We start from the raw sequence: 144,179 nt of genomic DNA, 5'->3' as shown, positions 1-144,179 counted from the left end.
ATCTCCCGCCCTACCTTGCTGATTCGACACACCCGTTTGCCCTGAGATAAACAATTTTTTTTGTCCCGAGTGAAACAGAAGGAGCACCGACACAGTAATCGTTTTCGTTGTAGATACAAAATGCTTCAAATATTTCCCGGTGTTTCTGATTGCTATATTTGCGCAACACGCGTGTTCGTTCGAAAAACGCCTTGCATGCTGGCTTGTGCGAGCAACGGCGAATGTGGTCGGCTAAATGACCAGCGCAACCAACTAGCCCAGCTGTCCATACTTAGTTGTTGGAGAAGTATGGGAGAGGCCTTTGCCCTGCAGTGGGCGTAACCAGGCTGATGATGATGATGATGAACATGACTGAGAAAGTACATCAGTCTAACATGACTGCTTGAGAGAGAGTGTACTGGACAGCCGCACAACAGCGGTTTTTAAACACTCGGTCATCTCCCGATACCCAGGTGACGGAAACGGCCGTCCAAGCACCGTAGACGAGTTGACCAGGCACCGAAGGGCAGACGAAGCACCGTAGGGGAGACGACCCGGCACCGTAGGGGCATTTATTCCCCGAACTGCAGCGCGCCCGCCAGCCGCCCATTGTCTGGCGTCTTGGTCGGCGCGTGGGAAGGGGTGTCAGTAGACGTTCCCGCGGCTCAGTAACAATAGTTGCACCGCCGAGCCCGTTTAGTTAGACACAATTAGACACTTCAGACGTAATAACCTTTTCATCCGGGTATGCCACTAGACAAAGACACCAATTAACAATTGCTCCATTTCGCACACGTAACAACTCCTTTAAATACTCTTTCTTTCCGCGGACAATAACTGAATGGAACCAGCTTACTAACACCCAAGTTCAACAGCCTTCACTTACCTTGTTTACATCGCGTCTAACTTAGTAGTTACCGTATGCCTTCTATTTCAGTTTATATTAGTTTATTTACTCTTATGTATCTATGTATTTGTCGGTTGCCTTTTTTTGTGATCTTTTCAACATTTGTACCCTCCTGCCAAAATCCCCAAAGTGGGATTGCAGTATCAATAAATAAAATAAAATAAAAATAATGGCGACTTCGTCAAACTCTGCTCCAGCGACGGAGAGTCGAGGACGCACGTATTGTTGTTCACACACAGTCGACTTAGTCACGCCGTGGCTACAGGTGTGCGGCGACGCTCCCGGAATGTTGCTTCCACAGTCGCAACTGGTTGGCAAAACTTGCACTGCTGCTGGCCGTTCTTAACAGTATGCAGGAGCAGGACTTCCTGGAGTGCCTGGAGTGCCGTAAGACGCCCTACCATATAGCCGATTGGTTGTGGAACACCGTTCGGCCTACCATTCCAAAAACACAATAGACGAAGATGCCTGAAGCAACAGTATTGGTTCTCGGCGAGAAGACTCTACCACAGGAGCATAGAAGAAACCTTCGGTTGCGCCCAAGACTTGCTCACTAGCGAAGCGTCACCGCGCCGGAGAAGGTGACTATGGCTAGGTCTGTCACCCACCGGGGGACCGAAGGAGAAAGACTGCGCCACTTCGTAGCTTTGTGTGCATATATGTGCTGGGACGATCAGAAAAGATGCGCTTGAAGACGAACTGTAAACGAATATGTAAAGTATGCTGCAAGTATATAGGGGCATTCATTTTTTAAAATTATGGGGTTTAACGTGCCAAAACCACTTCCTGATTATGAGGCACGCCGTAGTGGAGGACTCCGGAAATTTCGACCACCTGGGGTTCTTTAACGTGCGCCTAAATCTAAGTACACAGGTGTTTTCGCATTTCGCCCCCATCGAAATGCGGCCGCCGCGGCCGGGGTTCGATCCCGCGACCTCGTGCTCAGCAGCCCAACACCATAGCCACTGAGCAACCACGGCGGGTATAGGGGCATTCATGTTTTGACATCCGATAAAGAGCGTTTCTTTATAGCGGTGCCAGAGAAAATCTGCTACAAAAACTGCTAGCTGCCATAGAAAAGAATTTACGATTAGATCTGAAGCCCGCTAAAGCTAAGGAGCGCGCGCTGTCGCTGGTTAACAGCCACTACATTCAGCAGCTAACGTCACCAGTAAAAAAGGGAAAGGAGTAAATTCGGATATTTTCTTCGCTGCAACAACTCACAATCTCGACATTTTGTCTCGAGCAATAGTCACGAAACGGGATACGTGAAAGCGGTTTGTGTTGCCTATCTACAAAGGGATGTTTAATTAGCGATCAGAGATCCTTTTATGGTGAACAAGTCGGATGATCTCGCCAACTTCTTCGTTCAATCTAATCCTGGCAATGTTAATGTTTTAGCATCGATGTTCAAGACCGATACTATAACATACAACATGATGACTTAATGGAAAGTGTTAAGCTGTGTATCCCAGAGGGCAACAATAAGCTCAAGTTTTCTAGCATCAGTGGTGTATGTGTTAGTAGTTTTCTCGAAATGCTCTTTTTATTTAGCTTCAACTTTTTGTTTTAATTGAAAGGAAATTTCTACCGACAAAAATATGGCATTTGCATTGGTTCTAAAGTTGCTCCGGTACTAAGTAACGTTTTCCTAGGCAGGGTTGATAGAAGTATAGGAAATAACCTACAAACAATCAAAGTGCTAAGGTATGTACGCTCTTTTAATCTTTGTGATGAATTCTAATTTCCAACAGACGGTTGCTAACGTAGCTCAAGAGCTCCACAAACGTGGCTCTGTTAGAATTTACACATGAAGTGCCACCTAAGAATGAACGCAATCCGTTTTACTCTGTGAAGTTATAACAGCACTATAGTCTAAAAACAGTTTACACCCTTTGGGGTGTATATTTCCCACACAACAATAATCGTCATCTGCCTTGCTTGCGTTTCCTTTCTCGAAAACGCCGCGCCCGCTACTTTCCTGTCGGGAATGCTATGCCATGCTGATAATGCGCATGCCGTTCGTTACTGGGAAGTACCGGGCTCGCCGCGTTAAAGAAAGGAAATGCGGACCAGACAGATGACGATTATCGTTATGTGGCAATAGGGTGTAATTTTGCTTAAGAGTGTACACGCATAACCGCCATGAAATCAAGTTCGAATTTACCTTCTCTCCCATCACGTCGCAAACAACTTCACCGCTGTCTTTGTGATGATGTCTTTGTGAATTACAAAAGGAACTGCTTCAGTGACCGCGATAAATGTCCCTAAGATTACATCATGCTAACAAAGTCGACACTCCTTTCAAAATTAATTCCCTTTCAGCTTCATTTCTCTTACGTATATCTGACCATCACCTTCCCGAAATTGTTGCTGCAATCCTGAACCTGACCTCTTTAAGAACGCCTTAGCTAACAGGTATAAATAAAACCCATTTGGTACCTGCTTCTTTTATGTTAACAATATTATTCTTGCTTTATTTCGTTATGTTTTATTCTTTATTTTGTTATAGGTAGTTTGTATGATAGCGCCCATTTTTGTACCTGATACTTTTATGATCTTGCGTAAGCATGCTTGATTTGTTGTTTCACAGGCTGCATTGATATATATCTTTTGTGTTGCTTCCCGCTACCCTGTGTAATGCTTCGGCCCCGAATGTACATCAAATAAAGTTAGATATGGTTTTTCATAGGCGTCGCCCGAAGCATGAGCTTCCACTTGGGGAAAGCGGAAAAAAAATGATGCTGTTCATGGTACAAAGCAGAAACCGAGCTCAGTCCTCCCGCAGTTGTATTCGCCGGTGCCGCATAAAGAGTACGGCACTCGAGTAGAATGCGCCCTCGCAACGTCGCGTTCAAGTCCTCTTCAGCGGTCCACACAGCCCGAATCTGACAATCGCTTCTGTGTTTGCTGTCCACTGCGTGCTAGCATAACATACAGCAAGGAACACGAAAACCACACTTTCATAGTAGTTGGATGCTTTATCTTTTTTTTTTTTTTTTTTTGCCAAACCGAACTACACGTTTCGCAGCGAGCTTATTCTTGGTGGAGAAAAACAAGGAACGCGTAAAATAGCACGGTCACGATGGTAGTGGCAGAAATGACACAAAACAAAAATAAGAGAACAATAAAGCTTGAACAGACGTTGCGAGAAGCCGCAGACGCAAAAACGCATGGAAATGAAGCGCTTGAGAAAACCTCACTAGCGTTACGAAGGAGTGGTGGTGAATTGCGCTTGATGTGGAGATGGAAAAAAAAATGTATGTGGAATGTTGACGGACCAGGACAATGAGCGATGGTAGCGAGAAAAGTGCGCTGGCGTTGTAGCTCAGTGCCAAATATGCAAGTGCATCGACACTTTCGCAGCAATGACATCCCGACAATGGACATAGTAAAAAATCAAGCTCGAGGCGAACAGCTGGATATATGCTGCACGAGGTAATCACTTGCGTGGCTGAAAAAATTTTCGCCCTCGCACTTTTTTTTTCATCGGTGGCCGAATGAAAATGGAGAACAAAATGTCATTTCCTACAGAAGACCTTGACACCAGACATTTTCGCGACATATCGCACACGGAGCAAATGTACTGCGATCTTTCGGCTCAAGAAGTCCTCATTCTTTCTTTATTTATTTATTTACTTCTTTATTTATTTATTTATTTATTTATTTATTTATTTATTTATTTATTCATTCAAAATATCTTACAGGCCCCTTGACGCGGCATTGAGTAAGGGGGGTAATAAAAGTGCAAAGTAACTCGACAATGTACAAACATACGGCTCAAGTTTGCAATTTAACACAAAGAAATGGAAAGGAATCGATGATAATGTGGTATGACAGCAAATATAAGGTTGGGCCGGAAAGAGGATAACACCAAAAAAAAATATTGGCTGGAATTATACATATGGCAAAACTGCACACAAGAACTATAAAGTTAAAATTAAAATTAAATTATGGGGTTTTAAGTGCCAAAACCACTTTCTGATTATGAGGCACGCCGTAGTGGAGGACTCCGGAAATTTCCACCACCTTGGGTTCATTAACGTGCACCTAAATCTAAGTACACGGGTGTTTTCGCATTTCGCCCCCATCGAAATGCGGCCGCCGTGGCCGGGATTTGATCCCGCGACCTCGTGCTCAGCAGCCCAACACCATAGCCACTGAGCAACCACGGCGGGTAAGAACTATAAAGTATACCAATCGCAATGACGACAGTAAAAAGAAAAGAAACTACAACCAAAAATAGACAGCCAAATATGCGGATTCTAGGCGCAGGAACAGTTGGCAGTGTTTCAAAGACGCATAACGGTAGGGCATGATAAAAACGCAGTAACTAATCACGCGCACAGTAAAAACATTTATCAATATAAAAGATGCAGTCAGTCACAAAGTGGAATACGGAAACAAAAGAAAACAGAAAAACACGTGCAGTGGTACAAAAAATGACGGATGTCTTTGGTCTTAAAGCTGTAAAAATAACAACTAAATAAATACATGGTTGGGATACAGGAAGTAAAACAAAATTAGGAAAACTAGTGGTAAGTTTTTATTGCGAAAAGAAACAGTGCAGAAGTTGACGGGAACTGTCGTGGTCTGGTTCGGAAGCGATGTTGTCTGGAAGACCATTCCACAATCGCATGGCGCGAGGAAGAGCAGATGAGTTGAAGGCTTGAGTTGACCCATATAATCGCGTGAAACTGAAGTGATTATGCAACCGACGTGATGTAATGGAAGGAGCATCAAGGTGAAGTGGGAATGGTCTGTTGCTGTATGCGTATTTGTGAAAAAGGCACAAAAGGGCAATGTCGCGACGAGCACTAAGGGATTGAAGTGAAAGATTGAGCTTAATTTGCGTTATGCTGTTATGGTTGTCATAATTGCGTCAAATGAAACGGGTGGCCCTATTCTGAACCACTTCAGGCATGTTAATTAAATAATTGTGGTAGGGGGACCAGACAGATGCGGGGAATTCAAGCTGTGGGCGAACGAAGGTCTGGTAAGCTAGTTGACGCACATGAGTCGGATAGTTACGCAAATTTCGACGGAAGTATCCTAAAGATTTTGAAGCTTTCGCGCATATGGTCGTAATATCGTGAGACCAGGAGAGGCTGGGTGCGAAATGAATACCAAGGTACTTATAAGATGATGCCTGCGACAGTTGGTAATTGTTAATGGTGTAGCAGTAGTTGGAAATGTTCCGCTTGCGTGTGTAGGAGCATGTTTTGCATTTCTCTGTATTCGGCGACATGAGCCATTTTTTACACCACTTATAAATGCGGTAAATTTCGTTTTTCAGCGTTAAGTGGTCGTCCGCACAGGTTATTGGACGGTGTATGATGCAATCGTCAGCGAAGATTCGCATGCAGGAAGAAATGTTTTCTGGCAAGTCGTTTATATAGATTAAAAACAATAGGGGGCCGGACGCACCCCTGTGGTACGCCGCAAGTTACGACGTCATGCAACGTCTAATCACCATTAAATCGCATGTTACTCACAGTATGGCATCCGCCGCCATGGCCATGAGAGGCGCTGGCTACCACCCCCAACGTTCGACCATGTACACAGACATATATACGGCATATACACTGCGATATATAACCAAGAGCGGTCGTTCCATCGCCGTCATCTTGTCGCGGCGGTTACACTGTCGTCGTGCCTTTGTAGTCGCGCGGTCTTTCGCCGTCGTCATTCCATCGTCGTCATGCCGCCGTCTGTCGTGCTCATTCCCGATCCGTCATACCATTGTCGTCATGCGGGCGCCATTACTGCAGCTCCGTTGTCCCCTTTTTCACACCGTCGTCGATCGTCATACCATCGCCGATCCACCACGGACATCACGCCATCAACGCCACTCCAGTATCGTCAAGCTGTCGTTGTCAGTTCGTCGTCGGTATGCCATAGTCACCATTACATCGTCGTTATGCCGCCGAAGTTGCTCACTCGTCGGTACTTTCACGTGATGATTCCAGTCTAGTCGTCAAGCCATCGTCATCATGCCATCATCGTCATTCCGCCGTTGTCATTACCTCGTCGTTATACGATGGGCGTTCCGAAGGTTGCGCTATCAGTAGCACAAATTTGGGGCTCGCGTACACGATGGGCATCAAAATTAGTGCACGTTTCTTTCGTTCTTGCAGAACATCAACATTGTCTAGATTGTAGAGGCAGCAGCAATGACGACAGACGATTATTTATTTATTTATTTATTTATTTATTTATTTATACATATCTGCAGCCTCAATAAGGCTATTGCAGGAGTGGGATGAACAACAAACAACATTTTTTAACAAGCTTGCGTCAATTGTTTCAGTGGTAGTCAACGGATGTTGCCCGGTAATGAATTCCAGACTTAAACTGTTGATGGAAAAAAAACTGTGTTTAAAGGAATCAGTCCGGGCAAAAAAGGTTGAGATATTTAGAGCATGGTGACTCCTCCTGCATGAGGGTTTGGAAAAAATCAAGTAGTTATCTAGAGAGGAGAGGAGAGGAGAATTGATTAACGTGTGAAGGAATTTTTAGGTATTCAAGTTTACGACGCTCTGCAAGAGAAGTGAGATGAAGTATGGGAAGATAGACGGCGAAAATTCCTTGTCATATCTTCTATAAACAAAATGCCCACACCTTTATTACGCAACCACATATATAGAACGCATGGCGTGTAGTATCCTCTACACATTTCTCTAAACTCCAATTCGTCAATTCAAGCGACAGATCCCACAAACAACAGTCGGTGCTTGAATAATTCTCGAAGTCACGTGTCACCTCGAGCGACGTCACATTGCGGACTCGAGTACATAGGTGCCGGTACACGAGTATGCCATCCTCCGGCTTTAAGTGCGGCGGCCGCGAGGAGAAGGGAAAATGGCATTCGGTTTGAAATTTCAGATCTTTCCGCTGCGCGTAGCAATGTAATACTTTGCAGACACGATCGTTATCGCGCAATGTATACTCTGCGCTTGTCAACTCAATATGGCCAGACCTGGTGAGGGGCCCTATAATATAAAGCAGGAATAAAACAGGACCCAGTACTAAGCCTTGGGGAACCGCTGATGAAACAGGCATCAAGGGTGAGTTACTAGAGTTCTAACATACATCTTGCGAACGCTGGGAAAGAAAGTCCGACATTCAGCCAACCAAAGATGCATTTTTTAGTATAGCGAACAGCTTGTGCATAAGTTTAAGGTGTGAGACAGTGTCGAAGGCCTTTACAAAGTCTATAAAAACAGCATCAATCTGGTCACCTATGTCTGAAGAGCTGCTGTGTATGAACGAATTCTACCAGTTGTGTTATAGTTCTAGGCCACGCCTAAAACCTTGCTTAAAAGCGCATAAACTTTTCTTAGTTTCAAGAAATATCTAATATGCTTAAAGATAATGTTTTCGAGTGATTTTCATGAGTGTGATATTAAGGAGATTGGCCTATGGTTAGATAACAATTGAACGTTACCGGACTTATATAAGGGCAAAATTGAAGCAAGTTTCCACGAGGTAAGAACGGTGGCGGTTGAGAGAGATTTTTTAAAGATAATTGTTAGATATCTGCAGCACCAAAGAGTATCGAAGGAGAAAAATAGTTGGAATACCGTCGGGACCACACTATTTCTTGGTGTCTAAGTTTAGGATTAAGTTAAGTACACCCTCAGCAGACAATGATATATCGTAGGTTGGAGGGTATGCTTTCAAGTCAAAAACAGGGGTTGCAGAGTCAGCAGTCGTAAAGACAGAGTGGAAGCAGGCGTTAAAAGATATAGGTGTCTGCGAATCACAAACTGCAACATTGTTAATTAATAACGTGTCCGAGGATGACCCAGGTGGTAGGATACCTTTCGAAAATTTTCGGGAATTAGCCAGCATTAATTTCGGTAAGGTTACCTCGTAATAAAATTATTTTGCAGCGACCATTTCAGAACAGAGTTCTTTTTTAGCGCTATGGAATTGCATGAGTTTCGTTGAGTCACCAGAGCGTTTCGATTGACGTAATTTGGCCACACGACGTGATGAATACAAAAGGTTCCTAGTCATCCAAGGAATTCCGGTGTTTGTTTTTCTCTGTTTTTAAAGGAATGAGAAGGTTGATACACTTGCTGACAAGAAGCTTGCCAAGGTATTATATCTCTAGTGGTACTTATTAGTTCAAACTCATGAAAAGAATCACATAGGGAGTGTTATTGCCAGGAACTCAGTCAGAAAATGCGCGGTACATATAGGAGGATTTAGGGACGATACCAGGAACTGAAATTAACACAGCATTGTTGGTCAGGTATTCCATCAATCACACCGCATTCTGCTTTAGGTCGCCATTGGTGTCATTACCTGAAAAAGTCGCAGTTTCGAACGAAAAGCGACGCATCAATTGCGATAGCAAATTCGTAGACATCTAGACGAAGTACAGGTAGTTTTATCGGCCGTATAAACTTCGAAACATTCGCTTACCACCCGAATTAACAGGCAGACCTGCTTGATAATTCTGCAGAGTGCACAAGCAAACATGAACACATAACACTCGATGAGCGCAGACACTCTCTGTCAAAGCGAGGCGTGAGCAAGTCCAATCGGTGGTACAAATTATTCCGGAGTCACCAACTACGGCGTGCCTCATAATCAAACCGTGGTCTTGGCACGTGAAACCGCGCAATTTTGACCGAGTTAAACAAGCGACTTAGTTGCAGCACCTGAAGAACAAAGAGAAGCAGCTGTTGCGCGCGGCGATGCCCTGCCACCTCAAATGCAACGCGGCGACCACTCAGCCCTCGTGTCCTCAAATGAGTACACATGGTGTACGAGTATATTGCCACGACAAACTTGGTGACATTCAAGTTGCGCGCCCTTTGCATTGGGCACTGTGCACGCCGTACAGTGGTGTTGTTCAGCAACAACAGGAAGCGATCTTCGTGGCACGGGCAGCCAGTTGGACCCGGCTAGCATGCGGCACGCGCACGAGGTGTCACGCGAGAAGAAGAGGAAGACGGTTCGAGCCCAGTTTGAGAACGCGACTGCCGCGGATTCCTGCACGACCGCAGTGACTTTTACTTGTGGGCACAAGTTCGCCTTTAATAAATATCCTTGTTTTACTAACATCGTTACATTTCTGGTGGAGGTGCGGGGTATGAGTCGAAGCCCCACGAACGAAAGTCAGCGTAGCCCCGACAACCCGCGAGTCCATCCCGTGGAACTGACACCTGTACACCAGCGGACCAGCCGCCGTCTTCGAGGTGACTCGCCCGAATTCGGCCCTCTTCTCTTCTTGCCAAGAGAAACTCCCACAACGGACGCCGCCACAATGACTACCCAGGTAACACCGGCACAGCTAGTCGTAAGCCAACCTCGCAAGCCGCCAACATTCCATGGTGACTCGTTCGAAGACGTGGAAGATTGGTTGGAACTGTTCGAGAGAGTGGCGAGCTTTAATGAATGGAATGAGAGACAGAAGCTCCGTAACGTATATTTCGCGTTGGAAGACTTCGCAAAACCGTGGTATGAAAACCACGAACCCTCTTTGACCTCTTGGGAGGAATTTCGACGACAACTGCTAGCAACGTACGCCAGCACGGATCGTAAAGAAAAGGCTGAAATCGCACTTCAAGCCAGGAACCAGCTCACAAACGAGAACGTGGCGATGTACATCGAGGACATGTCCCGCCTGTTCAAGCGTGCTGATCCCACCATGAGTGAAGATAAGGAGCTGCGCCATCTCATGCGTGGGGTAAAGCAGGAACTCTTCGCAGTTCTCGTCCGCAACCCACCGCGCACGGTTGCCGAGTTCAGATGTGAAGCAACGACCATGGAAAAGACGCTGGAACAGCGGTCTCGGCAATACAACCGTGAGGCAAGCTGCGCACCTGTCCATGTCTTCCCTGGAGGCCTGCCAAACGACCTGGAAGCCCTGCGGGAGCTTGTCCGGTCAGTGATCAGGGAAGAGCTCAACAAGTTGCAGATACCTCAGGCTCCAGCTGCACTATCTATCGTCGACGTTGTCCGGGACGAACTCAGGAACGTCATACGGGATCCAGAGCGTGAGCCACAGCCGACGCGGCGCACCCCAACGTACGCCGACGTACTCAGGCAACCCGCGGTACACAGTAGTGGAGCAGTTGCGACGACCGTTCCCTACCCGTCGACAGTACGCAGTGCACCTCGTCTACTGGAACCACCGGCTGCCTATCAGCCTTCAGCACGTAGTGCACCTCGTTTTGTGGAACAAAGGCCCCGGAAAAGTGACGTCTGGCGTGACCACGAGCGCAGGCCTCTGTGTTTCCACTGCGGAGAAGCGGGTCACCTGTACAGGTTCTGCCCGTACCGTCAAGTTGGGTTAAGGGGTTTTCCCTTAAGCGCACCATGCCCCCGAAACGGTGAACGGCCAGCGGAGATCGAAGAATACCTGTCGACGCGCCAAAGCCCCGTTACTCCTCGCCAACGTCAACCACGATCACCGTCGCCCATGCGCTACCGATCGCCTAGCCCACGCGCGTCTCCAAGATTGCCTAGGCGTCGTTCACCAAGCCCACACCAGGAAAACTGAAGCAAGCGACCTGTGGAGGTGAGGCCGCTGATAACCAGAGTTACGAAGATCCTCCAACGCGATTCCAGTGCGGTGACGAGATAATTCCAGTCTACAGGTGCAGGAACGAAACGATTACGTCAGATTTACGGTTGATAATAGACGGATGCGAGCTGAATGCCTTAGTCGACACCGGCGCTGATTATTCGGTAGTAAGCTTCAAGATGGCGAAGCACCTTAAAAAAGTTGTGACGAAGTGGACTGGTCCGCAGATACGCACGGCAGGCGGCCATCTTATTACGCCCCTTGGCCGATGTACCGCAAGAATTACGATAAAAGGCTTTACTTACGTTTCTGACTTTATTGTACTGCCAGAATGTTCACGGGAACTTATATTGGGAATGGATTTTCTACAAGCTAACGGCGCCATAATTAACCTACGTAGGTCCAGTGTATCTTTCTCGACAAAACAAGCTATACCCGTGGAAGAATCGGAGGAGCGACGTCTCGCTGCACTGCGCGTCGTTGACGATGACGTAACTGTGCCGCCACGCTGCAGTATAATGGTTCTTGTGGAGAATGAAAGATTTTCTGACCGCGAAGGCATAGCGGATGGAAACATAGAGCTCCTTTTCAACAAAGGTATTTGCGTGGCTCGGGGCCTTGTTCACTTAAGCGATGGCCGTGCAAATGTCGCACTTACAAATTTCGGTAATGAATTCCAACACATCGCACAAGGAACAGCTATTGCCTATTTCCACGAGTTCTGTGAAGCGACCGAATTATGCAGCCTAACTACGTCAACTGCCCTGCCAGGAACCTGCAGTGTCGACAGATCAATTACCGTCAACCCGAGACTCCCTGAAGCCCAAAAGAAACAGATATATGCCCTGATAAAGGATTTTTCTGACTGCTTCTCCACGTCCTCGAAGGTACGGCGCACGTCTGTTGCGAAGCACAGAATCATAACAGAGGACGCCACAAGACCGGTATGCCAGCACCCGTATCGAGTGTCACCAAAAGAAAGGGAGATCATCAAGAAGCAAGTAGAGGAGATGCTTTCAGATGACGTTATTCAGCCTTCCAGCAGTCCATGGGCGTCTCCGGTAGTGCTGGTTAAGAAAAAAGACAACACACTTCGATTCTGCGTCGACTACCGTAAACTGAACAGCGTAACCAAGCGAGATGTGTACCCCCTTCCGCGTATCGACGATACCTTAGATCGGCTCCGATGTGCAAAGTTTTTCTCCTCCCTGGATCTCAAGAGTGGATATTGGCAAATAGAGGTGGATGAACGGGACCGTGAAAAGACAGCATTCGTGACCCCTGATGGCCTCTACGAATTTAAAGCACTTCCATTCGGCCTCTGTTCCGCACCCGCAACGTTCCAGCGAATGATGGACTCTGTGCTTGCAGGATTGAAATGGCAGTCATGCTTAGTGTATTTGGATGATGTGGTCGTATTTTCCACCACATTTGACCAACATCTAGAGCGCCTGCGACTAGTATTAGAAGCTATTCGCGCAGCAGACTTGACAATTAAGCCGGAAAAATGTCAATTCGGCTTCGATGAACTTCGGTTTCTCGGACACGTCAAGGGTGCTGAAGGCGTCCGACCAGATCCCGAAAAGACAGCAGCTGTTGCGAGGTTCCCGACACCCACAGACAAAAAGTCAGTGCGACGTTTCTTGGGTTTATGCGCATACTACAGAAGATTTGTGGAAAACTTTTCAAACATTGCTGAGCCCCTTACAATACTGACAAGAGATGATCAACCTTTCATGTGGAAAAGCGAACAACAAGACGCCTTTGACGAGTTAAGGAAACGCCTGCAAGCTTCTCCAATCCTTGCCCATTTTGATGAGACAGCCGACACTGAAGTTCATACCGATGCGAGTAACGTCGGCCTCGGTGCGATACTAGTGCAGTGGAATAACGGCCAGGAGAAAGTAATTGCTTATGCCAGCCGTAAGCTCTCGAAAGCAGAGGCAAACTACTCCGCAACCGAGAAAGAGTGCCTTGCAGTCATTTGGGCAATATGTAAATTTCGGCCCTACCTCTATGGTAGACCATTCAGAGCAGCCAGCGATCACCATTCGCTTTGCTGGCTGGCGAATCTCAAGGATCCATCCGGACGACTAGCAAGATGGAGCCTTAGGCTTCAAGAGTATGACATTACTGTCGTATACCGATCCGGGAGGAAACACAGCGATGCCGACTGCTTGTCACGCGCACCCGTCGAGACAACTGTGTCAGAAGAAGAGGATTTCCCGTTCCTTGGCATTGTTGACGCGTCACAAATTGCTCAACAACAACGAGATGACCCGGAATTGCTTCCACTTATACAGCGCCTGGAGGGACTGGACGTTCAACTGCCGCGTATTTTCTCTAGGGGGCTATCCTCGTTCTGTCTGCGAGGAAGTGTCCTCTACAAGAGAAACTTCGAAAACAGCGAGACAAAGTTTTTACTTGTCGTACCCACATCTATGCGAGAAGAAGTTTTGCATGCATGTCACGATGAGCCGACGTCTGGCCACATGGGCGTGAGCCGTACAGTCGCTAGAATTCGTCTGAAATACTACTGGCCCAAGTTATTAGCCTCAGTGCAGCACTACGTCAAGACTTGTCGCGAGTGTCAAAGGCGCAAGACTCCATCCGTAAAACCGGCCGGCCTCCTCCAGCCAATAGAGCCACCAAAAGCCCCATTCCAACAAGTCGGTATGGACCTCCTTGGACCCTTCCCAACATCATCTTTAGGCAAAAGGTGGATAGTTGTGGCCACGGACTATCTGACCCGTTACGCAGAAACTGATTCCCTGTACAATGCAACGGCTGTCGAAGTTGCAAAATTCTTTGTCCACAATATCGTGCTCAGGCATGGCGCTCCCGCAGTTGTTATTACCGATCGTGGAACGGCCTTTACTGCGGACCTAATGAAATGCTTGTTGCAAATGACACATACTGATCATAGGAAAACTACGGCGTACCACCCTCAGACAAACGGTTTAACTGAACGCCTTAACAGAACACTGACCGACATGCTTTCGATGTATGGCGACGTTGAACATAGGCTGTGGGACGAAATTTTGCCATACATCACCTTCGCATATAATACGGCCGTTCAGGAAACAACACGAGTCACCCCGTTTGAACTTGTATTCGGCCGAGCAGTAACCACAACTTTGGATGCTATGTTGCCGTTAGATGAAGAAAACCATAACTCATCTGACCTAGATGATTTCTTGCAACGAGCCGAGGAGGCACGACAGATGGCAAGGTACCGAATACGCCGCCAACAACGCATCGACTCCAGCCGGTACAACCAGCGCCGTAGTGAAGCTCATTACCAGCCCGATGACAAGGTGTGGGTATGGACCCCAGTGCGACGCCGTGGACTATCTGAAAAGCTTCTGTGCCGATACTTCGGCCCTTACGAAATACTTCGTCGTATAAGCGACGTCACTTACGAAGTGAAATCCGCTGGACACGAGAGCCCAAGACGGCGCAACTCCACGGAAGTTGTGCATGTTGTCCGCATGAAACCCTACCAGGAGAGGTCATGAACAACAACAAAAAAAAAAGTGAGAGCCCACAGGAACCCCTACTTCCTCTCACGCATCGGGCCGATGCGGCAAGGAGGGGGATAATGCCACGACAAACTTGGTGACATTCAAGTTGCGCGCCCTTTGCATTGGGCACTGTGCACGCCGTACAGTGGTGTTGTTCAGCAACAACAGGAAGCGATCTTCGTGGCACGGGCAGCCAGTTGGACCCGGCTAGCATGCGGCACGCGCACGAGGTGTCACGCGAGAAGAAGAGGAAGACGGTTCGAGCCCAGTTTGAGAACGCGACTGCCGCGGATTCCTGCACGACCGCAGTGACTTTTACTTGTGGGCACAAGTTCGCCTTTAATAAATATCCTTGTTTTACTAACATCGTTACAATATGCAGTGACTGACCGATGCATGGGCGCGGATTTCCTTCATTAATTTTATCTTCTATAGGGAGGAAAGAAGAGTCTCCCAAATTCTCATTACACCAGATAGAGCGGGCGGCGAGTAATAAAACATAAAGGAAAGACGCGCTATTAATTGGGTTAGCGTCAACCACGCCGTCTTCCATCTTTGTCGCCTTGTGCAGACGTTCTGACAAACGCCTAAGTGCGAAAAATGATATCCTTGACGATGGAGATGTCTTGCAAGTTGTTCTAGCTTCATTTTTCCTTTCTGGCTCGTTGTTTATGTGTCAGTAACACGTTTTTTTTAATCTTCATTTGAGGACCCTAGGGTCGTAATGGTTAACCCTTACGGCCCTAGTGAATTCCCACTCGAGTGAATTCCCAGTAACCTATAGACGCCATATATAGAGAACCATCGGAAGCCGTAACGTTTTTTCTTGTGACTGGACAAAAAGTTGAGACTGACGCGAAGAGGAGCGGTACTCGGTAAGGGGAGAGAGAAGGACAGAGATCATTCAGTGTGCGACGACGAGCGTGGGCTCTCAGAGTGCTCAGCACATTACAGCGATCAACGGAAGAGTTCGCGAACGTGACTTGTAAGAAACCACTTCTGCGCCAAACGAAACCCACCAGACGGCGGTTGGAAACAAGCCACTGAAGAAAAGAGATGTGATTGCAATAACAAAAGACAAGCCACCGAGAACTGCGCCCAAGGAATGCGGCGTTTACACGGAGCGATCGAAGAGGCGAAGCAGCGATATGTTAGAAAATAATATCAACGGCTCTGTTAGGTCGGGCTGCAACCGATGATGCGAACCTGGTCGGCTACAACAAGGCTGCGCCAATTTCCATCTGCTTCCTTCGCCCAGCAGTCCTCCCATCTTTCCAGCCAGCCCACCCTCTGTGGACGGGCATGTTGTGCCTGCCAGGTGGTTTTCTTGTGCGCGAAGTGAAAACGACTAGTTTTTTTTCCCGGCTGCACCACCTTTTGTTGTCACTTGATATTGCTGAGGCGCTAGCGCAGTGTCAAGGCGTGCCGTGTTGCGCGAAGATTAGGGCGCCGTTGGGACCAGCGGCCACTACAGGCTGCCCAAATCTCGTTTACACAACAAATAACCGCAGGCAGCGCCGCCGCACGGTGGTTAAACACGGCTGCATGGTTCCAGAAGAATCGAGGTCTCCTCAGCTGGACACAGCAGAGCTTGGTCGGGTGTCAACAAACAGAATGTGACAGGAATGCGCCAAAATTTTCAGCCCACCAAACAATCATCACAAAACAAATCCCATATCACTGACGGTGCGAAGGCTGCGCTAGGCGGTGAAATAGGTGATTCAAGCCAGCCTCCTCCAGCACAATCAATGAAGTAAGTTATTTGCGTAATGTTAATGAATTTGTTCTCTGACATTATTTTTGCATTCTTTAAACTTCCTTTCCAAAGTCAAAGGTCATCAGTTCTAGAATTCCCACCTCAATGTCAAAAGAGAGAAAAAAAACAATGGACTGCCACCTTTTGTTCAACCTGGTGCGCCCTTTTCTTTTAGGACTCTTGCCTAGAGAAGCATGATAGATATTGTGGTTTTTGGAATCGGGCCCATGGCCTTGGTAATTTGCTTATGCACTTGCGTTGCCTTCATCTAAATTACAACCGCAGCGCTCAGGTCTGCGATGTCCCAGTACATAGTCAAGTGCGTACGGGCGCTAGCCCTATATTACAGATTAAGCAAATATGGTTATGTGAAATTCAAATTTACTCTACGGTACGGTACTACCTATTTTTAAAGAGTAGTCTGTAATCTAGGTAGAAGGAACTATTTTTTAAAGAAGTTTAGCTACCCGAGCGCTGCTGGGGCAGGTTAGGGCTTGAAAAGATTAGCTTGCGCCTGCTGGCGTTGACAAAGACGTATTCGTCGGGCTTTTGAGGGGTACACGCTCGCTTTACGAAAACAATGCACCACCATCTCGCCACCGAATAGGAAAGAGAGGACACAAAAAGGCCATCCTTGCAAGAACTACCTGTGCGCTACCATGGCGAATAGCACCCGTGTGACCCATGGTCTCGCTGTACGTGAACGCGCACGTTCCAGTTCTGCATATCGAAATACAAGGGTTTTATCAGGTTTCCATGCATGCAGTGTCGGAACGTGAGCATATAGAGCACGATTTGAATCGCTGGCGGCATCTCCATAATCGCATGTCGACCACCTGTCATGCATAGAGCCACCTGCTAAGATTAGTTAGCGTTGTTACGATTGGCCTGCAGGGGTAGTGACCTGCAAACCTTTCGCGGCGCGCTGCAGCAGCTTCGATCATTCTGCGGGGGTGGCGTCCTTCAAAGAAACCGGCGACGCCTGCTAGATTAACCGACCATGCACTTCCTTCGGAGAACTGGAGACCACAGCAAAGTTAATCAACCATGCACCTCCTTCGTCGAGTCGACGGCGCCTGCAAGTCAAGCCACGTTTGGCGGACCGAGTATTGTTACTTGATTTGCCGCCGCCGTCATGGTCTACTTGCAGCAAGAGAGCTGCTGGAAAAGGGTGTCTTGCGGTGCGTTTTCGCGGGCCCCAGAATTCGTCACAGTCTGCTGACAGTCATGGCGGCTACCTGAGAAGTCAGCTCTGGAATAAAGAGGCGCTCACTGGGGTAAAGCGTGACAACCAGTCTACAAGGACCCGCTCAACTCGTTGGGTTCTGGGAGTCCAAAGTGCGTATGTGAGTGTGTGAGCCCTCTCCCTCAAAGGTGGGTCGACTACGCCTCCAACGACTGTGGACGGTCCGATTGGACGAAGGTTCGAGAGCAGTTTTCCCTCACCTAGAGATCTAGGGAGGACACAGTGTTCTTATGCAGCAGTGTGCTTGGAGCTTTGTTCTCGTGTGCTGTGTGCTTCGTCTTTTATTCTCCATTTGGGAGTCATGCTAGACTGTTGAAATGTATCGCCTGACAATGTAAATATTGTATATAAATCCCGTACTCCCAGTTCTCGATGAGAGCAAGTTCCTCCCTACAACCACGTCCCAAGCGTGGGTGAGTTGGACGACGTCATGGGCCAGCTACCACATAGTTCATGCCCGACTACAACCCTTACAATTGTATGCCAGCGGCGAGATCATCCTCCAAACCTTACAGCGTGCATACCACCGCTGCTGTATCGTAACTCGCGAATTTTATTGCGAGAGCAATGATATGGATACTCCTAGCAAATTTTTGCCATTGTCGTCGCCGTGAGGTTCCGTATACGTTTAGGTAACTGCATGCTCTATGATGTGCACTATATGGTGGTTATATTGTCACATATATCACTGAAGTTACCCGTACCAGGTCTTACATTTCTGACAAAATTATTCCTCAAAATTCTGAGAATGGCAGCCCACAAACAAATGGATGAGTGGATGGAAAAACTTTATTGAGTCCTGAGATACGCGATTATCGTGCAGCGGGCCGCTCCCACGTTGGGACGGGCAGGGCGAGCTTGGCCGCCGTATCGTGGGCTCTGTGGACGGCCCAGATTTGGTCCCCGTAGTCGGGGCTTCGCAATGAGGTATTCCATCTTAACTGGTCTGCTTGATCTGTGCTTCGTAGCGAGGGGCATCACCATCGCACTTCTGTAAACTGAATCTGCATGAGCATCTAAAGCGGACAAATACGATGTGCGAGGTTACAGCTTACATGAAATCGTTACTATACTTACGATAGTTTTGCAAAACTCCTACTCACAAATATAATGTTCTATTCGAAAATTGTCTACAGAACTACATCAAGTTTGTCCGCTTTGAGGTAATCAGATGTCATTTGACAGAATCGTGATACGGTTGTTTATTACTGATCATCATCATCAGCCTAGTTACCCCCACTGCAGGGCAAAGGCCTCTCCCATACTTCTCCAACTACCCCGGTCATGTACTAATTGTGGCCATGTTGTCCCTGCAAACGTCTTAATGTCATCCGCCCACCTAACTTTCTGCCGCCCCCTGCTACGCTTCCCTTCCCTTGGAATCGAGTCCGTAACCCTTAATGACCATCGGTTATCTTCCCTCCTCATTACATGTCCAGCACATGCCCATTTCTTTTTCTTGATTTCAACTAAGATGTAATTTACCCGCGTTTGTTCCCTGAGCCAATCTGCTCTTTTCTTTTCCCTTAACGTTACACCCATCATTCTTCTTTCCATAGCTCGTTGCGTCGTCCTCAATTTCAGCAGAACCCTTTTCGTAAGCCTCCAGGTTTCTGCCCCATATGTGAGTACTGGTAACACACAGCTGTTATACACTTTCCTCTTGAAGGATGGTGGCAACCTGCTGTTCACGATTTGAGAATGCCTGCCAAACGCACCCCAGCCCATTCTTATTCTTCTGGTTATTTCAGTCTCATGATCCGGATCCGTGGTCACTACCTGCCCTAAGCAGATGTATTCCCTTACCACTTCCAGTGCCTCGCTACCTATCGTAAACTGCTGTTCTCTTCCGAGACTGTTAAACATTACTTTAGTTTTCTACAGATTAATTTTCAGACCCACCCTTCTGCTTTGCATCTCCAGGTCAGTGAGCATGCATTGCAATTGGTCTCCTGAGTTACTAAGCAAGGCAATATCATCAGCGAATCGCAAGTTGCTAAGGTATTCTCCATCAACTTTTATCCCCAATTCTTCCCACTCCACGTCTCTGAATACCTCCTGCAAACTTGCTGTGAATAGCATTGGAGAGATCGTATCTCCCTGTCTGACGCCTTTCCTTATTGGGATTTTGTTGCTTTCTTTGTGGAGGACTACGGTGGCTGTAGAGTCGCTATAGATATCTTCCAGTATTTTTACATATGGCTCATCTACACCCTGATTCCGTAATGCCTCCATGACTGCTGAGGTTTCGACTGAATCATACGCTTTCTCGTAATCAATGAAAGCTGAATATAGGGGTTGGTTATATATATAGAGTAAAAAACTTGATACGTAAATTTGTTTCTTCAACTCGGCAAATTTCAAAAAAACTATTGTAAATACATTGACAAACTAAATAAAAAGCTTTCTATGGTCGCTAGAGGTTAACTATTTCTTGAATATTGTTGAAGCTTGAAGTTTATTTGTCCTGCTTGCTTACAGGAACGGGAGCAGAGGCTAAAAGCTACGTAGCCTCACAAAAGGCCTCTGCTCCTATTACGGTTCGGCACGCAAGCCGATATACATGACAAAATATTGTACCTCTAATCATTTTTAATAAATATATCTTTCACAGCAGGGAAAAAAAGAGCCTAAAGAAAGAGAAATAAACAAAAACAAATATCGGCCAAGTCTTACACATTCACAACATTCACACAACTAAGTTAACACAGATGTGTACATCGGGTGAAGAAAAATAAGACATTTGTATCACGCAATGCGAAATGACAAAGTATGACAAGACGAGAACATTGAAGCAAACTTGAAATCATTACGTGTCAGGATGACTTCGCCATCCCGACACCGGCTTCACTTCTGAGCGGCAGCTGCAACTGAACAGGACGCAGTCTAACCATCTGCTATTTCTTCTAGAGCTCTTGTTTCCTGCTGTCATCTACGACAGACCATATCTCCATGCCTCTCTGACGCCTGCATACGGCTTAATCCTGCGTGCTGCCCGGCAGGGTATACTGCGCACATACTGCAGGCTGACTCTGCGGCTGTCCCGGACTCGGACCTACGGCGCCTGCGCTGGTTGGGCTGAAGAGGCAGATACAGGGGACCATCCCGGCATCGGCTTCACTTCTGAGCGGCAGCTGCAACTAAACAGGACGCAGTCTAACCATCTGCTATTTCTACTATACAGGTTAGTTTTTACACGTTTCACTGCGTCCTATGCTTTGTTGCGGCTGCCACTGAGTAGTGCGCCTCTCGTTTTTGGTCTGTTTTCTGCGATGCCCACCAACACTGAACTCGCTAAAAAAATTGAGCATCCCGAATCACTGCTTAATAATAAGCTTGATTCACATGTCGACAGTCTGGCTGCCAAGATTGGGAAGAGGTTTGATGATCAGGGAATGGGCAACCTTGCTTCTCTAGCTCAAAGCGTGCGTTTCATGAGCGAACAGTATGACACCTTCAAAGCGACATTCAATGAATTGGTAACTACTATCAAAGCGTGAACTTCTCAGAATCAAGAATTAACAACGAAAATCGCAGACATGGAACAGTACAGCAGGATGAATAACGTCGAAATTAAAGGCCTTCCATCATCACAAAGAGAGCATTGCTCTGTGATCTTGACGGTTGCCGATGCAATTCAGTGTCAATTTCTTCTGGAGGCATTGACATAGTTCATCGTGTGGCCAGCAAGATGTCGGACAGGAACATCATTGTTCGTTTTTGTTCACGTAAAAAGAATGAATTTCTTCGCAAGGGTCGCAAAGATCGTCTGCGATGCTCCCACATTAGCTTTTCCGGTAGAACAGATAGCCCCATTTACATTTAGCAACACCTCACAGTCGACAACACACGCTGATTCAACAAGGCCCTTGCACTGCAAAAAGAGAACAGTTGGCAGTTTTTGTGGAATGAAAATTGCCAGTTTAAAGACAGTAAATCAACCGATAGCAAGGTCTTCCGAATGAACGCGGAGGCTGATTTTCGCACCTTTGCGCAGGCGTAGTTTATTGCTACATTTCCGGTCCTGCGGAGTGATTGCACACTGTTAAGAATGGCCAGCTACCGTGCAAAATTGCCACCCGCTTGCGACTATGACGGCAACATCCCGGCGCTGTTAAGAACAGCGAGCTGCAATGCAAGATTGCCACCCACTTGCGACTGTGACGGCCGCATTCCGGGAGCGACGCCGCGAACTTCTAGCCACAGCGTGACTAAAGCGACTTTGTGACGGAATGAGTTCGGCGGGCCAACTATTGTTTCCAAACTCCCCAACGCGCTACCCGGAACGGCTCCGAGTTCTACGGGGCCCCTCTGACGTCAGCTCCGGACATTCGAACGTGGGTGCCTTTGTGTGTGTGGGCTCGAACGTGGGTGCCTTTGTGTGTGTGGGCCGTCCTGCTGAGAGGCGGCTAGTTTACAATGAGTAAACGAACGTTCGGGTCGCCTTCTATCGCGGGAGGACCGAGTGTTTAAAAACTGCTGTGGTGCGGATGCTCGACACACTTCTCTTGAGCAGTCATATTGGACTGACACTTCTCTTGAGCAGTCATGTTGGACTGACACTTCTCTCAAGCAGTCATGTTAGACTGGTGTACTTTCTCAAACAGTCATGTTAGACTGATATAAATATTGTAAATAAACCCATATTCCTCGTTCTCGATGAGAAGCAGTCCTTCCCTTCATCAACGTCCTCAGCGTGGATAAGTTGGACGACGGCATGAGCCAGCTACCTTCTAATTCATCATCATCATCATCATCATCAGCCTGGTTACGCCCACTGCAGGGCAAAGGCCTCTCCCATACTTCTCCAACAACCCCGGTCATGTACTAATTGCGGCCATGCTGTCCCTGCAAACTTCTTAATCTCATCAGCCCACCTAACTTTCTGCCGCCCCCTGCTACGCTTCCCTTCCCTTGGGATCCAGTCCGTAACCCTTAATGACCATCGGTTATCATCCCTCCTCATTACATGTCCTGCCCATGCCCATTTCTTTTTCTTGATTTCAACTAAGATGTCATTAACTCGCGTTTGTTCCCTCACCCAATCTGCTCTCTTCTTATCCCTTAACGTTACACCTATCATTCTTCTTTCCATAGCTCGTTGCGTCGTCCTCAATTTGAGTAGAACCCTTTTCGTAAGCCTCCAGGTTTCCGCCCCGTAGGTGAGTACTGGTAAGACACAGCAATTATACACTTTTCTCTTGAGGGATAATGGCAACCTGCTGTTCATGATCTGAGAATGCCTGCCAAACACACCCCAGCCCATTCTTATTCTTCTGATTATTTCCGTCTCATGATCCGGATCCGCCGTCACTACCTGCCCTAAGTAGATGTATTCCCTTACGACTTCCAGTGCCTCGCTGCCTATTGTAAATTGCTGTTCTCTTCCGAGACTGTTAAACATTACTTTAGTTTTCTGCAGATTAATTTTGAGACCCACTCTTCTGCTTTGCCTCTCCAGGTCAGTGAGCATGCATTGCAATTGGTCCCCTGAGTTACTAAGCAAGGCAATATCATCAGCGAATCGCAAGTTACTAAGGTATTCTCCATAAATTTTTATCCCCAATTCTTCCCAATCCAGGTCTCTGAATACCTCCTGTAAACACGCTGTGAATAGCATCGGAGAGATCGTATCTCCCTGCCTGACGCCTTTCTTTATTGGGATTTTGTTGCTTTCTTTATGGAGGACTACGGTGGCTGTGGAGCCGCTATAGATATCATTCAGTACTTTTACATATGGTTCGTCTACACCCTGATTCCGTAATGCCTCCATGACTGCTGAGGTTTCGACAGAATCAAACGCTTTCTCGTAATCAATGAAAGCTATATATAGGGGTTGGTTATATTCCGCACATTTCTCTATAACCTGATTGATAGTGTGAATATGATCTATTGTTGAGTAGCCTTTACGGAATCCTGCCTGGTCCTTTGCTTGACAGAAGTCTAAGGTGTTCCTGATTCTATTTGCGATTACCTTAGTAAATATTTTGTAGGCAACGGACAGTAAGCTGATCGGTCTATAATTTTTCAAGTTTTTGGCGTCCCCTTTCTTATGGATTAGGATTATGTTAGCGTTCTTCCAAGATTCCGGTACGCTCGACGTCATGAGGCATTGCGTATACAGGGTGGCCAGTTTCTCTAGAACAATCTGCCCACCATCCTTCAACAAATCTGCTGTTACCTGATCCTCCCCAGCTGCCTTCCCCCTTTGCATATCTCCCAAGGCTTTCTTTACTTCTTCCGGCGTTACCTTTGGGACTTCGAATTCCTCTAGACTACTTTCTCTTCCATTATCGTCGTGGGTGCCACTGGCGGTATATAAATCTCTATAGAACTCCTCAGCCACTTGAACTATCTCATCCATATTAGTAATGATATTGCCGGCTTTGTCTCTTAACGCATACATCTGATTCTTGCCAATTCCTAGTTTCTTCTTCACTGTTTTTAGGCTTCCGCCGTTCCTGAGAGCATGTTCAATTCTATCCATATTATACTTCCTTATGTCAGCTGTCTTACGCTTGTTGATTAACTTCGAAAGTTCTGCCAGTTCTATTCTAGCTGTAGGGTTAGAGGCTTTCATACATTGGCGTTTCTTGATCAGATCTTTCGTCTCCTGCGATAGTTTACTGGTATCCTGCCTAACCGAGTTACCACCGACTTCCATTGCACACTTCTTAATGATGCCCACAAGATTGTCGTTCATTGCTTCAACACTAAGGTCCTCTTCCTGAGTTAAAGCCGAATACCTGTTCTGTAGTTTGATCTGGAATTCCTCTATTTTCCCTCTTACCGCTAACTCATTGATCGGCTTCTTATGTACCAGTTTCTTCCGTTCCCTCCTCAGGTCTAGGCTAATTCGAGTTCTTACCATCCTGTGGTCACTGCAGCGCACCTTGCCGAGCACGTCCACATCTTGTATGATGCCAGGGCTCGCGCAGAGTATAAAGTCGATTTCATTTCTAGTCTCGCCGTTCGGGCTCCTCCACGTCCACTTTCGGTTATCCCGCTTGCGGAAGAAAGTATTCATTATCCTCATATTATTCTGTTCCGCAAACTCTACTAATAACTCCCCCCTGCTATTCCTAGTGCCTATGCCATATTCCCCCACTGCCTTGTCTCCAGCCTGCTTCTTGCCTACCTTGGCATTAAAGTCGCCCATTAGTATAGTGTATTTAGTTTTCACTCTACCCATCGCCGATTCCACGTCTTCATAGAAGCTTTCGACTTCCTGGTCATTATGACTGGATGTAGGGGCGTAGACCTGTACAACCTTCATTTTGTACCTCTTATTAAGTTTCACAACAAGACCTGCCACCCTCTCGTTAATGCTATAGAATTCCTGTATGTTACCAGCTATGTTCTTATTAATCAGGAATCCGACTCCCAGTTCTCGTCTCTCCGCTAAGCCCCGGTAGCACAGTACATGCCCGCTTTTTAGCACTGTATATGCTTCTTTTGTCCTCCTAACTTCGCTGAGCCCTATTATATCCCATTTACTGCCCTCTAATTCCTCCAATAGCACTGCTAGACTCGCCTCACTAGATAACGTTCTAGCGTTAAACGTTGCCAGGTTCATATTCCAATGGCGGCCTGTCCGGAGCCAGTGATTCTTAGCACCCTCTGCAGCGTCGCAGGTCTGACCGCCGCCGTGGTCAGTTGCTTCGCAGCTGCTGGGGACTGAGGGCCGGGGTTTGATTGTTGTGTTCATATAGGAGGTTGTGGCCGAGTACTGCACCAGGGTGGCCAATCCTGCTCTGGTGAGGGAGTGCGTTACCGGTTCTGGTCACCGGGATCAGGCCACACTCCAGGCCTGTTTTTGCAATTTTTATCAACACGCGGATTTTTTTTTTTTTTTAATCCGGTGGTAAATTGCCGGCACCGGGATTCGAACCACGGACCTCTTGCATGTGAGGCGGGTGTTCTACCTCTACGCCACCACTACTCCACTCTAATTCATGCCGGACTCCAATCTTGACAACGGATCACGAGCGATGGGATTGAGCCCCCAATCCTGACAACACTCGACCCCGAATACTTTTCATCATGTCATTAATATCACCAGCCCAAGTCAAACCATTGCTTACATCATCTAATATTTCTATTCTTCATATCAATGCACGAAGTTTGCGCAAGAACCATGATACCACTTTTGCGTTTATTGACTCACTTAATCATTTGTTTTCATTTATTTGTGTTTCGGAGACGTGGCTTGATAATGCGGACAGCAATTTATACCGTTTTTGTCCATATCAAGCAGAATACTGCCATCGCATTTCGGATCGATACGGTGGTTCCGCTATATTTGTTTCACCTCATATAAATATAAGCGTAGGTTTGATCTTTTTCTTAATGTAAATCACTGAATCGGTATGGATTGAAACTGACTTAGAGCTGAATTATCCTAATGGTAACTGTTTCATTCTTGGTTGGGTGTCTGGCTCCCCTTCTTCATCTAACTGATTTTCTGGGTGAACTTTCCATAGTTTTGAAAAAAACAATTCTCTTGAATATAAGCAAGTCGTAATTGTCGGTGATATTACCACTATTAAGAACGGCCTGCTGAGGCGCAAGTTTTGCCAGCCAGGTGCGAGAGCGGCATCGACTTTTCCTAGAAGGCCACCATCATCCTCTAGCCAAATGGCGTCACTAAGTCTACTGTGTCCGGAGGACAATACGCCGCGTCCTCCTCTCTTCGTCGCAGGATTGCCGAGATGAGTTTGACGAACCAGGCTTTGTGACTGAACACGCCACCGCTGACCCGGTCTGCCGTGAGCAGGGAGATCACGAGGGAACGTATTCGGAGGCCCCGTGCCGTGCACCGTTCCTGACGTAAGCCCCGAGTTCTGCGAAGACCGTCGGACCTCGGTGGGGTCCGTGAAACCGGTGTGGAAGCGTGTTCCGGACCGCGAAACCGGTGCGGAAGCCCTCCCGCTCAAAGGTGGCTCGTCTACTGATCGAAAGTTTCCCTCACCTAGGGATCGAGGGAGAACCGAGTGTTTATAAACCGCTGTTGTGCGGCTGTTCAGTCTACTTTCTCTCGCAGTCATGCTAGACTGATGAACTGCAACGTCCTTATGTAGATACTGTAAATAAACCCATAATCCTCGTCCTCGATGAGAAGCAGTCCTTCCCTTCAACAACATCCTCAGCGTGGATAAGTTGGACGACGGCATGGGCCAGCTACCATCTAATTCATGCCCGACTCCAATCTTGACAACTGGTTACGAACGGTTGGATTGACCTACCAATCCTTACACCACCAACTTACTTGACGTCGACAACGGAAATATAACAGCTTATACAGACTGTTTTGCTGGTTTCTGACTGGAATAATTAATTATCTCTCCTACTAGGTGTTCTACTCATGGTATCAAAACGCTTCTTGACCATGTTTTAACTAACATCGCTCCAACTTCAAACTCTGGTGTCATAGATACTAAGATCCCAGACCATTTCCCAATATTCGTCTCCTTTCAGGCCGAAATACTTCAGCCGAGCCTTGCTAGTTTTCCTCCAATTTTGACCGAGATAGTTTTGTTAACACTACAACAATTACTGATTGGTCTGTAATTAACTCCCTGCATAATCCCGATCAAGCTCTTGAAAATTTTTGTTGTAACTTCCTAGAAGCCGTTTGCGCTAACACAACTAGCGTCAGATGCAGGAAAAATTTTAAGTTTCCCGGTAACCCTTGGGTAACGAAAGGTTTACTCACTATTATGAGAAAAAAAGAAAACCTATAGAAAAAGACTAAAAAGAAACGTTTTAATTTACGCTTAGCGGCACGCTATAAAATTATCGTAACATTCTAAAGAACTTGCAAAAGAAGTCTGAACGACAGTATTACGACACTGAATTTGCAGAACACAAGAAGAATCCCAAAAATATAATGGCAACTTCTTAATGCATTCATCGACTTACGACGTATATTTAACTGACGTCCGGGTAATACTACTGATAAATTACAACAATAAAACTCACGCTGATTTTTCTAGCATAGTAAATAGTTTCAGTGACTACTTCTATAACATATACAGCAGTTTCATTTATAATACATTTATTAAGCACAAGTAATTTGTTGTTGTTCTGTAAGCATGTCTTGTTCTGAAACTTAATAAGAGGTACAAAATGAAGGTTGTACAGGTCTACGCTCCTACATCCAGTCATGATGACCAGGAAGTCGAAAGCTTCTATGAGGACGTGGAATCGGCGATGGGTAGAGTGAAAACGAAATCACTATACTGATGGGCGATTTCAATGCCAAAGTAGGCAAGAAGCAGGCTGGAGACAAGGCAGTGGGGGAATACGGCATAGGCACTAGGAATAGCAGGGGAGAGTTATTAGTAGAGTTTGCGGAACAGAATAATATGCGGATAATGAATACCTTCTTCCGCAAGCGGGATAGCCGAAAGTGGACGTGGAGGAGCCCGAACGGCGAGACTAGAAATGAAATAGACTTCATACTCTGCGCTAACTCTGGCATCATACAAGATGTGGACGTGCTCGGTAAGGTGCGCTGCAGTGACCACAGGATGGTAAGAACTCGAATTAGCCTAGACTTGAGGAGGGAACGGCAGAAACTGGTACATAAGAAGCCGATCAATGAGTTAGCGGTAAGAGGGAAAATAGAGGAATTCCAGATCAAGCTACAGAACAGGTATTGGGCTTTAACTCGGGAAGAGGACCTTAGTGTTGAAGCAATGAACGACAATCTTGTGGGCATCATTAAGGAGTGTGCAATAGAAGTCGGCGGTAACTCTGTTAGACAGGATACCAGTAAGCTATCGCAGGAGACGAAAGATCTGATCAAGAAACGCCAATGTATGAAAGCCTCTAACCCTACAGCTAGAATAGAACTGGCAGAACTTTCGAAGTTAATCAACAAGCGTAAGACAGCTGACATAAGGAAGTATAATATGGATAGAATTGAACAAGCTGTCAGGAACGGAGGAAGCCTAAAAGCAGAGAAGAAGAAACTAGGAATTGGCAAGAATCAGATGTATGCGTTAAGAGACAAAGCCGGCAATATCATTACTAATATGGATGAGACAGTTCAAGTGGCTGAGGAGTTCTATAGAGATTTATGCAGTACGAGTGGAACCCACGATGTTAATGGAAGAGAGAATAGTCTAGAGGAATTCGAAATCCCACAAGTAACGCCGGAAGAAGTAAGGAAAGCCTTGGGAGCTATGCAAAGGAGGATGGCAGCTGGGGAGGATCAGGTAACAGCAGATTTGTTGAAGGACGGTGGGCAGATTGTTCTAGAAAAACTGGCCACCCTGTATACCAATTGCCTCATGACCTCGAGCGTACCGGAATCTTGGAAGAAAGCAAACATAATCGTAATCCATAAGAAAGGGGACGCCAAAGACTTGAAAAATTATAGACCGATCAGCTTACTGTCCGTTGCCTACAAAGTATTTACTAAGGTAATTGGAAATAGAATCAGGAACACCTTAGACTTCCGTCAACCAAAGGACCAGGCAGGATTCCGTAAAGGCTACTCAACAATAGATCATATTCACACTATCAATCAAGTGATAGAGAAATGTGCGGAATATAACCAACCATTATATATAGCTTTCATTGCTTATGAGAAAGCGCTTGATTTAGTCGAAACCTCAGCAGTCATGGAGGCATTGCGGAATCAGGGTGTAGACGAGCCGTACGTAAAAATACTGAAAGATATCTATAGCGGCTCCACAGCCACTGTAGTCCTCCATAAAGAAAGCAACAAAATCCCTATAAAGAAAGGCGTCAGGCAGGAAGATACGATCTCTCCAATGCTATTCACAGCATGTTTACAGCTGGTATTCAGAGACCTGGATTGGGAAGAATTGGGGATAAGAGTAAATGGAGAATACCTTAGTAACTTGCGCTTCGCTGATGATATTGCCTTGCTTAGTAAGTCAGGGGACCAACTGCAATGCATGCTCACTGACCTGGAGAGGCAGAGCAGAAGGGTGGGACTAAAAATTAATCTGCAGAAAACTAAAGTAATGTTTAACAGTCTCGGAAGGGAACAGCAGTTTACGATAGGTAGCGAGGCACTGGAAGTGGTAAGGGAATACATCTACTTAGGACAGGTAGTGACTGCTGATCCGGATCATGAGGGTGAAATAATCAGAAGAATAAGAATGGGCTGGGGTGCGTTTGGCAGGCATTCTCAGATCATGAACAGCAGGTTGCCATTATCCCTCAAGAGAAAAGTTTATAACAGCTGTGTCTTACCAGTACTCACGTACGGGGCAGAAACCTGGAGGCTTACGAAAAGGGTTCTACTTAAATTGAGGACGACGCAACGAGCTATGGAAAGAAGAATGATGGGTGTAACGTTTAGGGATAAGAAAAGAGCAGATTGGTTGAGGGAACAGACGAGAGTTAATGACATCTTACTTGAAATCAAGAAAAAGAAATGGGCATGGGCAGGACATGTAATGCGGAGGGAAGATAACCGATGGTCATTAAGGGTTACGGACTGGATTCCGAGGGAAGGGAAGCGTAGCAGGGGGCGACAGAAAGTTAGGTGGGCAGATGAGATTAGGAAGTTTGAAGGGTCAACATGGCCACAATTAGTACATGACCGGGGCAGTTGGAGAAGTATGGGAGAGGCCTTTGCCCTGCAGTGGGCGTAACCAGGCTGATGATGATGATGATGATGATGATGATGATGAATTTCCCCTATGTTGTCCTTGGTATCAGTGTTTGTTGGCTTCTTATGATATACAGCAGTCGTCACATGACTACTAATTACCCCATTTATCGCTGCAATCATTCTTTTTTTCTCTTTCCCGTAACTGCAGATGAGGTATGTTCCATGGTATTAGCTTTAAAGAATGCTAGCCCTGGCTTAGAGAATAGTTCTGTACTCCATCTAAAACTTGTTGCACCACTTTTTTCTGATACACTTTGTATTATAATTAATAATATTTCTAAATGTGGTATTTTTCCCACTTCGCTTAAAAGGGCTAAGATCATTCCTGTACATAAGAAAGGTGATAAAACGGAGGTGTTTAACTGTCGTCCTATTTCTACTCTACCGTCGATTAGTGAAGTTGTTGAGAAATTATTTTGCAAGCGCCTAAATAATTACTTTAAAAATTAATTTGTTGCAATCTTCTCATTTTGGTCTTCGCGCTGGCAGTTCGACTAACTTAGCTTTAATATCCCTAACCGACTACATTCGTCACTCGATTGATAGGGGTAACTTCGTTGGTTCGAAATCCTTGGACTTTACTAAAACGTTTGATACAATTAATCATAACATACTTCTTACTACGCTAGATGCGCTGGGAATTACCGGTCGAATACTAAAACTCCAAAAAGTTACCTGCATGATAGAGAAAAGTTTTTTTTTTTTTTTTTGAGGTGCTTATTCTGATACTAGCGTTGTTAGCCAAGGTGTACCACAAGCCTCCAAACTAAGCCCCTTTATTCTCTCTGTATATTAATGATTTACCCACGTGTCTTAAAGGGATACGGACACAAAAATTGGCGGGTGGTTTTCTGCGTCAGAACAAAAGTTGAACAGTTAAAAATGACGAATACAACAAGCTGCTTAGAAAAAAAGAACGAGAAACACCTTTCTTTTGCGATTTTCCGTTGCGCCTTGCCTCCAAGCGGCCGCCGGGAGAAGCTGAAACTTGTCGTCATGACACCCCCGCGTGCCCGCGCGCGCGGCCAAGGTCAGCCACAGCCGGCGCAGTCTTTCCGGAGTGTCGGTCCCTTGCAGCGTTTGTTTATCGCCGTCGGCTATGTTCGCACGTGGTCTGTCTGAAACATTATCCCCGTCCGCGCTCCATGCAGGTGGTGCATCTTACACGCGTGTTCGCACGGTCATCCATCGGTATTGAAGCATTCTTCGTAGCGGAAGAAAATGCCCAGACATTACTGCGCCCACGGCTGTTATAACAGCATTATCGGTCGTGACACGCCGCCGCACACGTCTCCCAGAGACAAGGTGCGTGAACTCCACCACACCCAGCATGGAGACTTCTAAAAAATGGCTTCACTTGCGCGGACCACTTCGTCAACGATGCTTATGCGACCGGGCTAGCCCGGCTGTGCTCAACAGCCTTGGCATGCCGCTCAAAAGGCTCCTGTTGAGGCAATACAATTCAAAGAGCGGGTGCTTAGTGACGCATTCGTAACTGTTCGCTGTGTTCGCCAACTTTTGTTGTTCTTGCAACAGACCCTCTCTCTTTCTGTATGCATGTAGCCACAGCGGTGACCGCAGGAGTGCCTGTTGAAAGAAGGGAAATTACCCTTTCATTGGCTGTGCAAGAACAGATATTCTCGGCTTGTGACAGAAATTGTTTACCCTGCGGATGCATGTGTTTATCACAAAACAAAATAGTCATGTTGTGTGCACTCTCGCTGCGTCTAATATTGAACGACAGCATACGAGCGCTCTTTTAATTGATTAAATATACAAAACACAGCCAGTGAATGAACGCCAGACAACAGCATACATGTGTAGTAATCTAAAATGCGCAGCACATTTATCTACATTGCCGTTTCACACGTTGCTGTTCAACCTCAAGCAAAAAATTACGGATTTTCATAGGTCTCTGCATAATCATGCGTCGGGTTTCATGACTTGGTTGTTCGCGCAGCATTTTCCTATTAAATGTCACAGCTAAAGACTTTCCTTTGTCTATGGCCACCGAATCGATGTAGCTAAGTGATCTGGTCGACGGGTCCCTAGCGCAGCCGCCCATCTCAACGAGTTGAACCAGTAAATGACTTCTAATGGCGTGAATGTGAAAGTAGCCGTAAACACAGGGCTATGAAACGGCTGGAAAATTCTACACATGCCGTGCCTCGTCGCGTAAAAACGAAGTGTGCAGCGATCGAAAGCCGACAGCGTAGGTAAGCACAAAGCGACGAGCTACGCTACCTACGATTCAGCCGTAATAGCTCCCTTTCTGCCTCAACGCGGGTCACGAAACTAGGCATTTTGCATCCTACGTAACATAATTTTAGGAACTGCTGCTGCTGCACTTCAAGTTTACTAGAAAAGGAAATTACCATTTTGTTGGCCCGGACTGCCTGACCGGCACGTTCAAGGCCGCCTGCTCTTCTTTGCCGCTTGACGCGGAAGGCTCGTAACCGTAAGCGATTATATTTCTTGCTAAGTTGGAACGGTCCTCATCTACAGACGTGTACTCATAGCTGGTAGAGGCACCAGAACCCGAATCCATGCTCGCGATTGCGGCGGCGGCGCACCTCGAATGACCGTGGCCGGCCGGCTGGCTATCCGACGGGGGTGTCGTGACGTCACGCCTTCCAACTCGCTTGGGCCGGGCGGCGTTGCGCGCGCTCACAAAAACGCCAAAAATAAAGCCATCCGCTGAAAAATGGGCGAAGTGACTACTTGTTTTCGGTGTACTCGCACACTGAGGACTTATTTTCTGTATTATCGTAAAATGTTCAGATTTTGTGTCCGTATCTCTTTAAATCGGCACGTTCTGTACTATATGCAGACGACACTACTATGGCGTTGCGTTACAATTCTTTAACAATCTTAATCCTTAAACTAAACAATGAGCTTGACCATATTGTTGCATGGTGTTCGTCTAATCATTTAATTATCAATCCTTCAAAAACTCAATTGATGATTTTCCGTTCTACCCTAAGAAACCTGGCTTGCCTGAGATAACTCTAGATGGTCACCACATTCGCGTCTCCGACTATGTATCCTTTTTGGGCATCAAATTAGATTCTAACCTAAACTTTTCTCAACACATTGCTTTTATTAAGCAAAACTGTACCTTCGATATTAGAGCATTATTCAAATCAAGAGCATATTTTTCCAACACGCATTATTAGCATTATACTTTGCCTTCATTCAAAATCACATTAATTATGGCATTTTTTCCTGGGGAAACATATATAACACATATCTCGTCTATTCAGCACTTAGAAAACCAAGCAATACGCATTATCACTAACAATGGGTTTTTCACGAGTGCTACTCCACTACTTCGTGAAAATAGCATCCTTGTTGTAACGAAATTGTTGAATTATCATCTAATAATTGTATTTTATAAATTACTTACTAAACAGGTCTCATACCAATTCATTGATTCGAAGCTCCTCATCAATAACAATAATACCAGGTTTGCACGTAACTCCAATCTTCTACTACCTATGGTTCAATCTAACTATGGGGAAATGACATCATCGTTCGCTGATATAAAACTGTGGAATGGTTTACCCATCAGCATTAAATATTCATTCTTTCATACATTTATTCATGCCCTTAAGCTGTTTTATATGTATATTTAAGTTTACACCATTCATTACACTACTTTTACCATTTGTATGTATTGACAGTTTTTTATGCACTAGAGGCTTGTACACAGACAATTTGTTTTCGTTAATTTTATTTTTCTATGTTGTATTTTCGCGATGGTGTTTGTTTCTTTTAGTTAGCCTGCTCTTCTTTAATACATCTCTCCATTGTTGTTATTAACCGAGAGTCTCATTGCCATCTTTGACTTTGGGACCCTCGTCTGCATATTGACTTTTACCAATAAACTGAAATTGCTGTTGTACATTGTACCCGCTGATTTACTCTGAAATGTTCCAGGCTTTTTTTGCATAACCCATTGTAAAAGCTTGATATAGTAGATTTGCGTTACTTTTGGCATTGAATGTTTTTTTCAAAAAGGTGTTTAGTTTTCAAGTCTCTGATAAGGCCATGATATTGTTCGAATGCTCGCAAAACTCTCTTCTGCAGACTTATTTTATTTTGATCATTTGTGTAGTTGTACCCCCATACCAAAGTACACTATATTACTCTAGAATAGAACAGCGCTTAATACAATTCATTTTGTAACCATTTTGGTAAGACTGGGCTGAGTTTGTACACGTATCCAATATTTCTACTAAGTTCTATTGCTAGTTTTTCTACATGTGTGCCCCACGTCAAGCCTTCAGTAAACCAAACTTCTAAAAATTTCTGGGTCTTTACCTGCTCTATCTGCCCTCAAACACAATAGTTGTCTTATATTTACGTGACTAATTGATTGGAGCAAATATTATGTATTTCGTTTTACTGACATTTAGTTGCAATTTATTTCTAGTAAGCCAGCCTGCCTGGTTATTTAGGTAATTATTCACTTGGTGCTCAAGTTTCTGAATGGATGTACCGCTGAAAAAATATTAGTGTCATCTGCATACATTATGAGCTTGGGAGAACAATGTATGTCACTGAAACCCTTTATATATATTATGAACAACATAGGGCCGAGTATTGACCCTTGCGGTGCTCCTCCGGTTATAGTTGCATAAGCTTATGCGCTGTTATTTATGCTAACGTATTGCTGGCGGTATGCGCGATAGTTTTTCATTAACTCAAGAACCCCTCCACGCACGCCATACTTGCTAAGCTTGTACAGGAGGACTCCATAACATACCGAACCAAATGCCTTCCTAAAATCTACAAAGAAACCCAATGTGTAGAGCCTATGTTCAATGTATTTAATTAAGTCATGTTTAATATACAGAAGGGCTGCTTCCCGGGATATATTTTTCTGGACGTCATACTGTGCCGCACTGATCACATTGTACTTAGTAAAGAATTTGTACCATCGAGCGTTTATCGCGTTCTCAAATACTTTAGATAAAACTGGAAGAACGGAGATTGTTCTGCAGTTTGTGAATTCTCGTTCATCACCTCCTTTAAAAACCGGGCAAACTCTGGCTATTTTTAAGCGGTCTGGAGAGACACCAGTTTCAAATATTCTATTAATTATATAAGCGATGTTTGGGGCTATAATATTGGCTACGTATTTTAAAGGAGTTGACTTAATTTCGTCGACACCGGCCGCTACATTATTCGTGATCTGGTATATTAATTGCATGACTTCCTCCGATGTCACAGGGGTTTATGCTACAGAATTTGTAAGGCTGAATTCATTTAATGCAGAATAAGGTATCGTATTGCTATCGGTTTGTCTTCTGCACTTGTCACAAAATATTTGTCCATCTTAGTAGCAGCGTCTTTATCCGACAAAATGCCTGAACTGGTTTGCCTATCCTTTCTTAGTCATTAGGTTTTTTACTTCGCACACCCTCCTAGAGCCATTTTTTACCCTCGCAAATAGTTGTTCATAATACCTTTTTCTCGCGTACCTTAACTCAGTTGTCAATTTATTTCTACATTTCTTAAATTCAGGAAATGTCGCTAAATTTCTAGATTGAACGAAATCGTGGTACATTTTATATTTCCTCTCGATAATTTTCAATAGTCTTGCATCAACCCACGGCTGTCTTGCTCGTTTTGGCCGCTGGTTTCTGGCACTCATTGGAAATGCTCAATTATAGCAGGCTTAAAAACTTCTGAAAAAATGCCTCGTATGCTGCATTGGGGTAACATTATTCCAACACGCATGCCCAGTCGATCAAGTGAATATATGAGCGAAACATTTCTAAGGCTACAGCACTAATGGTGCGAGATGAGACTACCACTTTATTTTTGCGTTTAACCTAGCTGCACACTAGGAAGAAAACAAAAAATCGGCAGTCGATCGCTTATATCAGCGGTTAGCAGTCCAGCGATACAATGTGCCGAATGAATGTTCGTTACACATATGTCGAGCCCTTTGATATTGCTACAATCTTTCTATGCCCCGTACCTCCACCAATAAGTTACTGGGATGTTGGGAGTACAGAAAGATTGTATTTACAATATATATATATGAGTCAGAGTAGTTAAGATGGCTGACCATCAACAACACGCAGCAGCCAGCCATCTTCTTTTTCTCTTTTCTTTCATCCTTCCGTAACACTATGCATTAAACCGAATCAAAACTGGCGCACTGGCTGCCGAAAAACGCGATTTCTCAGTGCCCATGCATTTCAACGGGAGCTACAGCTTCGTGTCTCAACCGTAAGGCCCGCTGCAGTTTACATGACTTCCGGCAATCGAGCCGTGCGGGCCGTCGCACCCGGTACAGCTCGACGACGGCCCCAGAACGTCTCGCAATAAAACAGAGTTGCTAGGAGACCATGCACAATAGCTCCTTGTCTGCTTGCGGGCAGCCCGTGTACACTGCGCATGGCGTCTGGCTCCCGAATTCGCACACTGCACACCGTTCTGCATGCTTCTCTTTCTGCATACTCTATCTAAGGAGTGAAGAAAAATGTCACAATTGAGTCATCAAGGCGAAGCAGTGAATTCTATAGCACCATGTTAGATTATTGCTCCAAGTGCAAGACTCGTTGCCGTAGTGGCAGTATCAATTGAAGTAAACTTACGCTAAGTAAAAACGAGCTGTTGTGCTAGCGGTCCTCTGTTTGAATCCTGCCGTCGGACAATTTCATTTATTTATTTATTTGTGTGTATTAATTGAAGCCATCGTTCCTCCTAGCAACTTTACCTCCATTTTTCCGTATCAGGTACGTTTCAAAGCTTTTTCCTGGGCCGATCCCGGAAGTAGTGCACGACCGCTTCAGTAAAATTACACAGTTTTCACGTTTAAGCTTTATTATCGTTTCGCACTTTTGATGTTTAAGTCTCAGAAGATTTAAGATAAAAGGCATGCGCTGTCGGTGTTTTCTTCCATGGCATTTGTTTGTGGGCTCGCATTCTCAAAATGCTGAGGATAATTTTTTCAAGAATGTAAGACTAGATGGTAGAAGCAACTTTAGTTACAGAATGGTGTGGCAATATAACCCGCATATACCGTATGTCATATAGCATGGCATGGCATATAGCGTACATATACATGAATATACAGGGTGTTTCAAGCAACTTGTGCCAAGAATTTTAAAAAGTGGTTAGCCGCAGCTGAATGAAACCAACGGCATATGGTTCGCCATCATGTGGCGCTACTTAAGAGTATTTTTTATATTGCGCTTAACTAGTTAATGAACTAAGATGAATTATGCAAACTGTTTAATATTAACTTTAGGGCGAAGTGCGTTTCGTTGCGTTGTAGGGTTTGTTCAGAAACGACCGATCCAATTTTTTGCGGCAACGTACATGCGCCGACAAAAGTGGTATACTCCACGCAGCGGGAGCCGGAGCAACGGCAAACTAGTGTTCCTGTATATGCTCCTGTATATGCTCCTGCGGGAGCATATACAGGAACACTACGGCAAACTGCATCGCAACGCCACCTACAGGCAGCTTCTGGGATCGAGACAGCCAATGGGTGCCCTTTATTATCTGCAGGCATTGGCCATTGGATGTCTCGATCCCAGATGCCGCCTGTAGATGGCGTCGCGATGCAGTGTGCCGCTCCTCCGGCTCCCGCTGCGTGGAGTACACCACTTTTGTCGGCACCTGTACATGCTGCGTCATTTTTTTTTCTCAGCGTTTGAAGAAAACACGGGAAATAAGAAATAAAAACACGTGACTGGGCTCATACGCTATCGTATCGCAACATATCAATCGTGGTTCGTGGTAAAGAAGCGTGCGCGCGGACCATGGCGAAATGAGAGGCCGTTGCTCTAGGCACCGCCTTCACAGTGCGTCAGCGTCTTTGGCGGTGGCACAGCGAAAGGAAGCGCTGTCATCCCAGATAAGCGATAGACGACGCACGGTTGAGAGCGCTGCAATGCGTTCACCTGCAGGTGCTGAGCGTTGACCGTCTGAATTCCCCTTCAAAAACGGGACCGATTGCACTACCAGTTCTGGAAGTTGGTAATGGTGTTGGAGTTGCAGCTCACGAGGTGCACACCGAAGACGCGCTCTTGCAGAAACGTTGGCAGCCAACGGTTTTCGGGTTTACTCAAATCGAAGTTGAAGTCCCCGGGGAACACTAACGGCATCGTATTTACACTGCTGCAGTCGCAGCCATGGGTCAATGATCCGGGGGCATATTGAGCGAACCTGAGCGCAAAGAAGTGTGACTTCTCTTTGTGTGGCCGAAAGACTAATGTAGAAAGCGGTCAGTAGAACGTCGATCTCCCCATACTTGAGTTGCACAACGCATTCGTCAGCAACGTCGTCAACCAATGAGCACCTGGCTACGTAATCTGGTGGTACAGACAACATTGCCGAATCGGTAATGTTGTCCATCCATCCATCCATCCATCCGTCCGTCCGTCCGTCCGTCCGTCCGTCCATTAGTGCCTACAGAAGTCAACGCAGCGTTGACACCGGATGCTGCGGATCTACGAAAGGCCCCGCTACCACTACCTGACAGACTGAAGCAATGATGAAAAAGGCCAACGTCGAACGCTACCGAAGAGCGGCGCCGACCTCGGATTCCCAGGTTGCTGTACTGTAACATATTCCATACCATCGGAGGTGGGAGCGCATCGGAGGTAGGAATGCGTCGGAGGTGGGAGTGCTGCACAACGATGCGATATCATGGGCGAGCCATTGCAACAGTCCAACGATTGTGATTGGCCACGGTACAGTCATGAGATTCCCTGGTCGAGTCGCCCAGGGAAGACGACGGTATTAAAAGCGGTGATCTTTCTTGCAGTGGGGCTGACGTGTCCAGACGTGAACTCGAGACGTTTAACATGCTCCTGCATGGAGTGGTCTTCCGTAACTGGAGTGGTCTTCCGTAACTGGAGCCATGTAACTAATGTCAAATAAACCCCCTTTCCTTCATTCCTACTACCGGACGTATTCGTCGATGGGCTTGGTGTATTACTTGCCCTAACGCCACCTCGAGCCACAACAACCTTTACCTGTTCTCAAATTGGTAGGATAAGATTCTGAGCGAGAAAGGGCTACAGTTCGGGGAGGCTAGCGTGATGGCACTATCGAGATTTTGTCAAAAGCTCGTGCGTTAACTGCAAAAGCATTCGCGGAAACAGCACTAAGTGAGGTGTATGGCTATTCGAAACCTCAGAAAACGGAGCACAAGAATGCCGCCGCGTTGTAACCGCAGGAGTTTGCATCTGCGCAGGCAGAGGTCCTAGTAGTGGCAGCAGCCGAGTTATTGGAAGAACAGTCGCCAGATTTGTTTATAGTGCCTACGTCGGGAAGCCTACAGCTGCTGTTAAACGTAGACAGTTCACCCTTGTAGTCCGAGCAAAACCATATCCCCAACCTGCGGAACATCCGAAGCAACCTAAACGAAGGTGAGGCACGAAAAAAACGTGAATTTTCATGAGAGGCGGCCTGCTGTAACGAAAGTAAGCATCTCGCAGGGGTGTCACAGTTGAGCAGCTGATCGTGCCCCAGCTTAATGACAGGACCTCTTGCGCTCGTCGCACGGAAGCTCTCGGGCTGGTCACTTAGATGCCACGAAAAGTAAGCATCGACTATTGCAGGATTATTAATGCCAAGGTTGCTTCCGCGACGCAGAGCAATCTGTAGGCACTTGCGACGCATGTCAGCGCCAGCGCATGGGGAAGCCGGTTAAAAAGGCAAGAGCGCCGATGAAGCCAGTGTGGATCATCGCTAAGCCATCTCGCCGGCTTGTAGTCGACACAGTAGGACACTGAGCTAAAGTGGCTGCGATACGAGATTTCCCGCGGCCTCGCACAAAGACCGATATCTGATTGTTCTTAGGGGTCGCCGGGTACTATCAGCAGTAGATACCTCGGAATTCTGAGCTAGCTAGCACTAACTGATGCTCTTCGAAAAACTGACCCACAGAGTGTCCTCTGGAATGAAAAGAAAAGAATACTCTTTCGGCGCCCCGAAGAGCGCACTGACGAGTCAGCAGGTGCTAAGATCGCCAGACTACACGAGGCGATTTGTGGTTCAATGCGATGCGCACGAGCGAGGCGTGGGCGTCGTATATAAGCCAAAAGGGAGAGAGCGAGAAGGAACACTCCGTCCTTTACGCAAGTCGGAAACTCGCTAGTCGAGAAAAAGCGTACAGCGGTACCGAGGAAGAATGCGCATGTCTCGTACGAGCTGTTCAAAAATTGTCTTGCTATCTTGCGGGCACGAGGTTCGTCATAGAAACGCATCAACATATTCCAAAAATGGCCGTCTCCTGATCTGGAATCTCGCTTCACAGTAATATTCTTTTCAGATAGGCTAAAGGAAGGGGACTCGCAATGGCAATGTCGATTGCTTGAGTCGAAGCCCCTAGATCGAGAACCAGTCTCAAACATTTCATGAAACTCGTGCTTTTTTTCCTGACGTAGGATTAGAAGACTTATTTTGGTTTATGCAGTTGAGTCATGCCTTGTGAAGTGCATAACAAATTCATGTATGTATTTAGTGCTGCTTTAAGATCTGTAAAGCTGTCACTTTTGAGTAGGAAATAAGCCTGGCGGAGCTCAGCGAGAATTTGTCTCGCACTTGTTTGCTCAGCGGCTGAGCTTAATAGTGACAGTACGGATGGTTGACCCTTTCTCAACGCATCCTTGTACCCGCCAGCTGTCCCTGGTGATCTCAGTCACCTTTCCAAAAGGCGAAGAGGCAGTGTGAACGTCGTCGTCAGGTACACCATGAAGGAGCCAGTAGAGCTTGATACGGATGCCTCTGTCACACGGGTCGACGACCACACAGCGGTGGTCCTTGACATCAAAAGCGTCTGCAGCGATAATCCTTTTTCCCTTCTTCGTCCTTGAAAGTCACCGCCCACAGATGGTTCATTTGATATACTCCCAGCGCAACCACTTCCGGCATGAGAGAGTGCCATGTAAGAGCATCTCGAAAATGTTCCACTCTGTAAGGCCTCGCCTTAACGTCACCATGTAAAAAAAACGTATGCAGAACGGACGCACCTGTTGGCAGCGCTGTTAAATCACTTGGTACTCCTGACCTGGTTTTTCAGTTGACCTGATACCGCGGCCCAATAGGGTCGCTGAAGCCGCTCGTGAAGAGCCCGACATTCCGCGTCCGCTCACCTCGGTGGCTGAAGAGGAAGTGTTCAGCCATGAGTTCGATGCTTCAAAGCGGGACGAAAGCGCCTCTAGTGAATTCGGTGTTACCTTAGAAACGTGCCGTAGAAAGTTATACTGCTGCGTATATCGGTGATTAGGAGCTTGTAAATTACAGAAGTCGCAGATAAACGAGTAGCGAAGTACGTTTCCGCGACATTTCTTCTGCGCTTGGCGCACACGCAGAGCCATGTTACGGCAAATGCAGAAGAACCCCTCTTCACAATCTACGGCACTGCCCGGACTGGTGGCGCGCCACTCGCCCGCTTCTCCCCTTCGTCTCGTTTTAGCGCATTGGGGCCGTGCAAGTACCGGTGCGAAGACGCCCTGTTAGATACGGGACCTTTTCCTGAGCCTCCTTCGAGTTCACCAGACCACATCGAATCGCGTCACAGCTAATTAAGGAGCGCAGAAGCACATCTACCAAGTTCCCGAGGCGCGGCACGTCCAAACAAGTTGGCGTCCCCCACCTCGTGCACCGCATCTGGAGCTATTCACTGCTTGACTCTTCCAGAAAGTGTAGCGAGAGCCTGGAACGGTTCCATGTAATGTGGCTCCCGAGGCAAGACGGCTGTAATGCACCGTGAAGCGCTGGCACCAATCCCCCCATCCGCCTTTGTGAAGGCAGTTGCAGACCGTGAAGGCAATACCGCAGACAAATAATCCCTCGGACATTTGAAGCCCAAGGAGTAACCCTCTGAGCCGAATGTGACGTACACTTGCACGGGCGCCTACCACTGGCCGAAAATGACGACACGTCAGCGGGCTCGCCGATTGGCCGAACGTGACTTCGAGACACCGACGGGGTTAAAAGCCAGAGACCGGGAGCAGCAAGGGAGAATTCCTTCATTCATCTCTTTCGAGCTTCTTGCCACGGGCAGCAGCGTCCGAGATGCTGCCGGCCCGTAATGACTTTATGACTGTTAATTTCTTTGTACTCTCACTGTAAATAATGTAAATAAACATCCACTTTTCATCTCACAAAATCCTCCTCAACCTCGGCCAACTCCCGCACCCAACTGCAAGGTTCAAAATCTAGGGGACAGCAATTGGGATAGTCCTCTAGATCCAACAACTGGTGGCAGCGCTAGGGATGAACCTTCGTCGACAGAAATCCTGAGGAACCGGGAACAGCGAAGAAGAGAGAGCTTTCGTCGAAAGAAGTCCTAAGGAACTGGGAACCGCGAAGAAGAGCGAGCCTTCGACCCAGAGAGTCCTGAGGAACCGGGAACAGCGGACCGATGAACCAGATGGCAGGGTGCTGCAACCGTAAGTGAGCGTGTGGTTTTTTTTTTCCTTTTGATTCGCCAGACTTCAAATGTTGTGTTTGTTTTGATAGTTCTCGGAATCGCGAATTTGTTGCATATTGTGTGTTTCGACAAATTAATTAAGGAAAACAGTTCTAGCCACCAGTCGGGGCAGCTGCCATGGATCTTAGAAGGTTGACGAGGTTAGACTTGTTGTTGGTGTGCGACGATTTGGGAGTTGACGCAAACGAACAGATGAAAAAGCCAGCTATCATAAAGGCGATTCCAGATAGTGGCTATGATGATGAAAGCATTGAGATTGTTTGGGAGGTGATACAAGAACCACATGAGCGTGAGCGTCGTGAACGTAAGCGTGACAGTCACGAACGCAAGCAAAAGCACGCGAAAGAGAAGGCAGCATTGGAAACACAGATACAATACTTTGAGCAGTTAAAGGCACAAAGACATTGGCTGTCTGAAAATTCGGTAGGTGGTACAGAGCAAAAAATGAGGAAGAATCTGGAGGATTTTCGCCAAAAGCCGACGAGAAGAGTAGTGCCTGTGAGATTGGCTGCACCTTCATAGGTGAAGGGAAAAGGCTAGCTGCTAACTTTGCCTTAGTGGCAACAGAGGCCGTTAAAGGCCGCAGTGAGAGCGACGAGGTGCTGTGCCAACAGAGCACTGTAGAGACAGCTAGGCCAGCTGCGAATGAATTGGCACAGTCACCGCGCGTGTGCGTCGCAGGTAATGTCAACTAGTTACCGAAGTACAGAGTACCGCTGACCCGATAGACACGAGCACCCATGTCGAGATAACTCTCGAGTCGGATCCGCGTGCCGAAGTACAGTGCCATCTCGACACGAGGCTCGACACCAGTACCCTACATGTTCTTTCAGCGTTCCTCATGGCCAGAGAATTGATTTCACCGGCCATTCCGAACTTCCGGGGCGAGGAGGAGCTGTAAGATACGGGACCTTTTCCTGAGCCTCCTTCGAGTTCACCAGACCACATCGAATCACGTCACACCTAATTAAGGAGTGCAGAAGCACATACCCACGTTCCCGAGGCGCGGCACATCTAAACAAGTTGGCGTCCCCCACCTCGCGCGCCGCATCCGGAGCTATTCACTGCTTGATTGTTCCCGAAAGTGTAGCGAGAGCCTGGCACGGTTCCAGGTAATGTGGGTCCCGAGGTAAGACGGCTGTAACGCACCGTGAAGCCCTGGCACCAATCCCCCCATCCGCGTTTGTGAAGGCAGTTGCAGACCGTGAAGGCAATACCGCAGACAAATAATCCGTCGGAGAATTGGAGCCCAAGGAGTGACCCTCTGAGCCGAATGTGACGTACACTAGCACGAGCGCCTACCATTGGCCGAAAATGACGACACCTGAGCGGGCTCGCCGATCGGCCGAAAATAACGCCAACTGAGCGGGCTCGCCGATTGGCCGAACGTGACGTGACTTCGCGACACCGAAGGGAATATAAGCCAGAGACCGGGAGCAGCAAGGGAGCATTCCTTCATTCATCTCTTTCGAGCTTCTTGCCACGGGCCACAGCGTCCGATTTGGTGCCGGCCCGTAATGACTTTATGACTGTTAATTTCTTTGTACTCTCACTGTAAATAATGTAAATAAACTTCCAGTTTTCATCTCAAAGTCCTCCGCAACCTCGGCCAACTCCCGCACCCAACGGCAAGGTCCAAAATCTGGGGGACAGCAATTGGGATCGGCCTACAGATCCAACAGCCCCAATATCCTTGCGGTTAATAAGTTTTCTCGCTCTCTCCCCTTCCAACTTCCAGCGTGCTTCACTCGAAGCCTCGTGTTTAGGCGACGCGGCTCCTCTTTCCGCTCACAGCGCGATTCCTAGGTGCAGCGTCCGATGCGAGATGCCTCTGACGTAATCGCTGCACCGTAGTGCGTCTGGTGGGAAAGAATCCCCTGCGATGTGTGCCATGCTGCTGGCGAGGAGTCATGCGTCTGCGTGCTGCTCCCAAGCGAGATAGAGGACGATCCCATCGAGGAGTCAGCCCCATGATCGCGTCCGCCTTCATGGCGCGTCGCGGCCCGGTTGTCCGTGCCGATCACGACGTTGGGCTCGCGTAGATCGTTTCTCCCTCCGAGACACCGAGTTCTTTGGTTCGTTCCGCTTGCTCAGGCGCACGTTTCGTCTTTGTGTCTCAAGAGCATGCCGAACGCATGAGTGGGCGGTGCGAACGGGACGCGATAACGCTATCGCATTCCACTCTTGAAGGCGAAGCTTAAGCGTCCTCCAATTTTTTGTTACTCCGGATAGCCTTTATCAGTTCAAAGTGATGCCGTTCGGTTTAGCTAATGCCCCGGCCCCATTTGAACGAATGATGGACGCTTTCCTACATGGTTTCAACTGGTCCATCTGCCTCTGCTTTCTGGACAACGCACCTCAAACGCCTATCGACGATTCTATCTGTTTTTCGTCAGGCGGCGCTACAACTAAATTTGTCTAAGTGCCAACTCGGTCGTCGTGAAATTTCCATGCTCGGGCACCTCGTGGATTCTTCTGGTGTACGGCCTGATAACGGTAAAATACGGGCAGTGAAGAACTTTCCCGTACCAACATGTTCAAAGACGTTCGCAGCTTCTGGGGCCTTTGCTACCACTTCTCTCGGTTTGTGCGAAATTTTGCGGACGTTGCGCGCCCTCTTTGTCAGCTCATCAAGAAAGACGCTGCCTTCATTTGGGGCCCTGAGCAAGCTGGTGCTTTCACCGAGCTGATTCACCTGCTTACGTCCCCGCCCATTCTCGCTCACTTTGATGCGTCAGCTCCAACAGAAGTCTATACCGATGCCAGTGGCCACAGTATTGGAGCTATCTTGGCAGAGAAACAACAAGGGCGAGAACGTGTTATTACCTACGCCAGCCGCCTTCATTCCGCTGCTATTCCGCTGCTATTCTATCACCGAACGTGAGTGTCTGGCTCTCGTTTGGGCAGTGGGCAAATTCCGCCACTATTTTTACGGCGGGAAATTCACAGTCATCACTGATCACCACGCTCTGTGTTGGCTTTCTTCCCTCAAAGATCCATCAAGGCGCCTTGAGCGCTGGACTCTGCGCCTTCAAGAATACAACTGTTGAGTTCTATACAAAACCGGCCGGTTACATCAAGATGCCGACTGCTTGTCGCGCCATCCTGCCGACGCACGTGGCGTTTCTGCGACCGGCATCTGTCCGGCTGCTTATCGCGACATTGGAGCGGAACAACGCCGGGACGCCTTCTTATAAGACCTTATTCAACGGCTCACTTCAACGACGCCCGATCCTTTGCTTCGCATGTCTGAACTTCACGATGGCATATTGTACCGCTCTCACATATGCCCGGACGGCCCTGACTGTTCTTTGTGCCTGAGCATCTGCGTAAGACTCTTCTCGCCCAGCTTCATGGTGTACCGACGGCCGGTCACCTTGACGTGTCACGGACTTATGACCGCGTTCGCCGGCACTTCTTTTGGCCTGCTCTATACCTTGGTGTCTGTCGTTATATCGCTGCGCATGACCTTTATCAACGACGCAAAAAGCCGGCCACGCTCTCTGCTGGCCGCGTTCAACCACTTGACGTACTATCCGAACCATTCTTCCGTGTACGTGTTGCTCTTTTAGGCCCTTTTCCTACGTCTGCTTCGGGAAACAAGTGGATTGCTGTAGCCTCAGACTACGCCACCCAATGTGCAATCACACGGACTCTTCTGACAAGCTGTGCAACCGATGTCGCTTTCTACCTACTAAAGAACGCCAGTTCACCGCGGTTCCCCTAGACAGCTCCTCACCGACGAAGGCCGCTACTTTCTTTCGAAAGTTCTCAATTACATTCTACACTCGTGCGTGACTAAACACAATCTTGCTGCTGCTTACCGTCCACAAACGAACAGTCTAACTGAGCGTCTTAACCGAACCTTTCCTGACATGCTGTCCATGTATGTCTCCACTGACCATCGCGACTGGGACGTTGCGTTGTCGTTCGTTACTTTCGTCTATAATTCGTTTCGTCATGACACCGCAGGCTTGTCTCCATTATTCCTCTTGTTCCGCCGTGACCCTACGCTGCCTTCCGACACCATTCCGCCTGCTAGTCTGAATTTCACATCTGAGTACGCCCGTGAAGCTATATTCAAAGCACTAGAAGCGCGCCATATTGTCCGACGTCAATTTGGGGAGTCGCAGGACAATCAGCGGCGCTTATACGACGCCCGCCATCGTGACGTGCATTGCACACCAGGCGGCCTGGCTCTCCTTTGGTGACCGTTGCGACGCGCTGCCCTCTCGGAGAAGTCACTTTCCCGCTACTTTGGCCCTTACCGTGTCTTGCGTCAAGTGACTGACGTCACGTACGAAATCGCCCCTCTTGAGCCAACCGAGGCTCAGAAGCGTTCCGACGTGGTCCACGTCGCACGTCTTATCACTCGCCCGCCTCCTAACCAGCACGGAGCCGGTGCTTCAGCCGCCGGGGGTCATGTGTGCGAAGATGTTTTCATCTTGTTGGGAAGACGCCAACGCTCTGGACTTCGCGCGCTGTCTACCATCTTGTCAGCTGCTACAATAATTGTAAATATCCTGTAAATATACGTCCGACTGTTTTTAACCCCGTAGCAATATTGATGAGGTTGCACTTGTAGCTTGAGAGTTTAATATAGAAACAGAGTGCTACCATTCATCCTGAATGACATACCGACAGGCACATGCTGCAAAGATGTAAACGTGGCAAGTTGCGGCGCGTTTACAACTGGCGTAAATAAATACGGAGTCAAGTACCATTCGTGCCCAACTCCTCGCGCGCCAATAGTCTCAAAGCACGAGTGGTAGTGCGTTCGGCTATTGCGCTGGGGAACCCAGGCTGAACTGCTTACACTGGACACATTTCATTTTTAACTGAAGGGGTCCCCGACGTAGCCTGAAATAGCGCAGGCGCGAGTGGCTGGAAAAAGGCTAACGATGCTTCGCATTACACAAGTTCTCAAATAAACGAGAGGATATAGCCACGAAGATAAGCGCCTTGCATCGCTTCGCTGTTGCCACAGGCGTGTCTAATGGTGCGCGTCTTTGCAGGATAAGGAGGCGGCGCTACTCTAGTCGATGCCGATCGGCACTGAGGCCTCCGTGGCGCGCGTGCTGAATTTCACCTCACGTGCATTTTTAGTGGAGCGTCCCTCGGCGACTGCACGAAGCTGGCTCATTTCACTTGAGAGAAAGTAACCACGCACGTGCGGAGTCAGCAAGAATAAGAATAGAAAGAGGAACGCCCAACGTACGAGCCCATCGAGATTTCTGCGCGCGCGTGCGCTACCGAGATAGGGAACCAATGTTAGTAGATGCTTCACGCATGAGCAATTTGGGGAAGGAGGGAGGGCTGAAATATTACTAAAGAAATGTCGCTAGTTCTCAGCTTATATCAGAAAGCTGCGCATGCTAGTTCAAGCACCTGTGTAGGAATCCAAGATATGAGTGCTTCACGCTGGGAAACAAGGTATATAAATCGATTCCTATGTTTCCGATTTCCACCATCATGGCCCGAAGCATATCAACTGCCCATTGTGACCACAGAAGGATCTATGGCACTGGAGCTTGTAAACTTTGTTGTGCCCAACATTATACTTACTAGAAGGCTCTGCAAGTGTGGGCCCGTATTAACTAAAGAGCTCTTACGCTACTGTCCGTAAGGGCAAATGCTGGCCAATGCTGCGGCACGACCTATTATTACCGAAAGTGGTCGACCAATGGGAAAAATGAACTTACGAACGAACACCGTCCTGATATCAACCCCAGGTTTATGTTCACCCCCGGCATGATCATATTTCATGTGCATATTTTGGTCAACTGGGGACGCACTGCACGTTCACAACGCTTGATTACTAACGGCAGCAGTCTGAGAAGCAAAGAACAATGTTAAACTAGTCTGATGTGTTCGTGTTGTTCCTGGGCAAAAAATCAAATAAATAAACCTAGCCGGCGCCATTACCGGAGGCCAATATACTACTAGTATCAATAGAAAGAATATGTCGCGAAGAAGAGACCATAATAACGGTGGCCCTTCGGCGCTTACGCGCATGCCCAGCTTGAAGAGATTCCGCCGGTGCTCTCCACGTGTAGCGAGCAACTTCGGAAGCCGTCGCTCGCATGTCGTCCTCCTACGGCCGGCATATATCGCGTCAGCCGGAAATTGAACGTCCGCGCGAGGAGCCCGCGCGCAGGGCTGGAGTATCTGTCTTGAGAGATGCGACAGCGCTCGCCCGGCCCGACTAGCTGGTCCGTCCGAATTCCGTGCACCGACTGTGTCAACATGGCGCCTGGCAAAGCTTGCGAAGGTCATAGTCTATACGCAACACCGTATCTATAGTAATAAAGAATAGCCACGTCTCTACACAGATATTCGACATGACGAGGCCATGTGAACATACAGGATGCGTTTTTAACACTATCCCATTGTATTTACTGATTTCAGTCGAGCACCTTTGAAAATCCAAGTTGCTCGACTGGAAATCCAAGCGTAACGGGGCAATATTTAGGCAATCCCTTTTTGACGTCAGTAAGATTCTTGCTCGATACAGCCGCTATTCGTTCTGATCGCACCCTTCGCCGCAGCCATCGCAGAGAACATTGCTCTTTTCTCTGTCCATGCCGGCACCGGCCGGACGCCGCAAGGCGCCAACGGCGGGCGGGCGAACGGTCGCAGTAAGCTCACTGTCACGAGACGACGATGCACATTGCATCGTCCCACGTTGCAAGCACATTTGTGCAAATTGCAAGCGCACGGCGCTTCCAATGAATTTGCACTGCGGTTTTCAAGGCCTGACGTCCCGGTAACCGCATTTTCTTGTGCCTGCTCTTGAGAAAGGTCACCTGCTTGTACGAGGCTGGCCGCATTCATGGCATCAGGTAGTATGCGAAGTAGAAAACGGGGTTTACCCTAGCCTAACGCAGAACTTATTAACTGTATGCTCGGAATTTTAATTCATCCACAGCTGCGCGCCAACACGCCGACAGTACGTTACTAAATACAGCTCTGTCGCCTAATAAGCTCAAAATAGCGTTCCAAATTTTATGACAAAGGGTATACATATGCACCGTATCATATCTTAATTTATCGTTTGATTGCGCAGAAAGAAAAGCGGCCTGACGACGACGCGTTCAACACGACGTTCGTGGGCAACGCACGGACAGATTGACAAAGTGAATACAGGGTAGAGATATTAGTTGCGGTCACGGCAGCATGAATCCGACTGCACACCCACTCGAAAAGGCCTCAAATAAAATTTTATAAAAATGTAGCTACCAAAATTTCAGGAACCTAATGTATGTAGCACGCGAACTGTGTGACGTGCCTTACGGTGCACGCTGTGAAAGTAATCAGTAGCAGAACAACCAAAAGAATTTACTGGCCTATACGGTGGCAGAATACTCTCCTTAACCGCTTGTTCCGCGGTTGAGTTTTTTAAACGTTTACGGTTTGCATAAAACATGTATGCACGCACGTTTAATATTCAGTGGAGCGCAGAATGTATAGTTTATGATGGCGACTTGCGAATGCGTGTCTCGATTCCTTCCTCCGTGTGTGGGGCCTGAGCGGTGGAAGGTCAGTTTATTGGCAACTCCAGTGCGCAATGGGAAGAATCGCTTAACTTGTTGCTGGCATTGCCTTTCTTATATTACATTACATTCCTCGATCGCAAGCGCGCACTTTGCCGAAAAAAAAAATACATTTTTAAAGCAGCCTGATTGTGTCGTTGGGACAAGCCTGTCCCGCATGAAAGAAATGTATTAGCGCTATTGTGTTCCATAAACGACTCAGTAGGCAGTTTTAGCTTTTACGATACGTATACCATACCTGCAAATCTCCGAAATGTTTTGTGAAGTTTACGAAATTCGACTCGTTTTGCAATTTTGCGAATGTAGCATGAAACTTTACGAATTCTGCTCGAGAAAAAGTTTTGCTTGTCTGTCACCGAGTCTTCGTTTGGAATTATGTTGAGAAGACGCAAGAAATATACTTCCTTCCAGCAAGTTTATACAGACATGCAAGTGCCTGAGGCAGGCGAAACGGCAACGAGAATAATTGATATTTAAAACAGCGCCAAAAAACAGCGACAATGGAGGGCACAGGACAGCGCTCGCCCTGTATCCTCCTTCGTCCGTGTTTTTTGGCGCTGTTTTAAATATGGATGATCCGTACCAACTAACGCGTTCATGCGAAGCAAGAATATTCCGACTACACAATGCCGCAGTCCTACGACATCTGTCGACGTTGAGCAATACTGTTCCATGATACCTGCAATGAAAAATTCAACAGTCGTGCTCGAAAGAGTGGGTTCTTTCTGCCTTCAGGCTATAAGATTGTATGAAGCCAGAGGAGAGCCCGTGCAAACAGGAACGTGATCAAAGGAAAACGGCGGCGATCACGAAAGCACACAAGTTTCGATATTTCCAAATGTTTCGAAATACGAGAGGCAATCGAAAGAATCATTCAAAGATATGCAATCTTCATCGCTTTCTTCTCGCTCTCGACCGCGGCATGACATCGCCGCATCAGGTGTCTCGAGTAGCGAGCGCGTCATCCCCGCGAAACGTGATCTGACACTCGGTTTCGTGCTTCTTACTCTACGCTGTCATCAGTTCTTTCTGTAGAAAAATTCGTCGCAATAATCCTTATTCCGAGAATCTTTATTTCTATCGACGAATTTGGCCAGGTGGGCGTATACCTCACTCTGGATTTGTGCAAATAGCGGCACAGCTGCTTCACGATTACTCGTTGCCTTCACTTAATGCATAACGCAATATGTCGTTGCTGAACAGTTCCTGTTGTAATGTGCGCCATGCAGCTGCTCATTTCTCCAAGATATGAACACGATAAAATATTAACGCCACGAGTGCGAGACCCCACAATATGTAGCGCTTTCAATCGAGAATCATTGACAGTTCCGAGCATAAAAACAAATATTGCAGAAAATGACTACTGACGGTCTATTACCTTGAAAGAAAGCGAGTTCGTGAGACGTCAACGCGGATTTGGAGCTACACTAAGGACAAGCACTAAATTAGCGTAGACAGATAAATTATTTATTCAACACTACATTTTAGCTAGTTGGTCGATTACTAGAAGTGAAAATGAAAGCAGAGCTACTACGTTTCGTGTTTCGCGCGAGACAACCAGCGCGGGCACGTCAGCGTGACGTCACGGATTTCGAAACATTACAGCGGAAGCTGTATGTGGCTAGTTTCGAGTGGATCGGTGTCCGTAGACAAAAAACCGTGAGCCCATTCCGAAGATAGTGCATTACCGGGCCGACCCGCGGCGGAGGTGAAGCAGGCTTCAAGCATTCCACCATCTTGCAAAAACAAATTAAATATCTTAGGTCCAAATACAACCCGTGTCAGATATTAAGCTGATAAGAACAGATACTACACTTTGACCCGCGTCGGCCATGTCTACGTTCGCAGTGCTCTCTCTTCGCCGGCGTTCCAAGCGCTTGCTCTCCCGTGGTGGCGGTCCCGCCGAAACGTCACGTGTGTCTAGCTTCCTCTGGTTCATCGGCCCCAGTCGTCCACGCGAATGTATATGAAAATCGCGGTAAATGAGTCCGCACCTATGTTCAAAATCCTGTGTCACTTCTGCGCCGTGTGCTAAACAACTTCGCTGGTCATCCACCTTCAGAGAGTAGAGTGGCTTACGATTTTCTTAGTGCATTTGGGCAGCTCGTGGCGACCGCAGGAGTTCTCCAAAAATCAGTCTTTGGCGCTTCCCCATCTTTACCGGTAAGACTTGGCCAACGCTGACGTCGCCAGAATACATGATGCCACGATGCGGAAACTTGAAGGTGGCGTCGGCACCTGTTCTCCATCACCCTTCCATCTCTCCTTTGGGTGCGCGTGCGGGCGTACATGCGAGTGTGTTCTTTTGCGCTCTAAAACAACATACTAAGATTAATTACCAACCAGCCCAGCTACAAATTCTTCTAGATGGTACAGCTGCTTCCATGTAGAACATAAATATTGCATTGAGCTGTAGCAAGGGTATAACAGAAAATACAGATTGCGGTAAATTTTGTGAACACGTGCAAGCGCAAACAGCACAAAGTTATTCTAACGTATGGGCACTACTCAAAAGCTAGTTACGCAATGCGCTGATATACTGTCTAATATAACGCACAAAAATAAGAAGAAAAAGAGGGTTCAGTACATGTTTGCAACCATCATAATTAAGCCAGAAACGTTAAACTTTATTCACGCATTACAATTTGCATGCAATCGTTTTCACCAAAGATCAACTCGGTGTGACGTTCAGTTCTCCTTGGACATTCAAATAAAAGCATTGCAATAACGGTCGCATAAAGCTTTCTAGCACTTCCTGTAGAATTTTCTATAAATGGTCATAATTAATTTAAACATATTTGCTTTCACATACAAGTCGGCCATAATGTTTTTCTTGTCTTTTTTTCATTAACATGCCTATTACACTCCGGGGCTCTTGCATACGTAATTTACTGCAAATTCCTTAATTATAGCACACCCTTTTATGCAAGCCTCCACATCGTCCATATGCATTGTTTTCACCAGATGTAAACAAGGTGCCTAGTTGAACTCACCGAGAGGAAGTCGGCGATACCTATATTAGGTAACTCGTACATAACGTATGAAAAGAGGAAGCAAGCTATTTTTGAGTATGTAATTGCAACAATGATAATTAAATCAACAACGTTAACCTAACTCAATACATGGGCCCATCCTAGTTCACGGACTATGGGCTCAGTGTCAAGTACTCTACTCCTATGACTCTGGGAAACAATGTGGGTAATGGCCGTATAATGCTTTCGAGCATCAATAGTGGCGCTAATTAAATGCCTTTTAATCTGAGACTAAAAATTGTGTCCGCTAATCACACATGAGATGTCCCCTCATTTGTCAAAATGCCACCTTTGCGCCACATTGAGTTCTTGACGGGCATAAGACAATTTTCTTACGCGGTTCATAAAATACGCTTTTCGAGCTCGGAAACGCTTGTATAAGTAATTTTCCACAAAGGCAGTAACTAACATACACAGTTCCAACTTCTATCGTACGTACATCACGCGAAGTACGCTACTTATTTCGACGAAATATAAATCACGCAGCGCCTTTAGTTCACCGAGGAGACAGGAAGGAAACCAACTACGCACGTCAGATAACGCTTAAAAAGAGGGAGAAAATGTTTAAATAATATCCGAATTATTTCAAAGCCCAAAATTAATCTACACGTTCGAAACACTCTGTGCACATCACCCATAACATGGGCCCCATTTCCTATACCTAGAAAACTGCTGCCGTCTTTTGGTTCTCCCAGGCCAGCGCTCGGACTCTGTGATATGACGCCTCAAGACGGGCTGTAAACGAGGTTTCGCAATTTAAAATGCGCAAGCATTTCTATGCTAACCTAATGAGGAAAACCGTCCGTACCTCCGTCACGTGAGATCATCGCTTTCAAAATAGGGCCATAAGCAACGAGCGCATTCACTTTCATGATGCCTCTCGCTTCAACGCGGACTACGCGGCGAGAACACAGCGTACACGCAGCTATAAGCACTCGGCCCATAGAATTGAGCGCCGATCGCAGATCGATCTCAAGATCCGGCTCTCGCAGCCGCCGCCGGAGCGCGGTTGATCACGGTTCATACTGGTTCGACGCGGACGGATAAGGCGCCAAAGAGCGATAACGGCTTATAATGATCGCAACGTCATCAGCGCACCTGGCGCCGCCACGTGCCGTAGTTTGTTTACCATCATAAATTCATCTTGCGTCGCCGTACGCAGTGTTGGATCTGGAGGAGTATCCCAATTGCTGTTTCCCAGATTTTGGACCTTGCCGTTGGGTGCGGGAGTTGGCCGAGATCGAGGTTGAGGAGGACTTTGAGATGAAAACTGGAGGTTTATTTACATTATTTACAGTGAGAGTACAAAGAAATTAACAGTCATTACGGGCCGGCAGCAACTCGGACGCTACGGCCCGTGGCAAGAAGCTCGAAAGAGATGGATGAAGCAATCCTCTCTTGCTGCTCCCGGTCTCTGGCTTTTAATCATTTCGGTGTCTCGAAGTCACGTCACGTTCGGCAATCGGCGAGCCCGCTCAGGTGGCGTCATTTTTGGCCAATCAGCGAGCCCGCTCAGGTGGCGTCATTTTCGACCAATGGTAGGCGCCCGTACGATTGTGTCACACCCGGCGCATAGGGTCACTCCTTGGGCCCAATTGTCCGAGGGCTTACTTCTCTCTGCGGTATTGCCTTCCTGGCTTGCAACTGCCTTCACAAAGGCGGATGGGGGGATTGCTGACAGGGCTTCACGGTGCATTACAGCTGTTTTGCCTTGTGACCCACGTTACGTGGAACCGTGCCAGGCTCCCGCTACACTTTCGGGAAGAGTCAAGCAGTGAATAGCTCCACCTGCGGCGTACGAGGCGGGGGATGCCAACTTGTTTGGACGTGCGGCGCCTCGGGAACGTGGTAGATGTGCTTCTGCGCTCCTTAATTAGCTGTGACGCGATTCGATGTGGTCATGTGAACTCGAAGTAGACTCAGGAAAAAGTCCCGTATCTAACAGCAGCTGGCCGTGTCGCCGCAGCGCTGTCATTTATACTAGTCCGATCAAGTTTCGTAACGTTGACAATGACACCGGGCTGCGTGGGGATGAGCAAGTGACACAAAGCTTACGTCCATTTAGACAACTCCCAGAGGAGTTTCCGCGTAATTTTCTTCTTCACTCCATGAATAACCCACCCACTGTTCAAAATTTTCCTGCACATCATGCACGCGTAAGGAGGCGCTGTTATGTCGGCGTGGCCGCCACGAACGCCACGCCGGGTACGGTGGTCTAACCAGGGACGCAGACGGGACCGAGGCTGAGAGCTAGTTTACTGAAGAGCGGCGCCTTAAATAGGCGCAGCGTCGCCATCGCAGCGCCGCCTGAGGGCGAGTAAGTTTCGGTCTCGAAACCGAAACCCCGGTGTAACCGAAACGCCGTGCGTTTAAGCGGCGCGACTGTATCATATTCCAGACGCAAATACTTTTCGCACGCCAAGATTTGCAACAATGGCGGACAAAATAAAAGCCCCTGTCGGATGATTTTGCAGCCTACTTAACTAAGATTGGCTAATTAACACTTTATTATCAACGTTAAACGGCCAGTGCCAACGGGACAATTTTAGCTAATGGCGAGGTCATAGAAAATCGGCTTCTAAAATGGATCAATGACTCTTTTATAAAGCATTCTTTCAGGTAGAATTTCCAGTCATTTTCGTCGTGATACCGAAGCCGAGTGCTTCAGGAGGACGTAATGACGCCTCAAATAGACGTGATATGACAGAGACTACACGACAGAAAAGCACGAAAACATTGCCACTACTAGATGCCGTTGACTGAAAAAAATGACATGCTAGGCACAGTCATGCGATTTCACTGTCAATCAGGGCTAACGACTGTCCGATTCATTTTTTTTTTTTTTTTGATGACGCACACAAACCAAGAGCGGGCGGCGCCAGCCAAAGCTAAGCCGTACGTATAAGCTTGGCGTTCCGGTGAGCGCCGCCACGGGCTGTCTCAAGTTCCGTCACGTGACTACGCGAAGTGGTCTTGAGTCTCATATAGTTTCCTACAAAATTTTTGTGGGAAACTCTATGGTGCTGCTGAAGCGTTGCTGAGTTTCGGTTTTAGGCGGAAAATTGTCAAAGCTACGGGGCTTCTACGTGCCGAAACCACGATCGAATATTGAGGCACGCCGCAGTGGTGGACTCCGGAAATTTGGACCACCTGTGGTTCTTTCGCGTGCACCTAAATCTAAATACAACGGATGTTTTCTCATTTGGCCCCCATCGAAATGCGGCCGCCGTGGCTGGGATTTGATCCTGCGACTTCGTGCTTGACAGCCCAATACTATAGCCACTAAGCAACCACGGCGGGTATTTCATGACATTAAAGGGCACTTACAAAATGGGCATGACATACGGGGGTTTACACCTTATACATATATGGTAATAAAGTACACACAAGCGATGTAGGCCTATGATCAGGTCGTATTATGAAAATAAGCAGTAACTACGTTAAACCTGTATATAGAACAATAAAACAATTTCTCAAGAACGTAAACAATCACACGAAATATCGAAAATTATCTTTGGCAGCTCAAAGTAGCAATGTTCCCGGGAAGGTCGTTCCGGTGAGTGGCTGTTGGGTAAAAAAATTATACGGAAAATTTAATCATACGGGCACGTGGACGGGCAACCTAAGAGAGATGACCAATGCGATTAGATACGCCTGACGGGGCTGAGATGTAAGGCACGCGATTAAATGATAAATGGTAGAACTAATGGAACATTGCCAGACTATATAAAATGCGGAGGCGATGCGAAAGAGTTGAAAAGGTGAGAGTGACGCAGGACTCTTACGAACATGAGGAGTGGATAAATTTTGCGGCAAGATTTTCAACTGGGTAAAGTATATTTATTAACTACGTTCTTTGAAAAGTATACAGCAGCTCCATTCATAAACTGTAACAGTAACATGGATCCATTCACGTAAGCAATATGACTTGCCAAAGAAGAAACCCTAGAAGTTGTATTTCTAAAACGACGTCTTTTATGCGTGCTTTACGCCTTCACTGTGTTACAGGTGATTTCCATAGCTGTGAAGAGATTTGTTTTTTTTTTTTTGCTGATAATATTCTACGAGTACGGAGCTGAATCTAGCTTTAGCGTATGCAAGAAGCATAACTAACTTGTCTCTTCGCGTGGCTTTGTTGTCAACATTTATTTTGGTAATATATAACTAAAGAAATGTTTATTTTTCATGTAATATCATGCGAGTATACACGCATAAGTTTCCCTGTCAACACCAGGCTGCAATGACAAGGAGTCGATCACTGAAACCGGGCTTGATTATTTACCGTCGCGGATGGGAGACCGAAAACGAGCTGATGAAGTGCACGAACAGCACTTCATCATCCGTCAGACGCGCATTGCTACACTTACCCGCCGACGCCGTGAAAACAAGCGAGCGTGCAGCAGCTCGGCCTTGGCAACGAACAGCAACCGCGAAATAGAACGCCCAAGTGGCGACAGCACTGTCAAAATATCGTGTGATTTCTTTCTTCTATTCTGATGTCTCCTTTCCATGCTCCCTCTTCCTTTGCGAACAACGTAGCGCAATATATATGGGTGGTGCACGAAGGAAGGCAGCCGAATAACGATAAGGAATCGGGCGATCAAACTAGAATAATAACAGAGGTAGCTGGATTTCTAAAACGGTGCGACGGAAACGACAGCACGGCCTCTCTGGAGAAAAGCAATTTCGCCGCAGTTCCCTGGTGTGCCACGCAAGTAACAGCGTTTCGGAGATCAAAGGAATTTTCGACGGGACTCGGGTCGCGCTGCGCAAAATGCGTGCACGCTGCCAGATCGTGACCACGCCTGACTGCGCGCGCGCGGCGAACACGTGACGCAGTCCGCAGGCGCGCGTGCTGCACTCGCGCGCCACAGCGCGGCTTCCAAACTTGGCTCAAGTGCGCGTCTCAAAGGGCTCACTCTATGCAGTGTGATCAGTCTGTCCTTCGAAAAAAGATAGATCCTTATCGTGGTCATTGGGCGTGCGGGTGTCTCAAGTGTTTCGTTCGTGTCGTCATGCACCTACTTCTTGTAATCATCCTTCGGAATCATATTTCGCTGAAATCATGATGCATCACTACATCAAAATCTTGTTTCGGGAAGAATCGAGCCTTCAGAGCTGCAGGCATTTTACTGCAGAGGAAAATAACATTCAGTAAACACACAGCAACCATTTAACCGTACTATTAAACGTGAATAAGGGAACGAATCCCTCAACGTAACCTACACGCGACTCTGCGATTTCAAGCCAATATGCTCATTGCATAGTTAGACTTTCTTGGCCTTGCACAGCTCCAGTATTGTCACCTGTAGGCAATGTAAATTAGCCGGTGCCAAGAAGAGAAGCGATGAAACGCTGTTTTTACGCACATTCTGGACTGCTGCAAGAGGCACAATGCGACGCACAGAAGGAACGATCACAGGCTCACCTTCGATAACGCTCGCCAACAACAATGGCGCGCATTCCGGCTCGGCACGCGTTATTATAGCTTGCCACAACCTGCCTGATGGCGCCGCAATGGATTTCTGAACGTCAACTGTTGGCGCCGCGACAGACTTATCATTCTTATCTGACATAGAACTTGTTCACTCCAATGCCTACATTTACACGAATACGAGAGCAGCGGCTCGAGTGAGAAATCGGGCTCAGAAAACCCGACTTGATAGCGTTTACACTGACCCGAGCCTAACAGGTCGAGAGCGCTGAGACAACCTCCGTCGAAACCAGAGGTAAGAAAATCATTGCTGTCTCCGAATCACGGACCCAACCATGCAGTCCGCGTTTACATCCGCGCTTCTTAACGGGTCGAGCTGGGTCAACGTAACCCGTGCAGTCGGGCTGGCTCAGCTCGATTCGGCGCTCGTTCGGCCTGACCAACTAGATTTTACATGACCGCGACAGACAAATCTGAGCCCGACGAGTGGACTCGATTCGTTCTTGGCAGGTTCATGAAATCCCTGATTAACAGCAAGGTCCTATATAGGGTCGCGAAGGTGAGGACGAGATGTGGTCTAGAACCAATCGCCAGTGGCATCAACCTCTCGCGTGAAATTGCAGCTCGACCGTACATCTCGCCGGACAAAACAGCCGGTCGTGAAATTATACATCCATTACGTCTCAATGAAATATTTGTAAAGGTACAGAAAATGGCACTAGTACAATACATTTTTTTAAAGACGCGGGCTGTTTGCTACTGTTCGCGAACAATGATTCGGAAACTGCGTCAGCCTTCTGCAGGTTACTGCTGTCTCGCTGGGTGCCCTCTTGCTCTGGACCCTGTCAAATGTCGCCATATCTGTCGAATTAGTCCTCTCGTCAGCTCTGATTGGCGCAGGCATGCTATGGTCACTCTGACTGGCTCAAAATGCCATCATTACAGAATTTGACAATCTCCAGCATAGCATCATCTGTTTCGTGGCAATGCCCGCTGAGACATGCTGACACGGTATTACCGTATTCGACATGGTGATGCCACGAGAAGTCTTATGTATAGCCATAAAAATGTCCCGCAATATATAATAGCATCTTTACCAATTTAATCAGTCATCTTATTTTCGAGTGCTCTTGCTCCTGTTGTATACGACGTAGTCATGTGTGCATTATTAATTAAGGAAAAACTGCAGGATGCGTGCGTGCAAATCTAGCGAATACGAGAGCGTGGTTTTATTTCGCTGGAAATTTATGGACACTTCAGGGGCATTTCCGCCGCATCTGCGCGCCGCGAGAGTGAAATCTTGCGAGGGTGAGCCTAGAAACATGGAGGAAAGCGGCGAGGAAGCGCCCCGTCTTCCATCGCGCGAAAAGCAGAAGTGACGGGAGGGGGGGGGGGGGGGGGGTCGTCTTACTCGGCTGGTGGCTGCGTATGGCGCGGCTGAGCGCGGGCCCTCCTTAAAGGGACACTAAAGCGAAACGACAAAGCAGTTAAGACTAATAAAGCGTTGTTTGAGAACACTGCAGGCAGTCATTTCAAAACAATAGTTTGATTATTAGACGAGAAAATGAAGGTTGAAGTGTCAGTATTTGACTTTCGCACCAAAACCCCGACGCCGGTACGTCAGTGTGACGTCAGGGATTCCAAAGTATGTTTTCGCATTTGGGCCGCTTCGGCTGAGTAAAGGTTCCCGAAACTTGCCAAGTTGAATATTTGGTTCCATTAGAACACAATGCAGTCAATCTGTACGGCTATATAATTAAGTAGGCCCTAGAAGATGCTATTAAGATCCATGACGTCACAGCGACCAGCTGCGGGAACTTCAAGGGGCTTCGCCACCCGTCTTTCGTTCTTGCGCTTTTTCTTGCTTACCAAGCATCTTATCGTGGTAAGATCGCTGTTTTTGTTGTAGAGAGGCACTTTACTGATTCAGAAGTAATTTTTCTCTTTAGTGTCCCTTTAAAAGCCATGTGCGGTGTGAACAGAATCTAGGCGCGCCGACGCTTGATGGCTTCACGTGCGCCGTGTGCTCGCCTCTTAGTTCGGGCTCAAGAGGCAGCACGACGGGCTATTCGCTGGCTCCTGATGCTGCCGCTCTTCCTCACGCCAGCGTTTTGACAGCGAGTATACGCAGCCCTCAAGTGAGATGTGTTCATGTTTGCCTGTGCACATGTGACACCATACGTGCTACTCTTCTTCGTAAACAAATGTTTACAAGTTTAAACGGCGGATAAAACTGCTATCCTTACTCCCTATACCTGTATAATAATTCGCTATCGCAATCCGTGCTTCGCCTTTCCGACGAAACTGCGTCATTTGCTGTGAATGATAAGCTGCTGTTTTTTTATATGAAGCTTTCTTTGTCTCATCCGTCGACTTTTCCGCTGCTGCTGCTGTCTTGCACGCCGCATCGAGTGGTGGTTGAGAATGTGTATAATGTACATGGTAGGGACGGCGGGTAGACACGAGCCCGTTTAAGCCAGAACTGCGTGGGCGTCACCACAGTGCCATCTGAAGCTTTCTGGTCGTTGTCTCAATGCCCTCTGGAACTTCTTGGCCGTCGACACCATACCCTTTGGACGGCCGTAATTACGCTTTAGCATTGCAGATGCACCAGCACTTACTTTTGTACTCACTTGCCACAGCCCAGTGGGGAGATAGTATGATAGAAAAAGGACACAGAGAATGCGTGAAACCAACGCCTGACGAAACGGCTGAATAATAGCCTTGCCACTTTTCGCTCGTGGCAGCTTGCATACCTTGGTGGAACGCGGGAAAACGGAAACGCGCCGTGAGAACGCATGCTTCGTTTGGGATCTCTACAATAAAAAAAAAAAAGAAACGCTGCTACTAACACGGCAACAGTTGCGGACAAATTATAAAAATATTTCAAGGTATGATAAGGCACGTTCTGCTGTTCCTGAACAATAAACACCGTGCAAGTTTGTACATGCGGACGACTGACGCAGAGTGTGCAGACGCAAAGCCGCATTGAAGCACGGCAGCGTCAAGACGAGAAGTCGCCATCGCCTGTCCAGCAAATCAACGCATCGGCCACGTTGCGATGCGCCGTGTGAAGGAACGAGAGTGCTAACTTTCTCGCAGGCTACGAACAATGCCGCAACAACGCCTCGAGAAAAAAGCGTCTCGCTGTGTGTTCTGTGTACTATTTACGTAGACAAGCACATGTGGTGCACGCAACGTAACATTTAACATCACATCACGACTGTCGTAGGCCGTCAACATTCCCACTAAATATCGTCAACGAACGCTAACAGCACAGAAAGCTTCTTGGTCATACATTGGCACAGTGCGCAGGATTTGCATAATTTCTTCTTAACATAAAATTTTCAGAACTGCGTTGCTTCAGCAGGCACTTGCACGTGGTACATAGTTCGACCTCTCGGTGAACCCAGCGCTCTGTATTCATGCGAAACATACGAGGCCTCAACAGTCAAATGGCTGCCATTAGAATGAAGGGTTATAAAAACCGACAGGCCATATATCGCACTCGCTCGTCAGTGTGTCGCACTTTGTGGAGACAGTTCTTGTTTTTATTACGATTAGCGTTCTTTGCATACCTCTGGCTATTTGAGCCTGCCTGCCTGCCTATCCGTCCGTCCGTCCGTCCGTCTATCTATCCGTCCGTCCGTCTATCCGTCCGTCCGTCCGTCCATCTATCCGTCCGTCCGTCTATCCGTCCGTCCGTCCGTCCGTCTATCCGTCCGTCCGTCTATCCGTCCGTCCGTCTATCTATCTATCTATCTATCTATCTATCTATCTATCTATCTATCTATCTATCTATCTATCTATCTATCTATCTATCTATCTATCTATCTATCTATCTTTATCTATATCTATCTTTATCTATATCTATCTTTATCTATATCTATCTATCTATATCTATCTATCTATTTATCTATCTCTCCGTCCGTCCGTCCTCTTACGCCGACCCAGTGACCCAAGTTGTCTAGCGTCGGCCACTAGGTAGGTGCTCGTGATGCCGTCATTGTAATTATATCAGCGAACCCTCGCGCGAAGGTGGTGAAGCTAACGCAGTAGCATCCATGCCAGAGGCTGCCTCCCTCTGTGCGAAAGTACCGCCCCACAAGCTTTAGTTTCCTATGAAGAAGTGCCCCCGCACAGTTTAGACTCGCGCAGTGGCTTCCAATGCTTAAAAAAAGGATTCACTTTCGTTTTTCATGCAGGAAGCAATCATTTCTATGCTCACCCGTCCTTTTCGCCTGCTTATTTCGGCTCTTGTGGAAGATAGCACATTAGTGTGCATGCCGATAGAAGTCCACTTCTACTCATTTTGGGGAAAAGAGATGCATTAAAAGAACTCCAACGCATGCATCCGGTAAATGATTTGCAGAGGGAAGGGTAATAACGGAAATCCATTTACATTATGCACACTACAGACACCCCAGCAGGCCAGTCACTGAAGCTTCGTCTTCTCGAGCGAAAGCTCGTGCTCCTCTCACTCAGTGTTATGCACAGCAGTGCAACAATGTCAATCCGCGGCTCCATTACAAGTTTAAGATGGTGAGTGCACTATAACGCCGATCAGGTTTTATTGAAGCGTGAATGATTATCTACGTGTGCATGTCTATAGCAGCCCAACAGCTGTATCAGTTAACAAAATTTGTTGCTGGACTAGTTGGTTCATGCTAATAAATGAATACTGGGAAGCGCAATTTCAAGACGGGACAAGAGAAGACAGCGCTTGTCCCGTGGGTCGACGTCTTCTCTTGTCCCGCCTTGAAACTGCGCTTACCAGTATTCATTTATTAGCTGTATCGGTTGTGCACTACCATCTAGGCCAGCGTGATGCTTCCTGCATATTTGTTGCACAGTAAAATTTTAGAGTGCAGAACGCACCGCGCTTCTATAAATCCGTTTTCTGCGTGATCCAGCACTGGTTGATGCCATGGAAAATAGCTTCGTGTTATACCAATACAGATATTTGCAAAACAACAACAACAACAAAACAAAAAAAACTATCGCAGCAATTTCAAGACAAATTTTCTTCATCCGAGTGACTGCGTTAGGTTGGTGGATGAGCGCTCAGTTCTCTTCAATTTATCGCTTCTCTCATGAATTTTGCATTTACACATCGTCTTCACTGCGAATGTCTTGCTACAGGAGAAAACTGTTCTGCAATATAACTAACAGCTACACTTTGACGCCTGTCTTTGCGAATACGTTATCTGGTATACAATCCAACGGGCTTCGCTGCCAGCATCACGGTAGCGTACAGCCCGATTACAAATCGGACATGTAGGAAGCAACGCCACATGAGGCTGATACCACGACAGCCATGCGTCGTGTTGCCTCCTTGCAGTCACGTTTGTAAATTTAGGCTGTAAGTACGCTGACAAGTATTTCTGTTTGGATTCTTAGGATACTGGCCTCGACCGGCACTGCTATCGCTATGACGTGGAAAGTGACATCACGTGATTCGCGTTCGCGCATTGCCGCCGCTAACGCAGCTCGCTGGCTAAGCGATTGAAGCCTTGATTGTGGGGTTGCAGATAACGTGCGTCATTTGCAACGCGGCAATTGAGTCGGCCACTCTTACAGAATGGTTTTCTGCTCAGCGACGCTGCGCCGCACGTATTGGGCCGAGCCTGGCGCGAGCTTTCACGCGTACCCCAAAACGAAGCGTCAGCGATATGCATGCTTGTCTGATAATTTCGCTGAAAACGAAGTAATGTGATCATCGAAAATAGTCGAGCAAGCGATGCACACAGGTCCTGTGGCGTGAGCGCTTGTTATAACATCAGTCGAAATACCCTGCGCAGAGTATGCATACGACTTGTGTGCGCGCACACGGCGAAACGGATTGAAGAGACAGAGATATAAGCGCGTGAAGTGCCACGTATTATAATACACCGGTGACGAAGCACCGCCCCGCAATAATTCCGGCGAAAGTGGCAAGCCGCACCCTCTGTTACAAATGATGTGAACAGTACTGTTATTGCGGCCCAAAGTGCGTGGAGCTACTTTTATGAAAGATCGTGCGAACTGAATAACCAATATGAAAGCATCAGGTTGCTGGTTCGCAAAAAAACTTTGCTGCCTTACACAGCAGACTGGTACGCACACGCTAGGTTCTGCAGCCACGACGCCAAACATACAACGCTTACACCTTGCAAACACTAGGAATTGACCATGACCGAACCGATGGAGATGCCAAAAACCTCGCAGTAGGTATCACGTGATGTCGCTGTCTACGTCATGGAGACGCTGCAGCAGATGGCGCCACGGTATGTCCTCGAGGCAAATATACACTGCTCACGAAACTAAAATTTTGCCTGCTCGTTTAAGGCTACAATAACTCGAGAATGTGCAGACAGAAACGGCCCACCCGCGCCTAAACCACACCAAATTCTGTGCTCAAAGGCAACGCAGGGAGTTGCTTCACAAGTAGCCCAAATGCAATCAAATACTACACGCATGAGCATCTGAATAAGGTGCGTGAAGTGTGTTGAATCATACTGGAATGCAGTTGACAGCAGAGTCCTGCCGCAGGTGATCAGGCCAGCTTTTTAAACCTACGCCACTGTGTAACCAGGGAAGAGAGCGGGAGCAAAAACAAAATCTGAAGCTGTCATGCCCGGATTATGCGCGGTGTAAATGCACAGCAATGATGAAATTGGTCAGAAAAGCCCTATTTTCCGCACAAAGGCTTTCGTGAAACGCTAGGCACGTCCTCGTCGATTATGTGGCCACGAGATAACTGCGGTAATAATGCGAATTACCACTGTCCACAGTAGAACAACATCGCTATTTGAGTAGAAGCAAAAACAATGAATCTGAGCAGTACACGGAGGCGCATCCAAATTTACTCCGGAGTTGACTGTGTGCGTGCCGGAAAACAAATGCGGTTATTGTACAGTGCTGCTCCAGAGTAAGAAAAAAGCAGTAATGATAGTTTGAAAGCACACGACGGACGTTTAAAAAAAATTGATCGATTACCTGTTAGCGGTTCGTCGTCGAATGCCTGGGCCACTGACGCGAATGGCCAGAGCAGCATCAGCGCTATCAACGCCCGGAGGGCCACAAGCGCTGGAGGCTGAGGAGGAGGAGACATCCGTGCCGTCATCGTTCCCCCGTTATCCGTCCCGCTGCTCCAGGAGCGCACGGGTCTACGGCGGGCTGTCCCGCATGGGGGAGGGTGACACGAACAACACAGCGAAATTCGCACAGCGGGATGGCAACACAAACAGATCAAAGCAGTAACGGAGATGAAGCGTGCGGACCCGACGTCGCCGCAGTGAACGGCACTCGAAGGCACATGACACTCGGCACACAGTCGCTCCGATATGCTGCACTGCTCAGGCTTGCGTGCAGTCGTCAGCGCTACGCGGGAGGAGTAGCGGCCGTCATGGCCCAACACTTCGTGATCACTCTCCGCACTTTTCGACTGTGCCGCGCACTGTGGACTCCTGCCGAAGCTGTAGGACCGGGAGCAGCGCACCAGCCGAGATATTCAGGGAGCGAAATGTGCGTAGCCTGGGGAGCACCTACCAATGCTACCGACGAGCGCCAGCGCTCGACTGGCTCTGCCCTCCCCACCGCGCCGGTCCAGGAGACGCGCGCCACCTGCCGCCGTGTCACGGAGGCGCAACGCCTTCCCACGGGTGGCGCTCCGTCCGGTCCTTGCGCCTGCGAGGAGCGCTGCCTTCACGCTGTTTCACGGCACCTCTGCGTAGCATGCGCGCCGAAGCGCACCCTGCTTTCGACGGGAGCAGGCGCATCGGCCAAGGTCAAGTGCATCTAACCTTTGACGGACAAACATCAGACGCATCCACCGCCTTCTTTCTAGCGCTTTTTATTTATAAATTACGAATTACAAGAACGTGGTGCTGAAAGCAAGTAGACGAGATACTGAATGCTAGGCCGAACATGTACCAAGTCTACGCAACCAAATTGCAAAAGTTGCCGACAAGAGCACCAAATAATCCACCACGGTGATTCCGTGGCTGTGGCGTTATGCTGATGAGGACGAGGTCACGGGTTCGTCTCCCGGCCGTGGCAGCCACATAAAGAACACCCGTATACCCTGCTTTGAGTCCATGTTAAACAATCCAGGTGCTAAAAATTAATCTGCCGCTCTCATAACCTCGCAACCTAACAGGTTAGTACAGGATATTGAGTAAACTATTACGTAATTTGCTTAATTTTGTCAAGCAAAGCACAGGGCCAAATTAACAATAACTGTAACTGGCCCTGAAAAGCTCTGCTTTTCGCAACGTGCGTTAGAATGCCAGCCGGCCCCTCTTTCTGATATCAACGACGATGATTGGGGGGCACGGACGGATCAATATTGCAAACGATCTGCCATCTCTCTCTCTCCTTATATATATATATATATATATATATATATATATATATGTAGATATATATATATATATATTGCCAATTACTATTACAATAAGTGAACCAGCCTGGAAATGCTCCTGTCAGTTGTATATTCATATTTAAACAGACATAGCCTTATTTATCAATAACACGTGGTGAACCATGGGGGCCTGCAAAATTATTGCAATTTGCATTTCTTTCTGACCACTATATAAAATATCAAGAAGACGCAGGGACAAAAGGCAACGATTGCCCCCACAGAGGTCCCGCACCCCGCGCAGTAGCAGCCGCACAGCGCACATAAAAAAAATGCACATTTGCTACAAACAATTTTAATAACTAAACAAAGAATTGTACTTGGTGTATAAGTCTACAGCATAAATGTATCGCTAGTTTATGTAATAGCATCGTCGAGGTTATACGCAACGAAGTCCTATCAACACAAGTTAGGTGCAATATTCACACGAAAAAAATTCACTGAGGTTTAACTCTTGAAAACTTAGTTATCACGAGCGAAACGTCTGTTTGGCTTGCTTTTGCAAAGACTATGCACTGTTATGATTTGGGGTTCAATCCCATCGCTCGTGATCCGTTGTCAAGATTGGAGTCGGGCATGAATTAGAAGGTAGCTGGCCCATGCCGTCGTCCAACTTATCCACGCTGAGGACGTTGATGAAGGGAAGGACTGCTTCTCATCGAGAACGAGGAATATGAGTTTATTTACAGTATTTATATCAGTCTAAAATGACTGTTTGAGAAAGTACATCGGTCTAACATGACTGCTTGAGAGAGAGTGTCCTGAGCAGCCGCACAACAGCGGTTTTTAAACACTCGGTCCTCTCCCGATACCCAGGTGACGGAAACGTCCGTCCAGGCACCGTAGGCGAGTTCACCAGGCAGCGTAGGGGAGAACGAGGCACCGTAGGGGCATTTATTCCCCGAACTGCAGCGCGCCCGCCGGCCGCCGATTGTCTGGCGTCTTGGTCGGCGCGTGGGAAGGGGTGTCAGTAGATGTTCCCGTGGCTCAGTAACAATAGTTGGTCCGCCGAGCCCGTTTGGTTACAATGGCGACTTCGTCAAACTCGGCTCCAGCGACGGAGAGTCGAGGACGCACGTATTGTTGTTCACACACACAGTCGACTTAGTCACGCCGTGGCTAGAGGTGTGCGGCGGCGCTCCTGGAAAGTTGCGGCCACTGTTGCAATTGGTTTGCAATACTTGCACTGCAGCTAGCCGTTCTGAACAGCACAAAGTGTTTCATTAAAGTTAGGCCACAGTCTTCCACAGCCGTTACACACACTGCGGAACGGGTTGTGGGTGAAGTCACGGTGAAACCTGTCCGTTGCAGTCGAGCTTGCCGCCAGCCGAACGGCGTGGTTCGTCAAACGTTCGTTGCGGTGCCGTTGCTTGCAGTGGAGCACCAACTACTTCTCAAATGGGGGGAAAACCGCAAACAATCTCGCCTCTCTCTCTCTCTCTCTCTCTCTCTATATATATATATATATATATATATATATATATATATATATATATATATATATATATATATATATATATATATATGTGGTGTGAACCTCTCTTCTTCTCCTTTGTGTTTTGTGACTCGTTTTTTTCCTTCAAAGCAACATACCAGTAAGCTGCGCAGCTCGGATTCGGGCTCAGGCGGGGTCATTCTCTCCGACTGCTGCAGAGACCTCATCTTGGGGATGGATTTTCTGCGGGATCACGGCGCAGTCATCAACATACCGGAGCGTGCGGCGACATTTTCTGCCAGCCCATATGGCGACCCGATGAATGACGGGCAACATGAGCGTTTGCGAATTGACGACGATGTGACCATTCAGCAGTGATCCTGCCGCCTTGTATCTGTATCATGCAAGAATCCCTACCACGGAAATGTGATCGCGAAGCAAATCGTCGCACTATTGCTCTCGCAAGGCGCTTTCATTGCTAGCGGCGTACTCGACATGACTCATGGGCATGCGGAAGTCCTTCTCACGATCTTCTGCAACGAACGGCGTCACATCCAGAAGGGTGCCGCAATTGCGTACTGCGTCGACATCACCGAAGTAGAAGATTGTTTCGTTCTACAAGCAACGACCGTCCCACCATCGACGCCTTTGTCTGTCAACGTCAGCTCCACCCTGTCGCCTTCGGAAGGGCAGCGCCTATTGGAGCTGATATACCAGTTCGAAGATTGCTTTTCGACTGCGTCAAAGTTCAAACAAACACCACTGACCAAGTACCGTATCCTCACGAATGATACTTCGCGGCCGATTTGACAAAATACCTACTGTGTAGCTCCAAAGGAACGTGAAGAGATATAAAACCAAGTGAAGAAGATGCTCGGTGATGATGTGATACAGCCCTCAAAACGTCCCTGGCCGTCATCCGCGGTCTTAGACAAAAAGAAAGACGGAAGTTTGCGATTCTGCATCGATTACAGCAAATTAAACCAGGTTACGAAGAAGGACCCGCTGCCACCAATAGACCTACGACACGGGTATCGCCAGATCGAGGTCGATGAGAGAGATCGTGAAAAAACTGCCTTCGTGACCCCCGACGGTCTTTACGAATTTAAGGTCCTTCCTTTCGGTTTGTGCTCAGCGCCTGCCACTTTTCAGCGTGTAATGGACACCGTACTATCAGGCCTGAAGTAGCAAACATGCTAGGTCTATCTAAACGACGTCATAGTGTTCTCAGCTACATTTGAGGAGCACCTAAGCCGGTTACTCACTGTTCTCCAAGCCATACGCTCGGCCAGCCTGACGTTGAAGCCCGAGAAATGTCATTTTGGTTTCAGTGAACTGTGCTTCCTCAGGCACGTCGTCAGTCACGAGGGTGTACGACCTGACCTAGACAAAATAGACGCTGTGGCAAAGTTCCCCACACCATCCGACAAGACGGCAGTGAGGCACTTCTTGGGGCTCTTCGCCTATTACCGACGCTTTATTGCGAATTTGCAATGTATTGCTGCGGCGTTAACACGCCTGACACGAGACGATGTTTCCTTTCTTTGGGGAGAAAATGAGCAAATAGCATTTAGCGAACTACGCCAACGCCTGTACACGCATCCTATTCTTGCGCACTTCGACCAGGATGCCCCTAAAGCACTTCACACTGATACGAGCAATGTTGGTCTGGCTGCCCTACTGGTGCAGTGGCAAGACGGCTCCGAAAAAGTAATTGCTTACGCTAGCCGAACTCTCTCTCGTACGCAGGGACACTATACTCGACTACCGAGAAGGAATGCCTCGTCGCGGTGTGGGCGATTATCAAATTTTGCCCGTATATATAAGGCCGTTCATTCAAGGTTGTCAGCGATCATCATTCTCTTAGTTGGCTGACTAACTTGAAAGACCCATTTGGCCGTCTGGCGCGCTGGAGTCTTAGGCTTCAAGAGTTCGACATGACCATAATTTACGGAAGAGGCACTCCGATGTCGACTGCCTCTTGCAGTCACCCTGGAGTCCGCAGGTACTGAGGACGTGGACGCAGACGCTGCATGTTTGGGCGTCATCGACGCAGTCACCATTTCACAGGAGCAGCGCCACGACCCAGAGCTGCTCCCACTCATTAATTTCTTGGAAAGCCGAAGTAAAGACGTTCCGCGACTCCATGTCAGGAGACTGCCGTCGTTTTGTGTCCGGAACGATGTTCTCGATAAGAACTTTTCTGCGAGTGGCAGCACGTGCTTGCTTGTCGTACTGGCATCACTTCGAAAAGAAATACTATAAGCACGCCACGATGAAACCACCGCAGGTCATCCAGGCTACACGAGAACATTGTCCCGACGCCGACGCAAGTAATACTGGCCAAGGCTATCTGCTGCTGTAAGACATCACGTGCGAACATGTGCCGACTGCCGGAAACACAAAGCACCCCTGGGGAAGCCCGCAGGTCTCTTACATCCGGTCGAGGTACCAGGCCTGCCATTCGTCCAATTTGGAATGGATTCTCTGGGCCCAATTCCAACTTCTCCAACTGGCAACAGATGGATCATTCTTGCCACCAATTACCTAACGCGCTATGCGGAGACAAAAGCTAAACAGCGAGGCACAGCCGCCGAGGCAGCTCATTTTTTCATCGAGAACGTCGTCCTTAGGCACGGTGCCCCAAAAGCATTCATTACAGATTGGGGGACTGCATTTACTGCCGCATTCTTCGACTCGGTTCTCAGACTCAGTGGTGCAAGCCGGCGGAAAAGAACCGCACGTGATCTCCAGACGAACGGACTAACCGAGGGTCTTAATAAGACCCTCGCAGACATGTATGTCGACGTGGAACATAAGAACTCGGATCAGATTTTGCCTTACGTAACCTTCGCCTGTAATACCGCTCGACGAGAAACTACTGGAATGGCACCGTTCAGCTTGGTCCACGGTCGCAAAGCCATGACCGCTAAATGCCATGCTGCCGCACGAGTTTGGCGACATACCTACCGACGTTGACGAATTTGCTCAGCGCGCCGAAGAAGCGAGACAGCTTGCCCGCGTACGTGCCTGCATTCATAAGATAAACATGCCAAACGATATGACCTTCGGCACAGGTCTGTTTTCTACAGTCCCGGTGACAAATTATGGGTTTGCATATCCGTACACCACTGTGGACTTTCCGAAAAACTCCTAAGGCGGTACTTGGGGCCGTACAGTGACCCGCCTCCAGAACGACGCAAATTACGAGGTCGTTCCTAACAGTGAAAATAGTTCCCGTCGTCGCAAGCATGCACCTGAAGTGGTACATGCGGTACGAATGAAGCCGTACCTGTAGAACGAAGTTTTGCTTATATTTTTAACTTATTTTTTGCGTGTGTTACTGTGTGCCGTTGTATATCGCCCTCGCGCTTAAACTGCGCATCGGGACGATGCTGCCTTCTGAGGGACGCAAATGCCGCGCCTGTACTCCGATAAAGAAGAGGAGAATCGTCAAACTGGGGCCGCAGAGCCCTATTCGGGAGGTGCAATGGCAGGTCGCCTTTTTAATACCGATCGCAAGCGCGACTTCTTCTTCACTGCGCCTTGACAATATGCAGGGTGTTTCGGCGAACACTTTCAAAAATATTTAAATGTTACCTGTGGCAGATATCACAATTCTAGTTCGTGAGCTGGTCTACTCGAAGCAGCGGACAATACTTGCACAAAAAATGAGATGCAAAATCGGCTAATTCATAAAAATTCACTAATTCAGTTTTTAACTAATTACATTATGGCCAATATTGTAATTTACAAATTATAGCCGTGGAGTTCGCAAGGCGGATCCACTTGGAATGAATTTCAATATGGCACCAGTTTCGAAACATAGGTTCCCGAATTTTGCGGAGAAATGCATTGGCGTTCCAGTTAATTCTTTAACAAAACGTCGTTTCATGCTCTGAAGCACACAAGCAGCTGGAACGCCAATGCATTTCTCCGCAAACTTATGTTCGGGAATTTATGTCTCAAAACTGGTGTTGTCCTGAGAATTCATTCCAAGTGGATCCGCCTTGCAAGGTCCACTGCTAGAATTTGTAAATTGCAATATGGGTCATAAGATATTTAGCTGAAAAGTTAATTAGTGAATTTTTGGTAATTAGTCAATTTTGCATTTCCATTTTTGTGCAAGTAGTGTAAGCCGCTTCGAGTAGACCGGCTCATAAACTAGAATTGAGCTATCTGGCCCAGGCAACCTCCTAAATTTTTGAAAGTGTTCGCTGAAACACCCTGTGTATATGTGCTACCTGAAGGCATCAATGTTGCCGGATTCAAGAACCTCGTTATGTAATGAACAAGAAGAGAAGGGGTTAACTGAGCGGCCCGATATTTATAATAATATCATAAGAAGTCGCCAAACAATGACACCAAGGACAACACAGGGGAAATTACTTGTAAGCATTAGTTGTAGTAGTAAAACATAAATACCCAAAAAAGCGGATGGGGAAAGGCGCCGCGGTAGCTCAGTTGATGGAGCATCGCACGCAAAATGCGAAGGCGTCGGATCGTTCCCCCCTGCTGCAAGTTTTTTCATACACTTTCGTTTCCATTAATTTATCATTTCTTTTCATTTCAATTAGTAATTACATGTAATTTCGCCTAGGTTGTTCTTGGTGTCATTGTTAGTTGGCCTCTGATATTACATATATATATATATATATATATATATATATATATATATATATATATATATATATATATATATATATATATATTCGGAATTATACAATAAGTTAGAGAGCCTGGAAATTCCTGTGTCAGTTGTATTTATATTTAACAGCCACAGACCTATTTATCAATACCACATATTAAACCATGGGGGCCTGAAAAATTATATGAATTTGCAGTTATTTCTTGCAACTATATAATATCTCAAGACGATGCAGGGAAAAATGGCAACGAATGCCCCACACAGGCCCTGGATCCCGTGCAGTAGCAGCAGTACAGCTCACATAAAAATGCATATTTGCTACAAAGCAATTTTAATAATGAAACTAAAAATTGTACTTGACGTTCAAGTTTACAACATAAATGTATCCCTAGTTTAGGTAATAGCATTGTCTTGGTTATACGCAACGAATCACCATCAAAATATATTAATTGCAATGTTCACAAGAAAAAAAAAATCTGCAGATGCGTGCGACCGTGCACATTTACAACGCAATTTCCAGCGAAGCTGTTTCTTTCGAAGAGTTGCAATAAAATTTTCAGTTTCTTATAATTACATCGCATAGTTTAATACGCTGCCCATATGTTTAATATGACGCTTGCGTTTGAAAACTTGCCCGCATGCAATGGTTTGGAGCACTTATTTTTGGGTATTTTTAAAAAGGCACTTATTAATCGACATACATGTTACTTCGCCATTGCATTTACCGTGGTGTCCTCCCTCTTTCCCTGCGCTCCCCCCCACCACCTCAATTTCCGCTAGATTTGATATCGGTTGAGTTAAAATTTATCTCAGCGCAACGGGATAAATCCCTTGTTTGCAAAACACATGCCTAAAGCTCCAGATCGCTTGCATGCGTAATTTACTGCAAATGTCATAGTTAGTCCCCTGTCTATGACGTTTATCCACACACAACCCCTAACGCGCCCTCTATATTCGCCAAATATAAACAAACCATTTTGTTTAATTCACCGAGGACATCGCTGAAACCAAGTCGGAACTTGTTATGACGCCTGAATATAGGGAAGGAAATTCGACGGCTCGGTAATTATTTGCAACACTTCTAACTAGGCCAGGAATGTAAAAATTTTGTCGAACATTGCACAATTACCATGACTCCCTCCCCTTTCTATGAAATATACACCTGTTGTAATCCACAGCTATGTCGGGTAACTGGGAAGCGTAGCTGATAGCGTCCTTATCACACGCTCTAACACTTAAATAATATTTTTTTCAAAACGTTGTGTTTGATGCAACCGCACTTAACTGCGCACAGAGAGTTTCCATAGCGTACGACAAATTTTCCCTAAATTTGGTCTTGGTGACTTTTAATGTTCTCCCAGGGCAGCGGGCTAAATTGTGCCCCGCTCGTTAGATACGCTGATAACTCTCTAGAGTGCTTGCTGCGTAATTTATAGCGAGAGCCCCAATTACCTATCTACTTGAAACTTCACTTCCAGATCACCCATTATCTTGTCTTTAGAGTCAGCAAACATAAGGAAGCTGCCTCCTTTACTTCAGTGAGGACATCAGGCGAACCTAAAATATCACGCATGGAAAATAAAATACAAATATGTGGGTTCAGTAATTATCCTTAACTCCTATAAATAAGCCAGAAACGTTAAAACTGCGCTACGCAATGCACTTAAAATGCAGCCTATTCAAAGTGTATTCCTTGAAAGTGTAAAATATCTGAAACGCAGAGTTCTCTTGGGACACTGCGAAAGCTAGCTAATAGCAGCAGCGTGATAGCTTCGAACACTTGCTTACAAATTTTTTAAAGGCTGTATTTCATCAACACGCATTTATCATAGCAACTAAACTTGGCGTATTGTTCCCATCATGTTCACAAAAATCTGACCTCACTTGTAATTATACCAGCGTAACCGTCTCAGTTTTACGCTGCTCATAAAACAGAATAATAACGCTATGGACCACTTGCATGCGTATTCTACTGGAAAATGCGTATTTAACTCTCCCATTTGGAACAATGCCTACACCTTGGCCATACAATGCCCTAATGTTCCCCAGACATAAGCAGATGCCTTGTTTAACTCACCAAGAACAACGGAGAAAGAAACTGTGAATCCCTTATGATTCACGAAAACACTTCGAAAAACGGGGATTTAGTAATCAAGTGCAACACTTGCATTTAAAGCAGGAAAGTGAGTTTCGCAACGTATTGTGTTTAAAATTCTCGCTATTTTCACGGAATTTCAACCGTCTGTTGTGCTGTTGTTTTAGGAGTCTGGGAAACATTTCGGCTAGCGGCAGTATGACATTCTGGAACGCTTCAATAAGTAACTTTCTACAAAAGGTGCAATGACCCTACACGGAATAAACGTATATCGCTCGTACGTCACTCAGAACATTGCTTCGTACTTAATATAAATATATATAAACACCGTGCCTCTCACATTCTACCGAACGTACGAGGGAAAACAACTAAATCCCGTCTATGACGCATAAAAATTGGGAGAAAAGGAATATTCAGTAACTGTTTTCACAGCACAGAAGCTATCTACACAGCGCAAATTTTTGGTACACGTCACAAAAAGTGGCCCTAATTTTTTGAAAATACGAAATAGTCGTTGTTGTTGCTCCTGCCGGCAGACAACTAATAGTGTAACTCTTATTTAGAAACAGCCTGAAGATGAAATCGCCAGTCAGAAGTGACACAAGATTTTCGAAAAAAATTTAGAAACCTTACAGATCTATTGGTATTGAAATGGCTCGCACGCTCGACTAAGGTCATTTTCACGAGCATATCTTCCATAGGTCTTGATTACACAATGAAATTCCCCAGTTATACCTTTAAGAGGTTTGATTAGATTTTCGATCGTGATAAGATACTGGGACTGCGATACCACGTAGACTATGCGTGCACAGAGATTAAATAGTTCCAGCATTGGATAATCCGCCGATTTCATACCGTAGGGCACACCAGTCGTTGGGCGGGGCTGATGATAATACTTTATCGGGACTTCGCCCTCGCCCACAGGTGAATGGTAGCAAGCTCATTGTTGTTTCGAATAGTGATATAGCGGTCCCCAAAAACTGGACATGATGCAAGTTGTGTAAGCTGACAGTTTCTTAGGGCGGGAAATGCCCTGCGCCAGGCGTTTTCCACAATGCGAGCGTATATGGCCAATCCCGCACGTCGTCCGCTACACAGCGTCCTGAGAAGGCACAAATAACCATCTTCGCTCTCCAAGTGGGGTATGCGCAGAAAAGGAAAGCATTACTTATATGGTCGCTTAATTAGGAAATAATATTTAGCATCAACTGGACTTTCCAACGTGCAGCTGAAAGTGCCAGTTTTCAAAAGTTGCCCTTCCCCCCACACTTTTGACAGTGGGTGGGGGGGGGGGGGGGCAAGTGCCCCCCTCCGGTGGACACGCCTATGGTTTCTTGTATCCACGACTTCGTCTCCTTGCCCTTGTTGTTCGTGTTGCTGTACGACCGGTGGCTGTTGCAGTAGCATTGATCTTGGCACGCTTCCTTCCACGCTTGGTAAACTTCCCATAACGTGCTAATGTGGTCTCCTTTTGCTCCGGAGTTTCAGCAGGAAACTTTGCCTTTGCTTGAAATTTCGTAGCCTATCGTCTAGCTATGTCTACTGGATGATTGGATTCAGCCTCTTATTTGCGCTGAAGCGCACGCACAGACGGTCCAGCCGGAGTGCCATCCATGGCAAGACAGAGCGACCAAGCGCCCGGCGAAGCAGCCGTAAACTTAAACTCTCGCCTAGTCGCGTGGTACTGCAGCCGCGAGGCTCTGAGCGAGCGTAGCTGCGACGCGCCTCTGCAGCGGATCACGTGGCCTGACGTCACACCTGCCACACTCGCGCTCCGGCGTCTCAAGCTCATTGCGACGCGATGAATGACCTTGGGAGAAATGGCGTAGTAGAGTTTTCACTCTAAAGAATTGACTCGCCATCCCAGACATGCGAAAATCGATGTCCGGCGAAGCTGTTGAAAACCACAACAACTGCTGAGGGGGGTATGTAATGCTTTATTGCTTTAGACTAATGGTAATCTAGAGCAATTGCAGTGATGGGAGTAATGGTAATTCTGACAGCACGCCATCGTTGGTCGTATTGCCGTTTCTTTTTAAGGCGAAAGCCTTTCTAGATCATGGTAGTGCCTTTCTAGAACCGTCGTAGTGTCCGCCGAAGCGTCATCACGCCATGTGAAGACAGATGACAGACAGATTAAAGAATGAAGTATGATTGATAGTGAGAGTTAGTGATTGATAACGTTAAAATTATGGGGTTTTACGTGCCCAAACCACTTTCTGATTATGAGACACGCCGTAGTGGAGGACTCCTGAAATTTCGACCACCTGGAGTTTTTTAACGTGCACCTAAATCTAAGTACACGGGTGTTTTCGCAGTTCGCCCCCATCGAAATGCGGCCGCCGTGGCCGGGATTAGATCCCGCGACCTCGTGCTCAGCAGTCCAACACTGAAGCCACTGAGAAACCACGGCGGGTGATTGATAGAGATTGGTAGATGTTAATAATGACTGAAATTACTTGTAATGACTACGAAATGACGAATGTCTAGCGACGGTGGTAATGACCACAATTGATCAGAAATAACTAAATATGTCTAGTAATGAGTAATGAATAAAATGACTACTAATGACTTGTAATGACTACTAATGACTACTAAATGACCGATATGTCTAACGACGGCTTGTAATGACCACAATGGATTACAAATGACTAAAAATACTTACTAGGGAGCAGTATTGACTATAGTAATGACTGAAATAACTTGTAATGCCTATGAAATGACCGATATGTCTAACGACAATTTATAACGACTAGGATTGATTAGAAATGACTAAAAATGCTTAGTAATGACCAGTAATGACTAATAATGAATGAAATGACTACTAATGACTACAAAATGAGCAATATGTCTAACGACAAATTGCAACAACTAAAACTGATTAGAAATGACTAAATATGCTTAGTAATGACCAGTAATGAGCAATAATGACTGAAAGGACTTCTAATGACTACTGATGACTATGATATGACCAACATGTATAACGACGGCCTGTAATGACCAGAATTGATTACAAATGACTAGAAATGCTTAGTAGTGAGCAGTAATGACTAATAATGACTGAAATGACTTGTAATGACTAGTAATAACTACGAAATGATAAATATGTCTAACAACAACTTGTAACGACTACAATTCATTACAAATGACTGGTAATGCTTAGTAATAACCTGTAATAACTAATAACGACTGAAATGGCTTTCGTCGTTCACCTCTTATATAAGAGATACCTTAAGGGACCTTGTACTTTTTCCCTCTGCCGCTCCTGGTATTGGCGCTGCTCCTCGGCATTGCTCACTATGATTCGTTCCTAACTACCTGCCACCGCCGCGGCCTCTTGCGCAGCAGTAGTCTTTACCGTGAAACGTATGTGGGTATGCTTCGCATTGTGATCAGGAGCGCCTTATCGTCAATTATGTGGTTCGGATGCTTGTTTTGTGCTCATTCTTTATTGAAACGATTGCTTTTCTGTATGCTGTATGCGTGATTCCGAAGAATGTATGCACTTTTCACTTCACTTTGCTTGAAGCCTCCTTCACCTCCTCCGCGGGTGGACGCGGTATGGCACTACCTACGGGATCGGCCCATATTTTCACCCACGGACGACGACATGAGAAATGCCAACCAACTAGAGGCTCGCAGCTTCGCTGTAAAAAAGACATGCAGATGTGTGCGACCTTGGAGAACCACATGCAACCCGATTTCCAAGGAAGCTGTGCTCTTTCGAGCAGCTGCTGAAATGTTTCAGTTTCTTGGAATTATATCGCGTACTTTAAAAGCCTACCCCCATTTATTTGGATGTTTCATTAGAAAACTTGCTCACATGCAATGATTTGGAAAACTTCTTCTTGGGAATTAAAAGAACAGTAATTCATCAACGCACATGTTACTTCACCATAACATTTACGATGGCGCAAGGTGTTGGCAACTGCAGAGTTATGTGACGAAATCTACCTTGAAAAACATAAATTTGTATTCTACGTTTCCGGCGAGGACCAAGCCAAAACGTCCTTTATATATTTTAAGAAATTTATGATGACAAACAAATTTAATTTCAGCGTTTTGGCTTGGTCCTCGCCCGAAACGTCGAATACAAATTTATATTGTTCAAGCTGGATTTCTTCACATAACTCTGCAGTTGCCAACAACTTACGCCATCGTAAATGTTATGGGGAAGTAACATGTGCGTTGAGGAATTACTGTTTCCTTTAATTCCATCTGCAGACTTGAACGACGCACATTCCCGCCACGTACCGCACGATAAGCTAAACAGGAACCAGGCCATAGCCTTAGGCTTACTACAAACTCACGCCTACCTTAGGCTGGTCGTGCTGCACCACCGTTACCCAGGATTATGCCCGACCAATGCACATGCAAAGCGCGCGGACCAACGCTGCGACAGCTGCTCTGGGAATGTGCCGGCAACACCGGTACTGGAACCGCCGCCGTTGGCGACGCGTCCCTAACCGCTGCCGTTACGGGAAGCTCTTCCCGACGCCGCAGCTGGCAGGCGGCTCTCAAAAGTTCGGAGTTGGCAGACCAGCTATGGGCCGTCCGGCAAGCGGCAGATTACGCCCGAGTCCAAGGACATCGAGCCGCCAACTGAGGCCGCCACAACCAAAAGTGCCGGGCCATGCTTTTTTAAATAAAGTTTATTTTCTTCTATGGGAGATGTGGGGATTGTCATTGCATTAAAAGACACTGAAGAAAGGAATCCGCGAGGGTTATTTTCGTCCTTCACATACCTGATCATCCATCACGCATAAAGAACTATTACGATAAAGTATAGCCAAAATTGTTTTTAGCTGTTTCGTTGAAGCTCCGACTTTTCAGGGGAACATGCTGCCAGCATCGTTACCAAAAATGCCTAGACGGCCGAGGAAGTGGCCATCGCCCTGGCCACTCTTGACACAGCCTGTCACACCATGCTGAGCGATTCTCGCGCAGCAATCAACAACTACATCAAAGGTCGTATTTCTCAGCAATCACTCCGTATCTTACGACAAGCCCCGCATTCGCCTGAAAATCAAATCACCCTCGTCTGGATCCCAGCACACGCCGGCGTTGTCCACCCGCATCTCACCAACCTCAACGAGGTTACACACTCCGTAGCACGAGGACTAGTCAACCGTGCCGGAGACGGTGCAGGTGCACCCGCAGGACGCGACCGCCTTACAACATACAACGACCTTGTGAAGTCATTTTATCTCGCAAGAAGAACCTTCCCCACCCCTCACCGCAAGTTAAACAGAGCACAGGCAACCAGCCTTCGCCTGTTACAGACGACTACATACCCCTCCCTCACACGCTATCACACTATATACCCCGACATCTACCCGAGCCAGACGTGCAAGGTCTGTAAAACTGAATCAGCAACACTCGCTCACATGCTATGGGAGTGCAAACATCAATCATCATCATCATAATAATAATAATAATAATCATCATCAGCCTGGTTATGCCCACTGCAGGGAAAAGGCCTCTCCCATACTTCTCCAACTACCCCGGTCATGTACTAATTGTGGCCATGTTGTCCCTGCAAACTTCTTAATCTCATCCGCCCACCTAACTTTCTGCCGCCCTCTGCTACGCTTTCCTTCCCTTGGAATCCATTCCGTAACTCTTAATGACCGTCGGTTATATTCCCTCCTCATTACGTGTCCTGCCCATGCCCATTTCTTTTTCTTGATTTCAACTAAGATATTGTAACGAAGAAGAGTAGCCGCCTGCGCCACAGCACCATCGCCACCGGCATGAGCTCGTGGTTACTGTCTTTCGCCGAACGCTTGTGACAGCTACCCGTTCGCGCCCATTGCTAATAAATCCCTTAGCAAGTGGTGGACGTGCTGGGTTTCGACCACCCTGGAACTTCGGAGTCGCACTCTACCCCCCATCATGCCCGACGACGCACGCACTCCTCCAGCTCCTCCACCGGAGCCGGCCACCTTGGTTTGTGCCGGTGCCTTGCGTCAGCGAGATCCCCCTATCTTCTCCGGCACAGATGACAAAGACGTTGAAGATTGGATCTCGTCTTATGAGCGAGTGAGTGCCCATAACCAGTGGGACGACGTTACCAAGTTGAGAAACCTCGCATTTTATCTTACGGACGTTGCGAAACTATGGTTTCTAAACCATGAAGCTGACCTCACTTCGTGGTTGGTCTTCAAGACCAACTTTACCCAAGTTTTCGGTCGGCCTGCAGTAAGAAAGCTTGGTGCAGAACAACGTTTGCGCACACGATCCCAAGAGGCCGGAGAAAACTTCACAAGCTACATTGAGGACATTGTCGGCCTTTGCAAACGGGTGAATGCGTCGATGTCAGAGGAGGAGAAGATCAAACATATAATGAAGGGTATTCAGGACGACGCATTTCAAATGTTATTATCGAAGAGTCCTCACACTGTCGCTGAAGTGTTAGAATTGTGCCAGAGTTACGACGAGTTGTGCAGGCAACGGCTTCACACCCGACGTCCCACCCCACCCGCCGACTCTCTATCAAGCCTTGGAGTCGACGACAACCATGCTGCTCTCTTCGTAAAAATCCAGGAATTCGTTCGCGTAGAGGTCGCCCGCCAGCTATCTTTGATATCTTCTGTCCAGGAACCACCCCCTGCTTTGCATCCTACGATCCGCGACTTCATTCAAGAACAAGTCTCTCAAGCCGTTCCTCCAGCCGTTGAGCAGACACCAGTCACGGCTCCTCTCACTTACGCTGAAGCAGTTTCCCGATCTCGTCCACAAACGCCCCTGCCGCCCTCTATGCATCGACCACCGACATTTTTGCCGCCATCTATGCCGCTTCACGACCGCCGGCATTTTCCTCCTATGCCGCTGCCCGACCGACAGCATTTTCCGAATCCTCAACCGCGACTCGGACCTTACCCCCACCAGTGGCGCACCTTCGATGACCGCCCAATATGTTTTGCCTACGGTGGTGCTGGTCACGTGGCGCGCCATTGTCGTCGTGGCATGCTTCCTCTTCAGAACATCCGGCGAGCGCCACCTTTCCCCGCTCCGTTTTCCTCTTCGCCTTCTAGCCTTCCTACCTCTTCCTTTTCCCCTGACCGCCCAACCGCCTCTACTCGCCGCTCACCATCTCCCCGTCGTCGCTCGCTTTCTCCGATGCGGCATCGTCCCGTGTCCACCGAGCAGGAAAACTGATGGCCGCAGTTCCCGAGGCACGAACTGCGTCCACGTCGCAACGCCCAAGTCCTCGTCCCTCTCCAGCCAACGTCATTGAAGTCTCTGTCGAAGGAATCACCGTCCTGGCACTTGTAGATACAGGAGCCGCCGTATCCGTAATTTCCGCCGAACTCTGCCGCACACTACGAAAGGTTTTGACGCCTCTCTCCGACTTCTCCCTTCGAACCGCGAACGCTCAAAATATAACGCCTCTCGCTGCCTGTACTGCTCGCGTCTTCATTCAAGGTCTACTGTATACCGTCGAATTCGTCGTGCTGCCCACTTGTTCCCATGACATCATATTAGGCTGGGACTTCCTTGCAAATAATAACGCCGTTATTGACTGTTGTCACGCCGACCTCGAACTTTCTGCACTTCCCGACGTCGAGCCTATCGAAAACGACCCTTCCAGTGTTAAACTGTTTGTTTCCGAAGACAATTCCGTCCCTCCACGCTCTTCCCTGCTTGTGCCTGTGTCGTGCGCCGCTATTTCTGATGCCACTGTTCTCTTTACGCCCTCTGAGCTGTTCATTCGCCGCCGATGTTCTCCGCTGCCCTTCTCTTCGCAATGGCGTCACGAAAATGGTCGTCGACAATCCCACAGCCTGCCCTTTAGCTTTATCTCATGGTGAATGCCTAGGCCTTGTTCAACCGGTCGACACCTTTTGCATCTTTGACACTCCTGCCGTTTCTACTTCTGCGGGCCTTGGCGCACTTACTTGTGACTCTGCGATTTATCAGCCACTCCTCGACGCTTTCCACTGCTCCATCGACGATGGCACGTCATCTTCAGAACGAAGCCAGCTTATTGCTCTCCTGCAGAGGTTCAGTGCTTCTTTCGACAGCCATGCTTCCGGTTTGGGCCGCGCATCGACCGTTTTTCACCAGATAGATACCGGCAGTCATGCACCTTTACGGCAGCGCCCTTACCGAGTTTCCGCCTCTGAGCGCCGTGTCATTGACCACCAGGTTGCTGACATGCTCAAGCGTGGCGTTGTGCAGCCTTCCAACAGTCCCTGGGCATCACCGGTCGTCCTCGTTAAGAAAAAGGATGGCTCTATTCGATTCTGCGTCGACTACCGACGTCTGAACAAGATAACGCGCAAGGACGTTTACCCGTTACCGTGCATCGACGGCGCCCTCGACTGTTTGCAGGGAGCTGAGTTCTTTTCTTCGCTGGATTTACGTTCCGGATACTGGCAAGTCCCCTTGGCACCATCTGATCGACCTAAAACAGCATTTGTAACACCTGATGGATTGTACAAATTCATCGTAATGCCTTTCGGCCTGTGCAACGCTCCAGCCACTTTTGAGAGAATGATGGATAATATTTTACGCGGCCTCAAATGGAACACATGTTTATGCTACCTGGATGACGTAGTTGTCTTTTCCGCTGATTTCCGAACCCATCTCAGCCGTCTCGAGCAAGTTCTCAAATGCCTTACTGACGCGGGACTTCAACTTAACTTAAAAAAAAATGTCGTTTCGGCGCCCGAAAGCTCACTATTCTTGGCCATGTTGTATCACGAGACGGCGTCCTTCCGGATCCAGCCAAGCTCCGCGCTGTCACCGACTTTCCGCAACCAAAGAAGTTAAAGGAGCTTCAAAGTTTCCTAGGTTTATGCTCATACTTCCGACGTTTCATTCGAAATTTCGCTTCCATAAGTGCACCCCTGACAGGCCTTCTAAGTGGCGACCAAGAACTTTCCGCTTGGTCACCCGCCTGTGATGACGCCTTCACGAAATTACGCCGCATGCTAACCTCGCCACCTATCCTCCGCCACTTCGATCCTGCAGCGCCCACAGAGGTCCACACCGATGCCAGCGGCGTCGGACTTGGCGCCGTACTCGCACAACGAAAAGCGGGATTTGATGAATATGTCGTTGCCTACGCAAGCCGAACTCTGACAAAGGCCGAGGCTAATTACTCTGTTACAGAGAAAGAGTGTTTATCCATTATTTGGGCCCTTGGAAAATTCCGTCCTTATTTGTATGGCCACGCTTTCGATGTCGTCACTGACCATCACGCCCTTTGTTGACTGTCTACCCTTAAAGACCCATCTGGCCGACATGCTCGCTGGGCCCTTAAGCTCCAGGAGTACGACATCCGCGTCCTCTACCGTTCCGGCCGCAAACACACGGACGCTGACGCCCTTTCTCGCTCACCGGTCTCCGCTGACTGCGCTTGCCTATCCGCCCTTGAGCCCATAGTTCCATCTCATGCACTGCGCAACATGCCGTCGGAGCAGCGCAAGGATCCCTGGATCAGTGCTCTCATCAGCATCCTTTCTGATCCATCCACCTCTTCACCATGTCGCGCTCTTCGCCGCCAGGCTACCCACTTATGCATTCGCGACGGCCTTCTTTATCGTCGTAATTACCTCTCTGACGGTCGCAAGTGGCTTCTCGTGATACCCCGCCATCTCCGTGATCTTATCTGCGACGCTTTCCACGCAGACCCTCAGTGCGCACGTGCCGGCCTCTTCAAGACCTATGCTCGACTACGCATCCGATTTTATTGGCGCGGCATGTATAACTATGTCAGAAAGTTCATTCGCTCCTGTGCTCAGTGCCAACGCCGAAAATTACCTCCCGGACAAGTCTACCCGTCACAACCCCTTCCCTGCCCTCGTCGGCCCTTTGATCGTGTTGGTATCGACATCTACGGACCGCTACCCTCCACTCCAGCAGGCAACCGCTGGATTATTGTTGCAGTGGATCACTTGACCCGCTATGCTGAAACAGCTGCTCTGCCGACTGCCACCGCCCGCGACGTTGCATCGTTTCTGTTACGACATTTCGTTCTTCGCCACGGTGCCCCTCGCGAACTTCTGAGCGATAGAGGCCGCGCCTTTCTTTCCGATGCTTTGAAGGCACTACTCGACGAATGCCGAATCGCTCACCGCACCAGTACAGCGTACCATCCGCAAACTAACGGCATGACCGAGCGCTTCAACCGTACTCTTGGCGATATGCTCTCCATGTACGTCGCCTCTGATCATTCAAACTGGGACCAAGTTCTCCCTTTCGTGACGTATGCGTACAATACTGCGACCCAAGCAACTACTGGTTTTTCCCCTTACTTTCTCCTATACGGACGAGAACCTTCTGCTACTCTCGATACCATTCTGTCATATACACCTGACGCGTCCGAAAGTACTTCGCTATCTGAAGCTGCTCGTCATGCCGAGGGATGCCGCCAGCTTGCCCGCTCTTTTTCCACCGAGGACCAGTGGCAGCAGCAATCCCGTCAACCTGCCGGCCGTTCTGCCCCAACTTTTTTTCCTGGCTCTCTCGTATGGCTTCGGGTACCCGCTACTACACCCGGCCTCTCCTCAAAACTTGTCGCAAAGTACCTAGGACCCTACCGCGTTCTCGAGCAAACGTCCTCCGTCAATTACATCGTAGAGCCGCATACGCCATCGACGGACCTACGCCATCGGGGCTGCGAACTTGTCCACGTCTCTCGCATTAAGCCGTACTACGACCCAATAGTAGTCTCTTCGCCGTAAGCCGCCAGGATGGTGCCTTTTTCTGCGGAGGGCGATTGTAACGAAGAAGAGTAGCCGCCTGCGCCACAGCACCATCGCCACCGGCATGAGCTCGTGGTTGCTGTCTTTCGCCGAACGCTTGTGACAGCTACCCGTTCGCGCCCATTGCTAATAAATCTCTTAGCAATATCATTAACTCGCGTTTGTTCCCTCACCCAATCTGCTCTTTTCTTATCCCTTAACGTTACAGCTATTATTCTTCTTTCCATTGCTCGTTGCGTCGTCCTCAATTTAAGTAGAACGCTTTTCGTAAGCCTCCTGGTTTCTGTCCCGTACGTGAGTACTGGTAAGACACAGCTGTTATAAACTTGTCTTTTGAGGAATAATGGCAACCTGCTGTTCATGATCTGAGAATGCCTGCCAAACGCACCCCAGCCGATTCTTCTTCTTCTGATTATTTCAGTCTCATGATCCGGATCCGCAGTCACTACCTGTCCTAAGTAGATGTATTCCCTTACCACTTCTAGTGCCTCACTATCTATTGTAAACTGCTGTTCCCTTCCGAGACTGTTAAACATTACTTTAGTTTTCTGCAGATTAATTTTCAGACCCACCCTTCGGCTTTGCCTCTCCAGGTCAGTGAGCATGTATTGCAGTTCGTCCCCTGAGTTACTAAGCAAGCGACAACATCACCAGCATCGACAGCATCAACATCAATACCCAGACCTTAATCCCGTGACCCTCTCGTCGAGATGGCACGCCGCCCTGCGCAACTCCCATCACGACGACCAACTCTGGGCGACCCACAGTTGGTCGTCGAAGCGGCGAAGAGGCAAGACCTCGACGTCCCATCGTGGGAGGCCTAGGCCCAGCCGACTGAACTGCTGGTGCTCATTAAAGTTCACTCTCTCTCTCTCAGTTTCGTTGAAGCCAGACAAAAAGGTCATTAAAATGTTCTAAATCTCTCAGGGGAATTTATATGACGTAGGCATATTAGAATACTATAGTATAAGCTAACGTGAGCTAAATGATTTAGCTAGACATTTCACGCTTGTCTAATGTCCTTGCGGGTGAATGATAAATGGTTAATTTACCTGCACGGTGCACAGGATATTTATTTATTTATTTATTTATTTATTTATTTATTTATTTATTTATTTATTTATTTATTCGTTTACTTATACTGCAATTCACGCTGAGGGTTTAAGCAGGGTTGGTTATATTATACAACTGAGTGCAAAATTTTCAAAAAATGGTAAAAATACCAAAGCTGGCAGCCTTAGAATATAAAGAATACTGCCGCCGGTGCCAAGTAAAATATTGTGAAAAATACGAAAACTTGTTTCATTTGTCAAGACGCACACAGTTTATTAAATATCAGTGTTGTTTTTAGGTCAGAATAATAAAACGCGTTAAAAAGATATGGCTCTCAAAAGTCGCTAGACTACTACACCGCATGTTTTATTTTAATGTTACCAGACTTCCTACAAGTCGCCTGTGGAATTTAGTACAACTATAGCTATTTAACTGGAATACTCGAAGAGGTATACATTAGTTATAGTGGAAATCAGTACGCATAATTGACTAAATAAAACAATTCACTCATTCACTTTTGAATAATTTTTTTTTCCGCACGTACTGCCTTACAGGAATTGAAGCCCATGATATTGTTACGCGTGGAAAGACACAGACGAAAGATGCTATTTACACGCTATTTACACTGGAGCCAGGCAGCCAGGCTGACACTCGCTCGTGCCAAGGGCACCGACCAACTTCTTCGTCGTTCTCGCGGCGGCTCGTCTCTTGAGCATCGCTCCATGATATCGTAATATTACCCCCCGGCGGCAAAAGCACCGTCACGGTGCTGTTAAATATCCAAGGTGCATGGAGAGTTGTAGGGCTTGAGTCGGGCAACGTGGACAACGTCACTGGTTGTCACAGCGGAGCGCGTGGTGGGCGTGGCTAGAGCGATTTCATAGGTGGCATCGGTCACCTTGCGTAACACGCGATATGGGCCTGTGTAACAGGAAAGCAGTTTTTCACAAAGGCCGACTTTACGCGATGGTGACCAAAGCAACACGAGGGCACCGGGCACAAAATGGACAACACGGTGATGGAGGTCGTACCGTTGTTTCTGCTTGTCTTGAGACACTTGTAGACGAGCACAGGCAAGTTGGCGAGCATGGTCAGCATGGGCGATTGCATCGCGGGCATAATCGCTAGTTGAAGCTGTGGCGGACGGAAGCACAGTGTCCAGTGGTAGCATCGGTTCGCGGCCATACAATAGATAAAACGGGGAAAAGCCAGCAGTTTCGAGACGGGAAGTGTTGTATGCAAAGGTAATGTAAGGTAGAGCCTGGCCCCAGTCACGGTGGTCGTCTGAAACGTATTTGGATAGCATGTCTGTAAGGGTGCGGTTCAAACGCTCAGTGAGACCGTTCATTTGAGGGTGGTAGGAGGTAGTAAATTTATGCTGTATTGAGCAGGCACGCATGATGTCGTCAATGACATTGGCCAAAAAGGTGCGGCCGCAGTTTGTAAGCAATTGACGCGGAGCACCAGGCATCAAAATGATATCATGTAGCAGGAAGTCCGCAACATCAGTTGCGCAACTGGTCGGAAGAACACGGGTTACGGCGTAGCGGGTCGCGTAGTCCGCCGCGACTGCAACCCACTTGTTTCCTGATGTGGATTCCGGAAATGGGCCGAGAAGGTCCAAGCCGACACGATGGCAGGGCTCGGCAGGGATTTCGAGCGGCTGCAGGTAACCAGCGGGGAGCTGGGAAGGCTTCTTGCGTCGTTGCCAAAGTTCACAAGCGGCGACGTAAAGTCGTATGGAACGGGCAAGGCCCGGCCAGAAAAAACGGCGACGTACACGGTCATAGGTTCGAGATACGCCGAGCTGTCCAGCCGTTGGCGCGTCGTGAAGCTCTTCTAGAACGGTGGAGCGGAGGTGTTTAGGTATTACAAGCAGGAACTCAGAGCCGACCGGATGAAGGTTACGACGGTACAGAGTACCGTCGCGGAGGACGAAGAGGCGTAGAGCAGCATCGGCCGGAGAGTGTTCAAAACGGTCGATGAGTGCTCTGATGTAGGCGTCACGGCGTAGCTCGTCGGCGAAATGAAGCAGCTGGGATACAGAGAATACGCAAGAAGCACTGGCAGTATTGGAGGAGTCAGAGTCGTCAACCGTGTAACGCGACAAACTGTCAGCGTCTTGGTGCAGGCGGCCGGACTTGTACACCACGGGATATGAAAATTTCTGTAGCCTCAAAGCCCATCGACCAAGCCGGCCTGTAGGATATTTTAGCGATGAGAGCCAGCAGAGAGCATGATGGTCAGTGACTACGGAAAAAGGGCGACCGTAAAGGTAAGGGCGGAACTTCGAAACCGCCCAGACAACAGTAACGCATTCGCGTTCCGTAATCGAATAGTTGCGCTCCGATGGTGCTAGGAGGCGGCTCGCATACGCAATAACGCGATCCTTGCCACGCTTATGCTGGGCTAAGACGGCACCTACGCCATGACCGCTGGCATCTGTACGTAATCCTGTAGGGGCATCAGTGTCGAAGTGGGCGAGAATGGGTGGTGAGGTTAGAAGAGTGACGAGACGAGAGAAGGCGGCGGCTTCTGCAGTACCCCACGAGAATTGTACGCCTTTCTTCAAAAGAATAGTTAGGGGCCTAGAAATTGTCGCAAAATCTCGAACAAAACGACGAAAGTACGAACACAGTCCTACAAAACTTCGAACGTCTGCGGCTGTCTTCGGAACGGAAACTCTCGGACAGCGCGAGTTTTGTCGGGATCATGCTGTACTCCGTAAGCGTCAACGAGATGGCCCAGAAGAGTGATTTGTCTGTAGCCAAAACGACATTTGGACGAGTTAAGTTGCAGCTTCGCCTTTCGAAATACATCAAGTATAGTTGTGAGACACTCAAGGTGAGTGTCGAACGTTGGCGAGAAGGACGATGACGTCGTCGAGGTAGCAGAGGCATGAGGACCATTTGAAACCGTGGAGCAAGGAGTCCAACATACGCTCAAAGGTGGCAGGGGTGTTGCATAATCCAAACGGCATTACTTTAAATTGGTATAGGCCATCAGGTGTGATGAACGCGGTTGTTTCTCTGTCCATATCGTCAACAGCAATCTGCATATATCCCGAACGAAGATCAATAGACGAGAAATAGCTGGAACCGTGCAGGCAGTCAAGGGCGTCGTCTATACGTGGGAGCGGGTAGACGTCCTTCTTTGTAATGCTGTTCAGATGACGGTAGTCTACACAAAAGCGCCACGTGCCGTCTTTCTTCTTAACCAACACCACAGGTGACGCCCAGGGACTCGATGAAGGCTCAATAATGTTTTTATCGAGCATTTTGTTCACTTCATCTTGAATTACTCGGCGTTCCGGCGCAGAAACTCGATACAGTCGTCGGTGAATAGGCGCAGTATCGCCAGTAAGAATCCGATGCTTGACCGCGAGCGTCTAGCCTAAAGGGCGATCGTCGAAGTAGAAAATATCGCGGTAGGACGATAATACTTCGCAAAGGTCTTCAGCCTGCATAGAGGACAGGTCCGTCACAACCATTTTCTTTATGTTGGGATCAACGCCCGAGGCTGGCGTGAGGGGCATGCTAAGCTCGCGAGTACCATCGGGCGATAACGCTGCCACGTCTTGGTCTCCGAGACAATCATTGGTGGCAATGCAAATACCTAGCGGTGAAATTTGCTTGGCCAATCCAAAGTTACAGACAGGCATGCGAGTGTGGTTCGCAGTAATTGTAAGTATACTGTGAGGCGCGGTGACGTCATACTGTATTGGGATGTCGGGCAGAGGAGTGACGAGGTACTCGCCATCAGGAACTGGTGGGAAAGACAACACTTCAATGTAGGCTATGGACTTTGGTGGCAGGGGAAGAAAGCCGGTGAAGCGCAAGCGGCAATGGGGTGCGTCAGAAGGTTCTGCGAGCATCGGCAACTCAAGGCGAAGGGTACTGGAAGAGCAGTCAATAAGAGCAGAATATGCGGAGAGAAAATCGAGGCCGAGAATGAGGTCGTGGGGCAATGAGCAATTACGGTGAAGAGGACAGGAGTGTGGCGGCCGGCGATGCTGAGGCGTGCCGTACACATGCCGATGATAGGCACAGTACCGCCATCCGCAACGCGGACGACGCGTGCCGACGCTGGGGTGAGGAGCTTGTTCAGTCGTCGTCGGAAGGCAGCACTCATAATAGAAAGATGTGCTCCTGTATCGATGAGCGCCGTGACAGGATAACCGTCAACGTCAACGTCAAAAAGGTGGAGCAGAAAGAGTAATCTGGAGAAAAGACTCAAGGCACAAAGATGGAACAGGAATATACGGCGTGAACTAGCCAGACTCAACAAAGAAATAGAAACATATGCGATTAAGCTCAACGAGCAAAGTTGGTACAGCAAGTGCGATGAGATGGAAGCCAATATGAGTCTCTCCAAAACATGGAGCCTTCTCAGACATCTAATCGACCCTAGTAAATCAAAAATGCAAGCTAGTACAAACCAGGTGAGAGCGAGGCATGGCTTTGTTGGCACAGATGACGAGCTCATTAGCGAGCTCCAAGAAACATATCTTGGAAAAGCAGAGAGCGAGGTGTTTAGGGACTACGAGGGCCCTCCCAATCCAGATCTCGATACTCCCATCACCACGACAGAGGTTAGAGCAGAGATTAATAACCTCAGAAAGAGATCGGCCCCCGGCCCGGACGGCTAACAAACACAGCTCTTAGGAATCTAGACGATGAGTCCATCATTGCATTAACCAAATTCATGAACTAGGTGTGGGAGAAAGGAGAACTCCCAAAAACATGGAAACAGGCGGACGTAGTCTTTATTGCCGAGCCAGGCAAGGTACCCGGCTTGAACAACATGCGACCAATCTCCCTCACCTCGTGTGTAGGGAAATTGATGTAGCATGTTGTTCAAATGAGACTGACCAGGTACATGGAGGAGAATGATCTCTGGCCGCATGAAATGGTTGGATTCAGGCCAGGGCTCAGTACACAAGATGTCATGCTCAGAGTTAAGCATGATATCCTAGACCGATACGACTCAACTGACACCAGGGCGATCCTAGGTCTCGACCTCACCAAGGCATTTGACAACGTTAGCCATAAGGCTATCTTGGTAGGCCTCGAAGAGGTAGGTGTGGGACACAGGGTATATGCATACGTCAAAGACTTTCTGTCACAGAGGGAGGCGAATATAAAATTTCTGGATGTAAAATCCCCTCCCATCACACTTGGGAGCAAGGGAACCCCGCAAGGGTCAGTGCTCTCACCCTTCCTATTCAACATAGCGATGAGGGGTCTCCCGGCGGAACTCAATAAGATTAAATCGATTAAATTTAGCATGTACGCGGATGATATCAACATCTGGGTTAACAGTGGGAGTGACGCAGCCATCGAACTTAAACTACAGATAGCGGCGAATATGGTGGAAGAGTATGCGGCCAGCAGAGGCTTGGCGTGCTCGCCACAGAAATCGGATCTGTTAATCATTGAGCCAAAACATCAAAGGAGACACGCTGGAAGCAGCAGACCCATCACTGTTTTCGTAAACGGAAATGAGGTTCCCAAGGTGGAGGAAATAAGAATTCTGCGCATGTATATCCAGAGAAATGGATGCAACCTCACGACAATCAAAAAGCTAGAAGAATACGCGGCGCAGGTCACGGGGATCTTTAGGAGAATTTCACTCAAAGGCAGGGGCCTCAAAGAGAACAGCCTCCTCAGACTCATGCAAGCCTTCATTACCAGCCGTATAGCGTATGCCACACCGTATCTTGTGTTTAGACGAGAAGAAAAGGATAAAATAGATGCGATCATTAGGAAGAGCGTTAAGAGAGCCCTAGGGCTCCCAGACTCGACCTCGACAGACCTCCTCCTCAAAATGGGGGTTCACAACACGCTAGTTGAACTCACTGAGGCAGTACGAGTGTCTCAGTTGGAAAGATTAGGCCAGTCTAAAACAGGGAGAAAAATCATGAAATGGGTAGGAATTCAATGTGACAGGGGTGCCCCGACTGACAAGAAAGACATTCCGTTGGACGTGCGTAAGCATTTCCGAATCGCCCCCCTACCTAAAAATATGCATCCTATCTACAACAAAGAGAGCAGAGCTCATAGGGCTAAGGCTCTAGTAAATAAACTTAAAGACACACCGGCGCATAACGTAGCGTACGTGGACGCCGCTTGCGGCAGAGACGGGGCTGCGGTATCGACGGTGGTTGATGGCGACGGGTGCGTTAAGATAGCGTGCTCCACGGGCACGAGGGACGCCTGTACAGCCGAGGAGGTTGCAGTAGCGCTCGCTTGTGCGGGTACAAAAGCGGGAGTAATATTATGCGATAACAAATTAGCTATCCGAAATTTTAACAAAGGGAGAATCTCGGAAGAAGCCCTCCACATTCTACTCAAAAACCCTCCCAGGAGGGACATAACATTTATTTGGGTACCGGCCCATGAAGAAGTCCCAGGCAACGAAGCCGCTCACGAGCTCGCCCGAGCACTCTACCACCGGGCAACTCTAGAGCAGCAAGTTCCAGGGATAAAAGATAGCATGATCACGTACAGGGAAATTGTCGATCACTACAAAGCCGAAAGAATCTTTCCGCCTCCGCATCGGTCTCTCTCTCTGGAGGACGCTCGCATTTGGCGACGCCTCCAGGGAAACAATTATACATCACCACATTGGATCTACTTAACACAGACGAGGGACTATAACGACGCCCTCTGCAAAATTTGTAAGCAAAAAGGTACGCTAGACCATATAATATGGGAGTGTGCTGGTTCCCCAGGGGCCAAGGAAAACATTGACAGTAGAGAAGCCTGGGATGCCTTGCTCCAGAGCGAGGCTGAAGACGACCAGCGTCGAGCAATCCGCCTGGCCGTTGAGGCCGTGAAGACTCACCGTCCTCAAAGCGCGGGGACTGCGTCGTCCTCCCCCCCTAGCTACGTGTAGGTTAAGAGGCGGGCACCCCAGCTCGGTGGAACAATAAAGTTTTCAATCAATCAATCAATCAATCAATCAATCAATCAATCAATCAATCAATCAATCAATCAATCGGTTCGTGGGTAACGTGAGCAGAGGATTTGAGGGCAGGGTCGACAACGCAGCTTCACCTCCAGAAGCTGCAGGGCCTAGTTTTCCGGCTGGGTCCGGGAGGCGATAGGAGGCGAAGAGAAGCGGCGGGGTTGGGGCGAACGAGACTGGTGGCGTCGAGGTGAGGGCGAGCGGCTGTAGCGAAGGTTCGGAGCAGCGGCATCAGCGGTAGTGGGATCATGGCGGGTGGCATAGGGTATAGGAGGTCCAAAGGTGCGGGAATAAGTGGCGGCGTAAGTCCGAGGAGGTGGTGGCCATCGGTTTCGGCAGTGACGGGCGACGTGGCCGATGCGACAGCAGTGGAAGCAGATCGGCCTGTCATCATGGGTACGTCATGCGGACGGGTTGCGGCGAGACGTGGCAGAAGAGGACTGCCGGGAAGGACGAGGGGGACCGCTAGATAACTGGGGAACGCTGGCTCGAGAGGTGGAACACATGGTGTTCAGACCCATGTTTTCAAATTCCTGTCTGACGACAGCCTGAATCATCGCAATGGTGGTTGCTGGCGGATCGGGAGGCGTTGTGGAGAAGGCTGGCGAACATGCGGCCTCGAGTTCACGGCGAACAATACGGGTAACGTCGTCGCAGGTGGTGGTCTGACGCGGTTGACCCTCACATGTCGACGTAGCAGCAGTGTTGCGTAGCCGCGCAAGATGGTGTGAGATACGGCGGCTCTAAGCCTGTTCAAGGCGACGGCATTCTTTTATAATGGCGTCTCTAGTCGAGACGTTGCCGAAAACAAGCAAATTGAAAGCGTCGTCGGCGATGCCTTTTAGCAAATGTGCCACTTTATCTGCTTCGGACATATTATTGTCAGCTTTACGGCATAGAGCCAAGACGTCGAGGATGTAGGAAACGTATGGCTCTGTAGATGATTGAACACGATATGCAAGAGCTTTTCTCGCGGCAGCCTTGCGCCCAATGGGGTCACCGAACAGTTCCCGTAGCTTTTCTTTGAAACTGTCCCAACTGGTTATTTCGTCATCATGCGTTTGGTGCCATACGCGTGGGGTGCCGCCGAGATAGAAGATGACATTGGCGAGCATAATCGTTGGGTCCCACCTGTTATGAGCACTGGCGTGTTCATACAGCTTGCTCCAGTCGTCTATATCCTGTCCCTCCAGGCCAGAGAACACACCTGGGTCACGGTGTGGGGCAACCGTGACGATTGGAGCCGTCGAACAAGCCGAAGCCGTTGCAGAGGCGGCCTCGTCACCGGCAGGCATGGTGACAAGTTCGGTGAGCCGACCACTTCGGAGTTCCGTGGTGAGGACGGGGATCGCTGATCTCCACCAGGAATGTTACGTGTGGAAAGACACAGACGAAAGAAGCTATTTACACGCTATTTACACTGGAGCCAGGCAGCCAGGCTGACACTCGCTCGTGCCAAGGGCACCGACCAACTTCGTCGTTCTCGCGGTGGCTAGTCTCTTGAGCATCGCTCCATGATATCGTAATAATATCACAAGGTACATCAACTTTTAGATAATTTTTGAACTATCGCCACTTTTGAGATAAGCGCAGTCAAACTTGCGGTAAAAATGCACTGTTGTTCCACTTAGTTTTCAACAAAATGCCTTTTCATGCGTTGCAGCTGAAAAGTTACTGGAACACCAATGCATTTCGTCACAAACTCTGGGAGCGCATATCTCGTAATTGTTGTCCTCCTCAGAATGGGAGAAGGAATACGAAGTGATTCTCGCAGTGACCACTGTTCCTTCGCGCTGCAGGATTTTCGGCTTTCTCCCGTGTTTTACTGGGAGACACCACTCCCATTTCACGGCAATGGAAGTGGAGTCGGCAGAATGCCGACGCGACGTGACTGCTTCGGCAGGTACCGGCCCGAGGACGAGAAATTTCCCTCCTGGTCAAGATGACAGCGAGGACACTGTGTTGTACTCCTGCTCAAGCGATGACGCCTCAGATGACGATGGCTTCGAAAGAGTGGTACACCACAAGGCCAAGAGAAGAAACATGAGCGGACGGTCTTCGTCAAGTAAGTCTACCGTCATGCCACAGCGAAGGCCATCGGCGCACACAATTCTTTTTGTGCCGGACACACCTGCCGACAACCTCAACCGCCTTAACAGACAAGCGATTTCCGTTTCTGTGGAGGCTCTTGTCCCAGGAGAAATCAAGGATATCAGAATTAATACTCGAAAGAACGTCCTGACTATTCATGTTCACAACCAAAGCGCAATTAATGCTTTGATGGCAGTAAAGCTCCTGGGCAACATCAAAGTCCACTACCTCATTCTGCAGGACGACGAAACCACGGCTGGTGTCGTTTATGATATTAACACATCGATTAGCGACAGCGACCAGCCAATTTTAATCAAATCTGCCACAGATGGTGTTGACTTACTACAAGCTCGGTGCCTTGGCAAGTCGACCTGTGTAAGGCTCGTGTTTAAAGGTGACTGCCCGCCATCACATGTAATGGTCGGCCACTTTTTGCATGTGGTACGGCCTTTCGTACCTAAACTACTTCAGTGCAGAAGGTGTCAAAGTATCGGACATGTGAGCCGTGCAACAGAGCTCAAGTGCCCAAATTGTCAAGGCTCGCACTCCGCATCCTGAAAAGACTGTTCACGCCTAACGAAAGAGCACAAAATCTTCAGAAAAATGGCTGGAGATGGATCATCACACAGAGGTGCTTCTGCAGCGATAAGGCGACATCGCTCCCTGAAACGAAAGTCTATGAAATGCTGTTCAAGGGAAAAGTATCGTCCGGCAATGCCGCCTCCTGTTCCATCTGTCTCCACCAAGAGCACGAATGTCAACGATAAAAGCGGCCCTGCTATTCATGCTTCATCAAGTGAGGCGTGGCCAGCACTGCCGAAGACATGATACGCGCCAGAGCCAGAGCACATGACTCGCCACTTAACGTTAAATGTCACTTCAGTTGACCAAATGTGAGACAAGGATTCACAAGTGATTGATATGCTCAAATCGCTCACGAATGTCATGCGTCTACAACTGACAAACATGGACACTCCGGCTGCTCGTAGCGCACTGCAAGTGCTGGACGCGCTGACTCCAGTAGTTGAAAGCCTCGCATAGCACCATGGACCGCCCCTCGCTGCCCTTTCACAAGGTAGTCAAGAAAGCATCTCTATTGCAGTGGAATGCCCGTGGTCTCAAATCGAGAATTTCAGATTTTAGACACTATGTCTTCGAAAACCGATTTCCCAACCTCGTGATTTGCGAACCAAACGTGCAGACTTATAGGCATTTCTGGCTCTGAAGCATTCATGTATTCTACCTGTGGTGATGTGAGCAAGGTAATTGTATATATTAGATGTGATCTGACATAAGTGTTACACACAGTCCCGCCTCACGACGACAACCAGTACGTTTGTTTAATTGTGAAAACGAATAAGCTTACGTTCACACTCGTCGCTGTTTACATCGCTACTCTAAGTGGCTTCGACTCTAAACGACTGCACGACGTGCTATCAGCGACACGCAACCCTACGATTCTCACCGGCGATTTTAATGCTCACCATCAGCTTTGGGGGAGTTTGAAGATGGACTCCAGGGGAAGGAGACTAGCATCCTTTTCCACACAGTACGGCCTTTACTGCCTGAAAGAAGGTAGGCCGACATATTTACGCGGGCTTACATACAGCAGCTGCCTAGAATACTCTGGTTTCTCGGCGTCTTGAAAGGAACGTGCAATGGTTTCCAGACATCGGATCACATGGAAATGATCATATTCCGAGGTATCTGAAGGTCAAGGGACTATCTAAATGCCCCTCCAAGACCCTCCCGAGAATTGACTGGTCAGCGTTTCGGTCGCACATGGAGGAAGTATATCAGCAAGGGAACCATTCAAGTCTGGATCAAGGAATTCAAAAAGCCACGCAAAAGGCTACGCGTGCTTTTCAGCCTTTCCCGAAATACGAAGAAATTGAAGCCGAACTGCAGCGACGACGAGCCATTTGCCGGAGGGCTGAAAGAAGATACAGGAGAACCAAAATCCATCCCTCATCTCAGACAGGCAAGGCGGATGCAAAAGATGATTCAACGCCGCATTGATGCACTACAATCTCAAAGATTGAAACGTTTCTGTGAGTCATTCAATCCACGTCAGCGATTATCTCAGATATGCCGAACTGTACGTGGACTTCCCGTATCACCGCAACAGCGTGTTCCTTTCAAATCCCTCGCTTTGCACCAAGGTCGCAGCGAAATTGACATTGCTGAAGAATTTTGCTCAGCACTTGCCAGCTCGCAGCTCCAACGCGCACTTACACCATGTTCCCCTCCTGTGCCATGGGATTCCCGCATGGATGTAATGTTTTCGGTGGAGGAGCTTGAAGCGGCACTGGCGACTTGCAGGCGCACTTCGTCACCTGGGCCGGACGGCGTTACCTACGTGGCACTCGCCAATCTTGGGCAGAAAGCATGACTCATGCTGCTAAACCGTTACAACGAGTCTTGGCGCAACAGTTTGGTTCCACGTGAATGGAAATGAAGCCGCTTGGTTCCACTTCTCAAACCTGGTTAATCACCGTTAGGTTTGTCATCGTACCGCCCCATCGCTCTAGCCAGTTGCATAGGGAAAATAATGGAAAGAATGATTTTGACTCGCCTGGAATGGTACCTGGAAAATTAAAACGTGTACGCAGATCCTATGGCTGGCTTCCGGCGTGGGCGCTCATCCACAGATAATGTCATCGATTTGGTCACGTTTGCTCAACATAAAAAATGTCTGAAACGACTCACTGCAGCATTATTCCTTGACATAAAAGGCGCCTATGATATTATAGCACATTAGGCCATTATAGAGGCTCTGATTGAAGCTGGAATCGGTGGCCGCACTTTTCAGTGGCTGCGCAGTTATTTGACTGACAAGCATATCTTCGTGATGACCGAGTATGGCACCACGGCTCAGCACCAAACGTTCCGTGGAGTACCTCAAGACGGAATATCGAGCCCGATGCTATTCAACCTAGTGCTCATTGGCCTAGTCAGATGCTTGCCCAACACAGTTCAAGTATAAGTCTATGCCGACATCTGCATTTGGGTGTCTGCTGTAACACGACTGCAGGTACGAGCACGGCTACAAAAGCTACCCTCCCATCACTGTACTTGCGAAAACAGAACTTAGAGCTATCCTAAGAGAAATGCTGCCTTGTTACTTTTACTAGGCAGGCAATGAAGCGTTACTCTGTAAGTGTCAACGGACAAGCAGTTGCAAATGCATGGAAACACCACTTTTTAGGGGTAATTATCGACCGCGACCTATCATGGAGCCCGCACGTTTCATACCTAAAGAGGAAGTTGATGACAATAATACATCTCAAATTTCTCGGCGGAAAGTCATGGGGCACATCGGTGCGGTCGATGCTGCATCTTTATAACGCCTTGCTCCTCGGTTTCGCAAGATACAGCCTCCCTGTGCTTGGTGACACCTGCCAAACAAACCTGCACGTACTCCAGGGAATACAAGCTCAAGCGCTAAGGACGTATCTCGGTCTTCTGAGGTGTGCGTCTACAGCGGCAACGATTGTCATAGCTCGAGATCACCCAATATCACCGTACTTGGTAACCGACGCTCTCAGGGTGCATATTCACCATCTCACCATCTTGCCGCTCTACCCGCAGAAAGGCCACACGCAACTATCAGTCGTATAATTGTTGCCAATCGTACCTCATTGACATCGAACTACATGCCCGCACCAAGACCATCCTCACCTTTATGGTGCCTGCACAGACTTGAGATACGCCTCACCATACACGGAATCACGAAGAAGGCTAACATGCCGTGGTTTGCCCTGAAGCAGGCCACATTAGAACTTTTACATGAGGTGCACAGTGGCAGCGTACACGTTTACATCGATGGCTCAGTCACATCTGCAAGTTCAGCTGCTGTTGTGGTGATACCAACAAGATCGGTCAAAATACAGCTAAAAACGCCACATGTATCATCAACGACAGCTGATGAACTGGTAGCCTTGCTTGCGGCTCTTCATTTCAATCAGGAGGAACTACCCCATGCATGGTCAGCCTTCTGTGATTCCAAGGCAGCCCTACAGAGTGTACTCTCAGCACTGCACCATGGATCACATGAACAGCTCGTCGCAGAGATCAGAGAAGTACACCATCGCATAGTTGACGAAGGACACGATATCCTCTATCAGTGGTTGCATAGTCACTGTGGCATACATGGCAATGATGGAGCAGACGCAGCTGCCCGATCTGCCCATGATGGCGTCAACTGCGTTGCCATTCCTCTTTCGAGATCTGACGTAGCGAAAGAACTCGCCGTACTTGCACATGACCTGGCATTAGCTCAGTGGAATTCATACGATTTCATAAGTGCACGCCTTCATACCCTGGACCCTAACTTACAACTCCGTGTTCCGCCCGAGCTTGCACGACGCGAATGCACCATTCTAGTTCGTCTATGGCTTGGAGTAGCATTTTCAAATGCCTACTTTTTTCTTATCGGAATATCCAACAGCCCACTGTGTCACTTCTGCGGGTGCAACGAAACCATCGCGCACCTTCTTTGTCAGTGCTCTCGTTTCAACCCGCAAAGAGCAGTCCTCTCAGCCACCGTTGACAAACTGGACAAGCGCCCAATGACAGAAAACAAGATCCTTGGAAGCTGGCCTACGCGAACATCAGCGCCATCGGCTATGAAGGCGCTGTTGCGGTATTTAAAAGACAGTGGACATTCTGACAGATTGTGACTTCACTGTGTGACGCAGGATTGTACGGTGACACTGCATAACACTAGGAACGCCCTTGCGGGCTGCGTGACAGTGCCCACAGAAACAGTTTGTGTGTACGTGCATGTGCGTGTAGTTTTTTTTTTCTTTTTTCTTATCTCTTTTTTTAAATCCTTCTCCCTCTCATCTATCCCTTATCCCTCCCCCAGTACAGGGTAGCCAACCGGAGATCATCTCTGGTTAACCTCCCTGTCTTTTCTTTGCCTTTCTCTCTCTCTCTCTCTCTCTCCTCAGAATATATTCCAAGTAGATACGACTTTAAATGTCATCGGCTCCAGTTCATAAATTGTGATATGCAGTGGGACTAGTCTAAAATTTATTTAGAATAAATTTGTTCGTGAGTCAAATGTTGGCTTTCATTTTTCGTAGAAGTAATGTCGTCCTCCGAGGTTTTTCCAGCTCAAGAAGTATAATTGCACTACATGTCACGGCTGATTGTTAAAATTCTGTTAACAATTAAAAAGGAGCTCACCACCCCCCCACCAAATATTTTCATTCTCCTGAGATCCGCACAGGGCTAAATAATACGCCAATGAAGTTACACGTTAATTTAAACGACAATCGTAAAACAAGGCATGGAAATCGGTCATTTTAGTATTAAATAGCAAAAGTTGGCTGGTACGAAATACATACACGAATAAGGGCACAGAAAAGAAAGAAAAGAACCCCGATTTTCCGACTATTGCCTCGAAAGAAAGCAATCAACACTTGATGAAGAACCTCTTTATTAGTTAGACTGCTCCAGTTGTTAACAACTCTCCGCAACAAGGAGTACGTGAAGCAATTAACGCATTTGCTAGGGCGGGAATCGCCAAGCGCCAGGCGTTGTCCGCAGCGCGAGCGTGTAATTTAACGTACTTTGACCCCCCCCCCCCCCCCCGCTTTTGCCAGTGGGTGTAAGGGCAAGCGCGCCCTTGTACCCCCCCCCCCCCCCTCCCCGGTGTATACGCCTGTGCATGCATGATTTCGCGCTTGAATTTAAATGCATACGCGATAGACAGCAGCCTCTTCTTCAGCCGCCGTGGTTGCTTAGTGGCTAAGGTGTATGCTAAGCACGAAGTCGCGGGATGTCATGGCGGCCGCATTTAGATGGGGACGAAATGCGAAAACACCCGTGTCCTTTGATTTATGTGCACGTTAAAGAAGGCCAGAAGGTCCAAATTCCCGGAGACCCTCTCTACGGCATGCCTCATAATCAGATCGTGGTTGTGGCACGTAAAACCCATTATATAATTCTGATTTTAAAAGTCCAAATGCAAAGGTCATCTGAATATTTCGACTGGCATACCAGCCTTCGTAAAGCTTGAGCAGGAGAAATGAGCGTAACAGTGAACAAAGTGAGGCCTAATATTCATCCCTGAGGCACGCTGCGATACGTGGAATATTCAGGATTTGGGCCCTCTCGGTTTGCAAAAAAAGGAACCGATTTGTTATATAGTGGATTAGTCATCCACACATTAGGCAGCCTATTCTAACACAAATTCAACTTAAAGGTGTATTACTTTCAGTCCATCGGCACTAAATGGCCCGAAAAAAGATTTCCTGCCGCATTTCCTTATGATAAAATAGGTGTCGTGATTGTTCAGTGAAAGCGCTTAATAACCTTAAAAATGATCTGTTTACATTACGTAGAACATTTTTGCTGTTTCATGGCGCAAGGTGAGCCCAGCGCGGAACACATGAGCAGTAAGCTTTTCTTTCTTTGTCGCTGCCACGCTGCGCTCGCTAAAACAACGCTTCGAAGACCACAAGCACCACTGCGAACATCAAATTCGGACTGATATGGGCATCGCTGTTTCGGCTTCTACTCCCGCAAGCGACGATTCATGAAGTTCGTATTATTGCCGGAGGCGCGAAATTAAAAAAAAAAAAGGTAAAATTGACCAAAGTAACGAAATCTTTATATATTTTTCCACTGCCCCGGAGAGTACAGCATCAAGCGAAATGTGTCCCCAGTGCTTTCTCGCTTCCGTGCCAACACGGGAAGCGAATCACTTCCGCATCCACTCCTACAGGAAAGTGAGAAATTGAGGAAGATTTCTTTCCTTCTTTTTTTTAAGACTCGAAGGAAGCGTGATCAATTGAACGAAGCGTCCGAAAACCAAATAAAACAGAAGTGGCAAAGGAATTGCCGGGTGCAGGGGATGATACTGAACTCAGGAGAGTCCGCCCAGGAGGACAGCGACTCGCAGGCCGAACACAGCAAATATCTCAACTGAAGACCCGGGATCACAGGAAATTGCTGAAGGAAAAGCCAGGAAAACAGAAAAAGGAAACGACTCCAGCAGTTCAGGCGACGATGTATTAGAACATGACGACTCAAGTAAATAGAGGCGAACAATCTCGAACCGTAATGTTGCTTCATGCAAAATGACAGAGGTTTGGTTCGAACAAAGAACTGAAACAGTTAGCCTTGATCTGAAGCTAAACTTGTGGAGAATGCGATGGTAACTTGTTGATAACATAGTCATTGAAAGAAGCCTCCTTTATGAAGCTGCGCGTACGTTTTCTTTTTAAAGCGGAAACCTTACTAACCTCGTCGAGCCCACTTTCGCCGTCGCCAGCAATTTGACCTTCATTTGACCGCAGCTGCGCCTTAGCCTCGGCAACGCATCACGTGACTCGCCGCGCCGAGCTCCACCGTCGCTTCCGGCTTGGCGCATGCGCGCTCCGCAGCTGGGTCGCTGCCTGACCACGTAACTCGCCGCCCGCTTGCTCAACGAGAAAATCGTCTCTCCACCCGTCCGTCCCGTAAGATGACCGCTTTCAAGACAGCACCTGCAGCAGCGAGCGAATTCACTTTCCTGCTGTCTCTCGCTTCCAACGCCAACGAAGCGGCGTGAACGCAGCGCTCGCGAAGCTCTCAGCAAACGCCGCACACTGCTAGTTTCGCAGGCGACTTTCGAGATACGGGCCCTTGCGCCTCCCTTCAACGCTATAGGCTCACTCACACTAGGCCTCACACGACACGACACCGATGTCGTTTCGTGTGGGCACGGACATAGGTGTCGGCACCGTTCGTCGGCATCGCAGATCGCTTGCAAGGTGCAGCTCGCGCGGCGGGGCCACACGAAGCGCTCCCTAACTACGCTCGGTCAAGGTTCGTAATAGTTCGTCGCGGATGGATAAGGAGCTGAAGAGCGATGACGACGTATAATGATCGGAACGTCATCAGTGCGCCTAGCGCTGCCACCTGCAGTGCTTTGCTTGCGTTGTCAATGCACCTTGCGCAACCACCCATCCGATAAAAGTACTATCCTTACTTCGTATGGCTGTCTGCTAATTTGCTATCGCGATAGATGCTTCGCATTTCGGACAAAACCGCTTCTTTTTTCTTTTATTGTATATTACTTACTATTTTCGTATTTTATGCGAACCATTTTACCCACCTTAAGCACCTTCAGTCAATCTATCTAGGCTCTTATGTCGCCATGATGATGTCATGGTCGTTTGTTTAACGGGATCTGCATCAGGATTGGCATGGCATGGCATGGCACGTTGCTGCACAAGAGTGCTCAAACAACTGTTTTGAATTTTACAGTTCCTTCGCTGCTGTCCGTCTGCAAGAATTTCCGTATCAAGCGCGATCTGCATTCTGCTGGCTTCGTTGACGCACCGTGTGTGGCTGCCTACGTGCTGTCATCACGTGAAGATACGCCCCTTCCTTCTGGCTATAAAGCTGCGCAAGTCGTCGAGAGCCTTCACACATCGGGCAGCGGTGGCGGTGGCACGTTGCTGCACAAGAGTGCTCAAACAACTGTTTTGAATTTTACAGTTCCTTCGCTGCTGTCCGTCTGCAAGAATTTCCGTATCAAGCGCGATCTGCATTCTGCTGGCTTCGTTGACGCACCGTGTGTGGCTGCCTACGTGCTGTCATCACGTGAAGATACGCCCCTTCCTTCTGGCTATAAAGCTGCGCAAGTCGTCGAGAGCCTTCACACATCGGGCAGCGGTGGCGGTGGCACGTTTGCTGCACAAGAGTGCTCAAACAACTGTTTTGAATTTTACAGTTCCTTCGCTGCTGTCCGTCTGCAAGAATTTCCGTATCAAGCGCGATCTGCATTCTGCTGGCTTCGTTGACGCACCGTGTGTGGCTGCCTACGTGCTGTCATCACGTGAAGATACGCCCCTTCCTTCTGGCTATAAAGCTGCGCAAGTCGTCGAGAGCCTTCACACATCGGGCAGCGGTGGCGGTGGCACGTTGCTGCACAAGAGTGCTCAAACAACTGTTTTGAATTTTACAGGTTAGTTGTCTTTTCTTACTGTTGTTAAGCTGCCAGTGCATACTGCCGCCACTGCTGCCACTGCTGCCACTGCTGCCCACGGTCTAGTGTCTTGCTTGCAATGTCATCTGAAAATTTTGATCCTTGTTCTGCATGCTACGAAGATATTATAGATGGTGAAGAATTTATGACTTGTGCAGATTGCTGTCAAAGGTTTCATATAGGGAAGTGTGCAGGGGTTGGGGAGCGGAGTTTCAAAGCAAAAAATGCTGAATTAAGAATAGCCTTGAAATGCTTGACATGCCGATCTTCGGCGTCTCGCAGTCAGGATAGCAGCAGTGATGCATCTTCTGCTGTCCTATGCAAACGGCTTGCTGAGATTAGTAAGTCATTGGTAAATCTCACGGCCAAAGTGGATGATCTGACATCTTTGAAGGAAACCGTTTCAAGCATTGAAAAGTCTGTACAACATATGTCTGACACGTATGACAAATTGCTCGAAGTATCTAATAGGCATGACAAGGAAATCGAGCTCCTGCGTAAGAGAGTTGACGACATTGAGGCAAACCAGGACGGGCAGCAAATTCGAAAACTGCGTCAGGAATTGAACGACCTCAGCCAGTACAGTAGGCGGCAAAACATGGAAATACATGGAATGCCTGTGACAGATGGTGAAGATTTACTGAGCAAAGTAAACAGCCTTGCTGTGAAGCTTGACTTGCCCACACTTGTAGCAAAAGACATTGAAGGGCTACACCGCCTTCCATCTCAACCAGACAAGGTGCCTGTGGTTTTGATCCGTTTTGCCAACCGATCCACAAAAACAGACTGGATTTCAAAGCGCAAAGAATGCGAAGATGACATTCGATTCTTTGATAACCTGACGGCTTCTAGCAGGAATTTACTGTGGCTCGCTAAAATGAAGGCTAAGGAAATGAAGTACGCTTTCGTCTGGTCAAAGGAAGGAAAGATCTACGCTCGAAAGCAACCTGGTGCACGAGCCATCAGGATCGCTTGTGAGGAGGACATTGATAAAATGCTTTAATCACTGTTGCTGCGAGACTGCGCAGTACACCTGCTCAACAATGGCTTATTTTACTGCCGAGTCATTCACCGACTTTCTAAAGGATGGTGCTTACAAACCTCGCAACACACTATCTCTTTACCACTTGAACTGTCAAAGCCTAAAAAATAAATCAGAAGAAGTAGAAGCCGAATTAACTAAACTGAACTTTAATTTTGACCTTATTGCCTTCACTGAAACATGGTTTACCTCAAATGCAGATGTCAGCGAGTTTCCTGGTTATAAACCCATTTCAGTATTTCGAGATGGAAAGCGTGGTGGTGGTGTATCTTTATATGTGCAAAATTATTTGTGCTTTGAGGTCTTGTCGGATTATTCAATTGTTTGTACTGATTTTGAAACTGTCTGCATTGCTTTTCATAGAGTTGCTATTATGGTTGTGTATCGCCCCCCTCAAGGAAATTCTGACAATTTTTTTCGCTTCATTGATTGTTTTCTGAAGTTTGCTAACCAAAACAACTGGCGTATCATTGTGCTAGGTGACTTCAATATTAACTTTTTGGAGGATAACGCTCTGAAGATTAACTTAAATGAAATAATGCTGTCTAATGGTTGTGACAATACTATTAAATTGCCTACTCGCATATCCTTGCACTCTGAAACATTAATTGATTTGTGCTTCACTAATTTCCCACCTCAGAGTTGCATATCCGGTGTTTTTTCTTCTGGAATTAGTGATCACTTGCCTTTCTTTTCACTTTTTACTGATACGACCAAATTGAACAAACGCGTTCACGCTCGTAGAGTTAATGATGAAAAGAGCATCTCCAGATTTTGTCACTTGTTGTCTACAATTAATTGGGTAGATGTATATGGTGAAAATGACTCGTCTCGTGCTTATGATATATTTATTCAGAAGCTGCTTGAATGCTATTACGCTGCATTCCCAACTCAAGCTATAAAAAAACATAGAAAGGCTAGAAAAGAATGGATGACGGGAGCACTTTTGAAACAAATTAAAGAAAAGAACAAAATGTTCTCTCGTTTTTTGGAAACGCGATGCCCGGATGATTTAGTTAAGTTTAAGAAGTTTCGAAATAAATTAAACTCGGATCTAAAGAAAGCTAAATCTTTTTTCTATATAAATAAGTTTTCGTCAATCTTACACAATCCTAAATTACTTTGGCAAGGTATTAACGTTATTATAGGGAACAGGAAGAATTGTCTTCCCTCTGAGCTGAAAGTCAATGGGGTGAATTATGCTGGAGTTTCACTTGCCAATATGCTGAATGAACACTTTTTAGTTGCCGGAGCATACCGACCCTCTGCTAGCTGTCATTCAACTCGGTCTGTTGACTCATACTTACCCTCTTGCAGTACTGAATCTATATTTTTGTCCCCTACTTCAGTGGATGAAGTTATTTCTATCATTAATTCATTCAGGAACAACTGCTCACCTGGAGATGACGAAGTTGCTGCTTTTCCTATCAAATGTGCTGTAAATATTATTGCTGGCCCTCTTACGCATATTTGTAACAGAATGCTTCTTTCTGGTGTATTCCCTAGCAAATTAAAAGTCGCGCGCGTTACCGTTTTATTCAAAGGAGGCAACAAAAATGACCCAAATAATTACCGTCCTATTTCGGTATTGCCTCTGTTTTCGAAGTTAGCTGAGCGTATACTCTATAGGCGACTAAACAATTTCTTACAAGCTAAACATCTTATCTGCCCCCAACAGTATGGCTTTCAGGCCGGTAAATCAACAGAATCTGCTCTGTTAGATATTAAAAACTCTATAATTAACAATTTTGAAACTAAGCTTTTTTCTGTTGGAATTTTTCTCGACCTGCGCAAAGCTTTCGATTCTGTGCAACATACAATACTGCTCCATAAATTAAAGACTTACGGGATCCGTGGAGTGGCAAATTCACTTTTGGAAAGTTATCTAACTGCACGGATACAGTACACTCAGATTCATGATGTAAAATCCAGTTTTGGTATGATAAAATTCGGTGTCCCTCAGGGTTCAATTCTGGGACCACTTTTATTTATTCTCTATATTAATGACATTGTAAACATTCCATTAACTCCTAATATCATGATGTATGCCGACGATACTAATGTCTTTTTTTCCGGCTCCAGTCTCCAAGTACTTGAACACCAATGTAATACCTGGCTTGAGGAGTTAGCGGTTTGGCTCTATGTTAATCAACTTCAATTAAACGTAAACAAAACAAAGTTTATGCTCTTCCATCCAAAAAACAAACCATTAGATCATCACATCAAACTATTTTTTAATGACTTAAACATCGAGCAAGTTCATAGTTGCCGGTTCCTTGGTGTGTTTTTTCGTAGCGATTTGGGTTGGAGTGATCATATAAACTACATTAGACTAAAAATGGCCAGATCTATTTATGTTATTTATCGTGTTAGACATCTCCTCCCACTACAAGTTAAAAAACAGTTATATTTTGCCCTTGTTCAGTCTCACCTGGTGTATTGCAATCTAGTGTGGGGTACATGCAACAAAACTGATTCACACAAATTGCTTTCTCTCCAGAAAAGAGCTCTACGTTTATTAAGTTCAAGTTCATCTGTTGAAGCTAATCTTTTCGAAACATTTCATGTTCGCAATTTCTTTCATTTATACAATTTTAGTTTGGCTCTTCACATTTTTTATAAAGTCAAACATGACTTTAACTCTTTTTCTAATACTTATAATTCAAGAAACGTTGCGTATGGTCTACGTTCCGTTGCCCTATCTACTGCAAGACCCAGAACAAATTATGGTAAACAAACAACCGATTATCAAATTATAACATTGTGTAATGCCTACCAGTCTCTTACTCAGATTGCTTTAGAAAGTTATAGTGTGTCTGTATTTAAGAAAAAACTGACGATTCTTTTCCCCCCCGGTTAAATTTCAGCTAATTCTGTATACTTAGTTTTTTGAATGTGCATATTATGAAATGTTTTGTTTATTGTTAATGGATATTTATTATTGTCTATCATTAACTATTTACTATTGTGATCATGTTTACTCATTATTTTTCTTTTCTTTTGTCCATTCGGCCCCCGTTTCCATGATGTGTGATCGGGGTTTAGGCCTTGTCAGGAGGTATGCTTGGTCTACCTCCTTTAGCCTCACCTCGAGGGCATATTGTATTGTATATAATATGGCCAAATAAACATACTACTACTAAACATACTACTATTATATGCACGTATGATATGTTTACTGTGAGATGAATGACATAACCTGACATAACATGCATGTCATGGGTGCCATGACATGCATGTAATGACGTGAATGGCATGAATTACATGACAAGAACGACATGCATTCTTGACATGGCGTACCGTATCATGATTGACATTACATGCGTAACATAAGATGCATGGCATGCATGACATGCCATGACATGTATGACTTGACATGCAGGACATCTTGGCGTCTTACTTTAGTCGTCACACGGAGGGTCGCGTAACACATACAAATGCTTCCTTTGCACAAAAGCGTCCGCCCATCTGGTAACTCTGAAGAGCCCCGAATGACGCCAGACAGCCAACTGCCTTCAAACTGCTTCCCATATCGCAATTTTCTTTACGAAATTGACAGTTTTAAGAAAGTTTGGCCATGTCCCGTTGCCTTCGCTAAATCGAAGTTAAACTGCATAAGAATGTAAATAATCACGGCTGTACGCATATGTTCCCTATCGGAAAATAAACAATCAGCGTCGGAATTCACAAAGCTGCGTTCTTCTCACGAAATTTCTCAGCCAGAACGTACTCACGCCTACATAAGAGGGCTACTGATGTTACAGGGGACTTACGGCGTCGTATGAAAGCGAGAAGGAAATAAAGCTGGGAAGAATACTTGGAAAACTCCGAAACAATGAAGGAAGTGACAAATCGGAGCCCTCGAATCCCCTGCTTCTCCTTTATTTAATTCTGAGCATAATAATAATAATAATAATAATAATAATGAGCCTGTTTTATGTCCACTGCAGTACGAAGGCCTCTCCCTGCAATCTCCAATTTCCCCTGTCCTGCGCCAATCGATTCAAACTAGCACCCACGAATTTTCTAATTTCATCGCTTGTCTTCTGCCGTCCTCGATTGCGTTTCCCTTTTCTTGGTACCCATTCTGTAACCCTAATGGTCTAACGGTTATCTAACCGTTGGACTATTAGGCGGGAAAGAATAGCTGCAGAGGGAGCGATGAACAAGGCTGTATGCATGTTGTACGCAGGACGATGGTCAAGATTAAATGATGGCGTTTATAAAGTTATGTGCAACTGTTACAAAGGTTTAGAAATAACGCGATAGCTCGTGACCTGAGTGACTACCAGTGAATGATCTGAAGAACATAGCTGTAATGTCGCGAAAGCATTCTTGGGGCATCTTGTACAGCACTGCAGGTAGTGTGGGTGCACTCAGAGATTTCATGAACTGACTATGCTGTGCAAAAGTCATGATAGGCTGACGCGAGAAATAAGAGGCAAGAGAAATTGCAGGACTTCGTTTCCTTGTCCTAAAGGAACTTAATTTTTTTTTCATATCATGTATGCTGTAAGACTCCACGTAAAAAAAAGTTTTTTCATATGTTCAAAAGTATTGCATCCATCCATCCATCATATGTTCTTCCAGCTCTCGCGCTGTGATTACGGCTTTTATAATTTGCAGAATCTAACAATAAACATGAGTTGATAGTCATTGCTCTGTCTTGTTTTTTATGCTTGGTTGTCCCGTTTCTGTGCTTGTGAACAGGAGCTTGTTACAACCTCTCCGTGCATTCGTATATTTTAAGGCGGAAGTAAAAAGGGGCGGAAGCAATCAGACGGCGGGAGCAAAATTAAATTGCCTATAACTTCGAACAGCTGCTGGGGCAGTGGAAATGAGGTCATATCACCGTCATGGTTCTTCTAGTGGTGCAGGTTGAGGCATCTCTCCTTTGTGCCTCTCTCACTTTCTGTCGTGGTTCGTGTGCACTGCATCTATTAGCGCGTCTGTTCTAACACTTGTGCCATGCACTGCTGGCCGAGTATAATAGGAACCTCGCAGACACTGGAAGTTTCAGGATCGACCTAACTGCTTGCAACTCGGAACAGTGCATCCCACCGGTATTTGGCCTGTTGGACAGCGCATCACCCGAGGCGGCCGTATGCCGCAATTTATTTTTTAACAGTATTATTACAAGGAAGCTGTATCAAATAGCGCAACACCGCCTGTCCAGATAAACTGTTCAATGAATGGTCATTGCTGGCATGAGAAACTGCAATGTTCAATTTCAGTGTGGAGTACTTGCTTAAGTTGCAAGAAATTAAACCTGACAGTAAAGGAGTCATGGCCATTTAACTATAATACTGAGACAAGCAAGAGTTTAGGGCATGCATCTGCCGTGAAGTTCGTAGCAATTGTCTTCTTCCCGCACTGCGCCAAGGTAATTTTGTAAAAGATTACTGGAACGCCAACATATTGTGCGACACAATTTACGGATGGATATTTCGAAGATAGTGGCAGTGTCTTTATTTACGAGGTGCGACACAAAAGAAACGAGACTAAGTGTGTAGCTTGAAAAAAGAGTGGAGTTGGCAACAACTGTTTCGCTGACGTAATCCCACACACCTCCTCTAGTCATGCGTTCAGTTTCGATGGAACCGATCACACCAGTTGGGAGTGCTGCGTCATCGAGTGAACATGTGCAACTGCATTCTGCCGGAAAAATGTCTGATGTAAAAACCGAACAGAGAATCAACATCAAGTTTCTTGTGAAACTTAAGAAATCAGTCACGGAAACATTTCAAATAATACCCGAGGCTTATGGAGATGTAACTTTGTCTCGTGCACGTGTGTTTGAATGGCATAAGCGGTTTTCAGGGGGAAGGGACAGTGTGGAAGATGATGAACGTGCTGGGCGCCCAAGGTCAGCGATTACAGACCAAAATATTGCCAAAGTTCGTGATGTGATCAGTGGTGACCGAAGATTAAGTGTTCATGCAGTGGTGGAGTTGGTTCACTTGGATAGGGAAGCTTTCGACGCATTTTAACGGACGAATTACACATGAGGAAGATTTGTGCGAAGCCTGTTCAAAAAGTTCTGTCCGTTGACCAAAAGCAGTGCCGTAAAGACGTGTGTATGGACATGTTAGAACGCATTGCAAACGAGCCAAATTTGTTGGAATCTGTTGTAACACGTGATGAGACATGTATTTTTACCTATGACTCAGAAAGTAAGCGCCAGTCAATGCAGTGGAAGTCTCCAGGATACCCAAGACCCAAAAAAGCATGCATGTCAAAATCAAAATTCAAGGCAATGTCAATTTTCTTCTTCGACATTAATGGAATTGTAATAATTTAGTGGGTTCCCAGTGGTCAGACGGTTAATCAACACTATTACATAGAAGTACTAAAAAGACTTCGTGAAAAAAATTATGAAAAAAGGTCACAGCTGTGGAGTGATGGATGGGTGTTGCACCACGACAATGCACCCGCTCACACGGCCCTATCTGTCAAGCAGTTTCTGACCAGCAAAAACATTACTGTGATGGGGCGTCCTCCTTATTCACCTGATTTGGCTCCATGCGACTTTGTTTTACTTCCTAAAGTTAAACCTTGCTTAAAGGGAACCCATTTTACCTCAGTTGAAGAGGTTCAGGCAAAAACGGAGAATCCCCTGAAGGGCCTTCCAAAAACTTCGTTCCAGAACTGTTACCAGCAATGGCAGCACCGAATGCAGAAGTGTGTGAATGCTGAAGGGGACTACTTTGAAGGTGATAATGTCACAGAGAACTGATTCAGTAAGTACAATAAGTTATTGGACCGGTCTCGTTATTTTTGTGTCACACCTCGTATACTGAGTGCATGCGATTTCAATACTACCTGAGTTGACATGCGAGATTGCGATATGTGCCCTCCAATGTAATTAATCAAGCTTTAATTAGTGAATGCTTGTTGAGTGCATGACTGAACACGAACACGTAAACATAGTATTTTCTTCCCCAAGGGCGCTCACTTGCACCGCAGCTTTTCCATAATAGTACAACGCGTTTATTCAGATGCGCGCCTTGTCTTTCATAATAGGAATTTTTGTTACTTTACAGCACAAAACGCAGCACCATGTGGTTTCCTGAACATGCTTTTCCCTTTTTCTTCTTACAAAGGACTCGTAAGATGTCAGAGAATCGCGATCATTAACTGGCGGAAAGGTGAGCACCGCTGTTTCTGCACGCGCTCGTTGCCGATTAACGAAACCGCGATCACTTAGATATGCCGGTCATCTTTGCCGCTGTCTTAGCCAGCCTCCTCCCCCTCGTGCCACAGCGCACAGGTCCCGTTACTTCACCAAATGACTGGCAAAACTGCGCTTTGTCGCAGAAGACAAAATACCAGAGCAGTTATCGAAATAAAAAAAAAGGTGAAGAGAAAGATTATGATGATTAAGGTCCGAGTAAAGAAAAAAACCTCCACCACTTTCTCGTAATTCTTTCTGCTCTCGGATCGCAATTCGCGCCGCGGTATGCCTTCCATTCTGCGGCCGAAATAAAACGGGACAAGGCCGCCCTGCTACCGTACCCTACCCGCTTCGGTTATTATTAACGCACCCTCGCTACCTTATTGCATTATCCACTAAGCGGAAGGGACAGTCAAGCCGCTGGCCCGAGGCAGGCCGTTTGCGCGCCCGCGGCGGCACCAAATGGCCGGCGGGAAGCCGCGGAAATATTTCATATTGGAGACAATGCAGAGCGTCAGCTTGAGCACGAAGGAATACCATAGCCGAAAGGAGGAGAAAAAGAAAAGAAGCAGCGACCTTGTACGTGGAAAGGCGAGCGCCTTTCTTCTCCAATGATGAAGCTTTTGTGCAACGATATGCGACGCCCTACATGAGACAATAGGGATGGAAAAATCGAGAGCTATTGCTTTACACACAAAAGTAGAATTGCACGAAGCAACGCTGATCACAAACAAGAAGTACTGCGAGGGCGCTAAAAGCTCGCTGGAATTGTGCGCCGAAGAGCAGTGGATGCCCCTTTTGACCAGCGATACAAGTATCGTCTCATGTGGCGTTTGCTTTTTGATGCGGCTGTCGTAGAATTTATTGATTCATCGGCGTAAGCGAAGCTGGAAATTCTGTAACAACTGTTTTCTAACACTATAAATTAGTGACAGATTCAACAATTGCACAATTTAGGTGGTGTTTCGTCTTTTGCAACTTAATGCGGTAGTTGCAAAACGAGGACCGAGAAAGAAAGATGAGACCTGAAGAAAGGAAAATTGTGTCGTTCGAATGGGCGCGAGGTTTGCTCTTTCAGTCGTGATATTTTCGGCTCGGGGCGTGTCTGTCAGAGAAACGGTCAATGTACATGGAAAAAAAAAATCTTCTAGGTCGCGCGAAACTCGCAAAACAGGTGCTCGCCTCTCTGCTTCTGTGAAGGCTACATGTGGCCCAAGTTTCCCACACTGAGGCATCTTTCGATGCTTATATGCGATTTGGCTAAGCTACCGCCGACTTCAATTCCGTTTGTACGCATGCTTCGTGTCATGCTCTGCGTGTGGCCAACATGACAAGTGCGTTATATATTACAAGTCCGTTCTGATCTCGCTCTTCAATGTACGCCAAGGCAACAGCTTCAAGTGAAGCCATGACACTGGCCACAGCGATTCACAGTTGCCACGATAAATGCGAAGATACTTCCTTATCGCACTACGTCTGTCACATTTAAGCATGCGTATAGCACTGTATAATCACTGAGTACACGACGCAAACAAGAAGAAAGGCTAGTATATTATATATATATATATATATATATATATATATATATATATATATATATATATATATATATATATGTGTGTCTGTGTGTTTGTGTGTGTGTGTGTGTGTGTGTGTGTGTGTGTGTGTGTGTGTGTGCAGGATAAAGCGGAAATGCAGAAATGCGTCTTGCAATAAAGATATCCGACTGCTGCTTCGTCTATATCGCATCACAAATGTATTCTTCAAAATTCGACGTCTCCTCAATAAACCGAGAAAGTGCATGTGCTCATTTACGTTACGTTAAAATTACGTATAAGTGAGCAATACGCTGGGTTAGCTCAAGGCGAACAGCGCAGCGAGCGCGAAAGAAGAGACAACGAGTTTAGACATGTTCACTTGCTTGCCGTGACCACCTTGCCGGTAGTTGCCACATACTTCACTTGGTATTTATCTTTCCTTCGTTGTCTCCGTTATGTGTGCGCGGGATGAGTAAAATTCCACTGCGTGATTGCTTTTACAGCGAAGCTGCATGTGCCTAGGTTCTGGAAAAAACTTGCGTGCATCTATCGAGCCGTGTAGACCGATCATTTCTGGCCACATGTTCGCGGCGCGGCCGCGGCTCTCACACCACCGGCGGCGCTCCTTCGCTCTCGATTGGAGGAGCTGCAAAGAAAAATGAAACGCCATAGTCTGCCCACCAATTGTGGTGTCTGGCTTCATCCTCCGTGCGTGAACCCTCGCGCAAAGGAGTGAGGGGGGGGGGGGCATGGACAAGAAGGAGGTGGACGGGACGATTGTTATGTCGCTCGCTTGTTCGTCGCGGACAGATCTGCGAGAGGGCGCGTGCAGCTGGGCAGGCAAGAATCGCCCAGGGAAGCTATCAGCACTTTGGACTTGCCATGGCAAGGACGCGCGTATAGTTCGCTCTGAGGTAGAGCGTGCACAGACAACGAGAGCGAAAGCGCGAATGGGCGCGAAAGAGACTAAAAAGACGCATGATGGGATCGTCGTAGCGACGGTCTACGTCCCTCCGAACTACGTCCAACGGAGGCATTAAGGCCTTTCAAATAGACGCCTTTGGGTGAATGTCATCCGTCGAAGACAAGTCGATTGCAATAGTGGGAGGCATTAACGTCGATATAGCGTGCCCCGACAAGTGGACTGTATCCTTCCTCTTGGAACAGATGGGAATTGAGTGCTACGCGGACGTCAATGTGCCGGCCACGCGTCACCGGTGGTGTATAGATTTAACCTTTGGCAAGAACTCGCCTAGCATAGCAGCACAACCGATCGCGCTTTACCACAGCGACCACAAAGCTATGGTAACGGTGGTAATGAATGAGACAAAATAAAGATGACAACAACCACAAAGTTACGTGTATGTGGTTTATTCAAATACTACCACAATAACCATATAAATCAATATAGTTATTCATAGTCATCCCAATACAGCTTCGCTGCTTATCCTTCTTTCCTTTATATTTCGTATATTTATAGTTAGTTTTGTTTTTCTTATGGCTGAATTGTTGCTGCATGATTACTATAATTTACCGACTTCATCAGCGCTTTATTAGAAGGGCGACAAAGTAAGCCCGCAATGAATGTATTTGCTTTGCACTCTCTAAAGCGTCTACCTTCATAAATTCTTTTATTATCATGAATCCCTCAAAACAATTTTACTCCAGTCTATTTGATTTTAGTTTCAATAGATACAGTTCTTAATTTGCTTTTCCCTCATGCTTCCATTTCCCTGCTATAGCAGTGAACAGCGTGTTACAAAATTCTTAATTTATGTTTCTACTTAGCTGCCATCTGCAGTAGCTCTGTGGCTACCTAAGAAGCTCTATTTGGACATAACCCTTCGTGTTCAGAGATTGTTTGCGTTGGTCGTTTTTAAGACCAAAAAGCACATTTTGAAGATGTCAACACTTCGAGAGATTTACGACCGATAAACAATGCGTCTATACGCCGGAAATTGAAAGAACGCTTCTATCTCATACTGCTAGTAAACGGATAACAGCAGCATGCATTTTCAGTTTTCAGTTTTATTTTGACGCCAGTTTCTCGCCCGTCAGGCTAAGGAACGTTTTGGTGGGAAAATACATATGACTACATGGATCCTGTTTGGTTTTAAAGAAGTCGCAGTTTCTCCCGAAAGGCGAATAATAGTAAGTTATTCGACAACTATACGAAGTAAGGGTCGTAGTTTTATCGGTCGTATAAACTTGTAGACATTCGCTTACTAAATTAACAGTGACGGGATGTGTAAGCGTGACAGAACGAGGTCGTAGTAAGAAACAGACACACATAGAGCGCTGTGTGTGTGTGTCTGCTTCTTTCTACGTCCTTGTTCAGTTGCGCTTACACATTTTATCATGGATTCAAACGAACTAGCCCGCCAACGTGTTTTAACCTAATTAACAAGCACGATGTCACGTGCGCACAGGTAGACATGAAACCACATCGCTCGATGAGAACGGAAACTCGCTGTCAAAATGCTGGAGCGAGGAATCGCGGCAAGTAGCAAGCGAATTGATCTTTGTGCATCTCTCACTTCAACGCGAACGAAACGTCGAAAGCGCAGCGCATACGAAGCTACCAGCACTACGCGCACTCTGCAAACATCGCAGATCGCTTTGAAGGTGAGGTGAATGCTAACCGGTATGTTGGAGTCACCAAGATTGTCGTCCAAGGAAATGAGCATGAGGTCAGCGCCTACGAATCCGCCCCCCATGGCATGATCAAGGGAGTCATACGAGGCGTCCCCCTCGGAGACACGGTTCAAGAAATCAACGAGAACATCGTCAACGAATATAATCCCACTGCTGTAGAGGCCAACCGCATCGCTAACACGACGTCTGTGGTGATCGCCTTCAATGGACCCAAAGTGCCGAACTACGTTCGTTACGGGGGCCTGCTCGCCAAATGCTCGTTATACAGAAAACAGATAGATATCTGCTATCAGTGCAGTCGCCTGGGCCACCGCATGGATGTTTGCCCTGATCCAACAGACCGGATCTGCCGGGGATGTGGTGCTCGAAATCCCGATGAACAGCACAAGTGTACCCCCAAGTGTGACCTCTGTGGAGGAGAACATTTGACCGCAGACAAAGTGTGCAGAGCTCGCTTCAAGATCCCGTACGTGGTACGGAAGCGCCGGTGGGAGCGGAAAGATACCAACTACACGCCTGCAGAAGCCTCCAAACCGCCACGTCGGGAGGGAGCAGCTACGTCAGGGTACCGGAATCACTCTCTTTCCCGTGAAGGCGGACGAGGGCGGAGCAGCAGCTGCGCCTCAAAGCCGGGCTTGAGAGCGTCGTCGCCGGGTGACGTGGCCGGCAGCAGCTGCAGCGGGTGCCGCCGGGAGTCGCGCTCAAGGTCGAAGACCCGGAGCCAGACACCGTCGAGGAACGCCGCTAAACAGGTGGGCTGGGCAGTTAGATCTCCTATCGCTCTTAGCAACAAAGATTTCCCTCCCCTTCCCCAGACTCCCAAGAAAGATTGTGAGGAATGCATGCAACTCAAAGCGCTTGTAGTTAAGCAAAATGAGCAAATCAGCGCGCTTCTTGCGCGCATGGAGGCATTAGAAAAATCGAAAAGCAGCGAGGATGTCACAAAACGCAAGATTGCCAAGAGGGACGCTCAACCGGAGCCCCCGGTAACAGCAATGGAGGCAGAGAAAATTGAATCGAGTCCATCTGAGGAACCGGCGTGGGCCAAGCCCATTGAAGCCCTCACCGAGATGGTCACACAGCTTGCCAGCCAAATCGGCTTGATAACGTCCAAGATGGCCAAGTTCGACGCTCTAGAAGCTAATGTCAACCAGCTCATACTAACCACTCAAAAAGCTAAAAAGGGAGCCCCGTATGGGAAACCGTGCATGGCGAGTAGTCTCACGACTACCAACCTGAGCCAAGATGGCGGCCAGGCGTAAAAATAGGAAGGAAGATACAACGATCTTAGCCCAATGGAACTACCGAGGAATTAAGGACAAAATAGGCGAATTACAGCAATACATAGATAATGCGGAACACAAACCGGATATCCTTGCAATTCAAGAAACGAACTCGCGACCAAAACTCGCGGGGTACGTCACATACACCGATCCTAGTGAGAAAAGCACAGCCATCCTACTCCGAAGCAACATAGCTGCAACGCAGCACATTACTACCCAGAGAGGGTGTGAACACGTTCTCTTGGAAATTCACAGCAGAGGCATAGGAAGCAAAGACAACATCTTTATACTCAACGCATACTGTCGGCCCTCCAAGAAGAACCTCGACATAGAGGGCACATTACTCGACAGCAAGAGAGAGGCGGGCAGCCGACCCCTATTGATATTAGGAGATTTCAATGCGCCTCACACAATATGGAGTTACAAATTTTGCTCCAAGAGAGGCAGGGTGCTGGCGAACCTCATGGATCAGCACACATTAGCCCTACTCAACGAACCAGACACTCCCACCCGCATGGGCACAAGTACGACCCGGGACACCAGTCCAGACCTTACCCTGCTGAGTGGAACCTTGGACGTGTCGTGGCAGAACACAGGCGTGAACCTGGGGTCGGACCACGATATCCTCAATATTACGATCAGGGGGCCCGCGTTCAAGGCCCGAATGGGAACAACAAAGATAACTGACTGGGACAAACTTCGAAAAAGGCAAGCAGCCGATGAAGACGAGGACACGAACAGCACCAAATCGTATGGGGAATGGGCTAAGGAACAACTCGAGCTGGTAAAAAAATACACCCAGAAAATTGCGACCACACTGCAGACACCCTGTGTGGACGCAAAGCTTGCCCACCTTTGGGAAGCACGACACAGCCTCACCAGACGCTGGAAGAAACAACGACACAACAAGAAACTTCGCAAACGCATCCATGATCTCAACAAGCAAGCAGCTGAATACGCGTCCAAGCTGTACAGAGAGAACTGGCTGAGCGTGTGTGATGGACTGCAGGGCACCCTTTCTACCAGGAAGACGTGGTGCCTCCTTCGTCACCTGATCGATCCTCTCGGCAGCAAGAGCGCTACTAATCGAAGCCTCACGCGCACCCTCAAAAACTATACTGGGGGTGCCGACAAACTCATCAACGACCTGAAGGCCAAGTACCTGAAAACGGAGAAGGGTGATATCGCACCTCCCGACTACGCAGGACCTACCAATGAAGCGTTAGACAAGCCATTCACTGACACCGAGTTGATCGCGGCAATCTCCGAGAGCAACAGGGGCAGCGCGCCGGGACCCGATACCATTACCTACAAGTTACTTAACAACCTCGAGCACAAGGCCCGCAGACAGCTGCTCGAGTATATGAACCGGGTCTGGGAGTCTGGCAATCTTCCACACGAATGGAAAGAGGCAGAAGTCCGCTTCATACCCAAGCCTGGGAAGACACCTCACATCGACAACATGCGACCGATATCCCTCACGTCCTGCGTGGGGAAGGTCATGGAACGTATGGTACTTAAGAGGTTGCAGCGACATCTTGATGCCACCGATCAGATGCCAGAGACAATGTATGGCTTTAGGCAGCACCTGGGCACCCAGGATGTTCTCGTACAACTCAACGAACTGGTAATTAAGCGAGCAACGAAGCAAGCGCCGCGAGCGATACTAGCGCTAGACCTCACAGGTGCCTTTGATAACGTCACACATGAAAGTGTCCTCCGCACCCTGCGCAACACGGGTTGCGGAGTGAAAACTTACAACTACATCCGAGACTTTCTTCGTGACCGAACGGCAAGGATCAGAATAGGAGAGGAGACATCCCAACCGATCTCCCTGGGGAATCGAGGAACGCCGCAAGGTTCGGTCCTTTCCCCCCTCCTATTTAACATGGCTCTCCTGCCGTTGCCCAAGCTTCTCGAATCAATAGATGGTCTGGGCCACGCATTATATGCCGACGACATCACCCTCTGGACTGCGAGGGCAGGGTCGGATGGCTGGATGGAAAACACGCTCCAAAAAGCGGCTGACACGATCAACAGCTATGTGAAGACATGTGGCCTTTGCTGTTCGCCTCAAAAATCGGAGCTGACCATTGTCAGACCACGTGCATCAAGGACACAAGCAGAAAACATAGAAATCACTTTGGAAGGGAACCGGATCCCCCCGGTACCTCAACTCAGGATCCTGGGTCTCCTGATCCAGGCAGACGGCAAGGCAACAGCCATGATTAGAAAAATGAAGCTCACGTCAGACCAAATCTTGAACATGATCAGACGAGTGGCCAACAGGCGGAGGGGTCTGAAGGAATCGGACACCTTGCGCCTCGTTGAGGCCTTTGTTATCTCACGAATCGTCTACGCAGCGCCGTACCTGCAGCTCCTCAAGAAGGACGTCTTACAACTTGACGCAATAATCAGGAAAGCCACGAAGCAGGCCCTGGGTATTCCCATAAATTCATCCACGACAAAATTACTTCAAATGGGAGTCCACAACACAGTAGCCGAGCTCGTAGAAGCCCACCTATCCAATCAAAGGGTACGCCTTAGCCAGACCAAGGCGGGCAGAAGCGTCCTCCGCAAGCTAGGATGGCAAGAATCGCACTACACCCGCCACGACCAATTACCCGAAAAGTTGAGTGAGAAGTTGGAATGCAAACCACTACCACGCAACATGAACCCCACAAGGCATGTCGGACGACGCGACGCCCGGGCAAGAGCCATCTCCAGGACCCTGGAGGAAGACGACACTGTTTTATATACAGACGCCTCTCTATCGAAATGCTCCACGAGGGCAACAGTCGTGGTCACCGGGCTAGAAAAGATGGTCACCTGCGCATCAATCTACACTCCGTCTTCGGAGGAAGCAGAAGAAGCAGCGATAGCTCTCGCACTCCTGCAACCAAGCGTCACCAAGATCGTCACGGACTCACAGGCTGCATACAAGAACTACAGATCTGGCTGGGTGTCCCTTGCGGCACTAAAAATTCTTGGTAAAGCTACGCCTCCTAAACAAGCGATCGAATTAGTTTGGGTCCCGGCTCACTCCTCAGTTGAGGGCAATGAATATGCCCATCAACAGGCCCGAGCGCTAAACTCCCGGGCCAACGAGGAGGAGGCAAGGGGATGGCAACCCATCACAAATTATAGAGATATAGTCAAATATTACAGGGACGGCAGGAAGACATTCCCGCACCCCCACCACTCCTTGACCAGAGCCGAACAAACAATATACAGGCAAATCCAGGCAGGATCCTTTCCCCACCCCTGCCTCCAGAACAAGATATACCCAGAGAGATATAAGAACACATGTCCTCACTGCAATGCATTAGGCACCCTTCGGCACGTCATAGGAGAGTGCAATTTTTCCATACACCATCCCCCACCTATACCCATAACTAACCCCCCTGCTATTCCCACCCTTTACGAGCGATGGGAGATCATGCTGTCCAGCCCCGCCCTGGAAGACCAGCTCCGACTGATCCACAGGGGCCAGGCGGCCCTGGAAGCATATGGAGCCCGCGAAGAGGGAGCCACCCCATCAGACGCTTAACGCGTTTCATTTCATAATGGACCAGTAAAGTTGTTTCTCTCTCTCTCTCTCTTTGCGCGGGAGCGCACTTTGGCCACGTCGCAGATCGCTAGACACGCGAGCGCCGGCAACGCGTCCCTACGGCTTCGCCAAAGGTGTCTACAAATATGTGGGCACTTTGCTGAGCGAAACTGCGATAGGCGAAAGCCTACACTGTAAAGGCAAATAACTCCCAGGTCGCAGTATATTGCTTGTCCTCTAGCGACCCACCGGTTGGGAGTTTATTATGCTCCGTATGATCGGAGTAGAATTTTTACTCCATGCGAACGGAATTTTTGCGTGGAACCATGGGAGTTGTTTTTGTGTCTGTTTTTATTTTATTTTTTACTTTGCACTGGACGAAGCTTTTTCGAGGTGCAACGGGAGTATAAGAAAAGGTATCGTGTTAGATTGCGTGAAGATTTTTATATGCAGAGGCTACTGTTCAGATCTCGAAAAATACACACAAGACCACGTCAAATTCAACGAAATAAGTCAATGAAAGCGCGTAAATCACGACATACATAAACATTTGAGAAACGCCAATGCAGAACTGAAATACATCCAACACACAGGCGACATAGAAAAAGCAACGCTGCTGGTATATGTAGCCATGGTACTGTGTACTGTGCTGTTTTCATAATTACGACTCGCATACTCGGTCATCCCAGATCTGCTTCTCTGAAATTAACCGAAGATCTTAATCAACACAATACTGTTAATTCAAAGTGGTAACTGTTAATTCATAAATAAATAAATAAATAAATAAATAAATAAATAAATAAATAAATAAATAAATAGTGGTAGCCTAGCAAAAATTATTAAATGTGAGCGTGACCCGCAGCAGCCAACGTAACACCGAAACGTGCGCAGTCATACATTTTCTAGACCGCACTACTTGCTCAGCGTCCAAGCAGTTTCTATCGGTTGTGAAAAGGAGCTACATCGCTGATCTGTTCAGCGCATCCTCAAACGCGCAGCCAGCAGGCATGTTTATAAATCAGTGTCTGGGATATAGCATAATGTTAATGCAATATCGGAAGTAACCACGTGATCAAAACCGAAATGCGCGATAACAATTCGATTCACATCGTACAGTAAGAAGCTTTATTTTCAGCACGGATACTTATGTCTTACCGTGTTTTGGGGCGAGGATATCCGTACACAGATACATAAAAACAGTTGCTCGCATTCCGGTCTTTCTCACTGGACACATAGCGCCGTAACGAACTTGGAGCATGCCATTCATGTGCCACAAGCACGGACGTCGTCGCTCGAACAGTGACTGCTGTTGCCATTGCTACGCGGTCCTCTCAAACAGTACACCGGCCGTTGTCAGCATGTACTCACAAGAACACACAAGTCGCATTTCAGGTAGTGAAAAACACAAGCCACGATCACGGAATGCGAAAGCACAGTTATAACCTGAGCCGACATCACGAGTCAGTCAGCAGCTTTGAGGTATACGCCTTTTGCCGCACTTGAGAACGTTGCACTTGCATTCATCGTTGTCAGCAAAGAGATCACAGCCAACGCACTTGAAGATGAGATACAGTGAACTTCAGGCACGCCTATAGCACTTTCTGGAAGGAAATACGGAAACAGATTGACGAAGAGCTGCAACGGAACGACACTTCACAGATGTAAACAAACCGTCAGCCATGAGCACAGCCGACTCCGCCAAACGCGCCCGGTTGCTGGTGCGGTGCACAGGCTCATCGGAAGTGCCACGTGACCAACCTGTTTCGCCGGAGGGGAGCTTTTTAAAACTCCCTGTTGGAGTTTCACAGGACAACAAGATATTTACGCGGAGTAAATTCGCGTCATGTCGCCTTAATCATCCCGCAGCTAGCCAACGGAGTGAAACGAGTAAATGGCGCTGTATTGCTCCCATACATCGGAGTAAATATTCGAGGATGGGAGGTTTTAGGGCATATCGCCTGTTAAAAACTCCTAGGTGGGTTTATTTTCCTTAACAGCGTATCTATGACTGCTTCTGTTGCTGTTCTGCGAACGGACGCCGCCGTGGCAGCGAGCATGGGATGCAATCTCAGCCATATGGCAGCAAGGTTTGTCGCCGATGTGCGCGCACCCCCACGCGCATGTCCACGCTTTCCCACGCAACCATTCGCACAGCGCTACTGGCATGGCGCCTCCTCTCCTTGCTCCAGTCGCCGGTGATCACCGCTTTCCTGCGTCCACCACGGAACGCGCCCGAACACTAATGAACCACTATAGGCTTACGCCTTAATACAGTGCCATTGGCATGGCCAACGCCATTGGCATGGCCAACGCCATTGGCATGGCCAACGCGGTAGTAGACGCCGCGGGTGTCTCTACTCTGTACGGAGCGGCGGTCGAGGAGGACATCGAGGCACCCTAGGTGAGCCCGGGTACGGCGAGTGAAGCGATCGGACGCATGTCACCTCGGCTCCGTCAGTTTTCGACAGGAGCCACGGACCAATACGTCGAACCCCACCAATTTTGCATCCCTCGGACGCAGCAAGTTGCCCGGCACACAGGGGCACCACTTACATCCAGGTGGGCCAAATTTTTCGCCAATTTAGAGTGGACTTTCACTCGTGCTTGGCGGCGCCGCCGCTAAGCCTAACGGCTGCGCCAACACCCGGCGGCGAGGAAGCCGCTTTCCGCCCCAACATGGCGAGCTCCCTGGCTCAACGCGGCTACGTCCCGGACGCCATGGCCTGGTCGACGGTTCCTCAAGCCAAGGAACCCTATTTGGCACCATCGGACCAGCTGCGGAACGAAAATCTCCTGCGTCTCGTTGAGAGCCGCTCTCAGCGCCGGAACGCCAAAACGAACGCAGGCACCACATCGACAACCGGCAAGTCGACCTAACCTCAGCACGGTCCCGTCTCGCGTGTGGTCAAGGACCGCCAACTTAAGTCAACATGGAGGCCCAAACCTATCCCCAAGTTCCACCCCGACGATTTCGTCGTGATCATCTAGCCCCGAACCGCTGTGGCCATCGGGAGTGCTTTCTAATATGGTGAGCTGGGGCTAGCGCGCAAATGGCGGTCGAACTCAGCTTCGTCTTTTCCGGCGAGAAAAATCTACTCATTGCCAGCACCAAGAACGCCTACGTGGCGGATCGCCTGCTTGGTGATTTCGTGATGAAATTGCCTCAGGGAGACGTGCCACTGCGGTGCCATCTGAAGCAAAATGGCGAGGAAATTTGCTACGGCGTCATCACTGTGGCAAATAAAGAAACAGTGGAAACCCTGAAAGACGATATCCATTGGAGGCAGGACACCATCTTAGGAATTTGCAAATTTGGAACCTGCAATAAGGCTCGCCTGACTTTTGCCAGAAAAGTGAAGCCACGGACAGTGAACTACAACTCGCAGATTGTCCAAGTGCAGCCCTACCTGCGCACTATCCCGGCCTGTGGTGTGTGTGGCACCGTGGGCCACAGAGCAGACTCATGCCCAAATCTAACGCAAGACAAGTGCGGCCTGTGTGGACTGCAGGCTCCTTTCGTGGAGGGGTTGTGGGCCCCTCATGAGTGCAGGCTGAAATGTGCTGTTTGTTTTGGCGCCATGCCACTAACTCCAGAGACTGTACCGCCAAGTACCGCCTCGACACCAAGATGGCCGCCCCAAAGTGCGGAAAATCTGGCGCGACGAGGAGGAAGCTACGTCAGCAACATCACGCCACCGGTGGTAACTCAGCTCCCCGCAGTGATGACCACCATGGATGGATGGATGTTATGAGCGTCCCGGAACGGGGCGGTGGGTTGCGCCACCAAGCTGTTGCTATTATACTGCCTAATATCCTACCTAGGTTAAACTATGAAAAAAGAAAGAAGAAATACACTATGAACTACCACGCCTAAATTTTCTGATCCCCTATTGCGAACAGTGTTTTTGTACGTCTCCGTGTTTTGTCGTTTCCCTACTTTTCTTCCACCTATCCTCCAATCACCTCTTACTAATGCATATTGCAGACATGTTTGCTTTACCACTACTACCGCTGAACCCAAGGGCTTCAAGGAGGCCAGTAGTGCCTAAATCGACCGCTGGGTAGACGTCTTCACATTCTAATAAAACTTGCTCCGTCGTTTCCCTAGCTTTACCGCAGCAAGCACATGCTTCTTCTTCCTTCTTATATCTCACTTTATAGGTGCGTGTTCTAAGGCATCCCGATCTCGCTTCGAAAAGTAATGAGCTTCCCTTTGAGTTATCATAAATGGTTTCTTTCGTGATTTCGTTTTTTCATCTGAAGTAGTTACTTATGGCAGGTTTCTTTTCCATTGCCGCCACCCATGAGATTATTTCAGCCTCTCTGACTTTCCGCTTGACCTTCTTTGTTGCTGTGTTGCCCACCCTACAGGCCGCATACTTGCTGGTAAGCTTCCTAGTTCTTTTCCTCCACTGTGAATCAATGTTTTTCCTGTACAGATACCTGAACACTCTTCCAGCCCATTTACTTTCTTCCACATTCCTCAGCCGTTCTTCATACTCAGTTTTAATGCGAGCTTCCCTCACTTCAAAACTAGTCCAGCCCATATCACCCTGCACAGCTTCATTTGTAGTCTTCCCGTGAGCGCCTAATGCGAAGCGACCCACTGACCTTCGGTTCCCGTCGAGTCCTCATTGTACCCCTGATTTAAAGCAAACAACCACATTTCCAAGAGTGAGTCCTGGAACCATTACACCTTTCCACATACCTCCGAGGACCTCGTACCTACTGTATCCCCATAGCGCTATGTGCTTCCTTATGGCTGCATTGCTCTTCCCCTTTACTGTTATGGTTTTTTCCTGTGTTTCCATATATCTAGTGCCTTCGTTTATCTATATACCAAGGTAATTATATTCCGTTACCCGAGGTATTTCTTGGCCCTGTATCTCCACTGTCTGTTCACTGTTTTCATTGAATACCATAACACCTGATTTTCTAACACTAAATTTCAAACCTAAATTGTTGCCTTCCTGTACACAGATATTAGCCAGACGTTGCAAATCACTTTGCTTGTTAGCTAGCAACACAATGTCGTCCGTATAAAATAAACCTGGGAGTTGCTGCTCTACTACTGTACCCGCCTGTTTGTATGAGAGATTAAACCCGATATTACTTCCTTCTAGCGCCCTCTCCATCCTCACCATGTACATCATAAACAGCAGCGGAGATAAAGGGCACCCCTGCCTCAGTCCGTTGTCGATAGGAACTTTCTCCTCGCTCCTCATCCCTTCCCATTCAACGCAAATGGTATTTTCTAGGTAAATCTCTCAAAAGCTGTAGACAATCGTTACCTAAGCCTTCCCCTTCCAGAATATCCCAGAAAATGTTGCGGTCTACGTTGTCGTAGGCTGCTGTAATGGCTAAAAAGGCCACACACAACGGTCTGCTTTCTGCTTTTGATATTTCAATACACTGTGTAAGAACAAACAAGTTATCATCCAAACGCCTACCTATTCTAAAGCCGTTCTGAAGCTCTCCCAAAATGACATTATTCTCTGCCCATACTTGAAGCTTTAATTTGATTGCCTGCATTGCTAGCCTGTATATTACCGATGTAATGGTCAACGGTCTATACGAGTGAATTCTGTATTTCTCTCCCTTACCCTTACAAATTAAATTCATTCTACTTTGTCACCTACTGTCTGGTATTCGTCTATCTTTTAAAATTTTTTCCACTGCTTTCAAAAGAGCTTCCTTACTTTTTGGTCCTAGTTCATTTATCAGCCTAACGGGAACCTCGTCTAGCCCTGTGGCTGTACGCTTAGGAATTTTCTCTTCCGTTTTCTTCCATTTAGAATTTATCAGCACCAGCTCCTTTTCCACTTGGATCTCTTTAATGCTCTTTTTTTCTTCAAATGCAACCTCGTCATTGCCTTGGAAAGATTCGGCTGTTACTTTTCGGATGTAATTTAATGCCGCTTCTCGTTCCAGTCTGTTTTATCTTCGTCTAGGATATGTTGTTGTATTGTTGTTGACTTCCTGCCTAATAATTTTATGTGGTTCCAAAATATTCTAGGTGCGGCCTTCTTTTTCTTACGTATTTCTGACAACCAACGTTCGTTCCCTTTCACCTTTTGATTTTGCTTGCACCAGTACAGGCACGTACCCAGGATTTTTTTTCGGGGAGGGCCCACCACCTCCACCATCATCATCATCATCATCATTATGTTTTAAGTGCACTGCTGGACGAAGGCCTCTCTCTGCGATCTCCAATAACCCCTGTGCTGCGCCAACCGATTCCAACTAGCGCCCGCGAATTTCCTAATTTCATCGCTCCACCTAGTGTTTTGTCATCCTCGATTGCGTTTTCCTTCTCTTGGTACCCATTCTGTAACCCTAATGGTCCAACGGTTATCTAACCGGCGCATTACATGACCTGCCCAGCTACATTTTTTCCTCTTGATGTCAATTAGAATATCGTCTATACCCGTTCGCTCTCTGATCCAAACCGCTATCTTTCTCTCTCTTAACGTTGTGCCTAGCAATCTTCGTTCGATCGCTTTTTGCGCTGTCCTTAACTTGCTCTCAAGTCTCTGCCTCATATGTCAGCACTGGCAAAATGCACTGATTGCACACCTTACTTTTGAATATTAATGGTAAGCTTCCAGTCAGGAGCTGGCAATGTCTGCCGTATGCGATCCAACCTATGTTTATTTTTCTGTGAATTTCCTTCTCATGATCAGGGTTCCCTGTGATTAATTGGCCTAGGTAAACGTACTCCTTCACAGTCTCTAGTGGCCGACTGGCGATCCTGATCTTTTGTTCCTTTGCCCGGCTATTTATCATTATCTTCATCTTCTGCATATTAATATTCAACCCCACTCTTACACTCTCTCTGTTAAGGTCTCCAATCATTTGTTGTAACTCGTCTGCTTTGTTGTTGAATAGAACAATGTCATCGGCAAACCGAAGGTTGCTGAGATATTTGCCGTCGATCTTTACTCCTAAGCCTTCCCAGTTTAATAGTTTGAATTCTTCTAAGCACGCAGTGAATAGGTTTGGAGAAATTGTGTCTACCTGTCTGACCCCTTTCTCTATAGGTATCTCCCTGCTTTTCTTGTGTACAATTAAGGTAGCTGTAGAACCTCTGTAGATATTCTTACGCGAAGGACGAGTCAGTAAGACGACAAACTATTTACAGATTATATTTACAACAACGGTTGCAACGCTGACCGGTTAGATTCACAGCGCGAGCCCAGTTCGTTCTTCCTCCTCTTTTCTGGAGTGATGGCGCCCACGCGCATCGGTCAAACAAACGAATACCAGATGCATGTAGCAATACTTTCCAAGCTTTTTACGTAAGCGTTCTGTACTCCTTGATTAGGTAGTGCCTCTATGACTGCTGGTATCTCTACTGAATCAAATGCATTTTCGTAATCTAAATAAGCCACATAGAGGGGCTTATTGTACTCTGCAGATTTCGCGATAACCTGATTGATGACATGGATGTGATCTATTGTAAAGTATCTCTTCCTGAAGCCAGCCTGTTCCCTTGGTTGACAAAATCCAGTGTTGCCCTTATTATATTGGATATTATTTTGGTAAATATTTTATATAATACTGGGAGCAAGCTAATGGTCCTATAACTTTTCAATTCTTTAACGTCTCCTTTCTTGTGGATTAGTATAATGTCTGCATTCTTCCAGTTTTCTGGGACCCTTGCAGTCGATAGACACTTCGTATAAAGAGCCGCCAGTTTTCCAAGCATTATGTCTCCTCCATCTTTGATTAAATCGACTGTTATTCCACCTTCTCCTCCTGCTCTTCATCGTTTCATGTCTTGCAGGGCCCTTCTGACCTCATGGCTAGTTATAGGAGAGTTTCTGTATCCTGTTCATAACTGTTTCTAAGTGAGGTATCGTAACTCTTCTGGGTACTGTATACAGGTCAGCTTAGAATTTTTCCGCTGCTTTTACTATATCTTCGAGATTTCTGATGATATTATCCTTTCTTATCTTTTAGTGCATACATCATGGTTTGTCCTATGCCAGGTTTCTTTTTTACTGATTTCAGGCTGCGTTCATTTTTTACGGCTTCTTCAGTCTTTCTCATGTTATAGTTTCGAATATCAGTTATTTTCGCCTTGTTGATCAGTTTTGACAGTTCCGCGAATTGCGTAACGCTGTGCGGCCGCCAGTCCCATACAACGGCGTAGAGCGCAGGACTCTGCGATTCTAGACGTACTGCGCTCACCACGAAAGGTTAGAAAAACACCCACATAAGCACAGCACAGAAGTGGCTACGTGAGGCAGTTCGACCGATAACTGTAGAAGCGTCACTCAAAACAAGTAATTGTTCTCCACTTACGGCGGCGTTTTCTCTACTTCCTTCTTAAATAAAAAGATGTTGATCCATAAATATTCTCATAAACAACGGTTAACTTTTTTATTATTCGCTTTTGCTTGCAGTTTGGTTGTTGCCTTGGCTCTCTCCCTTAGTAGATCGCTTAATTTCTCAACTTGTTGCGATTTTTGTTCCCAGTTGCCAATTTCGCACGAAAAGTGCTATATAATTAGGGAAAAACAGACGAGGTAACAGACGACAGTCATCTTGCTTATGGGTTTAAGGGTTATTGCAGGGTTTCATGATGGACGCTCTTTCACATTATTTTATTTCCCACCTTATCTGAGCGTCGAGGAGTGAAGACGTGTTTACGCCGGCTCCGCGAACAACCAAGGATTCTGGTGGTTTTTCTGGCAAAATGATCTGCGAAAGTGCTAAAATCGATTTTCGGAAGTGACAAGGACCCGGTGGACACAATTGTTTGTGCCTGTGAGTGGATTTTTAGTGATTTTACGGCTAAAAAACTGTGATCGGAGCACAACGCTGCGCTAAGCCTCACCTTGGCTTCGGCATGGCCCCGGCCGTGGACGGCGTCGACGGGCAGCCCCAAGCCAGCGGCGCCTCCCAGAGAAGCGGCGACATGGAAGTGACGGTGGAAGGCAACGAAAAGGACCCTAAGGGATCCGACAACGAAGGATGGTTCACAGTTTTGGCGAAAAGGAGGCAGAAACCCGTGCCAGCTGGCGCGGAGACGACGCTCGGACGCTCGGCGGACGCTCGGCGCGACGCGCTCAACAAGGGAGCAGGGAAAAAGGAAGCGGAGCTATCGGTAGCATCGAACCTACCGAGACTGCCAGCCACGGGCTGGAAAGTGACTCTACGACTACGAGAAGGCCTCTCGGTGCTTCAGAAGGCACCGGAAGTTAGCCTCGGAAGAGCAGTGCGAGACAGCGCGGGCGTCAGCCTACAAGAAGCCAAGGGAGACCGCTTCGTGATAAACACCAAACAAGGTACGATCATCTACCACACATTATCTATGGAGAATGCTAAAAGAATAAGCAAGATAGATAAGATCAGAATCGGAGACAAGGATTACGGGGTCGTCACGTACGTGAACGCACCGGAAAGCTGTGGACGTGGAGTTATTCACGGCATAGAGGAAATGTACTCCGAGAAAGAAGTCCTAAGCAACCTCAACGAGGACGAAGACAACCCGACAATTCTAGAAGCAAGAAGAATGGGCAAAACCAGAACTTTCCTCCTAACTTTTGACGACGAGGAAATTCCACGCAAGGTTTTCTTCATGGGTGCTATTCTCCGGTGCTTCCTATACAAGAAGAGGTACGAAGTATGCTACAAGTGTGGATGACTCGGGCATAGATAAGACGTGTGTGACAATGACGAACCGAGGTGTAGAGGTTGTGGGGTAACCAGACCACAAGAAGGACATCAATGCGAACCGCAGTGCCAGCTCTGCGGCAAAAACCACGTCACCGGGGATAAGAAGTGCAGGAATTTATTCCGCACCCCGTACATCGTGAAGAAGAGACAATGGGAGCAAAAACAAGCGGCCGAGGAGGCGAACCAAGAGGAACTTAGTAAAAGCAGGCCAAGCGAGAGACCGAGCAGCAGGACCAGGAGCCGCTCGGAGTCCTTCCCGAGGCTACAGACGCCGCAACACCAGACACAACAGAAGGAAACAAGTAACAAGGTGAGCTGGTCAGACAAAGTCTCCCAGGATTCAGAAAAGGATAGAGAAAACCAGGAGCTAAAAGCGCTTATTAAGAGGCAGGAAGAGCAAATCAGAATACTGATTGAGGATAGGAAAAAGGAGAGAGAAAAATTTTTAAAGATAATCGAGGAGATGAAAAAAGAGAAGGGTGGAAACAGTACGAGACAGGAAGAGAGTGTAGGGGACAAAGAGCCCAAAACAGATCGGCCCCCGCTCAAAAAGAAGAGAACGGGAGAGACAGACTCAGACAGTAAGATGGACAAAGTTACTCAGGATATTACTCTGATGAACGGAGCTATGATGCAATTCATGGAACAAACTCGAGCGGAATTTGAAAAACGCGACATCGCCCTCAAAGCAGAATTTGAGAAACGCGATTTCGCTTTAAAAGCTGAATTAGATTGGTTTAGAACACAATTAATTAACATTCAAAATGCATTGGCAAAATAACACGATCTGGCAGTGGAATTGTAGGGGCTTCCTGAAAAAGAGAGCCGTCCTACAAACATTCCTAACTAACATCGATAAACCAGACGTCATTGCGTTGCAAGAGTGTGGGAAAAATGCAAAATTGGCCGGCTACACAGCCTACACTGGGCAAGGAGAGAACCGGCAGACAGCTATTTTAGTTAAAAGAAACTTAGCAGCAGTCCTACATGAGACTGACACAAATAAGATTGATCACGTCCTAATTGAACTAGTACCGAGGAAAAGAAAAGATAGGAGCCTGTACGTTCTCAACGTATACAGCTCTCCTAAGCAAAAAAAAAATGTGGCTTCGATCAGCTCATCGAAAGGTCCAAAAACATTGCAGGCAACAGCCCCATAGTCATAGTCGGAGACTTCAACGCGCAGCACACGGCTTGGGGGTACAAAACCTCGCAACAAAAAGGCAGAGAATTATGGGATACTATCTCCAAGCATGGACTAACCCTACTAACAGATCCTCAAATTCCGACGAGAAAAGGAAATAGCGTTTCCAGGGACACCACACCGGACCTTACGCTCATAGGGGGACACATAACCGCACGATGGTGTAACACGGGAGAGGACTTGGGGAGCGACCACAGAATTATAGAGACGGTGGTAGAACACGGCATACCAACTCCCAAACCCAAGCAGATCGAAGCGGTAAATTGGAACCTCTTTAGGCAGAAATGTGCCGAAAAAGAGGAGCTCAAGGATGTAGGCAGTTGGAGCAAAGAACTCTTGGAAGCAGTTGAAGAGGCCACCGAGAAGGTGGAGGCAGACGAAACGCAAGAGGTAGTAGACCGGAAAATGGTCGGATTATGGAGGAAAAAGAAGCAGCTAGAGCAAACATTGACAGAGAATAGAAGCAATAGAAACATTAGGAGGGCATTAGCGCACCTGAACGGAGAGATTGAAGAATACGCACTCGAACTCACGAAACGAAATTGGAATAGCATATGTGAACAGATGGATCACAAAATTGGTAAATCAAATGCATGGCAACTATTGAGGCACCTACTAGATCCCCAAAGCAGCAAATCAGAGACGCATAGAAACATGCAGAAACTAGTGTATAAATACGAAGGCAGTAACAGACAATTGTTCGCTGAAGTTAAGGATAGATATCTTAAATGTGGTCCGCAACAAACACTGCCAGACTACAAAGGGGAAGAGAACCCCCTCTTGGACAGCCCCGTCACCGTAGGAGAAGTCAGGGCCGAGCTGAATCGACTAAGAACGAAAACAGCTGCAGGACCAGACAGAATCAGCAATCGGATGTTGAGGAACCTCGATGACAAGTCAATAGTAAACCTAACGAATTTTGTGCAAGAGTGTTGGAACAAGGGTAAAATCCCCAAAGAATGGAAGGAGGCTAAATTAGTCCTAATTCCAAAACCGGGGAAAAAGCTCAGTCTCGAAAACCTCAGACCAATATCTCTCACGTCATGCGTCGGGAAACTAATGGAACACGTGATACAATCTAGAATTAGCAGATACTTGGAAGACCAGGACATGTACCCTGACACAATGATAGGCTTCAGAGCACACCTATCTGCGTGCGATGTCATGCTACAGCTTAAAGAGCAAATTATCGACCACCAAACGAAGGACACGAAAGCCATCGTTGGCTTAGACGTGGCCAAAGCATTTGACAACGTAGACCACAAGGCAATCTTAGAACAATTGAATAGCCTAAACGTAGGGAGACGTACCTACGAGTATATAAAGGACTTTCTGACTGACAGAACAGTAACGGTCAGTCTAGGGGGTAACGAGGAGAAAGGGATAGAGCTCAGCAATAAGGGAACACCACAGGGCTCGGTGCTTTCACCCACTCTCTTTAACATAGTAATGATGGGACTCCCGCACAAACTTAAGGACTTACGGGGTCTAGAACATACGATCTATGCGGACGACATCACCCTATGGATAAATAGAGGCAGTGACGCCTACATAGAAGAAACGCTGCAAAAGGCCATCAATAGAATTGAAGAGCACTTAGAAAAAGCCGGACTTAAATGTTCAGCTACGAAGTCGGAGGCTCTCTTCATCAGTCCACAGAAAATGCGAAAGAAAATTCCTAACCACGGGATAAAACTCACGGTTAATGGGGACGCGATTCCAAACGTAAAAGCTATACGAGTGCTAGGCATGCACATTCAGGACAATCTAAGAAATACGGAAACGATTAGAAAGCTTGAAATGAGCGTAAGCCAAACTTGTCGACTCCTCAGAAGAATCGCGAACAAGAAGGCAGGCATGAGGGAGGCTAACCTATTAAGGATAGTACAGTCCTTCGCGATCAGCAAGATCACATACGCAACGCCGTACCTTAAACTAACAAGGGCCGAGAAAAACAAAATAGAAATCCTCATCAGGAAAGGAGTTAAAACAGCCCTAAACCTTCCACCATGCACCTCTACGCACAGGATATTAAACATGGGCATTTCAAACACCCTAGAAGAGTTGATCGAAGCCACACTAGTCTCCCAGCAACAGAGACTAATGAGAAGCAGAGGTGGTCTGAGAATTCTAGAGAAACTAGGATACAAAATTAGCAACAAAGTAAGAAACACGGGAGCCATTCCGTCGCAAATCAGAGATAGAATACGCATACCACCACTCCCGAAGAATATGCATCCCAGTCACCATCAGGATAGGAGGAAAGACAGGGTTAAAGCATTACGAAAATCACTAGATAAAAAGCAAGGGGTTTTCTACACGGATGCAGCAGAATATGAAAGCAGACCAGGTTTTGTCTCAGTGACGACACAGGCTAACGGTGAAAACTCAAAGAGCTGCAGTATCCCGCAAAACAGAGTGGAGGTTGCAGAGGAGGTGGCCATAGCCCTAGCTTTGACTCAAAAAGGGGTCAAAATCATAGTGTCAGATTCCAAAACAGCCACCAGGAATTATACCGCAGGGAGAATCTCCAAAGAGGCGCTCAACATATTAGAGAAAGGACCAATTCCAGAAGAATTAGTAAACCTTATATGGACTCCTGCCCACGAAGGCTTGCCCGGCAACGAGAAAGCGCACGCATTGGCCCGAGAGCTTATTTACCGGTACACCAATGCAGCCTCTCCAGCCAGGGAGCCCCTACAAAAAGAAGAAGGCATAAACACTTACAGCGAAATTCTCGCTTATTATAGAATGGGAAGGAAAACACTGCCAGAGGCGCATAAGAAACTAAGTAAGCAAGAAGAGATAACATGGAGGCAACTGCAAGCGGGGGTGATCTGCAACCCCTACATACTGAAGAGATGGCACGATAACATTGAGAACATGAACTGCAAACACTGCGGGGCAAAGGCGGACATGATCCACATAATATGGACATGTCCTAGATGCAATAAACCAGATAGGGATAGACAATCCTGGGAGACTTTAATGACCAGCTCGAAGGAAGATGATCAAAGAGAAGTCATCCGCATGGCCCTGGACACCGCTGAGCTCCAAGGAGCATCAGCCAGATGAAAAGGGAGGAGCAATCCGAAGAGACAGGAAGACTCTTGACTCTTCGGGGCTCTTTTTGCGGGTGCAAATAAACGTTATTTCTCTCTCTCTCTCTCCCACCTTATCTAACCTATATCACGTGTATGTGGTTGCGGGCATCTGCCAGCGTCGCGGCGAGCCGTAACTCAAGGAAATAATGAAGCAAAGGGAAAAGTTAAACGCAATTGGCGTTTTCTCCGGCCGCAACTCGTTCCATGAGAGTACAGACCAGCTGAGTAACAGCCGCATCCCTCTCCTAGTCCCAGGATCAGCCTAAACAAAGAAGATTGAACTAACAAAAGCAACAGCTATGCGCGTGACGGTTGAATAGATGGTGACAACTGAACGCATCTCGAGTTAATCGCGCGGGTGCGGAATCTATGAGAAAACTGTCCTTCACATTACAAGAGATGCCGATAACTACCGCCATCTAAAAGGAGTGAAAAAGGCAGCATAATGCTGACCGATGAACAGCTGCCAAGTCTCAACATTGATCTGGCGGCGCTTTAGGAATGTGTGAGGAGCGGTGGCGTGGGTGGGGAGGAAGGGGGGGGGGGTATGCCACTTGATTTCGGGGGGCGGTCCGGGCCCCCCCCCCTGGGTACGTGCCTCCCCCCCCCCCTGGGTACGTGCCTGCACCAGTATGTGAACCATAGACTTTTTCTCCCGGTATATTTACCATTTACTGCTTACTTCATCCTGCGGCAACTGCGCTTTCTTTGCCTGCCTGTGTTCTCGAGATGCTTTCTTTCGTTCGGCAATCGCTTCTCGTATCTCCTTGTTCCACCACCTTTTCGGTTTCTTTTTTCCTTTCCAACGAACCATGTTGGTTCTCTTTCCGTATTTCTGTCGTTACTACACTTAGAAGCTCACCATATTCACAATCTTTACTTGGCCATTTGCCAAGTTCTGCCTCAACTCTTGTGACTATATTTGCTATTTGTTCAGCGTTCAAATTTGGACTGGCCATTTTGCTCTCCTTGCTCTCTTTCCCAACTACATATACCATATTCAATATGATGCGTTTATGGTCACTTTCCATTTTTATGGTTTTTCCATTTTTTTCCTCTTCTTCTTTCTCCTTTTATTCCCTTTACCCCTTTCCCCAGCACAGGGTAGCCAGCCGGTACTTACACTGGCTAACCTCCCTGTCTTTCCTCTCCTTTGTCTCCTCCTCCTCCTCCTATGGTCACTCCCTATGCTGCTAATTCCCTTCCTCATCGATGACCATTTCTCTCAACTTATCATGAATTCCTTCTGTCATCAGACAGTAATCAATGGTTGATTGCCGGTTTCCCACTTCCCACGTGATCTGTCCTTCACACTTAGGCCCTGTATTCACGATAACGAGGTTATGTTGCTCACAAAGGCATAGCATTGACTTCCCGTTGTTGTCGGTATAGCCATCTAAATCCTGTATGTGGGCATTCATGTCACCTAATAGGACAATTTCAGCACCATTCCCTAAACCCTTAATATCAGTGATTATGCATTCCACTAACTCTTTATTCTTTTCTGTGCAATTTTTTCCGGTCCACAAATACGCAAACTTGAACGAGAAAACCAGTCAAAAACACAAAGGACAAGATGAGATGTTCACACCACAACGACTGTTTTCAGGCTGTTGTGGTGTGAACATCTCATCTTGTCCTTTGTGTTTTTGACTGGTTTTCTCGTTCAAGTATGTACCAACTGGCCCAGATTTCAACCCTTCTGCAAAGCATTTCTTCTTCCCTGGGCGTCTTTCTAAATGTTCGTTCTCCAGTCGTTGTGGTGTGAACATCTCATCTTGTCCTTTGTGTTTTTGACTGGTTTTCTCGTTCAAGTATGTACCAACTGGCCCAGATTTCAACCCTTCTGCAAATACGCAAAGCCCAGCCAAGTGTCTTTCCCGCTCATTGTACCTGATAACGAATGATGCTCTTGACATTGTGAATTTACTCTTTTCCATTTAGCTCCCTGATGGATGAGCATTCCGACTCCCCCTCCCTTTCTTTCCGAGTTAGTTCTGTTGCACCCTTCCCAAAGATAATTCTCAATAACTGGCGGCTCTTCTGAGTCTCTAAGGTGCGTTTCTGTAACCGCATACACGCCCATTTGTGCTCTATGTAACTGCTCCTCAATCTCTGCCCACTTTTACTTTCTTCTGCCGCCCTGCATATTTATGTAGCCTATTGCATGGCGAGCTCTTTTTCTTGCTTTCCTCCTTTTTCTGTTCTCGACGGCGATGCCCTTCTGATGTTCCCCTAGGGGACCTTCTTCATTACCATCTACTCTGACCTCCTGCGCGCCCGCGGGCCCCCTAAAGAAGCAACAGCGCGACCACCAAGTCGCCAGCCCAATTCTCGTGCCAGCCTGTAATTGAAGTGGATCCCGTCTCGTTTAAAACCACCACAACTTCTCACTTCCCAGTTTACTTCGACAACCTTGAAGCCTTTCTCTCGGCTCATTTTCCATATTGCCTCATTAGCAGCCACTACGGCTCTTTGTACGTGACTGTCACGTACTGGCACCTCCGGCACCGTGCACACCACGATCTGCACCTGAGGGGATAGCTCGCGCAAGTTGTCCACCCCCATGGAGGAAGGAAACTAACGAGAGGCCCCACCCCCTACCCGCGCTAGGAGATAGTGTGGAGGAAGTGACGTAGTAGGTTCTCCTCTTTCTTGCTGATTTTTTATTTCTTTGCCGTAGCGGCCACGCCTTTCGGGCCACAATGGCGGCTTTGTTTTGGTTCTGTGCGCTCACACGTGTTGCTCCGCAGGTTTCGTACCATGGCAAAGGCGCCGTGCGGGCAGGTTTGCGTTGGGCACCGTGTTTTGTTGCGCTGCGTAATCTGCACCATGCTCTCCCGGATGTTGCTGTGGCCAGGTGAGACAGGAGGAACTAAACTTCGTGAAATGAACGCGCATGCAACGCTGTACGCAATGTACCGCGCCACGGCAATGGCAACGGACGAAGGAATATCCGCGGGAAAAATTGCCCTCCTTGGCGTAATCATGCTAACGTGCTAACGATTGTTTAGTATTGCTGCGGAGCGCGCGGGTCCGAGCGGCACGGTTGCGCGCAGCGCAGCGTGGGTTCGTGAGAAATGTAAACAAGAGAGGAGAGCTGGCCCGATAGGCGGAGCAACGCCATGAGCAACGCCAACTTCCGGCTTCACTTTAGCTTCACAGAGAGTGACGTCAGGGCCTCTCCTGAGTTTCCTTCCTCCGTGTCCACCCCCTTCGCCACCAACTCCAAGAAGCACCCGCCCCCAAGTGGGCGTGACGTTAAAGGCTGCCAAGCGCCAACACCTCCCCCACACGGCGGATCGGGGAAGCAAGCCCACTACCAAGGCGAGACCGGTGCCTGGGCAACTGCGGTCAAAAAGGGAAAACAGGTGAGCGGCTCGGGTAGGGTTGCCTCCTCCTCCCAATCGCCTTCACAACCTGGTAGCATCTCTCCGGGTCCAGAACGAGAAGCTACTTGCCAAAATTGAAGCCTTAGAAGCTAAAACCGCTGCTCCCCCCCCCCCTATCTTCACCCCTAGTAGAAGCCATGGAGAGCGACGCGGTGGCGCCGGAGACATCGGACGCATTTGTGGCCAATCTTCAAGCCCGTCTTAACGCCAAATTCGAGACCCTTACCGGGACGGCAATGGAACGCATCATTGCCATGGCCATGGAGGCCCTTCCTACCATGATTCCCCAGCATGTAGCGAATCTCCCCCGTACGTGTCGGCAGGCCGGTCCTCTTAAAGATGTATCCGGTCGGCATTCCAAATCGTCGCATCGAATAATTGATTTCGAAGATGATGAGGACAGCTGCGCCCTCCCAGGAGCTGAATTTCAGCCCCTGGTTGCTGGCTCCGGGACACCTACCTTCCCTTCTCTAACCCCTAGATCTGAACATGGCGGGGCAACCTCGGTGTAGGCGTTCCCCCTTATCTAAATTGGCCTTCCCCGTCACTGTAACTCAATGGAACTGCCGAGGACTACGGTCTCGTACTAAGCGGGCCGACCTTCGGCTTTGCCTTTCAACTTTCGAGCATATGGCCGCCGTGGTGGCCCTTCAAGAGCCAGGAAGGGGCGCCACCTTAACAAACTATACGACGTTTCAGCAAGACCATTCGTCTTGTATATGCGTTCATAAAGATTACACTGCAAATATGGTTGACTTAGACCTTCACCTTGACTTTTCCCATGTAATGGTGACTCTCCTCCTCCTCCGCAAACAAGACTCACCATTGCACATTCTAAATGTCTACTGCACACCCAAATTGCCGAATGTATCGTTCTCGGACCTTTTTAGCCTTGCGCTAAGAGTTGCGGGTCGGGACCCCCTCTTGATTGTTGGCGATTTCAACGCCCCCAGTCGAGTCTGGGGGCACCGTCGTGAAGAGAAACGGGGACGCAAGTTGACGAAGCTTGCGTCAACGTTGGACCTCACTCTTCACACAGATCCCGTCCACCCAGCCCGTATAGGCAATTCCGGGACTCGGGATACGTGTCCGGATTTGACCCTTTACCCGCGACATTCAGTATGCAGACTGGGTCAACACCGAGGAAACCCTCGGTAGCGACCACTGCATCCTAAACACTACAATTCGGACCAAGCAAAACCCACAACACAGGCCCGACTCCCAGATTGGTCGAAGTTTAGGGAAAATTACAACACAGCGACATCTATACTTGAGAAAGGCTACTAGTCATGGTCCCAACAATTGGTTTCTGGCCTTCGCTCCACCTAAACCAAAATTCAGCTTTCCGAGGCGGTATCGGACGTGGATGACCACCTCCTCCACCTCTGGGAAGCGCGGCATTGCCTCGTCCGCCGTTGGCGCCGACAAAAGCATAACCGCAAACTTAAGGATCGAATTGCCGAGCTCATCCAGCAGGCGGCCGAGTACGCGGCCCAGCTCGCAGACGCCAACTGGGTGGATTGTTGCAATATGGCGGCGCGGCAAATGTCCAGCAGGAATACCTGGCGGCTCTTCCGCGCCCTTATCGACCCAAGGCAGACACGCACAGAAACTCACAAACATCTACAACATGCCATACACAGCTTTCACGGCAACACAACTCAGCTAGCGCACAAGTTACGGGACCAATACTTGTGCACTACCCAGGTCCGCCGCGGACCGGCGTACTCTATGCAGGTTCGGAGAACGCTGAGCTGGATCAGTCGTTCCAGCTCCACGATCTGCGGGCAGCCCTGGCGAAAATGAAACGTGGCACAGCACCTGGTAGGGACAAAATTACAGTCAAATTGCTCGCTAACTTACCCGACCCGGCCTACCAGTCCTTATTAGATTACATCAATTCAGTCTGGCTCGGGGACGCGCCACTCCCTAACGATTGGAAAACCGATCTGATCACTTTCATTCTCAAAGCTGGAAAGGCCATCAACACGGACAACCTTCACCCCATCTCTCTCACCTCGTGTGTGGGCAAACTGATGGAGACGATGGTGCGTGACAGGTTGTCCGAGTTCATGTAAAATCAACACATCTTAGCAGACTCCATGTTCGAATTCCCGCACAGGTCCGCACAGGATGTTCTCCTACAACTCAATCGAGACATTTTTGACCCGGTTGAATGCCCCCACAACGATAGGGTCGTACTTGCCTTAGACTTGAAGGGGGCCTTCGACAACGTTACTCACGAGGTAATACTCATCTTTCACTAACCGGCTGCGGACGCAACGCGTTCAGATACGTTTGGCAATTTTTGACAGATCGTGAATCCTACATTGAAATCCAGGACATTGAACACGGCCGCTTCCGACTTGGAACCAGAGGAACACCACAGGGTGCAGTGCTATCTCCTCTCCTATTCAATCTGGCTATGATGCACCTGCCGGCCCATTTGGGGGCTGTCACTGGTGTGCAGCATGCGCTGTATGCCGACCACATCATCCTGTGGACCACGCAGGGCTCACTCGGAGAGATTGAGGCCAAGCTGCAACAAGCGGCGACCATAGTAGATCGTTATGCTCGCCACTGTGGCCTGCAACGCTCCCCTCAAAAGTCAGAATTTGAACACGTACGCCCCTCACCAAAGTGTAGCGCCAAAATTGAGCTCTCTCTGGAGACAGAACCAATTCCCGAACACACAAAAGTCCGGGTAGTGGGGCTTTTCATTAATCAACGTAGACGGTCGAACACTACCCTGGCCAAACTCTGTAAAGTGGGGGACCAGGTGGGCCACATGGTCCCCCGGGTTTCCAACAAACGGGGGCGGGTTGCGGTGCAAAGACGCCTTGCGGCTGGTGCATGCATTCGTGACCAGTCGAATCTTATATTCGACTCCTTACCTCCACCTTCGGAAACAAGACGAGGATGCACTCGAAGTCATTCTCCGCAGAATTATTAATAGAGCCCTCGATCTCCCCGTGAACACCTCTAATCAGCGTCTCGTGGGTCTAGGCATGGTGAACACGTTCCGGGAGCTCCGAGAGGCTCACTTAACAAACCAATACACACGCCTCTCTAAGACACTGTCGGGTCGCCGCCTCCTTGCCCGTCTACACATCCAACACACCACCCTTATGGAAGAGCGAGTACGACTCCCTTTCGAGTGGAGATGCGCCCTCCACGTACGCCCTCTTCCTAACAACATGACACGTGAGTACCATAATGGTCGGCACTTGGCGCGGGCGGAAGCCTTGGGCCGCCAGTATGGGTCGAAACCCGGCACTTATTACGTGGACGCCTCCGGCCCCCACCATGGGGGATGGTACACGGCCGCAGTCGTCTACCAGTCCAAAACAGTTAACGGGCTTACATTTCGCGCCCGTGACATAACTCATGCGGAGGAGGTCGCCATTTCACTGGCTGCTACCCCCTCTGATTCCAAAACAATTATCTCCGACTCGCGAGGGGCCTGTAGGAACGTCGAGCAAGGCTGGGCTGCATACTTAGCCTACCGACTACTTCAAAGTTGCACCTACACCGGGGACCCCGCTCACCGGAACATAATATGGGCTCCTGTTCATATGGGTCTCGAGGGGAATGAGGCAGCCGATGCCGCCGCCCGCGCGCTCTCTCTCCGGGCCCCGTTTCTCAACCCACTAGATCAGGATCTGGAATTCAATCCCGCGTATTCTCTTAAAGACATTGTCCTGCATTATCAATCTGGCCATAGCCTTTACCCTCGCCCGAGTAAAGGACTAAGACGGAGGAGCGGCTTCTACTCCGTCTCTATACGAACACTTTGCTGTGCTCGGCAACACTCAAACATTTTGATCCTTCCTTCACGGGCAGTTGTCCGCAATGTGCGGAGAAGTCTTCGGACATCTACCACATGGTGTGGGCCTGGCCATCTATCCCAGCTATTGCCCCTCACTCCAATCCCACTCGAGAGGACTGGGAGGTGACCCTGCTCGGCTGCTATGACCTGCAGGCCCAAAGGACCTTGGTCGAGCGCGCCCAGGCAGCGGCCGACGCCACTGGGGTCCCGTACTAGGGATTCCACCTAGCATT

General features: G+C 47.7%; 1 pseudogene; it reads right to left on the bottom strand.

The window, feature by feature from the left end:
* Positions 1-52,286: 52,286 nt before the first annotated feature.
* Positions 52,287-52,466, bottom strand: LOC126532571 (U2 spliceosomal RNA; annotated as a pseudogene).
* Between the last annotated feature and the right edge of the window lie 91,713 nt (positions 52,467-144,179).

This window comes from Dermacentor andersoni, chromosome 5, assembly GCF_023375885.2.
Source record: "Dermacentor andersoni chromosome 5, qqDerAnde1_hic_scaffold, whole genome shotgun sequence".
NCBI lineage: Eukaryota > Metazoa > Arthropoda > Arachnida > Ixodida > Ixodidae > Dermacentor > Dermacentor andersoni.
The sequence above is the reverse complement of the archived record's forward strand: the minus strand, read 5'-3'. Positions and strand labels throughout refer to the sequence as shown.